General features: G+C 37.5%; 3 protein-coding genes across 4 annotated transcripts; 1 reads left to right on the forward strand and 2 right to left on the reverse strand.

The window, feature by feature from the left end:
• Positions 1–575: 575 nt before the first annotated feature.
• On the forward strand, positions 576–82,153 carry ZMYM2 (zinc finger MYM-type containing 2). 2 transcript variants are annotated; one of them, XM_044249383.1, is made up of 24 exons: positions 576–1,077; positions 1,339–1,432; positions 6,543–6,840; positions 9,050–9,215; positions 9,944–10,156; positions 24,023–24,094; positions 27,942–28,092; positions 28,556–28,671; positions 31,733–31,849; positions 33,995–34,145; positions 36,520–36,692; positions 44,629–44,794; positions 45,347–45,381; positions 52,046–52,175; positions 52,897–53,012; positions 54,007–54,178; positions 55,675–55,800; positions 56,596–56,690; positions 57,945–58,113; positions 58,389–58,540; positions 78,033–78,147; positions 79,042–79,293; positions 79,568–79,688; positions 81,279–82,153. In XM_044249383.1, exons 1-24 carry the CDS (start codon positions 586–588, stop codon positions 81,469–81,471), a joined length of 3,885 nt encoding a protein of 1,294 aa, XP_044105318.1. In that variant the 5' UTR covers positions 576–585; the 3' UTR covers positions 81,472–82,153. The 2 variants fall into 2 exon arrangements, with proteins under 2 accessions (XP_044105318.1, XP_044105317.1); XM_044249382.1 differs by having other exon boundaries at positions 576–1,432.
• A 32,993-nt stretch (positions 82,154–115,146) lies between these two features.
• LOC122906901 (upstream-binding protein 1-like) lies at positions 115,147–118,664 on the reverse strand. The gene has a single exon (XM_044249384.1). The coding sequence runs from the start codon at positions 118,597–118,599 to the stop codon at positions 117,088–117,090; it is 1,512 nt and encodes a 503-aa protein (XP_044105319.1). The 5' UTR covers positions 118,600–118,664; the 3' UTR covers positions 115,147–117,087.
• A 10,082-nt stretch (positions 118,665–128,746) lies between these two features.
• Positions 128,747–130,084, reverse strand: GJA3 (gap junction protein alpha 3). Its single transcript, XM_044250637.1, has one exon. It carries the CDS (start codon positions 130,082–130,084, stop codon positions 128,747–128,749), a length of 1,338 nt encoding a protein of 445 aa, XP_044106572.1.
• Positions 130,085–144,179: the final 14,095 nt, after the last annotated feature.

Consider the following 144,179-nt stretch of genomic DNA (forward strand, 5'->3'; position numbering starts at 1 on the left):
TAAAGCACACAGCATAGTTCCTGACAAATAAAGGTATAAGCTTTCTGGATAGGGTTGAGAAAGATTTTGGATTCTCAGAAGGATTTAATTATATAGTTATAAGGGAGCCAGGGAACATAAGAAAAAGGAGTTAAAAAAAGATGAGGTAGGGGAAATTAGGGATTAGATTGTATCATTTTATTTAATACAGTGGATAAATGGGATAAAAGTTAGAGAAGGGATTTTTATTGTCGGATTTCCTGTTCAAACACATTTCGAAGGATTTATCTGTGTTTTCAGTCTTAAGGTTTATAGCTTAAATAGTGTGGTAGAAAGGAGGTGGTGGAGGTAGAAATATACTGCATATCATTACTGAAAATTGGTTAATTACATTTCTTTTTATATTCAGGAGGTTCATGTGTATAGTATATAAAATGATGAGTGAATGAGATCATAGATTGGATACCAGATTTTTCCTTTATTAGATAAGAATTATTACCATTTAGAATTAAAAAAAAGTACTTTAAAAATTATTTCAGTTAGAAGAGCAAAGGATTATATTGACATTTGTTTTCTTTTTTCCATCTCCTTTTCAGGTTTTTTGGCATGGACACAGGTTCAGTGGGAGGATTAGAATTGACTGATCAGACTCCTGTTTTATTAGGGAGTACGGCCATGGCAACTAGTCTCACCAATGTAGGAAATTCATTTAGTGGCCCACCTAATCCTTTAGTTGCTAGATCTAATAAATTTCAGAACTCGTCAGTGGAAGATGATGATGACGTTGTTTTTATTGAACCTGTACAACCTCCCCCACCTTCTGCACCAGTGGTAACTGATCAAAGAACCGTAACATTTTCATCATCAAAAAATGAAGAACTACAAGGAAATGATTCCAAAATTCTTCCTTCCTCAAAAGAGTTGGCTTCTCAGAAGGGCAGTGTAAGTGAGACAATTGTCATTGATGATGAAGAGGACATGGAAACAAATCAAGGGCAAGAAAAAAATTCCTCTAATTTTATTGAACGGAGACCTCCTGAGACTAAAAACAGAACCAATGATGTGGATTTCTCCACTTCCAGTTTTTCAAGAAGTAAGGTAAATGCAGGAATGGGTAATAGTGGTATCACCACAGAACCAGACTCTGAAATTCAGATTGCTAATGTTACAACCTTAGAAACAGGTGTAAGCTCTGTGAATGATGGCCAATTAGAAAATACTGACGGGCGAGATATGAACTTAATGATTACACATGTAACATCACTGCAGAATACCAACTTGGGAGATGTCTCTAACGGACTGCAGTCAAGTAATTTTGGTGTTAATATACAAACATACACCCCATCTTTAACTTCACAGACCAAGACTGGAGTAGGACCTTTTAATCCTGGTAGAATGAATGTGGCAGGAGACGTATTTCAGAATGGAGAATCTGCAACTCATCATAATCCTGGTAAGCATTAAGTGATCTACCCTGTGTAAAATTGCCCGATTCTCTTTTCATGGTAGTAATTGGTACTACCTTGGTTAGTTTATTCATGTAAGAGAAGTTAATTCCATTGACTTTTAGCAGTTGGAAATTTTTAGCTAATTAGGAGATGTAAAGCCATGTATTTCTTTGCAGATCATTAGAAAATTCATCACAGAAATCTAGGTTTAGGGGATTGGAATGAATACTCGTTACATTCACTACCACTGAAGTCTAACAGTTTGGCAACTTACAATTTTTTTAGTATTTTCTAGTGATGTATAAATCTTGAAAAGAGATAAGCAGCACACTTAAGGAACAATATAGTATTGTATCATAGGCGCATTTATTTATTTATTTATTTATTTTTAAAAGATTTTATTTATTTGTCAGAGAGAGAGAGGGAGAGAGAGTGAGCACAGGCAGACAGAATGGCAGGCAGAGGCAGAGGGAGAGAGAGAAGGAGGCTCCCCGCCGAGCAAGGAGCCCGATGTGGGACTCGACCCCGGGATGCTGGGATCATGACCTGAGCCGAAGGCAGCTGCTTAACCAACTGAGCCACCCAGGCGTCCCTCATAGGTGCATTTAGATTTGTTTTTACTTTTAAAGTAATTTTGATCACTTAGCTAATTTTACTTTTTTCTTAGCATTTTATTACTTTTTTAATATTTGAAGGTTGGTAAATTTCTTGACTGTTTGTATAATTTTTCTTCAGGTAGCTTTGCTCTGTGAAAACGTTAAAAAGAAGTTATAAGAACTCTGGGTTTTGATGACTTTTATGTCCCTTTCTCTTTCACTTTTGCCCCCAAACTTTTGTATGTCAGTCTCTCTTATATATCCTTCATTGTTTCTCTCTCCCTTTCTCATCATTTTAGGCCCATTAGCAATCTTACCGACCTAGAAATTGTGGAGAATAATAAGGAATGATTTTTCGCAATCATTACACTACACTTAGGTAGTGTAGGATGGTATAAAATGCTAGTAATTTTTCCTTTTTTCTTGTTATATTTTTGTTTATGAGAGTAATGTTTAACATAGAAGAATTTTTGGAAAATCCGTAATTAAAAAATGAAGGAAAAAATCCCCGGTATTATTACTATTATTATTTTAAAAGATTTTATTTATTTTATTTGACAGATAGAGATCACAAATAGGCAGAGAGGCAGGCAGAGAGAGAGAGAGAGAGAGGAGGAAGCAGGCTCCCTGCCAAGCAGAGAGCCTGATTCAGGGCTCGATCCCAGGACCCTGGGGTCACGACCTGAGCTGAAGGCAGAGGCTTTAACCCACTGAGCCACCCAGGTGCCCCCTACCCCCCACCCCTGTAGTATTATTAACTGAAGATTACCACTGTCCGTGCTTTGAGTGGTTATCTTTCAGGCTTTTTCCATTTATTTTAACTTTGTTGAAATGCGACTGTGAATAATACTGCTTCCTGTTTGTTTCCCACTTTACATTGTATTTTCTCATACTATTAACATTTATACACAAAAGTTTTAAGGGCTGCACAGTAGATATGGATATACCATTCTGTATTTGGTATTTATACTGTTTCCCATATTTTGATATTTTGCTATTAGAGGTTTATGTTGAATATCTTTGTTTAAACTTCTCATTTCTTTAGAGAATATTCCTAGAAGTGAAATAACTAGGCAAAAGGATATCACTGCCCCTATCCTTCCAGAGATTTTTGGTAGAAGAAAAAAATCTGTTTGGTTTATAGTGATTTTGAAAGAAATAGGTTTGTTATTATTTGATTTGGAAAATTTCTCCTACCTTCCAAGACCCTTTCCCTCTATGTGTAAATATATATTCGTAGGTAGATCTGGGTTGGGGGAGGATATATGTGTGAGTTTCTATGAGCATTTTATTTTATTTTATTTTATTTTTTTTTTTTTAAAGATTTTATTTAGTTATTTGAGAGAGAGAGACAGTGAGAGAGAGCATGAGAGGGGAGAAGGTCAGAGAGCGAAGCAGACTCCCCATGGAGCTGGGAGCCTGATGTGGGACTCGATCCCGGGACTCCAGGATCACGCCCTGAGCCGAAGGCAGTCGTCCAACCAACTGCGCCACCCAGGCGTCCCTTCTATGAGCATTTTAAAGTTGTAGAAATAATACTGTCTTACTGCCTTCTGGAAAAGTCTTACCAGTTTATACCATCAGCTGTATATAATTACTTTCTTTCATTGTAACCTTCTGGCTCTCATAAAAGTTTGAGAAATGATAATGCTCAAATCAATTTCAAAATAGCCATTTTGTCTTTATTGTAATTATAAATATATTAAAAACATTAGAGTATACATAGGAAAATAATTAATCTCGCCATTGAAATAGTATGTTTAATTCTAACCTGAGATCATAGTTTAGGTATAGTTTTGTAAACTCTTTCCTCCTACCATTCCTTTAAATACCTAACAGATCTTGAACTTTTGTTCGTATCAAGTCTATATATTTGCTTTTATTCTCTATTTAGCTGAGTTCCAGCTTTTACTATGTAAATAATTCTTAAGAATATTCTTATGCATGTATTTTAGGATGTTATTTCTTTAGGAATATTGCTGAGTCAAGGGGGCATATTGTAACAGTGTATTCCTGGGGGATTGCCTGGCTGGCTCAGATGGTAGAGCACGTGACTTTTTTTTTTTAAGATTTTATTTATTTGAGAGAGAGACAGTGAGAGAGAGCATGAGTGGCGAGAAGGTCAGAGGGAGAAGCAGACTCCCTATGGAGCTGGGAGCCTGATGCGGGACTCGATTCCGGGACGCTGGGACCGTGACCTGAGCCGAAGGCAGTTGCTTAACCAACTGAGCCACTCAGGCACCCGAGCATGTGACTCTTGATCTTGGTGTTGTGGGTTTGAGCCCCTGTTGCGTGTAGAGATTATTTTAAAAATATTTAAAAATAAAAAAAAGCATTGTGTTCCTGTTGACTGAAACTCCTACAAGGACTGTATATTACTTATCAGAAAAACTAAACAAATATACCTTTTGCTCCTCTGTTTTATGAATTAGCTTTTGTTTTTATGTGCTGCTTTTATTTGTAATAGGGAGTTATAAAATCTTGGCTATTTATACTGGCTCTAAGACTGATTGTGACTTGGGCAAATTAAACTGTTACCCCTGATGTCCTTTGTATAAAATAGAGGGTTTAGACAAAACTTGTCTTCCTAAAAGTATTTTGATGTTGGAGGATGTGAAAATTTGAAAGTAGGAGAAATATAAGAGCTGAAAAATAGATTAAGGGAAAAATCTTGCTATTTTTTCTAAATCAAGTTAATAGATGTCCTTAAGTTTAAATAGTTTCTTTAAGTATGTATTCAAATGATAAACCTACAAAATAAGAAATTCTAAGGAACCAGTAATTGTGTTGCAAGAAGCTATTTCCTCTGGCATATATGTTCAAATATAATTTTCGATTGGAGGCACTTCATAAGGTGGAATTTTTAGTTAGTGACTGCAGTTGACTGCAGGGATAAGGGGTGCTAACACCCCATCCCTTACCATACACTTGAAAATTAATGTATAACTTTTGACTCCCCCCAAATTTAACTACTAGTAGCCTACTGTTGACTGGAAGTTTTAATGATAAATAGTCAGCACATACTTTGTACGGTATGTATTATATACTGTATTCTTACCGTAAACTAAGGTAGAGTAAAGAATGTTATTAAGAAAATCCTAAGGAAAGGAAAATAACTATCATAAAAAATCTGTATATAAGTGGATTCATACAGTTCAAACCCATGTTGTTCAAGGGCCAACTGTATTTTCTTCGTATTCTTTAATATTTTTACCTGTTGATTATAACTGGTCCATTACCTTCATAATAGCAGGATAACAGGATAGCAGGATCCTAGAATGCACTCAGTTTACTCTTTGTATAAAATACAGTTTTTGTGGTGAGGGATATTGTGGAGTAAGGTAAAATTTGAGTAGCAGTGTTACGTAGCCCCTTGGCTACTCAGCCCCTAGGTTGTTGGATTGGGTTGGAACCAGGAAATCACCCTCCTTAAGGTTTTGATAGTAGAGAAGTTTTCCTGAGCTCCAGATATATTTGTACTTCCTGTGGAAGGAAAAAAATTTTTTTTAATAGAAGGGCAGCTTTTTATGTATGGAAGTTCAAAATTTAGAAGAGCCTAGAAAGGAAAAAAAATTACTAGAGACAATCAGAATGGTGGTCTATAAAGTTTCAGAAGGGAAAATGGTTATGGTATTGTCAGTGTAGTGAGGTTTGTGGAGTAGAAACTAGTATAGTAAGGTGGGTACTTCCTGTTAAGCACTAGGGAAGCTTTCTGTAAAGAGAGAAAAGATAAATCACTCTGCAATCCAGATTATTGTTACACATTTTTAATTCTGTGTGATGCTGAAACTGTTTGAAGGGAGAGAGTAATAGGATGTTGGTCAGTATAAGTTGGCTTGTCATTTCTGTGTCACACTCTAATTTCTTTGAGATTATGTGGTCTAGAGTCCATGGAACTAAATATAAAAAGAGCTGTTTTTAAGAACATGTGTTAAGGGGTGTCTGGGTGGCTCAGGTGGTTAAGTGTCCAACTCTTGATCTCTGGGGTTTGATCTTGATTGTGGGTTCAAATACCATGTTGGACTCCACCCTCAGTGGAGCTTTATGAGATAAGCTTTATCAGACCTGTACTAAATTTGTCAAAGGTTCTGATTGGTCAAGATTTTGTTATATTTTTATGTTGATGTATGTATTCCTTACTTAAAGGGATATTCTGTAAATTAAATCTTCCTGTCTAATAAATAATGGCTAATATTTTTTAGTGCTTCCTCTATGCTAGTCACTGTGGTTTATTGCATGTATTATCATTTAATGTTACCATTCATATGAGGTTGGTACAGTTTCCAGTTTAGAGAAGAGTTAGGCACAGAGTTTAAGTAACTTTCCAGTCTAATCGGTGGAGTCTAAATGTCAACCAGGCATTCTTACTCCAGAACTTTGGTTTTTACATCTCTGCTATACTGCTGCCTTATCTAAACTTGTAGAAGATGGGCTGTTAAAATTGTTTATGTAATAGCATTGTCAGTGTGTATAAATATCTGTTTCATTACTTAAATTCCTTGTACATTTTGTTTTTAAGATTCCTGGATTTCTCAGTCAGCTTCATTTCCTCGTAATCAGAAACAACCAGGGGTGGATTCTTTATCACCAGTGGCCTCACTTCCTAAACAAATTTTCCAGCCTTCTGCACAACAACAACAACAACAACAACCCACTAAACCAGTTAAAGTCACTTGTGCAAACTGCAAAAAACCTTTACAGAAGGGACAGACAGCTTATCAACGAAAAGGATCAGCTCACCTCTTTTGTTCTACCACCTGCCTTTCTTCCTTCTCTCACAAGCCGGCTCCAAAGAAACTTTGTGTTATGTGTAAAAAGTAAGGTTTACCTTTCTTTTTTCTTTTCTTTTTTAATTGAGGTACAGTTGACACCTGGTATTACATTAGTTTCAGGTATACAGCGTTGTGATTTGACAAGTCTGTAGGTTATGCTTTGCTCATCACAAACGTAGGTAAGGTTTACCTTCAACATAATTCCATATGATTGAATATTGGTGGTATATAATTTTAGGGAAATTTTAAGAGTCTTAGACTTGATCTTAGCCAAAAGACTGAGAAGTGATTATAAGAGTCTTAGAAGTGAACTATGGTGTTTGAAATATTAGTAAGCTAGTTGTTTGAATGTTAAAGCCAAAATGAAATGTGTGATGCCTTTGAAGATTTTTATTTATTTATTTGTCAGAGAGAGAGAGAGAGAGAGAAAGCGTTCAAGTAGGGGGAGTGGCAGGTAGAGGGAGAAGCAGGCTCCTGTCAAGCAAGGAGCCCAGTGCGGGACTTGATCCCAGGACCCTGGGAACATGACCCCAGTCAAAGGCAGCTGCCCAACTAACTGAGCCACCCAGGCATCCCTGTGTGATGGCTTTGGAGGATTCTCTACCACCTGGTGGTTTATGATTAAAAGACTCCTATTTGGGTAGGCTTTGGGGTCGGTTTGTTTGTTTATTTATTTATAAAAGATTTACGGATTTATTGAGAGTGAGCGAGCGCATCCCAAGCAGAGAATCCCCAAGCAGATTCCACGCTGAGCATGGAGCCAGACTTGGGACTTGATCCCTTAGACCTCGGACCTAGGCAAAATCAAGAGTCGGAGGCCGAGCCAGCTAAGCTACCCAGGGTGCCCCTGGGATTGATTTAAGTACTAGGCCTTTGTAATTTTGTCTGTAATCTCCATTGTACTCCTTGAACTTGTCAGAAGACTATGTATTTATTTGCATTACTTAGAATTTAATTCTGTATAAAAATAGGTCAAATTTTGTACTGTCTTCGTATTTTTTAAGATTATTTTAAATTGGCAAGTCTTTGGATTTTATGTTTTTATGCTTGTTTTGAACATTAAATCATTAGAATAATCATTAAGATTCAAGTACCAGTTTTTTGATAGCTTTGAAGAGAGACACTTTTTTCTTCCAATTTTAAGGTCTGGGTTCAACTAGTTAGAAATAAGTGGAATATTGGGGTACCTGGTGGCTTGGTTGGTTAAGTGTCCAACTCTTGATCTCAGGGCTTTGAGTTTAAGTTCTGTGTTGGACTCCATGCTGAGTCTACTTAAAAAAAGGGGAGGGATATGGTATATTACGTATGTGGTCAAACCAGGTAATGGTTTTTTTTCTGTATCATCTCTTGGTGAAGCCCACGTTTGTGAGGATATTTTTAGATCTTAGAACTTTGAAAAAGGCTTAATGTTCTGTACAAGCTTAATATTGGAACAGTTATCTAGTTTTTAGACTGCTTTATATGAGTGGGAGTCTTTTACATACTGTAATATAGGACCTTGAAATTCAGAATTTTATTAAAGGAGAGCTTAATAGGTGTTTTTTTTTTTTTTTTTTTTTTTTTTTGAGAGAGAGCAAGCAGGAGAGACAGCAAGCAGAGGGGAGGGAGAGGGAGAAGCAGGCTCCCTGCTTAAGCAGGGAGCCGGATGTGGGGCTCAATCCCAGGACCCTGGGATCATGACCTCAGGCAAAGGCAGACGCTTAATTGACTGAACCACTCAGGTGCCCCATTTTCTACCATTTCTAATTGCATTTGGAGAGCTGTAGAGAATGTATAGAATGGTAAGTGGGGTTATTTGGGGTTATGGGTATGGAGGTGTACTTAAGTTCAATTATCCTCTGTAAAATATATGTCATATTTCTGTGACCTAGATCTTTCAAGCTTTCTACTTACCTGTAGGAAAGAATTGACTAGGTATTATAAATTTATACCTCAGATTAGGCCTGGACATTAAATTCCATGTAAATAACAATTTTTTAAAAAAAGTGTTTCCAGTATCTGAAAGCCTTGTTAAGGAGTTTGAAGATTAATTGAGTACTGGCAAAGATTTAATAGTATAAAATGCTTTAGCTTCTTTTGTGTTCATATTTTATTTCCAAGAGGTTTTAAATAGTAAAAGTGATTTAATGGACCTAAAAATGGTGTTTGATTCCCAGGGTTCAGTTTATGGAAATTAGAAATGTTAGTTACAACTCTTATATTTGATTTCTTTTAAAATGGAATTTTACTTTAAGTTGTTCTGTTTATTTTTCAGAGATATAACTACAATGAAAGGAACCATTGTTGCTCAAGTGGATTCTAGTGAATCCTTCCAGGAATTCTGTAGTACATCTTGTTTGTCTCTCTATGAGGACAAACAAAATCCTACTAAAGGAGCTCTAAATAAATCAAGATGTACAATTTGTGGTAAACTAACAGAGGTTTGTATTTTTGTGCCTTTTCTCTTTAATTCTAACGGGAATATTCTTTATTTAATAGTTAAGATAAACTGTTCCATCTGTGTATATTTCCTTAAAACCGTGGATACGTAAAATTTACCTTATAAATATCCCATTATGTAATCCTGTTCTCCCATGGGGAGAATGATTTAGGAAATATTAAAATATAAAATTAATTGACTCTTTTCTTGAGGTTTGGAACATGTAGAGACAAAACAATAGTGTTTAAACATATAGGCTGACTACCAAAGAATGACAACAAACTAGAATGCTTAAGAAGGAGAGCAAATGGAGGGAATATTTTTTGATAACTTAACATTATTAAATGGTATTAAAGTTTTTGAATTTGAAGAAAAAGAAACCTGTTTGCTATATATACCTCATTTGAATTATGTACTTAATTTTAGTTCCTTTTGGATTTGTCTAAAGATTTCCAATCTGATTTAGAATTTTATACTAACACTATCCAAACTGTGTTGTTAACTGTCATTTTTAGGTATTTCTAGAGAAGTTTGTAGTGATGTTAGTAGTGGTTCCCCCTCTGCCATACATGTATTTCTTATGTGTATAAGAATAGGTCAAAGAAAAATGAAAGATATTTTTATTTTCTCTTTACCTTCCACAGAAAAATCATTGAAGCTTTTTTTCTTTTGGAGCACCTTGTTATTTAGTTACTTGTGATACTCATTTGTTTGTTTGCTTATTTTTAGATTCGCCATGAAGTTAGCTTTAAAAATATGACTCATAAGCTGTGCAGTGACCACTGCTTTAATAGATACAGAATGGCCAATGGTTTAATAATGAATTGCTGTGAACAGTGTGGAGAGTACCTGCCCAGCAAAGGTGCTGGAAATAATGTCCTGGTGATTGATGGTCAGCAGAAAAGATTTTGCTGTCAAAGTTGTGTCAGTGAATACAAACAGGTAATTCATGATCCAATCAGAGTTGGCCATTCTCTTGAATATGTTTTAAATTGTAATAGTTTTCCTTTAGCAGCATTTATTAAGTAGGTTTATCCTGGAATCTCATTTAATTCCATTATTGTCTTCATCTCTTGGAGATAACCTATCCCAAATGAATACTGATACATGTAAATTATTGGGCATTGTGTGATTTTACATGTAATGGTAAATGCAGAATGATTGCTCTTTTGAAATACTTGTTTATGGGTAGAAGAGAAGGGTTGCAAATAGTGATTTTTTCAAAGCTTAGCAATGATTGTCTTATATTTCAGTGTTAAGGTCTTTTTTTTTTTTAATTAAAAGATTTTATTTATTTATTTGACAGGCAGAAATCACAAGTAGACAGAGAGGCAGGCAGAGAGAGAGGGGAAGCAGGCTCCCTGCCAAGCAGAGAGCCTGATGTGGGGCTCCATCTCAGCAGCCTGGGATCATGACCCGAGCCGAAGGCAGAGGTTTTAACCCACTGAGCCACCCAGGAGCCCCTGTTAAGGTCTTTTGATTTAGTTTGTTTTTGAATATATACATATGGTTCAAAAATAAAATGTACATAAAAAAAATATATTCAGAGAAGACCAGCTCCTGTTTCTATCTTTTCCTTTTGGTTCCTGTTCATCTTTTATAGGTATTAGCTTTTCAGTTCTTAATATTTTATATATTCTGTTCTTTTTGAAAAATTAAGATAATATGTAATTCATTCCTAGTTTCTATTTTTTCTGTAGAAAAGAGCATACTGTATGTGCTATCTTCTGTATTTCACTTCATAGTATACCTTGGAAATTGTTGTATATCAATGACAGATGAACTTTTCTTTTTTTTAATGGCTGCTCACGTTAAATTTTCAGGAAATTTGTGAGCTGGTTATTAAAAACACTATTAAAATTAATTATATTAATAATTAATATATAATTATATTAATAATAAACATAATTTATATTAGTCTGCTAGGGCTAACAAAATACCAGACTAGAGGGCTCAAACAACAAATTTATTTTCTTACAGTCCTGGGGCTACAAGTCTAAGATCAAGGTGCCTTTCGTGGTTGGTTTCTGGTGAGGGGTCCTCTTTGGAGCCTTGCAGATAGCCGCCTCCTTGAGGTATCCTCATCTGGTCTTTCCTCTTTGCAAAAGGGTGGTGGGCGGAAGGAGAGGAGAGGAGAGGACATCTCAGGTATCTCTTCCTCTTACAAGGGAGGACCTTAGTCTTGTCTGCTATGGACCACACTGTTAGTACTCATTTAAACTTAACTGTCACCTTATAGGCCCAATTCCAAATACAGTCTCATTAGGAGTAGGGCTTCAGTGTATGAATTTTGGGGGGCGGGGACATAATTCAGACTGTACCAATATTGAAAATAAAATAAATACTCAAAATCTATTACTTCCTAATTACTGTATCTTAATATCTGTATTCTTAAGATTACTTGTTTCTTCTGTGTTTATATAATGGAAATATTACACATAATTATGTGCTTTTGTGCATCTCTTCCCAGTTTGCTGTTTAGTTTCACTTTATAGCCTGAAACTAGCCACATTGGTAGTATTTTCACGGCCAGTGAAATTGCAAAATGTGCAAATTGTGATGTCTCCCTTAATCTCTGAAGAGCTAGTGGTTAATCATATCCCGGACAGCACTGGTGTATATGATAGTTTGTTTGATCACTTTGCTATTGGATGGTATTGGGGTTATTTCCAGGTTTTTTGCTATTATAAGTCATATATGATGAATAACTTGGTATATACTTTATTCTGTGGAGGTATGGCATCAGGGTAGATTCCTAGAAACTGAATTGCTTGTCTAAGGAATCCATATGTTAGTTTGTTAGATGTTGTTAAATTTCCGTCTGTTACAGTTGTACCAGTTTGCATTTCTCAGTAATATATGTGGAAGTGCCAGTGTTTCCCCGTTGCCTCTCCAGCTGAGAATATCAGCATATCATTCTGATTGGTAAAAATGATATGTTAATATTGTTGTAATTTGTATTCCTTTTATTAGGAGTGATGATGAGCAGTTTTTTCATTTCAGAACTAATTGTCTCCTTTTTTGTGACTGTTTACCCATTTTACCCATTTTTTGTTTGGGTTTTGATCTTCTTAGCTTTTCCAATTAAATTGAACATTTATTTTGGGGTACCCGGGCCTCTGACTGTTGATCTCAGCTCAGGTATTGATCTCCTGGTTGTGAGTTCAGGCCCCTTATTGGGCTCAATACTGGGTGTGGAGCCCACTTTAAAAATAAATAGAACATTCATTTTAATAAGCAAAATGCATTTGTAATTTGTTTACAAACAGTTACTTAACTTCTGTCATGTTGCAAGTACGGTCTTAGTTTCTGGAAATAGTGCTTGTGGGAAGTAAAGTAGACCAAGTTCCAGCTTTTGTAGGATTTGTATTGGTGTGGCATACTTCAAATTCTTTAGTGTTAGGAAAGCTGTGGAGATGGGAAGGACCAGACTAATAATAATTTTCAAGACCTCATTATAGTGTTTGATGTTTGATGATTATGTTGCATTTATTATCTTCTGATATGTAGAAGGTTTGGTTGAGAGTGCTGGCTTTAAGTTGGTGTGGGTTAAAATCCTGGACCCACCAATCACCCATCTGTGTCATAAGCAAAATATTTAACTTTTGTGTCTTGCCTCATTTCACCATGTGTAAAGTTGTAGAATAGCAATCACTGTAAGGTGTATTAAAAATGAAGTCTGAGCCATTCTTCTTCATTCTTAAGATCCTACTTAAAGAAACTGAACATTACCAGTTCTCCATCTGCCCCTTTTTTTTTTTTTTTTAAAGATTTTATTTATTTATTTGACAGAGAGAAATCACAAGTAGATGGAGAGGCAGGCAGAGAGAGAGAGGGAAGCAGGCTCCCTGCTGAGCAGAGAGCCCGATGCGGGACTTGATCCCAGGAACCTGAGATCACGACCTGAGCCGAAGGCAGCGGCTTAACCCACTGAGCCACCCAGGCGCCCCTCCATCTGCCCCTTTTTGTTCTCTGCCAATTACTATCCCCTTCTACCTCCTAAAAAATACACACTGTCTTTGACTTCAAACATGGTTTGACTTTTTATAAAGTTATGTAAGTGGCATTAATATGTGATGATACTCTGCCATGTTATGTGTGAGTTGGATTGGATGTGATTGGATGTTTATTTTTTTGTCCTGTAAAATTTTAAATTTTATTGTCAAATTTAACAGTTTTTCTTTTATTGCTTCTGGATTTTGTTTTATATACTTCTCCTCACTCCCAGACTATAAAGGAATGCTTTTCATATTTTCCTTCTGTTTGCAAGGCTTCATTTTAATCTTTAAATCTTGAATGCATTTAAAGGAATTCTGATCTTTTGTTGAATTATGGGTCAAATATTATCTGCGTCCAAATGACTGTCCTTGAGAATCAGCATCTAAGTGATGTCAAAATGTCCTATCATAGAACAAGGGATTTCATTCTATTTGTTGTATCAGGGTAAATTCGTAAATATTTTGGGACATCTTCGGTGGCTCAGTTGGTTAAGCGTTTGCCTCGTAGGGCTCCCTGCTCAGTGGTGCTTGTGTGAGCTCTCTCTATCTCACAAATAAATAAATAAAATATTTTAAAAAAAGGAAAAAATAAATTCATAAATATTTTACCTTCTTGTTGCTTTTTGATTTTAAAGATTTTGTTTATTTGAGAGAGATTGATTGAGAGCTTAGAGATTTGGGCAAAAGCAGGAGGAATAGCAGATGTGGAGGGAGAATCCCTAGCAAATTCCACACTGAGTGATGACCCTGACCCTGGGCTCTATCTCACAACCCTGAGATTCATGACCTGAGTAGGACTTAACTGACTGAGCCACCCAGGTGCCCCTGATGCTATTTTAAATGAGGTTTTCTTTTCCATTATTTTATATATGTGTATACATATATGTATGCACATATATTTTTAATTTATTTTAAATGCCTGCTATCTAACTAAATCATCATTATTGGTTAATTTTCTTGGATTTTTAACTAAACCATCATACCATCTGCAAATAGAAAGTTTAGATCTTTCTTTACATTTCTCATTCCCATTATTATTTTGTCTTGCCTGATGGTATTTCCTAATAACTCCAGTATAGTTTTGAATAGTGAAAGTAGTAAACGTCTGTTTTTCCAGTGGGAATTTCTTTGGTGTTTCCTTATTAAATAAGATGCTGACTTTAGGGTTGAGATAAATAAGTTTTACCATATTAAAGAAGCACCCATTGAATTTTGTTTTCCAAGGTATATTATCAAAAATTAATGTTGAGTTTTGAAGATCTTCAGTGTTTGGAGGTGATTGTATCTTTTTTCTCTCCTTTTAATTTTAATACATGAATTATTTTAATGAGTTATTTTACAACCCATCTAACCATTCTTGCATTACTAGATTAAACCATACTAGGTCATCATATTTCAAATGTTTAGTTGTCATTGTTTATATTTAGCACTTTCCCATTGGTATTCATAAGTGACATTGGTCGTTAATTTCCCTTTTTGAGTGCTCTTTTTAATATACCAGTGTTTTATTTGCTTTAAAAAATGCTTAAGAGCAAAATTCTTATCTTTTCATGCTTAAAGCAATAAAAATGAAAATAAATTAATTAAATATTTAACTCAAAAAGTTGTAAAAAGAAACTGTGAGAAGAAAAGAAATAAAAATAAAAGTAGGAGTTAGTAAGTTAAGAAATCAAAACAGTACCAAAATAACCCAGAATGTTGTCTTTATGATAAGTAAGTTCTGTGAAAAACTAGACCAACTGATCATTAATCAGGGAAAGGTGTAAAAACAGTGGAAATGGAAGGAAATTATTTAAAAGGGACTACTTTGTATAGAACCTTATATAAAAATGTTGAAAATGTAGATTGAGTAATTTTCCATGAAAATATAATTTTTGTGTATATGAAAATAGAATTTACCGGACCCTCTCGGTGCCTCAGTGGGTTAAAGCCTCTGCCTTTGGCTCAGGTTATGATCCCAGGGTCCTGGGATCGAACCCCGCATCAGGCTCTCTACTCAGCGGGGAGCCTGCTTGCTCCTCTCTCTCTCTCTCTGCCTACTTGTGATCTCTGTCCAAAAAAAAAAGAAAAAAAAAAAAAGTATAATTTACCTAAATTGACTCCAGAGCAGATAAAATAAGGCTGAGAAATTTCCATGGAATAGAGATCGTTATCAGTGAACTACCCCACAAAAAGAAACAGACTCCAATGTTTCTTTTTCTTTTTCTTCTTCTTCTTCTTTTTTTTTTTTTTTAAAGATTTTATTTATTAGAGAAAGCACTAGCAGAGAGGGAGAAGTGAGGGAGGGAGAAGCAGACTTCCTGCTGAGCAGGGAGCTTGACCTTTGAGCTAGATCTTAAGACCCTGGGATCTTGACCTGAGGTGAAGGCTGGCTCTTAACTGACTGAACCACCCAGGACTACCTGCTCGTTTCATAGGGAAATTCCATCAGATTTAAAAAGGTAATCTCAAAGCTATTTTAAACCATTCCAGAGCATAAAATGGGAAGAAAATATAACTCATAGTTTTAAAAAACAAATTGTGATAAATATGTATAAAACAAAATTTCCAATTGTTTTGAAATATTTTTAAGTATACAGTTGAGTGTCCTATGAAATACATTCATAACATGCAGTCATCGTCTCTATTTTTAGAACTTTTTAATGACTGAAATAAACTGACAAGCCAGGAACTCCTCATTTTCTCTTACCTCCGTGGTGCCTGGTAATTTCTAATCTACTTTGTGTCTTTATGAATTTGCCTGTTCTAGATATTTCATATACTTGAAGTCATACTTTATCCTTTTGTGTCTGGTTTATTTCACTTAGGATAATGTTTTCAGTTTCATCCATGTTGTAGCATTATTTTTTACTTCTGAATAATATTCATATATAGATCACATTTTGTTTATCCATTCGTTACAGGGTGTTTTGGTTGTTTCTAGCCTTTTGGCTAGTGTGAATCATGCTGCAATGAGCATTGGCATACAAGTATCAGTTTGAGTAGTGGTTTATCGTTCTTCTGGGTATATACCTAAGGTCGATTTGGTTGGTCATAGGCTAGTTTAGCTTTCTTAGGAAATGTAAAACTGTTTTTCTGAAATAACTGTATTGATAATTTTACATGAGGTTTCCATTTTCTGTACCTCTTCCTAGCACTTAATTACTTTTTGCTTTTTAACATTTTTTAAATTTTATTTTAATCGTCTGAGTAGATGTGAGGTGGTATTTATGGTTTTGATTTGCATTTCTCTGATTACTAATGATGTATTTTTTGTGCTTATGGGTGATTTGTATATCTTCTCTGGAGAAGTATTAATTCTTTGCCCATTTTAAATTGCATTGTTTTTCAGTTGTAGGGTTTTTTTTTTTTTTTTTAAAGATTTTATTTATTTATTTGAAGTAGAGTGAGCAAAAGAAAGAGCGTGAGCTGGTGGGGGGCAGAGGGAGGGGGAAAAACAGGTTCCCCATTGAGCAGGGAATCCAGTAGGCTCCATCCCAGGACCTGAGCTGAAGGCAGATGCTGAGCTACCCAGGTGCCCTTAGGAGTTTTTTTTTTAAATCTGAATATTAACCTCTTCTTTCTTTCCTTTTTTTTTTTTTTTAAAGATTTATTTATTCATTTGAGAGAGAGTGAGAGAGTGTGAGAGTAAGAGAGCGCTGGAGCATGGGTGGGGCAGAGAGGCAGGGGGAGAGGGAGTCCCAAGCAGACGACACTGAATGCAGAGCTTGAAGCCCCTTGTGGGGCTCAGTTTCAGGACCTGGAGATCACCACCTGAGCAAAAACCAAGAGTTGGCTGGCTGCTTCCCCTACTGCGCCACCTAGATGCCCCTAATCCCTTATTTGATTTATGGTTGCAGATAATGTTTCCCATTTATTGGTTGCTTTTTTATTTTCTTGATAATGTCATTTGATGTACAAAAATTTTAATGTTAAAGTCCTGTTAACCTTTATTTCTTTGTTGATTATGTCTTTGGTGCCATATCTAAGAATTTGTTGCCCAATCAAGGGTTAAGATGACTTATTCCTGTCAGCTTTATGGTTTTAAATGTCACATTTAGGTCTTTGGTCCATTTTTATTATTTATTTATTTATTTATTTATTAAGGTTTTATTTATTTGTCAGAGAGAGAGAGAACACAAGCAGGCAGAGCAGCAGGCAGAGGCAGAGAGAGAAGCAGGCTCCCCACTGAGCAAGGAGCCCGATGCAGGACTTGATCCCAGGACCCTGGGATCATGACCTGAACTGAAGGCAGCGGCTTAACCAACTGAGCCACCCAGGCGTCCCTCTTTGGTCCATTTTGAGTTAAATTTTTGTTTATGATGTGAGATAGACAGGCAGCTTAATTCTTTTGTATATGGAAATCGAGTTGTCCCAGCATCATCTGTTGAAGAGAGTGTTGTTCCCATGGAATGAACTTGTCATAATTGTAAAATATTATTTGGCCATAGGTGGTTAGGTTTATTTCTGGACTCATTTTATATTCCATTGGTCTGCTTGTCTGTTCTAGTGCAGGTGCCACATTGTTATGTAACTGTGTCTTTGTAGTAAGTTTTGAAATTAGTTCTTTGTTCTTGAACTTTGAACTTTGTTCTTTGAACTTTGTTTTTCTTTAAAGATTGGGTATTCTAGACCCATTCCAATTTTATGTGAATTTGAGGATCAGCTTTTCCGATTCTCTAGTAAAGATGATTAGAATTTGGACGGTGATTGCACTGATTCTCTAGATTGTTTTAGGTAGTATTGACTTTTCAACAATGTTAAATCTTCCTGTTTGTGAATATGGGATTGTCATCCCTCATTTAGACCTTTCATAACTTCTCTCAGCAGTTTGTACTTTGCAGCGTACAAGTCTTCACCTCCTTCAGTATATTTGTAAGTATTTTATTCTTTTGAATGCTATTGTTAATAGAATTGCTTTATGAATTTCCTTTTCAGAGTATACATTGCTAGTATTTAGAAACACAACTGATAGTTAAGTGTTGATCTTGTACCTGGAACTTTGTTGAATTTATTAGCTCTAGTAGCTTTATTGTGGCTCTCTTGGAATTTTCTCCACATAGAGTCATGTCATCTGCAAATAGCAGTAGTTTTCACTCTTCCTTACCAATTTGGATGCCTTTTATTTCTTTTTCCTCACTGTTCTGGCTAGAATTTTCACCATTTTGTAGACTATAAGAAGTGGTGAAATTGCACAGCCATGTTTTGTTTCTGATCTTACAAAGGAAAAACTTTGTGTCTTTGTTGAGTCTGAAGTTAGCTATGGGTTGTTCATATATGGCATTTATTATGTTGAGGTAGTTTTAGTCTTAGTTTGTTGAGTCCAAATATGTGTTGGATTTTGTCAAACTTTACCATTTGAGATTATGATGTGGTTTTTACCAACATTGTATTTGTGTGTTTTATTATATTCATTACCTTCTATTGAACTACTCTTGTTTGTGGGATATAATACTTTCAGTATGCTACTGAATATGGTTAACATTTAACATTCTAAATTTTGTAACTAATTTGAGGTGTTAACTTAATTGGCATTTAAGAACTCTGCACCTGTATAGCTCTGCCATTATTAATGTTGTAATAAGTTACATCTTAGATACTATTTGCATAATAACAGATTTATAGTTATGTTTTATGTATTTGGACTTACAAACCAAAAATATAGCAGCATTGCTTTTTTATATTTGCTCATGTAGTTACTTATAAGATCCTTATTTCTTCATTCTGCTGGAGTTACTTTCTAGTTTCCTTTTCATACTGGCATACATCTTTGACTCTCTTTAGTATTTCTTGTAGAGTAGATCTGGTGGTAACAAATTCTTTCAGTTATTTATTTGGGTATATCTTTATTTTTTCATGTTTGGATAATAGCTTTGCCAGATGTAGTATTTTTTTGAAATTTTTTTTCTTTCAACATTTAATATATGTCATCTTACTGCCTTTTGGTTTCCACGTTCTCTGATGAGAAAATGGTGGAAAATCTTACTGAGGATTCTTTGTACTTGATGAATAGCTTGTCTGTAGCTACTCAAGAATATCTGTGTCTTTCAGCAGTTTGATTATAATGTGTCCTCTTGTGTGTCTTTTGAGTTTAATCTTACTTACAAGTTGTTGTGCTTTTCAGCTTTCTAGATTTGTTTCCTATCATCAAATTTACGAAGCTTTCCGTCATTCTTTCTTTTCTTTTTTAAAGACTTTATTTATTTATTTGAAAGAAAAAAAGAGCCAGAGAGAGAGAGCAGGATCAGGGGGAGAAACAGAGGGAGAGGGAGCAGCAGATTTCCTGTTGAGCAAGGAACCCTGTGCTGGAATCCATCCCAGGACCCTGGGGTCATGACCTGAGCTGAAGGCAGACACTCAACCGACTGAGGCACCCAGGTGCCCTTAAGCCATTATTTCTTGAAATAATCATTCTTTTTTCTCTATTCTTCTGGGCCTCTCAAAATGCAACTGTTGGTCCACTTGATCTGTCCTAATAGGTTCCTTAGGCTTTGTTCACTTTACTTGGGTTTTTTTTTTTTTTTTTTTTAGTTTTCTTCCCCTTTCTGCTCTTCAAAGTGTGGTTTCAGTTTGGGCCTTGTTACTGCTGTTGAAAATCCTGACTGTATCAGTTCTCATCTTGAATAGGTAGGTGACAGGGTACCTTGTTATTTCCTGATAGGGTTGAAGTTCAGGCTCCCTATTTGGCCTTTTCATCATCCTAGTTGGGTTGCTGCAGCAGGGCACGTCACTGCAGCCAGACCAAAGTAGAGTTGAGGCTCTCCTCTCTCTTGTCCTTTTCTTGTGTGGGTGGAGTTATTGCCACATTATTCCTGTGGTGTTTGGATCCAGTAGAGGGGCTGTTGACTAAAAGTTTTCTGTCTTTATGTGCCAGTTGTATTTCTCCTATAGCTGTGTCATTTTCTGTTGTGTTGGCTTAAAGGTTTTTTTCTTTGTCTTTATTTTTATTCAAATTTTAATTTTATTTAAAATTTTCAGGAATTCGACTGTGATAATGTGATTCTTTCAGTTTATCCTCTCTGGGGTTTGCTCAGCTTCTTTTATCTTCTGCCTAATTTGCAATGTTTCCTCTCCCTTCAGGACTACAGTAACTTTTATTCTTTGTTGAAAGAGGCCAGATAGGGAGCCTGAACTTCTGTACATTTTTTACAGTCCTACAGATCCCTGAGGCTCTGTTTTTTATTTTTCTCATCCAAGTCTGTTTTCTTTCAGTTCAGTTTGGATTATTTCTCTCTTTCCCTTCGAGGATTCTTTCCTCTGTCTTCAGTGATTCTTTCCTCTGTCTTACCATTCTGCTATTGGTTGGGGTTTTCTCTTGTTGTTTGCTAATAATTTTTTTAGAATGGTATTTTGTTGTTTTTTGGGTTTTTGTTTTGTTTTGTTTTTAGTTTCAGAGGTAAAGTGTAGTGATTCATCAGTTACATATAACACCCAGTACTCATTACGTCAAGTGCCCTTCTTTTTTTTTAAAGATTTTATTTATTTATTTGACAGACAGAGATCACAAGTAGGCGGGGAGGCACGCAGAGAGAGAGAGAGAAAGAGAGAGAGAGAGAGAGAGAGGAAGCAGGTTCCCCACCAAGCAGAGAGACCTGAGCTGAAGGCAGAGGCTTGAACCCACTGAGCCACCCAGGTGCCCCACGTCAAGTGCCCTTCTTAAGGCCTGTTACCCAGTTACTCCATCCCCCACCCACCGTCCCTCCAGCAACCGTCAGTTTGTTTCCTAAAGAGTTACAATGGTTTTAATGTTACAGAAAAATTAAGCAGATAGCATAGAGTTCTCTTTGATGGTCTTTTATTGATAACTTAAATCGTTAAGATAATATTTGTTGCCGTTAATGAACTGGCATTAATGTATTTGTTATTATGTGAAGTCATTACTTTATTCAGATTTCCTTAACTTCTATACAATATACACTTTCTGATCTGGATTCAATCTAGTATACCACATTATATACAGTAATCATGTTACCTTAGGCTAGTCTTGGTTATGACATTTTCTCAGACTTTTTATTGTTTTCGATGACCTTGATAGGTTTTAGGATTTAGGTATATTGTAAGATGCCCCTCTATTGGAATTTGTTTGAAGTTTTCTCATCATTAGACAGATTGGGGCTATAGGTTTTTAGGAGGAATGTTGCAGAGGTGTTTACTTTTTACACTGCCATTTTCATCACATCACAAGAGTATATCTATCAACATGATTTAAAATGACTGTTGAAGTTGATGTTGTACCTTGCATTTGTCAAGGTTCTCCACCCCATTTCCATGTTGTACTCTTTCTTCCTTCCTTTCTTTCTTTTTCTTTTTCTTTTGTTTTGTTTTGTTTTCTTTTTTGGAGAGTGAGAGTGTGTGTGCCCAGTAGGGGAGAGGAGCAAAGTGTGAGGTGGAGAGAGAATCTCAAGCAGGCTCCATGCCCTGTGCCAAGCCTGAGGCGGTGGCCTGAGGTCAGGACCAAAGCTGAGAAATCAAGAGTCCATCCTTAACAGACGGAGTCACCCAGGCTTTCCCCTTGTATTCTTGAGAATGAAGTCACTATCTCCTTTAGGGTGGAGTATATAAGCTAATTGGAATTTTTCTGCGTAAGAGATTTATCTCTTCTCCTTCTTTTATTCATTTATTTAGTCACTTACTAATACTAGTAGGGACTCGTGGATATTTTATAATTTGGGGCTATAATAAAATACAGTTTTATTTTCTTGGTCAAAATTTTCTAGCTTTGGCCATTGGGAGCTCCTGTGTTCTTTTGACCTATCTCATCCATTGATTTTTAAAATTTCTGTTAGTCTGCTTCTCTCTCTCTCTGCCTGCCTCTCCATCTACTTGTGATATCTCTCTGTCAAATTAAAAAAAAAAAAAAAACAACAAAAATAAAATTTCTGTTAGTGGGTTTTTTTAGTCCTTGAATTTCCATTCGGTTCATCTTTATAGTATGCTGTTTTTTTAAATATGAATTTGTATTTTTTCATTGTTAAGTATGTTTTTATTCTTTGTTGAGACATTTTTATCATGGCTGCTTTAAAAATCTGTCATAACTCTAATATCTCTGTTCTTTCATTGTTAGTATCTACTGATTGTTTTTTCCATTTATTTATTTTATTATTATTATTATTTTTTAGGATTTTATTTATTTATTTGAGAGAGAGCAATAGAAGGGTGAAGGGCAGAGGGAGAAACAGACTCCTCAATGAGCAGGAAGCCTGATATGGGACTTGATCCCGGGGCTCCAGGATCATGACCTGAGCTGAAGGCAGATGCTTAACCAACTGAGCAACCTCGTCACCCATCTTTTTCCATTTAAATTGTGGTTTTTCTGTTTTTGTTTTTGTTTTTGTTTTTTTTTTTTAAGATTTTATTTATTTGTCAGAGAGAGTGAGAGGACAGGCAGACAGAGTGGCAGGCAGAGGCAGAGGAAGAAGCAAGGAGCCTGATGTGGGACTCAATCCCAGGACGTTGGGATCATGACCTGAGCGTAAGGCAGCCGTTCAAACAACTGAGCCACCCAGGCGTCCCGGTTTTTGATATTTTTGATAGATTATGATTTTTTTTTTTAATCAGAGCCTGGAAATTTTGGGTATTATGTTATTATATTCTGGATCTTATTTAAACCTTCTGCTTTAGCTGGCTTTATTTGACACTGCTGTGGTAGGGGTAGGAAGGCCTAACCTCAGTACTGACAAGTGTAGGTTGAGATCCTGGCTGTCCATTTGGTCTCTCTTGACATCCATTGAAGTGGGAGGAGCTCTGTGTTACTGCTGGGTGAGGATAGGAATTCTGGATCCCCTCTGGGCTTTGGCTTATCCACCATACCTGGGAGGAGTAGGATTACCTCTTTACTGCTCCCCACATAGCCTCCACTGACACCAAATGATTCCATTCTAGTGGATTTAGAAAATATTCTTCGTACTATCGTTAAATAGAATAAAAATTATTTTAAAAAAGTATTTTTCTGTAAAATGTTTTCATGTTTAATTCATATATTACATGCTTATAATTTACAAGTAAATAAGTGGAAATGCATGCATACATTGTTACTTGACAAGGGGACACAATCAGACATGTTTAGAGACCACTACACAAGATGCTATATTGAATGTCTTTTCCTATAGTCTGGGGGACGTAAAACTCTATGGTGATCTTTTCTTAAGCCCTCCCCTCCCTTTTTGACATTTGTCTCTAACATTTAACTTGGCTGCCATTGTTTATATCCCTTTTGCTGAATTAGTTTCTGGAATATACTGATTCACGTAACTAATAATCTAGGTCCTGGCAGTGGAGACTGTATAATACTTAACATTTCTCTTTCAGTGTTTCATTTTCCATTTTGACTTTAATGGAAAGCAGGAAGCTTTCTGCAAGGAGTGAAGATGTAAATTCGAATGTGCTGTAAACTGTCATGAGTTCTAAAAAGAGTTTCCAAAGCAACCCATTTGCCAGTAATGAAAACTAATTGCATGATCTTCAAATCACTTAATTTAGAATGTTTTGAGGTATCCTTGGCTGTAATGAGATCTTAGAATACATTGTCATCTATGAAATAATGTTTTTTTGGCTAGGTTTACTTATAGGCAAGTCAAGTAAGTTGAAGGGTCTATTTATAATTTGTTACCTGTTGTTATTATTTTATTATTAAATGCTTTTTTTTCCCCTATAGGATAATTGCAATAATAATGGCACTGGGGATAGGACAGATAGGCATTTTTTAAAAGTTGGAATGAGTTTGTAAGATACAGACAATTAAGAACCAACTTCTACAGATTGTCTGTTTACCTTTCAATTAAGAAGCCTTTAAAAATTTTTTTTCTGAAGTCTTTTAAAATATTTTTTTTAGGTAGGTAGCCATCCAAGCTTCCTGAAGGAGGTTCGAGACCACATGCAGGACTCTTTCTTAATGCAGCCCGAGGTAAGGAGGACTATGGTGGAGGTGAAGCCCTTAACAGTCTCATGTACTGCTACTGTAATATGTACCTGAAAAATTGTGTGCATTTTGAAGTAAATTAAAATTTATGAACTTAAAATATATCAGATGATTGTTTTCTTATAGGCAAAATTTATTTCACTAAATTTTACATCTATTGTGATATGTTCATTTGCTTTTAGGTATTTTTATTAGCAGTTATTTTCAAATAAAAAATTTATTCACAGTACCTTGTGTACAATAGGCATTTACCTAGGCTATAAAAGGCCCTCTTTTGTGCCTACCTGAAAGATACCAAAACCCTTTACTTTGTAAAAGTTTCCAAATTCATATTCCTTAATCCAGATGAATACTACATAAAAATGTGACTAATAAATGTATACAATTAATAATTATAACTGTAGTACAGGAATTAATATTGACATACTACTGCTATATGATTAATCTGTATGCCTTATTCACATTTTAAAACATTAATGTCCCTTGTGGCAAATGAAAAAAAAAATTACTCCTTGTTTAGGATCCAGTCCTGGATTATAGGCCATTATTTCTTTAAAAATGTTTGTCTCCCCGTCCCCTTCTTCTGAGACCCCAATTCCAGATATATTAGATTTCCTGCTTTTGTCCCATGGTCCCTGTGACTCGATTGGTTTTATTTTGTGTGTGTGTGTTTTAATTTTGTTCATTTTGGAGAGTGCTGTTGTATCTTTAATTTTACTAATCTTCTCTCATACACTGTTAGTCCCATATGGTATATTTTATGTCTCAGATCTTGTATTTCCCATCTCTAGAAGTTCTTTCTGGGTCTTTTTTATATCTTCTATTACTTGCCTCATTATGTTCATGTTTTCCTCAACTGCTTTCATGAATACATCAGCATATTTATCATAGCTCTTTTAACATTTTTGCCTACTCTTTTCTTAGCTGTCATTTCTAGATTTTGCTTCCACAGCTTGACTTTTTAAAATTTCTATATAATGAGTTATATTATGTTTTGTGGAATGTTTAAAAGCCATTGTTTTTATCTTTTGCATAGTTTTCTGATTTTTAAAAGTGGGAGGTTAGATCTAATCTCTGTACTCCACCATGGTTGAGGTTGGAAGTCCTGTCTGCTTTAATCTGAAATAGTTCCTAGTCTTTGTCTTTAATAACTTTAACATTTTTGAATACTACAGGACATTTAGTAGAGTGCCCCTTAATTTCAAGTACATCAAGCTTTTATCTCTTGAGTACCTTCCCATGTGCTTCACTCATTTGGTCAAAATGTAGTAAAAGAGAGGTATTACACACAGTGTAAAAGAATAAATTAGGGGGAAGTTTTCTTTAAAAATCACGTGATGATTATTTTTGATATTCATATGTAATTGGGTAAAATTTATATATAAGGTACCATTTTTCAATGAATAGGCTGAAAATGAGCCAATTTGCCATAAATTCCCCATTATATTTACCTTTACCTCACCAATATCTTAACTTCAATTAGTTATACCTTATTCTTTTTCACTGAATTTGTAAGTGGATTTATTTTCTCCCATGTTTGCATGGAGAATATAATAATTGTGAATTTGTTACAATTTCATTTTTTTAAAACTCTGTATTTATAGGATGAATGAAATTTAAATATTTTGATTGTTTACACATGTAACAGAAAACATGGCATGAACAGATAATTCTTTTTTTTGTTTTTTACTAATGTTCTTTCATTAAATGGGTCCTTTTGTTTTTGAAGAAGTGGTGGCTGTGAAAGTGGCTGTGTTAAAATATTTTCAATATTAATGATTCTATCTTTCTGATAGTACTTTCTCATTCTCTTCAGATAAAAGTATTTGTCAGTGTGGACCAGTTGCTTAGCTCCTTGTTTACTTGACCCAATTCAACTGGTCTACTTTTTATTGGTACGTCTTAAAACTTACTAATTACTTAACCATTCTGCCAATAAAATTATTGTCAACTTGAAGGATGTTTCTAATAAGTTAAAAAAAAAAAACCTAATCCAGGATTAGGTTAGATGGTTGGACTTCATTTATATTGATAAGAGAATTCTTGATGGGTGCTGCTACATGCAGGTCTTGCACAAACATCTACAGAGAGTTGATTGCTTTTTTCTCTTTGTGATGATCTAATGGCAAGTGTCCTGATATTTTTAGTATTTCTAATTTGTACTGTGGTGCCAGATTTTAAAAATTCTTTTTTCTTTTATTGTTATATTGCTGTGTTTTTTTTGGACTCTTTTCCCATTATAAAAGGTTGAATTATTGTAAGCGGAAAAACAGCATTCTCTCCTCTACTGTCTTTGTAACACTGGGAAAGTTATAATTCGATTTCATAGGTTTGCAGTTACTCTTTTCTGTTCCTTGTTACCATTTTTTGATTGTTGATCAGTATTTCTTTCTGCAGTCTATGAGAGATTGAAGAATGGGTTGATTTCCACTTTGAAAAGTAAAATTTAGGACTTCGTGATGTGGTATTTAAGTAAATGAGGAATAGGCAGATTTCTTGTTTTTTAATGGTATCATAAAAAATACTTTTTTATGGTACCAGTTACGTTTTTTAGTTACTCCTCTGTTTGTTGTAGGCTGAGAAAGTTTGTTTTTTTTTTTTTTTCTTCTTTTTTTTTGGTGTTGATGGTAGTTATTTGGTTTTGGTTATTTTACCTTTAATTTATTACCTTTATTTTCTAAAATCCTGTGGCGCTCATGAAATTTGTCCATGCAGTTTACCCATTTTATTTTTGGCCTGATTATCATCTTCCCTGACATTTATTAGTCCTCCATCCATGGAACATTTTGAGGCGTTTTAATATCATACTGTACTAGATGCTGTTGGGTATGACGATGAATAAAGTAACCTCAACATCATGTGGAAAGATGGACACAGTTTTGCAATATGACATTTGATATTTGATTTAGTAGCTTTTGAGAATTGTACAACCACTCTAGAAGAGAGATCAAATACAAGTTGCACTTTCTAAAGACTTGGTTTCCTTTTTGTTTGATTTCTAATTGTGACTATCATGTTTTTAATACAAATACACCAGTTCATCTGCTGTATTTGTCTTTTTATAAGACTGTATATTTCAGCAATATTGCTTTTGTCCAGTAATTTCGAAGTGTACCTCCTTTGATCTTATTATTATATATTTTACCTTGATTCTTTGAATTACGTATTGGCAAGTATTTACTCTTGCCAGAGTATTGACTATTCTTATCTGTTGACTAGTGATTAGCTTTAGTTACTAACCCAAAATCCTTTTAAGTGACTTTTTTTAGTTTAAAAAAACTTACAAGTGGTGTATTATTGTGGTTGAATGAGATTGTAAATGTACTATACAGAGGTGGTTAATTAGTTTTAAGAGAAGTTCTAAAAGTTGAGACAACAGCACAGCTCAATGGAAAAAATATTTAATACCAATTTTTTCCTCTGAAGGACTGTAGTCATTTGATTATTAAGTAAGGCTTATACTTGTAGGTCCATTTAATTTCTTCTGTCAGATGACAAAGAAGTGTGTCATGATGAACAGAAAACATGTGCCTTTGTTTTTCAGTTTATACTTTACCTATAGGTGGGGGATTCTCTTAAACTGATTAATAGAGGAAAACCCCTATTTTTTTGAAGGAATCTTAGCTGAGATCATTACATTTGTTTGAACCTGATTTAGCTGTATTGTAGTTAACAGTTTGCATCCAAATGAAGATTTCTGACCCACTAAACCTGAATAGAGATTAACAGAATTGTTTTGCAGAGAGAAAAGGTGTACTGAAAATGAAAAATATAATTTTTTTCTAATTATATTATAGTTTTCGTAATTATCTTTTTATGTTTCAAATTTTAGAAATATGGAAAACTGACCACTTGTACTGGTTGCCGAACACAGTGCAGGTTTTTTGATATGACTCAGTGTATAGGTCCTAATGGATATATGGAGCCATATTGTTCAACTGCTTGCATGAACAGTCACAAGACAAAATATGCAAAATCACAAAGTAAGTTTCAGGTATTTGGAAAGTTAAAAAAACCTTCATAACATGACTAATTTCTTAATTACTCTTTCCCCTTAACTTTGTTTTTATACTTGTTTTTAACTACGTAAACAATTTTATCACATTAAACTTTCTTACTGCAGACTTCTTTTTGTAGTTTTGACCATTCCATATTTCTTTGATTTTCTTCAAGTTATTGGTGAAGTTCTGTCCTTGTCTCCATTGTTAGCTAATGTTTTCCGTCCCAAGATCTAAAATTGAGATTGTTTCATGTATCCATGTTTGTTTTAGAGACATGATGTCAGACTCTTCATAATACTTTTTAAGAGGCAAATAATCTTGGAAATTAATAAAAGAATAGTTTATAGAAGCTTCTGTTAAAAATTATTCTCAGGTCAATTAAAATTTTGTTCTAGACTTTTAATCACTTTATAAAGAAATCAGATATGTACCTTTCCTCTCCTAGGTTTGGGAATTATTTGCCATTTTTGTAAGCGAAACTCTTTACCTCAGTATCAAGCCACAATGCCTGATGGGAAACTGTATAACTTCTGCAATTCCAGTTGTGTGGCTAAATTTCAGGTTTGTTATTTATTTTGGATAACTTTCACTCCCAATAAAAAACACATAGAAAATAAACAGTGTAATATGCTTTATCTCTTTTATGAGACTGACGCACTACCTACTGCGCTAACAAATGTGCTAACTTGTATGTAGTTTCTTGAAGGTCAAATTGAAGGGTAGAGATTATAGAGTCATTGTAGTAGACATAGCTGCAGCAGTTTACCACTTAGCATGGATAATCTAATTGGCTTTTTAATTGTTATTTATGTTAGAAACTTGAAGGAAAATAAATTTTAGTATAATTAAGCTCAGTGCCTGATGTGTTCTTAGTTGATGGTTTCAATAATGTGACTTTTTAAGGGGAATTCTGTTTTATGATAAATAGTTGGAGGACATGGGTTTATTTAGCCTGGAAGTGATGAGCATAAATGTTTTCTTCATATATTAGAAATATACCATGTAAAATGGGGATGGGACTTGTTATAGTGGACCCTAATTTAATAGAAGATCAGTTTAGGCAGACATTTTTCATTTTTGTAAATGTAAAGAACTTTCTGAGATAGTTCTTCAAAGTTGGATTTAATGGGAAGTGTTCAAATGTAAACTCACTGTCTACTTGTAAGGAGTAGTTGAAAAGGGAATTGGTAGTATTAGTTAAGTAGTACAAGTGGGTAGGTTTACCTTGCTGTAGGTGATATATATTTTGAGGTACTCTGTTTCAACCAGTACAAAAAGTGATGCTTCATGATAATCTTCCAGCAGTTCTACAGTGCTGCAGACACTGTGTTGTGTTACTTAAATTGAAAATGCATTTAAGTATATTAGAGTAGTTACAACCTTTATTAGCATTTAAATTGAGGTGGTTTTTAATTCAGCCGGGTGAATGTTGTTTTTATTAATAAGTTAAATTCTTGACTGAGTTTAGGTAATAAGCCATTTTCAAGACTAAACTTTTATTTTGGAAGTTGGGATCATGGCCCTTGAATACATCCTTAGAGTGGCAAATACTTCTGACTTCTTGGCTTTTCTTAAACCAGAAGTTAAGGAGTAAAAATTAATTAGATGAGAGAACAACAGTGTCTGTGGCATGCTGCTTCTCAGATTTCAACTTTATTTTTGATTTTGGTAAACTGAAATGTTAATAGAAAACATTTAACTACTTTTTAAAATTTGACTGAAACGTGTATTGCCCATGATTTGAAGAGACAATTTGTATATGTACATTGTATATTTTAAAGAAATACTTAATATACACTCTTATTTCTGGGGAATGTATCCAGGTAAGTGTTGACAGCCTTATCACTGTAACTCTGCGTAAAAATGATACAAAGAATAGAGAAGCAGCATTTTCCCCCCTTCTCTTTATCTTAAAATGCACCATAGATTTTGAACTTTATGTTTTCATTAGATGATGTTCCCATTTCAAAATAAGGTAATAGGATAGTATTCAATGGACTTAAACTGTTTTATTATTTTAAACATCAAGGGCACAGTTGCTGGTTTTTTCTTTTTTAAAAAGATTTTACTTATTTATTTGACAGACAGAGATCACAGGTAGGCCGAGAGGCAGGCAGGGAGAGAGGGGGAAGCAGGCTCCCTGCTGAGCAGAGAACCCGATGCAGGGCTTGATCCCAGGACCTTGAGACCATGACCTGAGCCACCCAGGTGCCCCACAGTTGCTGGTTTTTATCTAAAAAATTTATTCACCTAATAGTTATTATCTTAAATCTGCATATTTTCTTTAACAAATTTTAATTGTGTTATGTGATATATGCAGAAATTTTAAAAAATGCTAAGTTTTTTTTTTTGTATAAAGAATTTTTTCCAGTCTTCATTGCCACCCTGAAAAAATTTTTAACTTTCATACATTCAGAAAATTTTATGTAATGTTTAATATATACTACTCACCACTCAGGTTAGAAATTAGAACAAAACGTTTATTTATTTATTTTTTTAAAAAAATTTATTTATTTATTTTTTAAAAGGATTGTTTATTTTATTTTATTTTATTTTTAAGATTTTATTTATTTATTTGACAGAGAGAAATCACAAGTAGACGGAGAGGCAGGCAGAGAGAGAGAGAGGGAAGCAGGCTCCCTGCTGAGCAGAGACCCCCCCCCCCGACACGGGACTCGATCCCAGGACCCTGAGATCGTGACCTGAGCCGAAGGCAGCGGCTTAACCCACTGAGCCACCCAGGCGCCCAGAACAAAACGTTTTTTTAAAAAATAGATTTATTTTAGAGAGAGAGATAGCACGCCAGGCAGGGGGCCTAGGAGTGCATGGAAGTGTGTGCATATGTGTGGTGAGGGGTGGGCAACGGCAGAGGGATAGGGAAAGAGAGACTCTCAAGCTGACTTTCTGCTGCGCCAGAGTGCTGTGGGAGGCTCAATCCCGCAACTCTTGAGATCATGGCCTGAGGAGAACCCAAGAGTTGGGTACTCAACTGACTGAGCCACCCAGGTGCTCTTAGAACAAAATTTTTAAGTCCATATATGCTTATATCTTTTCCTATTCTGTAAATTGTTTTAACTTTTTAAAATGTAATAAAACTAAGATTATTGGTATCCATTCCAGTTTGTAAATTTTTTTTCTGCTAACTTTATAAAATAAATTACCAGTTTTAAAAAGTATAGGCTGTTTTCACTGATGGACTTGGAATTAAAATGATAGCAATATTGCACAAGGGACAAGTTACTATTTAAAATAGCTATTGGAGAGAACTAGGAGCCAGGTTTTTAAAAAATATTTAGATACTAGCCCGGTAATCTTAACTATTATTTGCTTAAGTTTTTTTAAAGATTAAAAAAACATATTTGAGCTGTATGATTTTTTTTTCCTTTTTCATGTTTTTTAAAAGTAAGTAGTAGTAATCCTGAATAAAAAAATGAATTTTAATTTTGTAAAACTTAGTGTACTAGTAATTTTTAAAGACAAAATTCAGAAATACAACTTTATGTGTTAAGGAAATATTTAAGCAAGAAACATACTATTTTCCAAACCTAATATTTAACAGTAGTTACAAATAAAAATTCTAAAATCTTTAATCAGACTCTGTATGTTTTCTTCTTTGTTTTAGGCTCTAAGTATGCAGTCGTCTTCAAATGGTCAGTTTGTAGCTCCAAGTGATATACAGTTGAAATGCAACTATTGCAAAAATTCCTTTTGTTCAAAGCCAGAAATCCTGGAATGGGAGGCAAGTCCTGTTTTGTTACGTATGTTATCTTGCTTAAATGAGAGTCTAGTAAAATAATAATGGTGTTTCCATTTGAAGACATATTTCTTAGTGGATAAGGATTAGTTCTTCAGATTTTGTGATGATTAAATTATTTACTTTTGTGGAAAGAGCATCAACAAAGGATCTGTTTATTGAAGTCATATTCTCTTTACATTTTATTTGTAATCGTGTATAGGATGTTACTTTGTCTAGCTACATACTTGGAGCTTCTGTTTGTACTGTGTTTTTCCATTTTACCCCCATCCTTATAAATATCTGAACTATAATATTTTGTGTTGTCTGCTACCTGTACAAATTAGAATTTTTTTTTAGTTATTTACAGTGTTATCATTTAACATTTTATAATTTTAAGAATTCTAATATAAATTTATTTTATTTTCCCTTTCTCATCACTCTTACCTTCATCAGTTTATTAACTTACTTTGCCACATATTTTTGTCATCAGCAACACCTGATCATTATTTTTTGTTTAAATAAGGGAGCAGTGATGGATGAATGCATGGACGGATGGATGGATGGACAGACAGGTGGACCTGCTGAACATTGCTTTCTTGATTAGTATTCATCTTTGGCCATTCTTTCTTTTCACCTTTTTTGAGGGTGTGGAATATCTAATAAAATGGTTTTACAAGATGTAGTACTAACAGTAGATGGCTCTTGAACTAAAACTTGGTAGTGGCTATTGGTAAGTCACTCAGTAGCTGAGTCCTATAAGAAAGGTGATAACCAGAACCTGACTAATGATTTCTCAATACTTTGGAAATTTGCAATTTCATTATTTTAATACTTTGATGCCTAGAAAATTTAGTTTGCTATTTTGTTTGGTGCTTTCTCAAGAGTATTTAAACCAGTTATTCTTGGAGACCTGTTGGCACCAAGTGATGATTTTTAGTGACTAACTCCCTCCTTAAATCATAGCAGGAAAAATGTTGAAGGCCTAGTAAGAATAAAGAAATGATAGAGAATGAGGAAAGAAATCCATAACCAAGTATAGAAAATAAAGTTACATAGGGAATAAAGATCCTGCCTAGATTAAATTTTTGTAATACTAGATAAAATTGAGTTCTTAACATTTCTACCCTCTCCACGTTAGTGCTACCTGTCTTTTGTAGTCTTGGTGTTGCTTTTATTTACATGGAGGTTAAGTGTTGGAAGGAGTTAAGAAACACTGTCTATCAAACTAAATGAGAGTAGAGCGTTTCACTTAGGCGATTGAGAATTCTGGGGCCTCTTTTTCTCATTTCATGGTTAGTAGTTGTGTTTTCTTTGCTGCTCTTTTTCCTCTTGTAAGTTATATATCCAAGATGGGGCAATTTTCCGTTGATTGCCTTATTATTTGGGTTGCTTCCTAGATTCTTTCACCTTCCTTGTGTTGGTCTTCAGCTGTCTTTGCCACATGTTGGATAGATGGATTATACCCAGTCTGTGTCCTCTGCAGTAACAGAGGGGAAAAGGTGCTCTCCTGGGAATTACAGCTGTTTATGTTTGGCTGGTTTCTGAAAAGTAGCTCTGTCTATTGTAGGTTTGGGGCCAGGAGAAATGACTGAATAATCCTAACCTGGCTCCTTTCAAGGGAACCAACTCAGTCTAAAGTTTAGCAGCACACTTTATGATGGTCCCACATTGAATACTTTATCCATAAGAAGCCTGTTACTATTAGCGGCTTTAGGAATGTGATTGAGTCTCCTTGACTATACTCAACAAAGAATATTTCTTTTTGAGTGAAACTGATGTTAATGTCATATTTCTCATCTTTTTGTAGTTTACCCATGTTGTATCTTCCACTGTTTTTTTCCTATGTTTCCAGTTCCCTTAGCAACACCAGAGAGCCATCTTCTTGTTCTAGTGATACTTTTACAATTTCACTGAGTAATTTTGGGGTAGTTAATGGTATTGAATTTTGTGGAGTTTTTTCTAAATATAGCAGTGAATTAGTTAAATTAGCTGTTTATGGCCTATAGAAAATGTATCCCCAAGGACTATCAGTCACATTAACTAGGTAAATGATTTAACTTTGTTTCTGTAAAAGTGGCTTGTTTATTTCTTAAATTTGTTCTTGAGGTGGTTGTCATATACTTACCAAGGTTCCCATTGTGCATTTAGAACAAAGTGCATCAGTTCTGCAGCAAAACTTGTTCAGATGACTATAAGAAGTTGCATTGCATAGTTACATATTGCGAATACTGTCAAGAGGAGAAGACTCTTCATGAAACAGTAAATTTCTCTGGCGTTAAGAGACCTTTCTGTAGTGAAGGCAAGTGTATATACAGTGTTGTTCATAATTATTATTAATATTTAATGTTAATTTTTTGCCAAAATATTTTCAAAATACATAACTACATATGTCCAGAGTAGCTGTACAATTTTAGTGTAGCCAAACAAAAAAAAAATTGAATTTGATTTTTTTCCTGACTTGTTTTGTTATTTTAATTTGTAAATCTCTGGGCCTCAAGGTGTTTTATCTCTGAAAATTTAATAATCTTTTTTCCCATTAAAAAGAATGTTTGAAAATAAAAGTATTATAATATGTCATTTCTAAACATAGAGATTGTTATCTAAAATTTGATTTTCCAAGTGAATTAGAATTATTTTCCACTGGGTTCATTTCCTTACCCAGCCCTGTGCCTAGCCTACAAAGGTTTTCAGTATACCAGAAAGAAAATCGTAAGTGTGGCATTACTACAATGGGAAAATAGTTTTAGATTTTTAATTTGGGGCCAGGCAAACACTGGCTCTTGTTATTGTATATTCAAGAATTCTTTACATCTTTTCATCTACACTTTTGCTGCTCTGGTACTAGGCAGCTGATTATAGAAATGAACACCTGTTCTTATTCTAATTCTCCAGAGATAGGTACCAGGATTTTAACTATGGGTTTGGGGCTCTTGTTGTGATTACTTTTCCCCAACTGTCACACTCTTTGTCTAAGCTGACTTTAAGTTTCTATTTCTTTGGCCCCAGGCACTGAACTCTCCCAGCTTTTCTATCCTGCTATCCTCATCTGTTGTTTTCCTCTTAGTCGTCCTCCCCCACCACCCACCCACTCCCCATTCACTTTTTATATGGATTTCTGCTGCTGGTTAGGGGCAAGAAAAAGGTTGAAAAATCCTAAATGCCGGCAATATTGAATGACCAAAAACTCAAGATTATCAGTCCATTCAGTTAATGCCTTTGTCTAATACATTATACATTTCACATATAAGGTTATGTATATGAGAGGGTACTGCTTATAAAACAAGGCATTCCTGTTTTTGTAGGTTTAATTGAATACATTTTACCTGATGCGAAAGATAACCATGTTTCCTGTTAAGGTCATAGCTGTGATGAAAAGTGACATAGTGTTTCATTGAAAAGATTGATTCTCAGTTAATTTAACTCCACACCTGAATTTTTATGCAGTGAGAATCTTTGTGATTCATAAGACTGAAAATATTGGTATTGATGGCTGACATAACTATCCATGATCTTGTGCCATTTAGATTATATGGATTTTACTAAAATGAATAGACAAGTAGCAGCAAATAAAGAATTGACATATAAGAATATAATTTTCAGTTGGAAGGAGTTACATCTTGAGGCAGTAAAAGCTTAAAAAGGATGTATGTCTTTTTCCTGTTCAGTAATATATTTCGTGTTTTCTCTAACTATTCCTGGTTCTCTCCTGGAACTTGGCAGAAATAATAAAACATGTAATATACCTAGTACTACTATCAAAATCTAATTAGAAAGAAAAAGCTTTAATAAAGATAAAAGGTAAAATATGAAGAAGGTTTTTAAATGTATTTCATGATAACAGAAAAGAAGTCAGAGGACAGTACTTAAATAATTGCCAAAAAAGTGATAGAAAACAGTTACAATTTGAGTTCACAGATAGGAAAGGTTATTTAAAACTAGGTTCAGTAGGGTTTGCAGAGGAGGTATAATTTGAACTTATTAATGAGTGGGTAGGATTGTAGTAGATACGAGTGCAAGGTCATTCTTATGTGGCACAGCATGAGTAAAAAGTATGGGAGCTTATATAATTCATAGAGATAGTGTAGAGATTAAGGTTGATATGTAAAAACACTTAATGCATTCATTATAGTAGATAAAATAAATATTTTATTAAAAGAATAACAAAAGCATTTTCTCTGAGCACGTCAATAAACCCAATAAACAAGTTTTACTTCCCTGAAGGTCCATGTATGACAGAGAAAGATAAGGCTAGAAAATTTGGTTAAAATGCCTACTTATTTGAGAACATCTTTAAGTTTTACTTAGTGCTTCTCAACAGTCTACAGTTTCATTTCTCTAATCTTTATTTGTGGTGTGTTTACTGTGTGATACTTTGGCAAGATTATATTTAAATAGAGCAAACAAGAGTTATGAGATGTTACTAGATTTGAAAGTCTTAGTACATTATTTGAACACACATGAGATCTAATAAAATATTCCATGTTGTGTTCCAGTATTTACAGGTTTCCGATTATAGTAGATTTCAGTTCTGATCAGGAAAAGAGAACTTTATATGTGAACTTAGAGACACTTCATAAAGCTAATGATTAATTTGACTTCTATAAGCTGTTTCTCACTTCAAAGATAGTTTTTGATATTTTTTTGTTTTAATATTAAAACCTTGTATTTTTCAGGCTGCAAACTATTGTATAAACAGGATTTTGCACGACGTTTAGGATTGAGATGTGTTACTTGCAACTATTGCTCTCAACTCTGTAAGAAGGGAGCAACTAAAGAACTTGATGGTGTTGTGAGAGATTTCTGTAGTGAAGACTGCTGTAAGAAATTTCAGGATTGGTATTACAAGGCGAGTAACTAAAATTTTTTATTATAGCAATTGCTTTATCCAGTCTTTAATAAAATATTATAGTTACTATCATTATAAATACGGTAACTTATTTAGTTTTAAAATGTACATACATTAAGCCCTGTCCAGATTATAGAATTTATTAAAATTTTTGTCATTTCAGAAGTTTTTCTGTACAACTTGAAGTAGTATTTTTACTTGTTTTATAACTTAGCTGTTACCCAAAACTGGATATATCTTTATTTTCAGCAATATAGTTTAACAAGATGGATTATTTTTTAAAATTTATGTATTTATTTCACCAAATAGAAATAGGCCACTTTATCAGTGTTGAACATTAGCAGGTAATTGTTTTAGACACTCGGGTTGTGTTTTAAAAGACTGTGTTCTTTTTTATCTTTATAATTATGGATCTTTGGAGAGTTTCAAATTGAAAAGACTTTATGGATAGAGACCAAAAATATTTAATTTGAAAATAAATAAAGTGTGTGTGTTTATGTTTCTTATTACAATCTACTTTTAGAAAAGATAAATCGCTGTTTTGTCCATTGCATTGTTTTTTTTAAAGGATAAGAAAAATTAGTGTTAATTTGGGCTTTGTTTGGTCAGATATTACCCAAGAAAAAGTTATTAGTTCATATGCCCATAACATGGAAAACCATTTTAATGTTAAAACTTCATTATGCTTGTACTTCTAAAGCATGTGAAGACGACATCATCCTAACTTTAAAACTGAAATATTGCTAAAATGAAACAAAAGGGTAAAATGGTTGAAATACGTAGACTATTATTTAGTTCACTTAATGAAAGTGATTAGTGTTAATATTATTTAGGAGAATTATGAGAATTCTTGGTGTAGTTCTTGAATGTCTACAGCTCCACATTTCAAGTAGCATTTTTTAAATTACAAGGAAGATGCTTTCCATCTTTAAGGAGGTTTTAGAGGCTAAGAGTTTTGGTGCAGTTCTAAATTACTTCATTATTTTACTGTTGATTCTGACTAATTTGTCTTTACCATTAGGGGCGCCTGGGTGGCTCATTTGGTTAAGCATCCAGCTCTTTATTTCAGCTCAGGTGAGGATCTCAGTGTCCAGAGGCTCCAAACTCAGCACTGGAGTCAGCTTGAGATTCTTTCTGTCATCTCCTTCTGCCCCTCCCCTGCTCAAGTTCTCTGTCTCTAAAATTAAAAAGTTAAAAAAAAAAAACTTAAAATTGAGGTTCAAATTTTAGAAACACACAGGACAAACATACTAACACCCTCTAAATGCATTTGTTTTAGTCTAATCAACCTTTTGTTCTCTTGAAGACAGTGACAATTTCGGGAAATCCTTCAAAATGTATTTGGCTTTAAAAGCTCAGTTTTGTTTAACACATACACTCTCCCCTGTTGGGGAAGTTTTATTTTTGAACATTTGTTTTGGATTCAGAACAGTAAAGGTATTTAGTGGCTACATTATAAAAGATGGGAAAATTCCCATTTTATTCTTACTATCGGTTGCCCTTTTGATAATTTATTTTATAGTTTGAGAGACAAAAATTGTTAACCATATGATAAGTATGACTTTCCTGTCATTTTGTTGTACAGAGTTATGCCTCATTATGTAATTGTGAATCCAAACCTTTAATATTTTAAAAACCTTTTTGGACGGTTTTGTTTTTTTCCACAGAACATTGAATGTACTTCTCTTTCTTTGAATGAATTCTTCTTGGTTTTTTTTGTTTGTTTGTTTGTTTGTTTGTTTTTTTGTTTTCTTTTATATTACTTAAAATAGAGAGGTCTTTTGGGTTTTTTGTTTGTTTGTTCTTTTTTGGGGAAGCATAGAAGTGTTCTTTGGCAAAAGACCACATTATTCTAGATGTTGCCATTTTGTTCATTTTGCTATTTTTGTAAAGGATACTGGTGTCTATTGTTTTTATTTATGCAGTTGTTCAGTGATGAAATTTTGATGAGGCAGTGCATTTCCGAAATGTATACCAGCATGTTACTTAAATAACCAGTTGTAATTATGTGTTGGTTTAAAGTCAATGTTTTGTACAGTAAGCACATTTTTATTATTATTCCTTATTTTAAACCCAACAGATGTTTGTATAATTCGCACAATAGCATTATTACATACTATACTAACCTGAGGAGTAAAAGTAAGAGCCTTTTTATCATAATGGTAGGAACTTATAAAGCAAGTAATGATGATTTTTCTATGAGCCATAGGAATACCACCATGGGGATGAAGAGTTGACCCTCCTTATTCATCATGGGCTTCTCTGTGGTGGCAACCAATATGATTTATAATCAAGGAATAACTTTGTTCTGTGTGCTTTCTACTTGAGTCAAATTGTATATTCTTTTCTTTCTTTCTTCCTTTCTTTTTTTTTTTTTTTTTTTTTTAAGATTTTATTTATTTGACGTAGAGAGATCCACAAGTAGGCAGAGCAGCAGATGGTGGTTGGGGGTGGGGGTGGAGGAGAAGGCTCCCTGCTGAGCAGAGAGTCTCATGCAGGGCTCCATCCCAGGACTCTGAGATCGTGACCTGAGCAGAAGGCAGAGGCTTACCACTGAGCCACTCAGGCGCCCCAGATTGTATATTCTTATGCCTCTCATCAGTCTCTTCTCTTTACTGCTACCATCCTGTCATCATCTTGAAAATGTAGTAACTTGTGTCCCAAACCAAATTACAAATTTTTTTTTTTTACCTTTCCTCTTGTACTTTTTTTAAATTTAGAAACTCAGAAGTTGTAGATTTCGGTTCATTATAAATGTGACCTTTAGCAGTCAGTCCAGCTTTTATTAGAAAAATAATCTTCTTAGATTTGCATTTTAATAATTAGGTTTTTGACTCATTTTAATTTTCGTGAGGGGTTAATTTTAACCCACTGAGCCACCCAGGCGCCCCCGTGAGGGATTAATTTTAGTAAGGGTGTAAAGCCTTTGTCTAAATTCTTTTTCTTTTCTTTCTCTCTCTCCCTCTTTTTTTTGTATGTGGATGTCCATTTGTCCCAGCACCATTTATTGAAAAGTCTGTCTTTGTCTTGTGTTGCTTCTGCTCCTTTGTCAGAGATGTGTAGGTCTCTTTCTGAGCTTTCTATTCTGTTCACTGAAATGTTTGCCAGCACAACGTCTTTTTTATTTTTTTTTTTTTAAGATTTATTTGTTTATTTACTTTTATGAGAGAGAGTGCGCGGGTGGGCGGGCAGGCGGGGCAGGCGATTGAATGCCCATGCAAACCAGGGGAGTGGCAGGCAGAGGGAGAAGCAGGCTACCCGCTGAGCAATCACTCCTGGAATGCTGGGATCATGATCTGAGCGAAGGCAGTCGCTTAACAGTCTGAACCACCCAGGCGTCCCAGAAAAATAATTTTTTTTAAAACAGTGCCTCATCAGGGAAACTTGAAAAACAATAGGTAGCCAGTTGTTAATTTCACCATTAGTCATGAGCTTTTGCTTCCTAACCAGAGGAGCACATACATTGTTTTTTTCTACACTTTGTGCCTCAATTTCAGAGACTAACTGTAGTATAAATAACTTTACACTTTTATTTATTTAAATTAAATTTAAATATTTGTAATTGTACTTCAACATTTTTAGCTTTTATCTCTTTTACTTGACAAGATGTTTTGAATGATCTCTGTTTTTTGGTTTGTATAATGGTTTGTGTTTGGATTTAAATAGAGGTTTATTAAATACTGTCTCTTCTAAATTGGAATACAAAATCTGTTGAAATAAATGCAACCAGAAAATGTTGAGAATAAAGTTAATGTTTTTTTTCTTCTCCCAAATTGTTCTTCAGAAAGAAGTAGATTTTACTATTCCTCAAAATAAATGTTTCCAGGCATAATGTGATACCATGTGGGAGGATAGTTCTTTTGATCTCTGTAAGTTTGAAAATTTAGGAGGAAAAGGGGTTAGTATTATAATGGAATAATAGCTAGGCATTTGATAATGTGAAGTTAATTCAAAAGACCTGTTTCTCCAGAATACTTCATAGTACTAATAATCTTTTCTTGAATGTTATTACTTCAAATTATAGTTTTTTTTGTTTTTAAAGATTTTATTTATTTATTTGTCAGAGAGAGTGAGCACAGGCTGACAGAGTGGCAGGCAGAGTCTGAGGGAAAAGCAGACTCCCTGCTGAGCAAGGAGCCCAATGTGACTCGAACCCAGGATGCTGGGATCATGACCTGAGCCGAAGGCAGCCGTTTAACCAATTGAGCCACCCAGACATCCCAAATTACAGTTTTTTAACATGGGTTTTGATTTGCTCTACAAACCAGTAGTGAATGGCAGGCAGCATTCTTTAATGTAAATGCCCTATAATAGTATGAAAGTATGATTTGTGGGGCTTAATCAAATTAATACTTAAGTTTTAGTAAATATTAGTCATTAAAGGATAGCTGAATAAAAATACTGGGTTTTTAAGTTTTCTCATTTTTTTGTGAAAAAATTGCTAGAAATAGTGATTTTAAAAAATTCTTTGTTTCTGAAATAATTTTAGAAAGGGAATGTCTAATATTCTTGCTTTAAATGTGCTTTTTGGGTAACTGAAGAATTCCTGTCAGTTGAATGCTTTGCCTAATCTTTTCAGTGCATTTTTCTTAAGTGAATAACTATACTTAGATAGTAGGAAGTTATAAATAATTAATTTTTAAATGACTGTAAAATCCTGTTTTATTCATATTCATGGATTCCCCTCCTCACAATTAGGTCTGATTGGTGAAATGGGAGACAAGTAGATGGGCAGGTTAAAGGATATAATATATTTATCAACCAAAAGTGGGAATTTGAAACTGCCAAATAATAAGGAACTACATCACTATAGGCTGAATGACCTATTATAAATTATTGAAGGAGAGATTTCCTATATTAGCTGAGATGCTGCATTAAGATTTTTGAATTAAGAATTTAGTACCTGCATATTATTTAGGGTTTTTGAACTGGTGACTGCTATCTACTCCACCCCACCCCTCCAATAACAGACGGTCCCTGGTTTTTCATAGTGATAAGAAGACCACTAAGTAGGTGATGAAGTGTGTGGTAGCTTTTAAACCAGCAACTTCAGGCATATATCAGTTTTTTTTTTTTTTTTTAAGAAGATTTATTTAGGAGAGTGAGCAAGAGAGTGTGTATTTTCTACTTGGGGTGGTTGGGGTGGTTGGGGTGGGGAGGTAGGAGCAGAGAGGGAGAGAATCTCCAGGAGGCTCTGCCCCAACCAGAGTCCATCTGGGGACTCTGACGCGTGAGATCACCTGAGCCCGAATGCTCATTTGACGGAGCCACCCAGGCACCCTGTGCTTTGGTTGTTATGCTGTAGAAATGTTAAGCTTTTCTAAGAGTTCTCTCCTGTGGTTGGGTGGAAGTGATTTTGGTAAGGAATCATGGTCGTTTTTAATGATGTTTTCCAATTAGCCATTGTATTTTAAGCTCAATTCCAAACACTTTACCCAGAATTTGCATGAGTTGCTATAAAAGAAAAAACCAAATGGGAAAGAGGTTCACAACGTCTAAAACGTTGATTATGGCATTGAACTTGGAGTTAGTATTGAGTACTGTTACAACCTTCCATTTGAAAAAAATATATACATATTTTATTTCCATTTGCTGATTGGTTATTACTTTTGCTCCTTGGGTACAGAGAAATCCTGTATATTTGTTTTGAACCTTCTGTAAGAAAACTTCAAATATTGTTACTACAAAATCCAAATGTCTATAATTATAAAATAATGAAGTGATTTCATTGTTCAGATTCTTTGAGTAGAATGTACTTGGCTTTATGTCTTTAGCCTTCTAAATTACTGTGTAAATGGAAGTATTTTAAGAATTAGAATAGTATATGTAGTGATTTGAATACATTTTATACAAATTGATTTTGGTTTTAGATGTTACATTGAGAACCTTCTTGCAGCATTTTACTTCTACTGGGATTTTTATTCTCTAGTTATTTATATTAACTCATTTGGCTTTCCTTTGTCTTTATAACTTGATAAACTAAATAAAGCCCAGTTTTTTATTTGGATTGTCTCCTTGGAATCCTGTCTCTGCATTTTCAATGTTTGACCTTAGACAAGTCACTTTGTTTCCAGTATTATGGTAGGATTACAGAGAGTAGATATAACATGCTGGGCTTTTATTTTTCAGGTTCTCAATGAATGAGAGGTAACTGGGCTACAACTTCACTTTTACTACATTCTTGCACTGTTTAGACTCAATAATTAGAATGTTAAGCTTCTGATTTCTTCCTTTGTGCTTTGTCTTTGAGTATAGAGTATAAAAAGGGAACCAAACATTGAAACTTTGAATACCTGAAGGTTATTTTAAAGAACACTTTTTGGGTGGTGACCAGAACCTTTTTCATTTTTGAGTAAAATATGACCTAGTTGATAATAAGTGCTAATGTTACTGAAGTTACCACATAATATTACCAGCAGTAGAAAATTTGAGCTCACAGTTTTTGGACAAGAGATGTGATATTGGCATCACTTAATAGTCATAATCTATATTGCAAATCTTCATTCATTTAACATTTATTCAGCAGGAGAAATACCTGACCTGGAGAAAAAAAAGAGCCTGTGTTCTAACCTTGGGGTATGTTTGTTATATAAGACCTGTTTATCAACACAATCATTTGTTAATATTCCTGACTAGGGATTTTGACATAATATTTATTCGTAGAACTCCTATTGAGAAATAAAGTGAGAGAATTCAAAACCCACAGTATAGAACTTTAGATTATTTAGGTAATGAGGAAAGGCTACATGATTATTATGAATTCAATATGTATTGCTTTATCAAAACTTCTAAGTTGTTAAATGAAAGAGTAATTTAAAAAATACAGTAACTTATTTCTTCTCTAACTGGATCAAACACTTAATTATGAAAAGAACTGTATTTGGAATTAATCATTAATATGATTTGGTCCACACATTGATCAAATTGTTAAGAAATAGTGAAAATGGGTAAAATCGAGGGGACATGGGTTCACTAAAAAATGAAAATCTGTCCCTGCATTATTATGAATTCACCATCATAAAGTTTACTGTTTTACGTATGAATTTTACATGTTGGGGCTGCTGGTTGACTTAAAATACAACTTTTTTAATTAATGAAAGACTTGAGTATTTTAAAACATGAACATTAAGTTCTTGTTAATAGTTAAATCTACATATTTAATAAAGCTCTTTAAATTTATTAAACTGTTGAAAATACTTCAGCTTCCATGATTTTCTCGTAAGAGCTTGCTTCAGAAATTTTCTGGTCTTACACAACTACTTCTTTTTTTTTTTCTTTTAAGATTTTATTTATTTATTTGACAGAGATCACAAGTAGGCAGAGAGGCAGGGAGAGAGAGAGAGCAGGGCCGGGGCGGGGGTGAGGCGCTGGGGGAAGCAGACTCCCTGCCGAGCAGAGAGCCCGATGTGGTGCTCGGTCCCAGGGCCCTGGGATCTTGACCTGAGCCGAAGGCAGAGGCTTAACCCACTGAGCCACCCATGCGCCCCTGGTCTTATACAACTTCTTTAAATTGATTTATCTTTAGCTATCAGTGGAACACAGGAAATCTGTTTATTAATTAGAGATTTTCAGTGTAATCTGATTGTAAGAAACTTCTACCAGTATATCAGGGTTCTCAAAATTATTTAAAAATATTAAATTGTATTGTACCAGTTTGGTCTACCAGTGTTCACTTTTTTTGGTTATCCCATCTTTGTAATGCTGGTCTTTAACTGCTGGTAAGTATAGAAAGGGATTTTGACAATTACTAAATTGCTGCATTTTTTTTTTTTTACTTTTATTGTGGATTTTTACTTTATGATTTTATTATTTTTGTCAGAAACTTTTATCACGTTTGGCACAATCACTGATAAACTTTAAGAAATCTTTTAAGGTACATGTTTGACTTTTAAATTTTCTAATTTGAAATGTCTGATGACTTCCTTTTTTTATTAAGGCTGCAAGGTGTGACTGTTGTAAATCTCAAGGAACACTTAAAGAGAGAGTGCAGTGGCGTGGAGAAATGAAACATTTCTGTGATCAACACTGCTTACTCCGTTTCTATTGTCAGCAAAATGAGCCCAACATGACAACTCAGAAAGGACCTGAAAACTTGCATTATGGTATGTAATAATTTAGGTAATAACTTGAAAAACCTGTATAGTAGTGTTTAGTTTCTTAGTTCTGAATTTTATTCATGATAGTGAATAGTTGATTTTGGATATAGTTTAAAGGCAACTTCCATAGTTTGGGTGGAAGTGCCCCAAATATGATGTTTCTGTAGATGGATTGTTTTTTATTCTCTTTTAAAAATTTAGTGCTTGTTGAAAAAAAGGGCAATTTTAATTGAAGAGCATTTTAGGAAATGGTATGTGCTGGGAGTAGTTGGGAGTAACAGTGAAAACCTTTTAGGGGTTGTGACTTAATTAAGAGTTAAGCATAAGAACATAGTATTGACCCCCAAACAATGAGTATTTTCTGAGGACAAAATGGGAAAAGAGTTCCACTTAGCTTTGTATTTTAGCTCTCAAATTTGATAATCTTTACTTAAAAGAGCTTACAATGTTTTCTTCATTAACTGTTTTAAAAAATCAGTACTATTTAATGAGAAATACAGATTTAGAACATTCTGAAGAAAGTGATACTTGTCTTATTTTAAATTTGTTTGTTTTTAGATCAGGGTTGTCAGACGTCCCGAACCAAAATGACAGTAAGTATTGCTTAAGTAAAGTGTTAGCTTGATTTTTGTAATGTGGGTATAAATTAACCATCCAGTTTGAATCATAATAAAAGATTTTTACTTTCCTCCATTGGGACAGTTGAAGTATTTAGGTGAATTATCTAGTATTAAAACAGATACTTTGATATATGCTAAGGAATATAAAGGTGAATAGGAGATAGACATATTTTATTTGAATTGAAGTTCCTATCACCTTATTTTTTTTTTTTTTAAGATTTTTTTATTCATTTGAGAGAGAGATTGAGCATGAGCATGAGTCAGTGGGTGGGGGAGGAGTAGCGATACAAGCCACATGGGGCTCATTGTATCTGTTCCTGGTGACTGTGAAAAAGCTTCAGAACAGTTGAGTAGAAGGTTGGCAGATAGACACTGATGAAAAGTAGAAGGAATGTGCTAACGGCATGCATAACTATTCAGTAGGGCCAAACTTGAGCACCTTTGGTGGAATCATGGAAAATGAGGTAAAAGGATAGGCTGGGCCAGATTATTAATGGCTTTGAGTTTATGTTTCTCAAATAGGTATCTGAAGGTCTGTTGGGGGCCAGGATTTATAAGTTTTTAAATATGAGTAATAATTCTATAACGTGTCCTGTGGGTTTTTTTCTTTAGTCTCTGGTGTAATACATCACATTCCGCTTTCATGTTAGCATTTGAAGAATTTTTATAGGTTGAAAGTGTCCCTTTATCTGTAATGAATAAAGAGAAGCAGCAACGAATGTTTTGGTACATTTTGAGGCACAGTGAGCCTGTCCTCTTGAAGGTCAAGTAACAATAATCAATAGTGTTGGAATACTGGTATTTCTGGCATCCTTACCAAGGGAAGCTTTATAGGAGTCATTTCTTGGCATTATATTAAGTCTTTGAACTAGTTTTTATCCTGGTAAGAAAGAATAAATCAGTGGTTCTTAGGTCTGGCTACACATTTGAATCACCTGGGGAGTTTTCAGAAATTCCAATGCCTAGGCTCCAACTCAGAAATTCTGTGTTTTTGGAAAGTTCTTCAGATGATTTTAATACGTAACCACAATTTAGAATCATTGACATAGATGAACAATTGGTGATCTACATTATTCTGTTCAGTTTTTACTTTTGATGTTAATAGTTAAGAATCCTAGGTAAATAAGAGTGCATTCTCCTTTGCTTTCTCCCCCTATATGTCATACCCCCCTTATACCCCCCTTATGGAAATGTATTTAAAATCGGATAATTCAGAAATACTTGAAAGTATTCAGCTGAATTCATCTCATTTTAATACCAGACACTTATCTGTGACTGAAGAATATAAAGATGGTCACTCCATATTTTGTTAACTTTGTGTAGCTGTAAGGCAACTTACAACCTTGTTTGAAATATGTAAGCTTTTGACCAAGGCTTTAAGGCCTACATTCTGTCAGTATAATATCAAATCTTTTTTCCTCACATAGCACCTTGGAACCACATTGTATGACTAGGGGAGGGGTAAGTCAGTGTGCCACTGCATTTATTGCCTTTTGTCTTTTAAAAGCCCTCTCCCATCTTTTCCTTGTAAGCTTTTGAAATTTTTTAATTCCCAGCCTATAAACTTCAAAGGGTGAAAGCTTAGCTATATAATTTTGGACAAGTCCCTTTACACAAGTTCTTTGTGTGAATATGTTTTTTTTTTTTTTTTTAAAGATTTTATTTATTTATTTGACAGACAGAGATCACAAGTAGGCAGAGAGGCAGGCAGAGAGAGAAGAGGAAGCAGGCTCCCTGCTGAGCAGAGAGCCCGATGTGGGGCTCAATCCCAGGACGCTGGGATCATGACCCGAGCCGAAGGCAGAGGCTTTAACCCACTGAGCCACCAGGTGCCCCTGAATATGTTGTTTTTAAAATGGGATGAAGATAGTGCCTGTTTCAGTGTTATCACATAGTAAGTATTAAATGCGTAGGAACTGCTATGTTCCAGACCTCATAAAGGCAGTATGTATAGTAGTTTAGAATATAGGCCTTGGTGTTAGGTGAATTTACTTGAATCCTGACCTTAGAACTTTTAGCTTTATCATCTTTCCCGGGTTGTGTAACTACTTCTTCTTCTTTTTTTTTTTTTTAAACATTTTATTTATTTGAGAGAGAGCATGAGAGGGGAGAGGTCGGAGGGAGAAGCAGACTCCCCGAGGAGCTGGGATCCCCAAGCGGGACTCCATCCCAGGACTCTGGGATCATGACCTGAGCCGAAGGCAGTTGCCTAACCAACTGAGCCACCCAGGCGCCCCTGGGTTGTATAACTTCTGAGCCTTAGTTTTCTCATCTGTAAAGTAGCAGTGATTTAAAGGCTTACCCTTACCTCTTGCAGTGTTAGGAGAATTAAATAACTCATTTCATGAGTTATGTAAATTTGGTGCTTCATGTAATGTCTTAGTCCATTTGAGCTGCTATAGCAATACCATAGTTGAGGTGGCTTACAAACAAATTATTTCTCACAGTTCTGAGGCTAGGAAGTCTAAAATCAAGTTGCAAGCAGGTAACAGTGTCTGGTGAGGGCCTGCTTCCAGGTTTATAAATAGTCATCTTTTCACTGTCTTCACATGGTGGAAAGGGGTGAGCATCTCTAAGATTTCTTTTTTGAGGGCATTAATCCCATTTATGAGGCCTCTGCTCTTATGATATAGTCTCCATGTATTGGCCACACCTTCAGATACCATCACATTGAGTATTAGATTTCAACATGAATTTTGAGGGGTACACATTGTAGCACATAGTCTCTGGCTTGAAGCAAGTACTGAACAGATGGTAGCTTTTGTCATTATAATTTTATTTTGGGCCCTCCTTCAGTATTCTTTATAAATAGAAGGAGATCTTGCTTGTTGACAAGCAAAAAAGTAAAAAGTATTATCAAGTGTATGTCTTTACCAGGTGGCGTAGTTTAATTGACATGATGTAATGTTTCTAAATGACAGGAGGTAAAACATCAAGTAATCTACGATATATATGATTTTAGACCCCTTGTTCATATGTGGGGATTCTAGGGTATTTTCCATCTTGGACCAAGCTTACCTAGTCTTAGTATATAGTAGATACTCAATACCGATTTGTTAAATTATTCTTCCCATTTTACAGGTGAGGAAATTGAGACAGAAGTGACTGAGTCACTTGCCCAATGTTACACACAGTTTTAGGACTAAGTTCTCTAGCTCCTTGTTCATAGCTCTTTTACTTAGCTGATTAATAATGTAGTTTGAAATCCTGATGAATCTAGAATAGTACGGCCCCTTTGCCATATACATTATACAAATAATATACAAATGAGCTATCTACCTGAAACAGTCTTAAAATATTTGTATCTTTCCACACTTTAAATATGCACAGGTAAATTTATTAAACAGTAAGTGCCTTAAGTACAGTTGGTCATCATTCATATTTGCAAATTTTTACCTATTCTCTAAAATTGTAATCCCTAAATCAATACCCATGGCACTTTCAAAGAAATTTGCAGACATGTACAGGGTGGTGAAAAACCTGAGTCTCCTGAGGCATAGCGCATCTTGTTGAGGTGGAACAAGGCAAGGCTTTCCCTTTTTGTCTCACCTCATCCTATAAGCAGGTGTCCTTTTCGTAGTCAATTAATACCACCTTTTGCATATATATATATATATTTTGGGTGATTTTGCTTTATAAAAATCCACTGTTAATGCATAGTATTAAAAAGCCCTATCTGATGTTCCTAAACACAGGAAGGCTGCTCTGTGTCTTATGGAGGAAATAATGCCTATTAGGTAAGCTTCATTCAGTTGGCAGTGAGTTTAATGTTTGTGAATCAACAATATGGTACACTTAAAAAAGGAATAAGAAATTAACCAGTCTGCAGATGAGGCAACTCCTGAGTACTGAAGTAAATTCTGTAGTACATGGTGAAGCTATGGAAAAGAAGGAAGAGTGATTATATTTATGGATTCATGGACTTAAGACTAAAAAGAAAAAAAAAGCGAAACGCCTCTTTATGAAGTTTTCATCTTATATACAACGTGTATCAGGAAAATGTTAAACTTTTCTTGCCTTCTGCTGGCTAGCTCACACATTTCAAGCAAAACGGTATGAAAAATATTAAACTTGGATAAGAGGTGGGTTCTGCTTATCAGGACCAGGATGCTTTGGAAGAATACCAGCTAAGTGTTAACACAGGTAAAAAAGATACACAGTCAAGAAGGTTTTCAGTGCTGATGGGACTGGCTTGCTTTCACAAGATCAGTGGCAAATGAATGTGTAGAATACAAGTGGTCTCCAAAGCCCCTGACTTTAAATCATTTAGAAACCATGCAACCTTGCTATTGTGTGCCAGTGCCAAGGATAACTTCTATGGACCCTGCCTGGGCATAGAGCCCCAAATCCATGAAAACTCCAGGAAAAAAACTGAAGTGTATGCTAGTCTACTGGAGGTGGAACAAAAAAGCATGAATGGTATCTAAAATATTCTGTGATTGGTTCTCCAATTGCTTTATCCTAGAAGTTGAACATTGTCTCCACCATGAAAACCTTGCATTTGAAGTTTTTATTACTGGGTAATTTCCATTGCCTTGAATAACTCAAAAATGCCTGTCTCAGTGTAGTTCTCTTTATGCCCCCAAAAACTCTCTCTCTCATCCAACCCCTCAATCAGGGCATAATTAAAGCTTTTAAGACCTACTTCACGAGAAAGAGTTTGAGGCTCTCAGCATCAACAACAACAAAAACCCCACCCTGATAGATTATTGGAAGTTAGTCATCATCTGTAACATTATTTAGGACAGCATCAAGCAGGCTTCCCTGAGTAAATTGTTGGGAAAATGTTTGACCAGTCTGTATGAAAAAGTTCAAAGTTTTTTGAAGGTGTCACAGAAAATTAAAAAAAAAAAAAAAAAGTATAAAAAACGTGATGTATATTACACCAAGTAAGTGAAGAAGGCTTTGGGACTGTGTAGGAAGATGTGGAGGAAGTTTGGTAGAGAAGGCAGTAGAGCCCATCGATTTGGCTAGACGGCCAAAGAAGGTATCAGATTCAGTGATGAAAGTCAGTCCAAGACTCCTCTAACAATGGCCAAAATAATTGGAATACTGGAATGGAATATTCCAATATTCAAAATATTGAAATGGAATTCTGCCTTGGGAAGAATTGTCAGTGGCATGGAAGGATATGACCCTATGCTTGAACAAAGCATCCAATTTGAGTACTACTGTGGTTACCTCTTTTATAAAGACGCTTAAAACATTAGAGGTGAAAAACCAAGCAGACAAGGCTGACTTATTTTTTTGAAGCCAGTTTGGGAGGCAAAAGCACTGACATATTCAACAAATCATAAAAGCCAAACTCTTGAGGTAGAAACTGCCAGATGTCACCGTGTCTCCCTCTTCTTCTCTTACTAAGTCACTGACTTCTTCCTATTCTGCAGAATAACTGCCATCAACCTTTCCCTTGGTTTTTATGGGCACGCCAAAGGTTGAGAGGTTTAACCACACAGTGCACTGCCCCATTGTACATCCTGCATGTCCACTAAGAGTAAGATGTTAATATTTTATAAAATGTACAATGTTTACTCTGTTTTGTCCCCAGAACTTTATTTACATTAGTGTACAATATACAGTATGTGTTAACAGGACTGAGTATTTGTACCATACAGTGTGTGTGTACTGTATCTGTATACATCTGAGTGAAAGAGTTAATAATCTAGTACACTGTGGTACACAAAAATGCTGTAATCCTGTGTTACAACCACTGAGCATAATTATTTGTGACAAATATATATGAAATCAAGTGTTGCAACAGAAATACTGTTATATATTGATCTGTTGATGAAAGTGTTGTGACCCAAGGCTTGTAGGAACCTAACCTTTTATTTCCTTTGGGAGTAATGGTTCTGTATTCACTGAAGTGTTCATGGTGACTGTCTGGACATTAAGTACCCCAAATATTCTATATTCTGTACCTTTTTTCCAGTATCAATAGGTGGTGGTACAGAGAAACCCCTATGTTTAGTCCCTTATAGATAGATCTTTAGCTTATTTTAGATTGATTGTGTGTTGCCCTGGAGATGGGGGGGTGGTCGGAGGGGTGGTCGGTGTTCTCAACTGCAAATAATGCTGCAGTGTATGTGGTGAAAACATCTTAGAGACTATGATCTAGGACAGGTTTCTGAAATTGCAGTTGCTGGGATATAAAAAATAGTTTGAAGTTTGATAGTCTTTATGGTAATTCTTTTTATCTTTTTTTTTTTTTAATCTTTTAAAATTTAGTAACATATGTAAGGTGTTTATCCAATAGAGGGAACTGGTGTGTTGGCCATAACTAAGAACTTTGTCTTTCTTAAATAAATTTAAAGAACCTAATTATTTTCAAAAAATAGGCTAATATTGTATTTTTTACCTAAAAGTGAAAATTGTCTTATTTTAAAAAAAATATCTACTGAAGGTCACACAGTTCTATAAAATGAATGATTTCTCCTGCTTTGTCAGTAGTAATCGGACAGATTCACTTTGATCCTTTCAGGTTAAGACTATAGTAAACATAATGATAATAACAATTTGTTTATAGTCTTAAACTTTTGTGTGTTCGCTCCACATGACCAGATAGATATTCATTAACACCTGGAAGTAATAAAAATTAGAGGCAAAAATAAAATGTTTCTTTTTGTTTCCTCTGTAGGGTTCAGCACCACCCCCCTCTCCAACACCTAACAAAGAAATGAAGAACAAAGCCGTTCTTTGCAAACCTTTAACAATGACAAAAGCTACTTACTGTAAACCTCATATGCAGACCAAATCTTGTCAGACAGGTAATTTTAGGAAAAAAATAAGTTATATGCTTCCCTATACTTATACCTCTCTTATTGAAAACGCATGCTTTTCTCAAATAATTGGCTACGGAATGTATCTGTTTAGTCACTTTGTCATTTTCTGTTGATTTTGCTTATCTAAGTTTAGATATTAGCTTGAGAGTACAGCATATTATTTAATATAATTAATGAAAATCAATCTCTGTTAAAGGCTCAGAGTATATATTATGTCATAAATGAGAAATCACTTTATCCAAAATTTCCTTGGGGCTGAGATTCCCTAAAGTTACAGTAATCTCTGAAAAATCGTCTCTGTAAATGTGACCTGTTGTGTTAACAATTCTGTTTCCTTGTCAGAATGAGGTAGTAACATTCAATTATATGTTTTTATGAGATTTAAATGTATTCTAACTGTTTGATTGGATAAATCTTTTTATAGGGAATATGAGTGGAAAATGATAGGCTGTCTGGATCTGCATAATGTTTCTAAGGGACATTTTCTTTGTATTAAGAAAAAGGCCTAAATTCTGTTTTTCTCTCTTCATTTAAACAGTTAACTGTATTTAGTTTTGTTTTTACCTTACCTGATTTTGTGAAAACCAGAAATTTCTCTTAAAAAGGAAACGAGGCACTTAAATTCTTTTGTTACCAAATTGTTTGAACATTGAGTAATTGTGTGGGTTACTTAACATTGCTCCGTAAACACATTTTGTATTTTCAGATGATAATTGGAAGACGGAATATGTTCCAGTGCCTATCCCTGTGCCTGTGTATATCCCAGTACCTATGCACATGTACAGTCAGAATATTCCTGTTCCTACTACAGTTCCTGTTCCTGTAAGTCGGATTTTAACTTTATTTATTTATTTATTTATTTCCCATTTTAGAGTTTATCAGGCAGTAGGTGGGAGAAGAATGTTGTAATTCCTACCTTAGTGAAGTAGTAGAACAGGGTTTGAGTCTTTGCCTTCACCAGTTAACTTAGGGTTTGGTTGAATCTGTCAATGTTTAGTGTATGTTCATCTTTAAAGGTGAAGTTCGGCAAATGTCTGTGTCTGCTTTATGCATATATATAATGTTTTATATTTGAGTTCACTTTAGAGAAAAATATTGGTGAAGTTGTAAGGTTTAAAACTAAAACATGGAATAGAATTTCATATGAATTATTACATTATTTTGTCCTAAATCACTTTCAGTAAAGACACTGTGCCAGGGCTTGACTATCATAGTTCCCTGGGGGACAGAGGTATCTCAAAAATTATTTTTCTTTAATTTTTATTTCAAAAAGTAGTTGCTTATTTTCTGGACTTTCTTTGTTACAGTTGACAACTTAGTTTTGGTATGTGTTTTTTCCAAAGCTTTTATCCATTGTGTTATTATAAAGAAGATCATGTGTCAGAATAATTTTTAATCTGGCAAATTACATATATACATACATACATACATTTATTTATTTTTTTATTTATTTAGTTAGTTATGGGAGAGAGCGCAAGGAAGAGCAGGAGGGAAGGGGAGAAAGGCAGAAGGAGAGGGAGAAGAAGGCTCCTTGCTGAGCAGAGAGCCCGATATGGGGCTGGATTCCAGGACCCTGGGACCATGGCCTGAGCCGAGGCAGATGTTTAACCAACTGAGCCACCCAGGCAGTACCCTCTCTCCTGCCCCCACCTTTTTAAGATTTTATTTTTGAGAGGTCTCCACACCCAACATGATGCTCTAACTTAAAATTCAAAGATCAAGAGTCCCACACTCCACTGACTGTACCAGCCAGACACCCCTGGAAAATTATTTTCTAATGCTGAGTAAACCTAACAGTAAATACTTTGGTTAATAGGTGCCAGTTCCTGTTTTTCTGCCTGCCTCATTGGGTAGCAGTGAGAAGATCCCTGCAGTGGCTGAGGAGCTAAAAAGCAAAGTTTCTTCTGCTCCTCTTGACACAGAGTTGCTTACAATGACAGATATGATGACTGAAGATGAGGGGAAAACAGAAGCTGCCAACATCAACAGTGAGTTGCAGTATATTTCTCTCTGTCATTAAGTGTATCATTGGTTTTCAGTAAGTGTTACAATTATTATAGTATGTTGCCAGGACACATCATTATGTTTCAACTTGATATGGGAGTTGTTGTTAGGGGGGCAAGCATTGCAACAAAAATGTGTTTTTGTATTCAGAGATCAGTACTCTCTCTAGCCACATGCTCTTTTAATGCCATGCTCAGTTTTAAGCAGGAATTTGTATGATTTGTATGTTTCCGATTTTAATTGCGACAGGATTTGACTTAAAAGATCAACTCAGTGATTCCTGTTTTAATGTACTAGCTCAGACACAAAAATAACTTATTATCGTTAATAATGATCCGAACTCTTATTTTGTAATGGTTAGTCCCAGTTTTGTTTTGTTGGTTATACTTAATAATTTGCATTATCTACTGGGATTTATCCTATCTTCTGTTGAGGCATGTTTGCCAAATGGCATAGCGTAGGTAAGTTGAAGATGATTCTCTTAAGAGTATTTATTCCTACCCTCACTCCTCTGGTCACACGTAGGGTCCTTTTTCAACCATGAGCTGCCTAGTTCCCATTACCCTAGAGGATAACAGAGACATAACAAATTTTATGTATTTCATAATGTGACAGTGTTTGTGGAGGCCTTTGTTACAAATTAATGTAGTGGGTTGCAACCAGTGGTTTTATTTGTTGTTTAATGAAGTGAAATGGGAAATGTTAGTGTGAATCTCATCAAAAGGATACTGTTTTGTGAAACTTTTGCTTCCCGTATCTGTGTCTGTTTGTCTTTCTGTAGCCTATCACCATCTTGAAATGGATAAAATGCGTATCTTACTGTGTATTACCATATAAAAATGTTTGAAAACAACTGATCAAAACATTAGAAAGCAGTTGTAATTGAATGATACAGAAAACCTAGGTCACAATTCAAAGAGTATTGAAAATCCACCCTCATTAGTTTATTTTTGACAAGAGATTGCTTTTAGAAATACTCTGCCTTCCAGAGTTGGTTTACTATCAAAGCATGCCTATTAACTTTTTTTAAATTTTTTTTTTTTAAAGATTTTATTTATTTATTTGACAGAGAGAGATCACAGTAGACAGAGAGGCAGGCAGAGAGAGAGGAAGGGAAGCAGGCCCCCCGCTGAGCAGAGAGCCCGATGTGGGACTCGATCCCAGGACCCTGAGATCATGACCCAAGCCGAAGGCAGCGGCTCAACCCACTGAGCCATCCAGGCGCCCCATGCCTATTAGCTTTTGAAAAAGGAGAGTCAGAACCCTAAGGGATTAAGTTTCTTTGTCTTCATGATTATTTAACAATTATAAAATTTACAAGTGTTTACATTTCAAGATGGCTATATACCTTTTCTTTTTGTGACATATTAATATATTCTTGTTTTATGTTTACATAAATGACTTCCTTTGCCAGATTAAATATAGGTACTGTTAAGATTCTTCTATTTTGATTTCTAATGATACTGTGAATTGATTACAGGTGTAATTATTGAAACAGACATAATTGGTTCTGATCTCTTGAAGAACTCTGACCCAGAGACACAGTCTAATATGCCTGATGTACCATATGAACCAGATTTGGATATCGAAATAGATTTCCCCAGAGGTACTCAAAATGCTATTTTATTCTTTAAGTGTGAACTACAGTTATGGAATTTAGTTATGATTATTAATCCTTTAATGTTCATGTTCTTGCCTTTACTGCTTATATTTATCTTTTTTTTTTTTTAACTCAAAACTCAACAGTTAATTTCTGAAATAAGGCATGGGATTGAATTGAAGTGACTTAAAGAGACTTTCTTAGAGCCTAAAAAGATACTTTCTCAAAGAAATTCATTATAGAAAACTTTGTAGATAGAGAAAGGGATAAAGAAGTGGTTGTTTCTTTGTTAAAAAATTAAATAAAATGCTGATAGTATTTTTCATAAGACTTTTTAAAAAATTAAGTTCAGCTTCAAAGGAAAAAATTATTTGCAGGTCTTTTGTTACAAAAGAAACGTTCTAGTTTTCATTATTTTCTTAATATATTGATGGCTAATAAGCACACCCAGTAGAACGTAAAGCATTTTATTTTGAGAAAAGATTTGATATGTTGAAACAGATTTGTACGGAGACCATTTAGATCTTAAAATTGAATTTCAGGTTGCAATAGTTTTTCTGATTTTATTCATTTCCATGAAAATTTCGTGTTATTCATTATACGTATATTTTCTTTAAGGGTCTAAATAGGGTTTATCAGAACTCATAGACCTTTTCTTTTCACCCTCCCTGCAGCATAGGTTATCGCCATATGTAGGTACTTGTTTATATTCTGTGATTAGTTCTTTGTTGGCTGTGTTTATGTATTGTAAACCTGTGCTGTTATATTTGTAAATAAAAATTCTTCTCATTTGATTGCCAGCTGCTGAAGAGCTTGATATGGAAAATGAATTTTTATTACCGCCTGTTTTTGGAGAAGAATATGAGGAACAGCCTAGACCTCGATCTAAAAAAAAGGTATGAATTAATAGTATTTTTGCATTAACTACTGTCTCTGTAGTGTTAGCTCTTTTTTCTTAAATTTTTTAAAGATTTTATTTATTTTTTTGACAGAGAGAGAGAGATCACAAGTAGGCAGAGAGGGGGAAGCAGGCTCCCTCCTGAACAGAGAGCCCGATGCGGGACTTAATCCCCCAGACCCTGGGATCATGACCTGAGCTGAAGGCAGAGGCTTTAACCCACTGAGCCACCCAGGCGCCCCATGTAGTGTTAGCTCTTTAGGGATGGAGCAAGGATATATAGTGATCCACAGTTGTGCCTGAGTCTATGGAAAGACTTTTTCACCCTAGATTTTTAGGCTTTAAGAGTTAGTCTTTATTAGTTCATTTCTAAGTAATAAGTCTCAGATTTACTTGTAACTTTATAGAAGACTGAATGTTTTTGCCATTTAATTTTCCTTTATAATTTTATCCTGACAAAGGTTGACATTGTTGCTGAGAAAGTAAACTCAATTCTTGACAAGAAGTAAGGCTATTTTCTAGTGATCTGTTTTTTTCTGCTATTATTTGCAACCTAAAGCAGGATCAAAAGAAAAAGTATGACTTTCACAAATTTTTCCACAAAGAAAGAAAAAACTGAAAAAGGAGTATTTGCAGTAGGATGAAGTTGGTTTCTTGTTTGACGCCATACAAAAAATTAACTCAAAATGGGTAATAGACCTAAATGTAAGAACTAAAATTACGAAACTCTTAAAACATACGCCCAAATCATTTTACCTTGGGTTAGGCATAGTTCTTTGATATGACACCAAAAGTACAAGAAGTAGCAGGAAAAAATAGGTGAATTAGGTGTACTACATCAAAATTTAAAACTTTTATGCAATAAATAATGCCATCATGACAGCATAAGGAGCTTGAGTGGTCATTCTCCATTATTGGAATTACTGGAAAGTTCAATTTCTCCTTACATTAATATTTAGAATCCTTTTCAGATTATTTACTAATTGTGTCTTAGATTTAATTATTTCCTTATCAGTGACTCTCACAGCAGAAGTTAAAATGGTTTAGTTATACAAGATGGTTTATGTAGACATATGGCATTCCTGGAGGTATAGTTCAAGTAACTATTCTCAGATTCTGGAATACCAATCAGTTCTAAGCATATAAATATATTTCTCTTGATTTGCATTTGTTGAGAGATGGCCTACATAAAGTCATGAAATAATAACAGGTTTTTTTACAAAAAGATTTTACAGTGGTGTTTTACTAATAGGGAGCCAAAAGAAAAGCTGTATCAGGATACCAGTCTCATGATGATAGTTCTGACAATTCAGAATGCACCTTCCCTTTCAAATATACATATGGTGTAAATGCATGGAAACACTGGGTCAAAACTAGGCAACTTGATGAAGATCTTCTGGTATTAGATGAGCTAAAATCTCGTAAGTGTTCTGATTTTGTTTCTTCTACATTGTATTTCAATTCAAGATTTTTGTTATAACTACCTTTACTTTAAAAAAAATGAATGTAGCTTACAATATATTAAGTACATTTAAGTAGCTTTTATTTTACTTTAAAGTATTTATATAGTATATAGTTCTTATATAGTAAAAATTCTTATATTCTTATATAGTTCTTATATAGTATAAATTAATTTCAGAAAGTTTCTTAATCTTAAGAGTAAATAATAATTACTAATTTTTTCCTCTCTTTTTAGCTAAATCAGTAAAGTTAAAAGAGGATTTGCTCTCTCACACCACAGCTGAGCTTAACTATGGGTTAGCCCATTTTGTCAATGAGATCCGACGGCCAAATGGAGAGAGTTACGCACCTGACAGCATCTATTATCTTTGCCTTGGAATACAGGAGGTGTGTAATTTGATGGCTACGTTTGACTATAATTGGTTGTTGTAGTAGTTTTGGAAAAGAAAAATGTTAATGTTTCAAGAATATTAAGGGCAGCTTTATGGAACATAATGATATCTTGACTTGCTAAGGCATGAAAGAATTTACTGTATTTGCAAATACTAGCGTATTATAAAGGATTTTCTTAGCTACTTTGTATATAGGTCTTTCTGTTATAATGATGTATGTTTCTAAAAATCCTCAAGTTCTCCAAAACTATTGTACCATAACCAAAAAGAATTTATATGAGAAATGGAGTTATGGTCAGATGACTTGAAACTCCTACATCTTTTGTAATGGATCTAATGAAGCTGTATATTTGTTACCATATATAGTAATTAGGAGGGCTTCATTTTCTTTTTAAAATTGCAGATAAATGAATTAACATCTTGGGGCATGACCACATATATATATATAGATCCATGCTGATATATGTGTAAACAGAAAACTGGGTTCCTTTGCAAATGGGTTCCTGTTTGAATTTCATACTTCTTACGTTCTTAAATTGTTGAATAGGGTATTTACTCATTCTTCTAAATCATCTTATAAAAGGAGATCATTCTTTTTTGGGTTTTTAGATAAATGTAAACCATATGTCTGTGAATCATGAGTGAGCCTGTTTTCCATAATAAACATAAAGATCAACTTGTAATTCTGAACAAATTGTTTGGGTTTGAGTCCAGGATCTTGCTTGACATCCTGTGTATTTTTTGCTGTGGTAGATGATAGAAGATAGAGGGGTTTTTTTGGTGTGGTGGCCTTTTTTTTTTTTTTTTTTCCTTTTATTGTAGAGTTTTGTTTATAGGCCCAGAATTTAATGATGTACTGCTAACAGTTGGTAGAAAATGAAATAGATTACTCAGAAAATTAGAATTGTCTTAATTGTATTTTACTTACGTTTTCTTTAGGATAGAAATTTGCTCAAGATTATATAAGTGGTAATGGGGAAATAACACACGGCTATAAATTACTATCTGTTCAAAGGCCATCACATATTTTACAGTAAATATATAGTAGATTTTACTTTTTTTATTCTTTGTAGATTTACATGTACTTTGAGCCTCATGTTTATATGGTGATAATAGGTCTACCATTCCAAATCCCCAAACTCCTGAAAACTAAAGATTTTACCCTTTAGCTTTTCACATAAACTAATTTGACAGTAAAACATAACTTGAAGAGTTGTGAAGTTACTACTTTTTATTACACTTTGTTTGATTATCCATAGAATATTAATGGTCTAATTCACTAAAGGATTGCTAATGTTTCTAAACAAATACAGTGTACTTCCTTAGAATACTCTAGGGTTATAATGTAAGCATATACATGCCCTGTATTTCCTCTGTAAAATTCAAAAAATTAAGAATTCTAAAACATTAGGACTCCATGGTTCTAACTCAGCGTTTGTAGACCTATATGTTTCCCCCTTTTTTAAACCTCATAGTAAAAAAGAAGAAAAATAGCAGGTGCTAGGTGTAGGTGAAAACATCTCAGTAAGAATCAGAATAAGTTATTTATTACATATAAATCCTCTTCAGAGAAATAGGATCTGGATCTTACTCTTAGTGTCTTGTACCATGCAGTCCATATGGTAGGCACTCATTGACCTGTATAATTGTCAATGATTAGTACACAGTAGACCTATCTATCTAGTTTTCCATTGCTTTTTACTGTGTGTACTTATTTAAGATGGTGGAACAACCTTCTTTTAAAATAAATGTTTATATCATCATCTTAGAAATATTCTGTTGTTGTGATCAATCATTTATAAAAATGTTGATGAGCACACTAGGGTTCTGCCAGATTAATTCAACAGGAAGGAAAGAGGTTGAGTTCTAGGCTCTCATTAGTGTTTTTTTTTTTCTTAAAACTTTAAAAATACATATTAGTTCACATATAATGTATTATTAGGTTCAGGGAGAGAATTTAGTGATTCATTAGTTGTATATAACATCCACTGCTCATTACATCAAAAAAGACAATCTCCTCCTTAATGCCCATCACCCAATTACCCCATAACCCTATGTACCTCCCCTCCAGCAACTCTCAGTTTGTTGCCTATATTTGAGTCCCTTATGGTTTTCTTCACTCTGTTTTGATCTTATTTTATTTTTCCTTCCCATCCTCTGTGTTCATCTGTTTTGTTTCTTAAATTCCACATATGAGTGAAATCATAACAGTATTTGTCTTTCTCTGACTTATTTCACTTAGCGTAATATACTCTAGGTCCAACCACATTGTTGCGAATGGCAAGATTTCATTCTTTTTTTTTTTTTTTTTTTTTAAGATTTTATTTATTTATTTGATGGACCCAGATCACAAGTGGGCAGAGAGGCAGGGAGAGGGAGAAGAAGCAGGCTCCCCGCCGAGCAGGGAGAGCCTGATGCAGGGCTTGATCCCAGGACCCTGGGATCATGACCTGAGCCAAAAGCAGAGGCTTCAACCCACTGAACCACCCAGGTGCCCCTCATTCTTTTTGATGACTGAGTAATATTCCATTCTCTCTCTCTCTCTCTCTCTCTCTCTCTGTGTGTGTGTGTGTGTGTGTGTGTGTGTGTTTACACCACATCTTCTTTATCCATATTTTGACTATTGTAGATAGTCCTGCTATATGTAATTGGAGTGCATGTGCCCCTTCAAATCACTATTTTTATATCCTTTGGAAAAATACCTAGTAGTGCAATTGCTAGGTTTTAGGGTAGTTCTATTTTTAACTTTTTGAGGATCCTCCATTACTGTTTTCCAGAGTGTCTGCACCAGTTTGCTTTCCCAGACTAAGAGGGTTCCCCTTTCTTCACATCCTTGTCAACGTATGTTGTTTTCTGAGTTGTTCATTTTAGCCATTCTGACAGGTGTGTGGTGGTACCTCATTGTGGTTTTGATTTATGTTTCCCTGATGATGAACGATGTGAATTTTTTCGTGTATCTGTCACCCATTTGTATGTCTTTTTTGGAGAAAAGTCTTTCTTGGCTGGATTAATTGTTCTTTGGTTGTTGAGTTTGACAACTTCTTTATAGATTTTGGATAATACCCTTAATCTGATACGTCATTTGCAAATGCCTACTCCCATTCTGTGGGTTCCCTTTTAGTTTTGTTGATTTTTTTTCTTTTTCTGTGCAGAACGTTTTATCTTGATGAAGTCCCAGTAGTTCATTTTTGCTTTTGTTTCCCTTGCCTCTGAGATACGTGTCTAGTAAGAAGTTCCTACAGCTGATGTCAGAGACATTGCTGCCATGCTGCCTTCTAGGATTTTGTTGGATTCCTGTATCACACTTAGCTTTATTCATCCATTTTGAATTTATTTTTTGTGTGGTGTAAGAAAGTTGTCCAGTTCCCTTCTTCTGCTTGTGGGTGTCCAGTTTTCCCAATACCATTTGTTGAAGAGATTGTCTTTTACAGTTGAGGGTATGTTTCTATTTTGTTCCACTGATCTGTAAGTCAATTTTTGTGCCAGTCTCATACTGTCTTGATGACAGCCTTATTTATTTATTTATTTATTTATTTTTAAAAAGATTTTATTAATTTATTTGACAGACAGAGATCACAAGTAGCTAGAGAGGCAGGCAGAGAGAGAGGAGGAAGCAGGCTTTCTGCGGAGCAGACAGCCCGATGTGGGGCTCAATCCCAGGACACTGGGATCATGACCTGAGCCAAAGGCAGAGGCTTTAACCCACTGAGCCACCCAGGCGCCCCGACAGCTTTATTTTTTTTAAGATTTTATTTATTTGAGAGAGCGAGTGAGCATGACCAGTGGGGAGGGGCAGAGGGAGAAGCAGAATTCCCGCTGAGCAGAGAGCCCAATGCAGAACTTGATCCCAGGACCCTGGGATCATGACCTGAGCTGATGGCAGACACTTAACCAACTGAGTCACCCAGGCTCCCCTGATTACAGCTTTAATGTACAGCTTGAAATCTAGTTGTGATGCTTTTGGTTTTCTTTTTCAAACATTACTTCAGCTATTTGGGGTCTTTTCTGGCTCCATAAGTTTTAGAATTGTTTGTTCCAGCTCTGAGAAAAATTCTGATTTTTGATAGGGATTGTATGAATGTGTGGATTGCTTTGGGTAGTATAGACATTTTAATAATACTTGTTTTTCTGATCCATAAGCATGGAATGTTTTTCCATCTTTTGGTGTCCTCAATTTCTTTCATAAGCGTTCTACAGTTTTCAGGGTATAGACATTTTACCTGTTTGGTTAGGCTTATTCCTAGGTATTTTATGTTTTTTTTGGTGCACTTGTAATGGGGATCAATTCCTTGATTTCTCTTTTTGCTGCTTCATTATTGGTGTAAAGAAATCCTACAGATTTCTGTGCATTGATTTTATATCTTGCCACTTTTCTGAATTCCTATATCAATTCTAGCAATTTTTTGGGTGGAGTCTTTCAGGTTTTCTGCAGAGTATCATGTTGTATGTGAGAACTGAACGTTTGAGTTCTTCCTTGCTGATTAGGTTGCATTTTATTTCTTTTTCTTGTGTGATTGCTGAGGCTAGAACTTCCAGTATTTTGTTGAACAACAGTACTGATAGTGGACACCCCTGCCATGTTCCTGACCTTAGGGGAAAATCTCTCAGTTTTTTTCCCATTGAAAATTTTTCATAGATGGCTTTTGTGATATTGAGGTATGTACCCTCTATCCCTACACTGTGAAGAGTTTTGATCAAGGGTGCTATACTTTGTCAAATGCTTTTTCTGCATCTGTTCAGAGTATCATATGATTCTTGTCCTTTTCTTTGATTAATGTAGTATATGACATTGATTTATTTGTGGATATTGAACCAACCTTGTAGCTCATGAATAAATCCCACTTGGTCATAGTGAATAATCCTTTTAATGTACTGTTGGATCCTATTAGCTAGTATTTTGGTGAGTATTTTTGCATCCATGTTTATCAGGGATATTGGTCTATAATTCTCCTTTTTGGTGGGGTCTTTGTTTTGGGGATCAAGGCAATGCTAGCCTCATAAAAGAGTTTGGAAGTTTTCCTTCCCTTTCTATTTTTTGGAATAGTTTCAGGAGAATAGGTATTAATTCTTCTTTAAATGATAGAATTCCCCTGGGAAGCCATCTAGCCCTGTGATGGCTAGTATCCAGAATCTATAAAGAACTTCCTTGTTGCGTGGGAGATTTTTTGATTACTGATTCTAATTCTTTGCTGGTTGTGGTTCTGTTCTGATTTTCTGTATCTTCCTTTTTCAGTTTTGGTAGTTTATATGTTTTATCCATTTCTTTCAGATTACCTAATTTGTTGGTATGTAATTGCTCATAATATTCCCTTACATATATTTTGTTTGTATTTCTATGGTGTTGGTTGTGAGCTTTTCTCTTTCATTTATGATTTTATTCATTTGGATCCTTTCTTTTCTTTTTGGTAAGTCTGGCAAAGGATTTATCAGTTTTGTTAATTCTTTCAAAGGACAAGTTCTAGTTTCATTCATCAGTTTTTTGTTTTTTTTTTAAAGATTTTATTTATTTGACAGAGATCACAAGTAGGCAGAGGCAGGCAGAGAGAGAGAGATAGACAGAGGGAGGGAGGCAGGCTCCCTGCGGAGCAGAGAGCCCAACGTGGGGCTTGATCCCAAGACCCTGGGATCATGACCCGAGCCGAAGGCAGAGGCTTTAACCCACTGAGCCACCCTGGCGCCCCAATCGTTCATCTGTTCTACTGTTCTTTTGATTACTCTTTCATTTATTTCTGCTCTGATCTCTGTTATTTCCCTTCTGCTGGATTTAGGTTTTATTTGCTGTTCTTTTTCTTGCTCCTTTAGGTATAAGGTTAGGAGGTTGTATATTTGAGACTTTTCTTGCTCCTTGAGAAAGGCCTATATTGCTATATCCTTCCCTCTTAGGACCACCTTTGCTGCATCCCAAAGGTTTTGGACTGTGGTGTTTTCAGTTTCATTTGCTTCCATTTTTTTTTAATTGTTCTTTAATTTCTTGGTGTACCTATTCATTCTTTAATAGGAAGTTCTTTAATTTCCATGTATTTGTGCTCTTTACAAATATTTTCTTGTAATTAACTTCAAGTTTCATAGCATTGTGGTCTGAAAGTATGCATGATGTGATCTCTGTCTTTTTGTACTTGTTGAGACCTGATATGTGACACCCAGTATGTGATCTCTTCTAGAGAATCTGTTACATGTGCACTCAAGAAGAATGTGTATTCTCCTTCTCTAGGATGAAATGTTATGAATATATCTGTAAAGTCCATCTGGTCCATTTAGTCATTTAAAGCCCTTTTTTCCCATTGGTCTGCTTAGGTTATCTGTCCATTGCTGTGAGTAGTGGGGTGTTAAAGTCTCCTACTGTTACTATATTAGTATCGTTGAGTTCTTTATTATTCATTTTTTTAAATAATTTTTTAAAGATTTTATTTATTTAACAGAGAGATCACAAGTAGGCAAGAGGCAGAGAGAGAACGGGGGAAGCAGGCTCCCTGCTGAGCAGAGAGCCTGATGCGGGGCTCGATCCCGGTACCCTGAGACCATGACCTGAGCTGAAGGTGGAGGTTTAACCCACTGAGCCACCCAGGCACCCTGTTATTAATTGTTTCATATATTCAGCTGCTCCCAAGTTGGGGGCATACATATTTGAAGTTGTTAGATCTTCTTGTTGAATGAACCCCTTTATTATGCTATAGTGTCTTTTTTCATCTCTTATGGTTTAAAATCTAGTTTGTCTGATAAATAGGGATATAGGAATGGCTACTCCAGCTTTTTTTTTTTTTTTTTAAGATTTTATTTATTTATTTATTTGACAGACAGAGATCATAAGTAGGCGGAGAGACAGACAGAGAGAGGGAAGCAGGCTCCCTGCCGAGCAAAGAGCCTGATATGGGGCTTGATCCCAGAACTCTGGGATCATGACCTGAGCCACCCAGATGACCCATCCAGCTTTTTTTTTTTTTTTTTTTTTTTTAATGTCCATTAACATGATAAATGGTTCTCTAGCCCCTCACTTTCAGTCTGGAGCTGTCTTTTGGTCTAAAATGACTGACTCTTTTATAATGCTTACGAGAGATGGGTCTTGTTTTTTAATCTGTTCTGATGTCCTATGTCTTTTTATTGGAGCATTTATTTCATTTGCATTCAGAGTAATTATCAAAAGATATGCATGTAGTGCCATTGTATTACATGTAAAGTCCTTGTTCCTTTAGAAGGAATTAACTCTGTTCCTTTCTAGTCTTTGTTACTTTTGGTCTCTCTTTCCCACTCAAAAGGTCCCCTTTAATATTTCTTGCATAGCTGGTTTAGTGGCCACAAACTCCTTTAGTTTTGTTTCCCACTCAAAAGGTCCCCTTTAATATTTCTTGCATAGCTGGTTTAGTGGCCACAAACTCCTTTAGTTTTTGTTTGTCTTGGAAACTCTTTCTCTCTCCTCCTATTTTGAATGTCAGCCTTGCTAGATAAAGTATTCTTGGCTGCATGTTTTCCCCATTTAACAGGTTGACTATGTCTTGCCACTGCTTTCTGGCATGCTAGGTCTCTGTTGACAGGCATGCTTTAGCCTTATGTGTCTACCTTTATAGGTTAAGGATCTTTTTTTCCCTAGCTGCTTTTAGACTTCTATCTTTATCTTTATATTTTGCAAGTTTCACAGTGATATGTCGTGATGTTGATTTTGTTTTTGTTGATTTTGAGGGAAATCTGCTGTGCCTCTTGGACTTGAATGCCTGTTTCCATACCCAGATTGGGGAAGTTCTCAGGTATAATTTGTTCAAATAAACCTTCTACCTCCTTTCCTTGCTTTTCTCTGGGAGTTATGATTTTGCTTATTGGAGTCCCCAGGTCTACCTTCATGATCTAATAGTTTTCTTTCCCTCTATTTTTTCAGGTTCATTGTTTTCCATAATTTTATCTTCTGTATCACCTCTTCTGACCTATACTCTTCTCTGCTCCTTCAGTTCCTCATTGTGATTATTTCTAGTCTATTTGTGTCTTAGTTAAAGCATGCATGCATACACACACACATTTATTTGTTTGTTTGTTTAGGTCTGACTAGTTTTTAGGTCCTTTATCTCTGGAGCGATGGTTTCTCTGGTGTCTTCTATGCTTTTCTCAAGTCCAGCTAGTAGTCTTATGACTGTAGATCTAAATTCTTGTTTAGATACCTTGCTTGTATCTGTTTTGAGGTCCCTGGCTGTGACATCTTCATGATCTTTCTTTTGTGAAGAATTGCTTCATCTTATTTTGGCTAAGTTTCTATCTTTTGTGTGTTACGAAAGCTCGTTATATCTCTCTCCTGCACCTGAGAGTAATGCTGTATTAAAAAAAAAAAGAGGTAATACACTGTCCAGGGCCTGATACTTTAGGAAGTGTTTCTGGTGTATGGTGTTTGCACTTTGCTGTTGGATTTTGGCTACTCTTTTGCACTGGTCAGTCCTCTGCAGAGTTTCTCCTTTCTTGCAGTAGGGAGTATTTGGACCTTTATCTAGGTGTGCTTTGATTTCTTTGTTGAAAAAAGCATGGAGGGGTGCCTGGGTGGCTCAGTGTTGGTTAAGCCGCTGCCTTCTGCTCAGGTCATGATCTCAGGGTCCTGGGATCGAGCTCAGCGGGGAGCCTGCTTCCTCCCTTCTCTCTGCCTGCCTCTCTGCCTGCTTGTGATCTCTGTGTCAAATTAGTGAATAAAATCTTTAAAAAAAAAAAAAAAGCATGGAAAAAAGGAAAGAAAGAGAAAGGAAAATAACAGAAAAGCCTGCTTCACAAAAAAGAGAAAAAGAAAAGGAATGAAAAAACCCAAATAATCAAAAAAATTACTATAAGCCTGATTTCAAAGAAAAAGAACAGGGGGAAAAAAAAAAAAAGAATAAGAAAGGAAAAAAAGATGCCTGATCCAAAGAGAGAGAGAGAGAAGGGAATGAAAAAACAGAGTAATAAGCAAAAATCTATAAGCCTGATTCTGGTGGCAGAAAAAATACAGCCTGGTCCTATTTCCACCACAGATGAAGGGAATGCTTTGAAGCACTAGACTTGGTGCATGTTATATGCTGCCTGTGTTGCTCTTTTGGGGGAGATCCCCCTGTGCTGGTTTGGAGTCAGTCTTGCTCCATTAATAAAAATGTGTGCCAGGCACATGGGGGCAGGATTGGATGTCATTGGCTCCGACTTCCACTGGGGGCCACTTTGTTGCTCTCTCAGTCTGAACATGTTGGTAGGAAGGCTAAAATGCCACCCCACTCTCTTGTCCCCAGACAAAGAATCTCATACCCCCTGCTGTTCTGAAAACTCTCAGAGAAAAGTGAGGACCCTCAGTGAATTTGGCGCCCAGCTCTCCTGCTTTTTATCTTTGGTGCAGCTGGGATTCAAAACTCCAAATCTCCTGCATTTTATTTTATTTATTTTTTTTTTTAAAAGATTTTATTTATTTATTTGACAGAGAGAGATCACAAGTAGGTAGAGAGGCAGGCAGAGAGAGAGTGGGAAGCAGGCTCCTTGCTGAGCAGAGAGCCTGATGTGGGACTCGATCCCAGGACCCTGAGATCATGACCTCAGCTGAAGACAGCGGCTTAACCCACTGAGCCACCCAGGCTCCCCTCTCCTGCATTTTATATATGGCATGTGGCTGGGGTTTAAAACTCCAAATATATATTTTTTTTAATTAAGATTTTTTATTTATTTGTCAGAGAGAGAGAGAGAGAGAGAGAGAGGGACAGAAACACACAGGGGGAGCAGCAGGCAGAGGGAGAAGCAGGCTTACTGCTGAGCAAGCCCATGTAGTCAGTACTCAATCCCGGGACCCTGGGATCATGAGCTGAAGGCAGATGCTTAACTCCACATCTTAAAGGAGCTGATACCACTCAGATCTGCTCCCTCCTCCTGATTAAAGCCTCGCTGTGCTCTGACTAATGCCCTTTGTCTCAGAAAAACAGTCCCCGGACCTGCACAGTGTCCGGAATCTGTGGTATGTCACTGTGAAAAGCAGCAACTAGGTTACCCATCCTTTGTGCCCACCCTTGTTCCCTGCCAGTGGAAAGCCGTTTGCTGGTGCCTATGGGGTCTTTTGTCCTTGGAGAGGCAGTAATTCCTCTTCCAGATACACTTCATGAAGGGGAATGATCTCTCCTAATGCAGCAGGAGATCCCTACACAACTTTTGTGCTCTCCCAGGCCAGAACCTTCCTTTTCTCCAGGAGTGGAGAAACCTCAGAGCTTGAGGTCCTTTCACTATTTGCAAAAAACCTGCTTCACTCAGTTTCCCTGGTTCCCCAGTCTGTGGTCTGAAAGGTTTTCTTGTGTGAACCTGTGTCACACTCTCTCAACCACTCTATTCCTCTCTCCCTTTTCTATCCCTGAGGAAAGTGTTACCTTCCCTCCGGGATGTGGCAACTTCTCTCTCCCCAGTTTACTTCCACGTACCTTGCACTTGTTATGCTATCTCACTCCAACCATGGAGGTCCTTCTTCCAATCTTCTGATTGATTTCCTGGATGTTCCAGTGATCTGACCTCAATATAGCTATGTTCGAGGGACAAGGAAAGCCTAGGGCCCCCCTGTTTCTCTGCCATCTGAACTCCTTTTTATTTGTGTTTTAATTCAGCTGTACTTTTTGGTGTGTTTTAGGGTTCTCTTTACAGTTTCATTTAAAAATGGCTTCGGCTAGAAATTCAGCTTAAAAACCAGTATCAGATAATATAACTTTAAATTTTAGTGTAATAAAAGATAACAAAATGGGGGGGTCGTCTGTCCTACCTTTCTCTGTTCCACCCTAGTTCACCTCCCTAAAGTCAGATAGTCTTTCCTCTCTTAGTTGTTTCCTCTGACATAACTTGCATGTAGAAATACGATTGATTTTTATATGTTCATCTAATATTCTTTATATACCAATTCACTATTAGTTCTAGTACATGCTTTTTTTTTCTTAGAAATTTCTACATATATAATCATGTTGTCTGTGAATAGAGACAGTTTTACCTCTTTCTTTCTTATCTGCATGTTTTCTTTTTCTTGTCTTATTACATCGATGAGGGATCTCAGGCCTCCTCCCAACACTTAAATGCTAGTGGTGAGAGTAGAAACCTTTACCTTGTTTCTAATTCTTGGGTGAAGTTCCTCCACTATTAAGTATGATGTTTTCTGTCAAGGAAGTTCTCTACTGTTCCTAGCTGGCTGAAAATTCTTCTTAGGTTTTTATTTTGTTGCTTAGGTTTTTTTTTTTTTTTTCTGAATTTTTATTTAAGTTCTAGTTAGTTGATCTTGCTGAGAGTTTTTATCATAAATCGCTGTTGAATTTTGTCAAGCTGCTTTTTCTGCATCTGCTGAAACAATAATATGGTTTTTCTCCCTTATTCTATTAAAGATGGCGTATCAATTAGTTTTCAGATATTAAATCAACCTTGAATTTCTGAGAGAGCTTTCATTTGATAATGATATATCATCCTTTTTATATTGGCTGATTAGACTTGCTTTTTATTGTTTAATGACATTGCAGAAGTTCATGAGGGTACTAGTCCATGTTTTCCCTGGCTTTGGTATTGGGATAATACCAGTGGCCTCATTAAATGAATGGGGAAGTGTTCCTTCCTCCTATTTTCTGAAAGAATTTGTGGTAATTGGTATTATTCCTTCCTTAAAGTAAAGAGAATTGGCTGGCTTCCTAATAACCCTGTCAGGAAGTTGAATCTCTAGATTGCTTCTTATTGACTGAATTATGTAAATATTAGAACTCCAATTACTATTAGAGGTTTTGGAGCTAAATGGATTGTTAATGAATGATTATAAATTAGTTGTTTTTTTTTCCAAAATTTTTTTATTGTGGTAAAAAAATGTAGCATAAAACTTAACTGTCTTGTTTCTAAGTGTACGGGTCAGTGGTATTGAGTGCATTTGTAATTCTGTGTGAACATTACCACCATTCATCCTGATAACTCTTCATCTTGCAAAACTGAAACTTTTTACCCATTAGACAATAACTCCTCATTTCTCCCCTCTCTCAGCCCCTGGCTACCACCATTCCTTTTTCTGTCTCTGTAACATTGAGTACTCTAGGTATCTCATATAAGTGACACCATACAGTATTACTCTTTTTGTGACTGGTTTATTGCACATAGCATAATACCCTCAAAGTTTATCCATTTTGTAGCATATTTCAGAATTAAAACAGGTTCTGTGTATGAACTAAAAATGTTAACTCAAAAAATGTTTTTTAACTGGTGAACTCTTCACTTTAAAAATGGTTAATGATATATTTTTGTGTGTGTGTGTTTTTTTAGTATAATTGAAAAAAATTTTTTTAATATTCTCATCATTAGACATATTTTCACAGATGTGATTTAATTTTATGAAAAACTACATGGTATTTATAAGCAGCTTTAAAAATAATCCTAAAACTCAGTGTAAAGGTAAAATATACTTTCTGGAAATCATTGCTGTTTAATGTTACTTCAAGGATGTGTACAGAAATAGAAGCTATTTTTGGAAGGGTTTTCATATTTAACTGTTGCATTTATTAATTTTGTTCACATCTGACAAAAAATAATGTTGAAGATGTATGATTTTTTGTTTTTTTAGATTATGTTTATAGAAGGAATAGCATCTTTATTTGTGAGGATTAAGGCTTATGAATATACATTGGTAAATGTGTAGCCACTTCTGCATTGTATACTGAGGAGTTAAATGTAATTACAGGTGTTTAACTGGGTACTGTATAAAAGGGGACCATAGCATTTTTTTTCCCCTCCCTCACAAAATAGCCGATTTTCCCATAGACTGTCTAAGAAATAATGATTATTTTTAAAAACAAAAAGTGTATGAAATCCCACAGTCATGATTATTCTTTTATCTACTACCTTACACAAGTAAACTCATGCCCCTCACTCCAAATGTATTGTCAGTGGAATTGTTGAATAACCTTTTCCTGAATCCTCCTCACCTCATCACAGTTAGCTAGATGTGTATGCTGCTTTGTGTGTGTTTTTTTAAATGAAGATGGCAAAAGATATACTAGTTTGGCAACTAAGAACATGGAACCATATTAATCACTTTGTACTGTAGTTTCCTAGTACATTGTAGCAGTCCCTCTAAAACAGCTGAACAGGCTTAACTATATTATATTTCATGCCTCATTTAATTTAAACATTTCAGCAATGACGCGTATTCCCTTTGTTTCCTAAAATTTTGCTATTATAAACAATGTATATCTTTCTTCCCCAAAACATAATTATCTTAAAGAACCGGTGCTTGTATTTCTATGAGATAAGATTTCTGAAAGGGTATTATTATTGGATCATAAAAGTGTATTTTTATTTTTAAAAGCTATAACTAGATTGCTTTCTAAAAGGATGAGGATCTTTTCTTATTTTGGCCATTTAAATTTGCTTTTATGTGAATCTCCCCTTCATTGTTTGGTTGTTTAACTCCATTTGTGAGAATTCCTTGTTGATTCTAGATATTCTCATTTTCTAAAAATTTTTCCAAGATTTCTTATTTGGAGGGATTATCATTTTTTTCTTTTTTAAGTAACACTGACACAAATATTCTTGAAAAGATTTACTTTGATTGATGCAGTAATACTTTTCCAAAATTCATATTTGTTTGCTTTTGGTATTTGATGTTCATTTTTTTTAAAGATTTTATTTATTTATTTGACAGACAGAGATCACAAGTAGGCAGAGAGGCAGGCAGAGAGAAAGGGGAAGCAAGTTTCCTGTTGAGCAGAGAGCCTGTGGGGCTCGATCCGAGGACCCTGGGATCATGACCTGAGCCGAAGGCCAAGGCTTTAACCCACTAAGCCACCCAGTTGCCCCTATTTTTTTTTCTTTTCTTTTCTTTTTTTTTTTTTTTAAGATTTTATTTGTTTATTTGACAGACAGATCACAGGTAGACAGAGAGGCAGGCAGAGAGAGAGAGAGAGGGAAGCAGGCTCCCCGCTCAGCAGAGAGCCCGATGTGGGACTCAATCCCAGGACCCTAGGATCATGACCTGAGCCAAAGGCAGCAGCTTAACCCACTGAGCCACCCAGGCGCCTTTCTTTCTTTCTTTTTTTTTTTTTTTTATTAAAGATTTTTATATATTTATTTGACAGACAGAGATCACAAGTAGTCAGAGAGGCAGGCAGAAAGAAAGGGGGAGGCAAGCTTCCTGTTGAGCAGAGAGCCTGTGGGGCTCCATCCGAGGACCCTGGGATCGTGACCTGAGCCGAGGCAAGGGCTTAACCCACTGAGCCACCCAGTTGCCCCTATTTTTTTCTTTTTAAAAGAAGTGTTAGAACTCTATTTACTCAATTAAAAAACAGTGAACTCACTTAGGTCTTGTTAATTTGAGTTCAATATAAATGCTTTTATTGATAGTTAAATTGTATTAAAATACGTACAACATTTTAAAACATATTTAATCTTTCTTTGATTCAGAAGGGCCTTAAGAATTTGCCTTATATTTCATTGCAGTGGTGTAATACATTCAGAGTTTTGGTAATCCTTATTTCATTGGTTTCTTCCAGGAACTATTAAGTGCTTATTTTATGCTGACTTCTGAACATTGGAGTAGATATTGGAGATGACTTCTTTTGCCTATTGACTGCTTTCTATGCATAGTGCTCACAGCTTAACATGTCATTTAATCCTCTGAACAACCTTACTATTATTCTTACCAGTTTTTGGTGAATGTAGGGAAGTTAAGTAGCTTACCCAAGGTTATATAGCTTACATGTTTTGAATTTGATAAGCAGTTTGACTCGAAAGCCATAATCTGCTCGGCTCAAGGATTTGAAATACATAAACAATGGTCTTTAAACAGCGTCCTCATGGTATGGTATGTTGGTGGCACAGAAGTGGGACTAATTTATTCTAAGGATGTAATCTGAGAAAATAGAGCAGTGTTGATGACGTTTAAACTGAGCTTTGAAATAGATTTAGAAATTCTAGGCAGGAAGGATGAAGGAAGAACAATGGCATTCCAAGAAGACAGAAAAATATATACCAGGGTACAGTTTTCCAGAACTACTTGGCATGCCTAGAATGTAGAATGTGACGTGTAAAGAGGTTTGGGGCTGGGGTGGAGTATGAAGTAGGTAAGAGTCATATAGCAAAGGGCCCATATTCATTGATAAAATGTTTAGTCTTTGTATTTTATCCAGGGTGTGAAACATGAAATGATTTTAAGCATTTTTAAAGATTGTACTCAATATTTTTTTCTTGGAAGTATTTTTTCTTGCAGCTGAGGGTTGGAATAATATTGAAACACTAGGGCTGCTGATTTATAGCTAAATTAATTATGGGTCATATTTACATTTCTTTTTTTGTTTGTTTTTCAAGATTTATTTTGGAGTGCGCACGTGTGTGAGTGTAGGGGGAGGGGCAGAGGAGAGGTAGAGAGAATCTCAAGCAGACTTGACACTGAGGGCAGGTCCCAGGGTAGCATTCTGTCTCAGGACCCTGAGATCATGACCTGAACCAAAACCAAGAGTCAGACACTTAATTGACAGCCACCTAGGTGCACTCCCTGTGAGGATAATTTTTGATTAAGATTGCTACTCTTCAGACAGCCCTGGCCCATCAGGACATTTTCTTCAGGGTTACTTTTTAGAAGATGCTGCTGTCTTTGATGGCTTCTCCTTCGTTTCTGAAAAGCAGAAGTTACTGGCCTTTGGTGTTGGGGTAGATTAGGTGTTCATAAATTGCATGCAGTTAGGTATTTGTAAATTGGGACTGCCTTTAAAGGAAAAAACAACCATAATGTAGTTAGTATCCCTTCCCATACTACAGCAGTGACTCATAAAGATTATTGTCATTCCTTCTGTACCAGTAAGAGGACCAAATCTTTTTAATTCATCAGGGATTGACAGAGAAGCCTCTTGAGAAGGACTGAGTGTTGGCACATCATTTAGGAGCTACTTGTAGTAGAGCTGAGCTGAGAGCCTAATTTTTGGCTTGTTATTTTTAAGGTTCTGAATGTACATAGAAAGTGCTTTCCCCTTGTTGCTTGACTTATAGCTGAAAATTATTTCAGGATCACTTCCCTCTTTTTTTTTTTTTATTATGTATGCTGCTTTATGTTAAGAACAAAATATACAAATTGCTGTTTCAAACATGGGGATTTCATTTTTGTGATTGTTTTATATAATGTGTACTAAGTTTACATTTTAAAAATGTCTGGGAACCACACTTAAAAAAAACTATTTGTAGGTGTGCCTGAGTGGCTCAGTTGGTGAGTAAGTGTACAGAGTTTACAGTAAGTGTAAAACTCCTGATCTCAGCTCAGGTCTCGATCTCAGGCTGGTGAATTCAAGCCACAAATTGAGCTCCCGGCTAGGTTTGGAGTCTACTTAAAAAACAACAGTAAAATTTAAAAAAAAAACAACAAAAAAACAACACCCAACAACTATTTATAATCCCATTAAATAGGTTTAATTGTGATATTATATTTGAAATTAATGCTACAATCATAACATTGAGAATTTCCAGATTAGGAAATGATAGAAATCCTGTTCTCTGACTAACCCAAAAGCAGGGGAGGGAATCTGACATTGTTACTTCATCGCTTGCCAGGTGTTTGGTTTGCGTCCTAACTGAAAGGCATTAGTTAGGAATTTTTGCATCCTATAATTGAAAGGCATTAGTTAGGAATTTTTGTTCTGCCATTTTGAAATTATGCTGGTTAATCTTCCTTCTGATTAGGAGGAGTAATGTTAGATCAGTTCAGATGAATGATATGCTAGTCTGATTTTTGATTAGTACATGGTATGTGTATGTGTGTATGTGTATATATATATATTTATGTATACATATGTGTGTGTGTATATATATTTTAAGAGACTTCAAAAAAATTTTATTTTTTTAAATAAATTCTTTTATTTTTTAATAAATATATAATGTATTTTTAGCCCCAGGGGTACAGGTCTGTGAATCGCCGGTTTACACACTTCACAGCACTCATCATAACACATACCCTCCCCAGTGTCCATCCACCATCCTCTTCCGATCTCCCTCCCCCCAACAACCCTCAGTTTGTTTTGTGAGGTTAAGAATTTCTCACAGTTTGTCTCCCGATCCCATCTCTTTCAGTTATTCTTTTCCTAGCCCCCCAAACTCCACACGTTGCATCTCCACTTCCTCATATCAGGGAGATCATATGATAGTTGTCTTTCTCCAATTGACTTATTTCGCTAAGCATAATACCCTTTAGTTCCATCCACATCATCGCAAATGGCAAGATTTGATTTCTTTTGATGGCTGCATAGTATTCCATTTTATATATACACCACATCTTCTTTATCTATTCATCTGTTGATGGACATCTAGGTTCTTTCCATAGTTCGGCTATTGTGGACATTGTTGCTATAAACATTCGGGGGCACGTGCCCCTTTGGATCACTACGTTTGTATCTTTAGGGTAAATACTCAGTAGTGCAGTTGCTGGGTCATAGGGTAGCTCTATTGTCATATTTTTGAGGAACCTCCATGCTGTTTTACAGAATGGTGGTACCAGCTTGCATTCCCACCAACAGTGTAGGAGGGTTCACCTTTCTCTGCATCCTCGCCAGCATCTGTCATTTCCTGACTTGTTAATTTTAGTCATTTTGACTGGTGTGAGGTGGTATCTCATTGTGGTTTTGATTTGTATTTCCCTGATGCCGGGTGATGTGGAGCATTTTTTCATGTGTCTGTTGGCCTATTTAAAGATTTTATTTATTGGAAAGAGAAAGCGTAAGAGGGGGCAGGGACCAAGGGAGAGGGAGAAGCAGACTCCCCACTGAGCAGGGAGTCCCTACATGGGCCCTGATCTCAGGACCCTGAGATCTTGACCCTAGTTGAAGGCAGATGCTTAACTGACTGAGCCACCCAAGCCCCTAAGTACATTGTATATATTTTTTCATCCTTTTACTTTTCATTTACCTGTGTTTACATATTTAAAGTTGGTGTCTTGGGGCTCCTTACTGGCTTAGTTGGAAGAGTACGCAGCTCTTCATCTTGGGCTTGTGAGTTCAAGTCCCATGTTGGGTGTAGCGATTACTTTAAAAAAAAAAATTAAGTAGGTGACTTGAAGGCAGCGTATTATTGGGCCTGGCTCCCCCCCCCTTTAAATTTTATTTCAATTGACCAATCTTGTCTTGGTTTGTTTAGACCAACAAACTTTTTTTTCCTTTTTTTAAAGATTTTATTTATTTATTTGAAAGAGCTCAGGAGTAGGCAGAGAGGCAGGCAGAGAGAGAGAGGAGGAAGCAGGCTCCCTGCTGAGCAGAGAGCCGGATGCTGGACTCAATCCCAGGACCCTGAGATCATGACCTGAGCCAAAGGCAGAGGCCCAACCCACTGAGCCTCCCAGGCGCCCTTTTTTTCCTTTTAATAAAAGACAGTAAATGTTTTATTTGGTCGGTCTTTGTGGGCCACACTGGTCTGTGTCATATACCCTTTCAACTCTGCCACTGTAGTATGAAAATAGACTGGGGCAGTATGCAAACATCAGTTGTGTCCATGTTTCAAGGAAACTTTATTGACAAAAATAGGCAGATGACCAATTTGGCTCAAAGACTCTAGTTTGCCACATGGTTTAGACCTTTTATACTCACTGTAGTCACAGCTAACATTGGATGCAAATCCGTCCTCCCGGTTGTTTTATATTTGTTATATCTGTTCTTTGTGGGGTTTTTGTTTTGTTTCTTTTTTCTTTCTCTGCTTTTTTTTTTTGAATTAGTTATTTTTATGATTCTGTTTTATTTCCACTATTGGTTTATTTATGCCTTTTAAGTTTTTTGTAGTGGTTGCCTTAGGATTTATAATAGGCATTTCAGTTCATTATATACCTCAAAAATGACTGCACCTCTTTATGTATAATGTATGAGCCTTACAATAGTGTAAGTTTCCCAACTCCTGCCTCCCATTCTTTGTGCTAGTATTGTCATACATTTTACTTTTGCCTTATTTTTAGATTACATTGTAGATGGACTTTGCAAACTTTAGTGTTTAATAACCCTCACTGGTAAGATTTATCATAGTAACTTACCAGTCATAAATTTGTATGGCTCACAGGAGTTAAAGAGAGGCAATAAGTAAACAAGTATTCACTTACCAAAGAGTGCTAGAAGAGATCCTCAGGCAGCTACAGAATATTTCATCCCATCTGTACCATTCAGAATTTTTCTTTAATCAATAATTTAATTACTCTTACTGGAAAGTCTAATTTTGTTTTCTCCATGTGCTGTATAATAAAAATTGGAGCCAGATACTCTGTTTTTATCTGACATACTGAAGATTTCTCCCAGTTCTTATGTTCTGGATTCTTGGGTGTGTATTTCGGCTTTGGGTTTTTTAGGCAACAGAGTAATTGGTAATTTTGATTGCTTATGATTTCTAGATATATAGATAAAGCCAGTAATCACCCTTGTTGTGTTAGTGTGCCTGTTTTATTTATCCTAAACATAAGATTTCTTTCTTTCTTAAGACATACAAAATATAAGTAATATGTTCACTATTTATAATTAGCTGGTTTTCCTTCAAGAAACTTTTTTTTTTTTTTTTTGTAGTACTTGTGCGGTAGTAATCGAAAAGACAACATATTTATTGATCCAGGATACCAAACATTTGAGCAAGAATTGAATAAAATACTCCGAAGTTGGCAACCCAGCATACTTCCAGATGGTAATGCTCTTTTATTTTTTATGTTTTTAGAAGATTTATCATATTTTAGAGAGAGTGCATGTGCATGCGTGCACGTGAGCAGGGGCTGGGCCGGGGGGAGAAGGGTAGAGAGAGAGGGAAAGAGAATCTGAAGCAGGCTATCCACTAAGTGTGGAGCCTGATGCAGGACTCCATCTCATGAACCCTTATGCGATCATGACCTAAGCTGAAATCAAGAGTTGGATGCTTAACTAACTGAGCCACTCAGGTACCCGGGTAATGCCTTGTAAATAAAAGTGTTGCTTTGCTACTGGTATTTTTATTTTTACAGATAGTATATTAAAAATAATTAAGAAATAATTTAAATTAGATAGCATATTTTTCATTGTAGTTATTCATGAACTCATCTGTTCATCTTTTGTTGAATTAGAAATGAAGTAGTTGATATCTACTGTTTATGAAGAAATTTGTAATGAATATGACCCAACTTTCTCTGGAGTAAGACACTGGATGTTTACTTCTTAAGCCCTCCAGGGGATATTGTGATACAAATTTCTCTAAGAAATCTGTTTTAGATGTGTGGAGAAAATGTGTTTGTGAATAGAAATCACCTATTTTTTTCAGGAATTCTGCAGATTTAAATTCCTTTCTGACCATTGTGTGCTTGTCCTACAGAAGAACAGAAGCAATCATCTAGTCCCCTTACTCCAGAGATGCTAGTTCCATAGTCTGGTTTGCTCCCTAGCCTCTTTTGTTAAAGTGCTGCATAGGTAATTCTGAAATTCATTCCAGTTTTAACCTGGTATGAATGGAGGATTGAAATAGGTTTGTTCTTGAATTAACTTCATTTTTGCTAGATGGTTAAATGAAAATTGTTTTATTTATTGTAATTCTTTAAAAATACTTCTATTTAAGGGTCAATATTTTCTCGAGTTGAAGAAGATTATCTCTGGAGGATAAAACAACTAGGATCACACTCTCCAGTAGCTCTTCTGAATACCCTGTTCTACTTTAATACTAAGTATTTTGGCCTGAAAACAGTGGAACAACACTTAAGACTTTCCTTTGGCACTGTATTTAGGCACTGGAAAAAAAATCCTCTAACAATGGAAAACAAAGCATGTCTTCGATACCAAGTGTCTTCCTTATGTGGAACAGATAATGAAGGTAGTGTGACATTTTTGTTTTTGGATTGTCTGTGGGAGGGATAGCCAAACTTTGCCTTAATAAAGACTGTATTGGGTCACTTGTTAAGAATCTAAGGACTGCCATTTTCATAAAGTAAGACAACTTATATATTCTTAAAATGTCTTAGTTCATTTTGTTTGAAAAATTGTGAACTACTGGAAGCCACGTTTGGTACAATAGATACTAGGAATGAATAGTACTATCTTTCTTCAAGATTGGTCTTAAGAATTTTATATAACTTTTATTTTTTTAGATAAAATTACTACTGGAAAAAGAAAACATGAAGATGATGAGCCAGTATTTGAACAAATTGAAAATACAGCCAATCCTTCTAGATGTCCTGTGAAAATGTTTGAATGCTATTTGTCTAAAAGGTAAGTGTTAATGATATTTAATTTTTTAAATGGTAGTATAGGTTAGTTGCCTTGAGTTTAACTTACCAAGAGGTTACTATTTTTCACTGATCTTTTTTAGATTTTTCTCTCTCTTCTCACAGCTAATTTTTGTAGTCTTATTATTATAAAATACCCAGCTTATACTTCATACTTTAGGATTCAAGCATATGTTAAGAAATTGTTGTCTACCAAAATTCTAATAGACAAAAAAAAAAAAAAAAAAAAAAGAAATTGTTGTCTACCAATGAGATTACTACTATTATTGTCATCTTTAAATCAGCAATCCCAGTGATTATATAAAGCATACATAGAGCACAAACTTTTTTTGTGAAGGATCAGATGGTAAATATTTTAGGCTTTTTTGGGCTATAGAGCGTCTTCTGCAGCTATTCCATTCTGCCGTTATAGCCAGAAAGCAGCCATATACTATATATAAATAAATGGTTACATAGTATTTATTTATTTATATATAGTTTAGTGGTATAGAACTTGACACAAACAAGTGACAAGCTATAACTTGACCACACCCCTGGTGAAAAGGTATATTGAAAGGTAGAATGGATAGGTGGAGATGAAAATGGAATACTTAACATTTAAGCAAAAATGTTCCTTTAAGAAGGTCTAAAAGATACAGTGTTCTAAAAGTACATTACTTTTCAGCAGTACTACTGCTTTTTCCTGTCAGCCTAAAATCAAAGACATTTTAGAAAATTTTAAACCAGTGAAATGTTTAGAGATCATAAATTTTAAGCTGTCTGTTGCTTTATATATGAACCCTTTAATTTTCAGAGGGTTAGTATGAACCAAGTATATTGTCTTAGGTAAAGTTTTATAAATTATAAGTAGGCCCCCCGGTTAGTTCTTAAGAACTCACAAAAGCAGTGGTGTTATTTATAGAAAATACTAATATTTCTGACAGTGGTTTGGGGTGGCCCTGTTTGGCAGCAACAGTGTCCTGTCTTCCAGTGGTAGTTGGAAATCCCTATCTTAAAATTAGTTATAAGTTATTAATATTATTTGGAAATTAGTTGGAATCCCTATCTTACATTAGTTCTTTTATTAGTTGGAGATTATTTATTATTATTAGTTGGAAACCCTATCTTATAATTATCTTGTTGATATTTTAAAAATTAAAATTCCTGTTGTATAGTGCTATTAGGTAATTTTATAAGCTACCATATTTCATTGATTTTTAAGACATTTTTCAGATTTTACTATCTCTGAAGCTGGGATGCATGTTAATGATTAATTATCTTAGAATTATAACTGCAGTGCAGCCTTTTACTTGTTTAATGGCAGTATTGAAATAATGATTTAAAATACTGTTTCTGTTAATGGTGTTTTGAATTCAGTGAAATACAGACTTTAAATTATGGTGGGAAGATAATCTTTCATCACAGAAATTAACTTTCAGAATATCTTAACGATAGAATATTTAATGTAAGTAATGAGCTGTGGTTGGACCACATAATATTGTTAGTAGTCATGGAGTTATTCTTGGAAGAAGAAAAGAAAGTTGTGGGGAATTTTGTATATACTGTGAAATTGACTTTCTCCTTTCTCCCAAAGTCCACAGAATCTTAATCAGAGAATGGATGTTTTTTATTTGCAACCAGAATGCTCTAGTTCAACAGATAGTCCTGTCTGGTATACATCTACTTCACTGGACCGAAACACCTTGGAAAATATGCTTGTACGGGTTCTTTTAGTAAAAGATATTTATGATAAAGACAATTATGAACTGGATGAAGACACAGACTAAAAAGGAACATTTCAGAAGCAATCGGGATAAAACAGCATTAGATAGTCATGCTGCTAGATCTTTATTATGGAAACATTTCAAGTTTACTCCTTCTGTTTTGAGTTTTGTAGCAGTGTACCCACACTGGGTATTACCATGTATATAATCTGTGAGTGAAAGTTGCCATTATTCTATGTAGTGGTTTTAGGATACTTAACAAATACATTCAAATTCTTTTTTTATTATTATTTATTTGATTAGGTATGTTTGTAACTTTTTACATTACAAAATACGAATGAGAATGTGCCATGTATAATTTTTTTCTTGTAGTAAGAAACATCCATATTGCACAACTCTACTGTTGAAAGGCTTCCTTGAAAGGAGGCTCTTTTACTGGGTTCTTGACCAGATGGTTGTGTATGGGTAGCACTACTAAAAGTTTAGAACTTGCAGTGTCTTTCAGAATTTTTAAAATAAACTGTAAACTAATAGGCTGGGTTTTTTGTTTTGTTTTGGGGGGTTTTGTTTGTTTTGTTTTCTTTATATTTCAGTTACTGAAGCCTTACAAGGTTATGTAGACAGATGCCATCTTCTGTACCAAAAATAGACAAGAGAATGCTGTCAATATTGGTGTACTGTAATGTGAATCTATACTGGTGAAAACAACTTTTTGTTCCCCTTATTAAAACCTTAGTGTCCTTTTCTCATTTGTGGCTTTCTGCATCACCCCAGTCAATAATTAAAAAAAAAAAATATATATATATATATATATATGTATGTATATATGTGTATGTGTGTATATATATATATATATATGAAGAATGATGTTGAAAAACATGATCATTGAGACATTTTCTTTGTAAAAATGTCCAATGAAAGTACAGAATTCTGTTTTCTATGCCAACCATAAGTATTTAAAATCCCATTCATTTATAGAACTTTGATTTATTTTCTCTCTCCACCCCCTAAAGATAGAGATCATATTGCAGTATCTGAATAGTGCTCTAAAACTTAACCAGTTTTATTAGGATTTTTGTATTGCCTTCAAATATGACCGATGCATATGTTGGATAAAATTATTTTTAGAAATGCCACTCCCAAAATAGTTGTTATAGAAAGTCAAGCTAGTTTAAATAAGATAGTATCACATTTTACTATGAAGATTACCAGTGTAGTAATTCTGATATTTCAGATGATTAAAGAACAGAGAAACTGATGGATAAGATAAAGTATATCTTGAGGGAAATCACATTCGATGTTAGATTGTTTGGCTTTTAAAATTTAATTACTTCTTATAGAAGATTGCATTAAAAAACTTTGTGCTTCTGCATAGCAGTTTATCCGTTCAGACCTTTTCTTTTAGAACAAGGAAGTTTACTGAAAATCCTACTTTATAAAGACTGAGCAAAATGCTAGCTGCAAATTATTGTAAAGAAATCATTTGGCTGACTTCATAGAGCATGTGTGTTAATCATATTGTCTTGTTTCTGATTCCTGACTCACCACGGTGACATTAGTTTTTTAAAATTATTGTGGGGAATTTGGGCTATTTTCCACAGTGGTTAGGCAATGTCTACATGTCCCTTAGATATTTCTCTCTTGCTTAGGATAAATGTTAGCATTCAGAAAGTTTTGCAATCATGATATGGAAAATTTCACACTTGTAATCACTGTATATTTAAGCAATAAGTAGCAGAAATGTTTTTGGCATAAAATCACTTTATAATGTTCTAACTTGTTTTATAAGTTTGAATAACATTTCTGTCCCTTAATTTTATATTTGTTGATTTGATAATGAGACTGACAGTAGCAAATCTGATACTACTTTACTAAAAAGATTGCTCATTGTCTGTTTAATGAAGAAAAGTGGGTAACATGTTTAAAATATATACTACAAAAATTTCCCCCTTTTCCGGAAGTACTTCAAGCACTTTTCCTATAAATGCGTATTGTTGATGAAAAGGTGGTTAATCCTAACCATCTTTTATTCTTCAAAGTGGTGCTATATTCCATCAAGCAATAATGTTTGCCCCAAATGTCATTTAACATTAATTCTACCAAATACCATACATTTCTGCCGTGGTACTACTATTAAGCACCTTGTCTTGCTATTTACATTTCCTTTATTGTATATTTTAGCTTTCCTAAACAGAATGTCTACATAATTTTGATCGTAACATGATTGAGGATTTAGAGCTCTTGTTTTTGTCTTGAATGCAATCTAAGGATTAATTAACTTGACTCTCAGGGGGAAAAGGAAAAAAAAAAAACTTTATAAGAATTGTCTGTTCTGTGAAACTTATTTGACCTAGAATACATTTCATCGGTTCCTGGATGTCCTTAGTTTGTGTGGTTCTAGCTGACTGCTGAGAAAAAAGACAGTGAAATGGTAGTAGTTTCTTTTTGCTTTTAAGTGATTTCGGATTATAGCATCCTGTAAATATAACTTATTGTCTTTAGATATCTATTGGAGATGCTATATTTTTTTGTTCGGAAGATTTTGCCATTTTAAGTTTTTATTCATACTGATAAGGTTGACTTTCCCGTGCAAATTGAATCTTCATTAGCACAATTTTTAGGTTTTAAACTGTATTAGGTAATCTAAGACATTAAAGGATTTTCTAGGCAAGAAGCTCAACTTTTTTTTTTCTTTTTTGGCCATAAAGATACTTTTATTACACAGAGCTGTTACCAGTGTGTTAAGCATAATTGAGATAGGAAGAAGATGCATATTGTACTGTGCATTCAGACTTTTGTCACTGTTTTTCTAATGGAATTTCCCTATGTCCTGGCCAATTTGGAATGGGGTACATCATTTATGGAGTAATTTGGGCGTGGGTAACTTGCTATGCATAATATTATGGATTACAGTAATGACAAAGTCATAAAATTGCAAATTTTTGGTTTGTACTACTCTACTGTGGGTTCCTTTAATCTGAGATCTTAAACATCTTGCAGTCTTAAATCACTATAAAAATTTACACTTTTATTTTACCAGTTACATCCAAAATGTATTATGTCACTTATGTTCTAACACTGACTGTAGGGTACTGTCTTTGTTCCCCTCAAACAAAATAGTCATGAAAGTGTACATGAAAATATTTTTAAAGAATAAATTTCTTTAACTAAATTATAATACTTTTGGATTTCCCCCCTTAATAAGCCCCTTATTCATTTTTAGAGAAGTTCTTTGAATTTGTTAGTCCATTTTACTTTGTTTTTAGGAGTAGAATATTTCTAATGCTGTTTTCCCATATTAAGTACTTGTTTTTAGGTTTGTCATACTTGAAAATGATATTAACAAAATCTTACACATTTAGAAGTTGATACCCAGAACAGGTTAACTGTATCAGTCTGAGTCTGAGAGTAGAGAAATCTAAGTGGTGTCTCAATTTGTACTTTTTTTTTTTTTTTCCTTAGAAGCTAGATGATTAGAGGGACTCCTAAAATAAGGTACTGTGATCCCTTGCCTTATAATGAACTGGACAAAAGAAAGTTGTTCCTTAAAATCTGGGCAGATAGTGTCCTAATTAATTATTGAGTTAAATAAGTTCATGAATTTAGGCCTTTTGAGAAAAAAAGAACCAAAGAGAAACTGAGATTTAATCTGTAAATAGGAATTAAGAATAGAACCAAAGAGAGGGTCACAGACCATTTGGGTCTACCGTTGGAGGTCTTTGTATCTTTGAAGGAAAGCAGGTGTAAATGCTAACTGACCGCATTTTATTTTCTGTTGTAGTGCATTGGAAAGAGCAGTTACAGCTCCTTCTGGGACTTTCAACTACATACATTATTTGGGCCTCAGTTTCTTTATCTGTAAATGAAGGTAGTGCCTAGATTCCTGATTCTCAAATTAAACACAGTTGATTTTAGGCTTGAGTAGTAAATCTTTCAGATTTTTGTGTGAAGACTTACGATTATTTAGACACACATTTTCTTGGAGAAGGGAAAGATCTTTCCTAAAATAGCCTTAACAGAGGGAGTGTTAGTCCTGATTTTTCAAAGCCCTATTCAAATAACTCCTCAGAAGTAAATTCAGCACGTGAAAACTTATTATTATAAAAGTTAAATAGCAGATCTTTCTTACATATTTCCTCTGTGCCAAAGAACTATTGCTAGCCATGGTAGTTAAGGAGGAAGAGAAAAGATTAAGAAGGCATTAATGTTGTAGTTGTGGGTTATAAAAGAGATACACTGTACAGGTGCATTTAACTCGTAGGGAACAGAATATATTCATAATAGTTTACAGCAGAGATAATGGTGTATACTCAGAAATAACCCTAAAAGGCTTTTGTGGTCTAGAGTAGGTTTCATAGAATTGTCACCACCATGTTTTATGTAATCAAACATGAGATTCCTGTAACCTGCTGAAGAGTGCTTTTAGCTCTGTTAAAAAATAGTGAGTGGCTCAATTTGACTATTTTGATGGCTCTGTTTTGATGGCATCAGTCTTCATCTCTGGCTTTCAGACCAACTTATTACAAGAGTAGTTAAAAAGAGCACACAAAGAGGGGCGCCTGAGTGGCTCAGTTGGTCAAGTGTGACCTTCAGCTCAGGTCATGATTCAGGGGACCTGGGATTGAGCCCTGCGTCCAACAGGGAACTTGCTTCTCCTCCCTGTTCATGCTTGCTTGCTCTTCCTCTGTCTCTATCTCTCAAATAAATAAAATCTTAAAAAAAAAAAAAATGCACCCAAAGAGGTAGCTTAGAGTACCCTCCTCATGCATCAGAGGATTCTAAAAGGCATGAATCAAGGTGAGTAATTCAACTAGGTTATGTAGTACAGATGGAACATACAAGATACAATATACTAAGGAAACTTTTTTAACTTAATACACTACGGATTTTTTTCATAGTAAACGCTTTTGAAGATAGAACCTCTGAAATACTTTTAAGTCATGGGTATACTATTCTTAACATCTTATTTAAAGATAAAACCTTTCCATTTTGATTACATATTTGTAGTTCTAAATTGATGTCAGCAGATGGCGATAGTATACAGCACAGGGTTTTGATTGTCTTTTTTCTTTGTTAATGCCACTTTAGTAAATGATGATCTTTGATCAGAAACTCATGGGAGATTTGGAATTCAGAATTTTCAAAAATAATAGATGCTTATAGACTACATAACACCCTCACAAATGGGGCTTGGGGCAGTGCTCCATAATCAGTGTTTATGCAGCAGTAGATCAGATACAGTAACTTGAATAAACTGTACAGCTGTAGAAAGCTTTACGTAGTTCAGGTCAGTTTTTGTCACAACAGGAAAAACTAGATTTTCAGACTTTAGGATCTCAGAATTGGTAACAGGGAACTGCAGACCTATAGTATAAGTGATGTCCTATCTAGTGTTTTCCTTCTAATAAAATACCTAGTATTTTTTCTCTTCTTGCTTAGTTGTGATAGAGGTAATTGAAGGCTCTTTACAAATTTGCATATTAGATTTAAAGAAAAACCGCAAGGAATGCTTAGGCATAAATAAAGCAGTTCTAGAACCATTATTGAATTCTGAAACTTAAAAATTTACTTTTGCTTTCCATTTTGCATCCATATTTGTAGCATAATTATTCTGTATAGATATGATATGCCTTTTATGAATAGCTACAGTCATATCATGGAGCCAGTCATTTATTCATTCAACAAATACTTAAATGATTTTTTTTTTCAGGCGCATTAAGCCGGTGCTGAGAACACAATACAGCATAGCACCCAGCCCCTCCTCTCAAAGACTTGGTCTAGCTGGGGAGAAATGAAACAGCAAGATAGGGTCTCAGGCCTTACTGAGAACAATCACTTGTATTAGAAAGCAAACTCCTATTCAGTCAAGTTATTTATCAATATCATACTCTTAGCTCATCTCTTAAATTCCTGACTACATTTCCAGATTTCTGTATTAGACCAATCTATTTCCATTCTGGAAAGGGAGAGGTGCCAGCTGCTTTTAGGGTGCAGAGATAGATGCACATTGGAAAACAGCAGTGAATATCTTACCATACTGAAGGTTCTTCAAGGTTATTAGTGTTTTCAGTTCAGTTTTTAATCACCATACAACAACAGCAGAATATATTTCATTAGAATGTAAGCTCATGAAGGTAGGTTTTTTATTCCCTGCTGTATCCCAAGTGCTTAGCAAAGTTAGTGGCATATGCTGGTTAATAAATGTTGAATGAATTAGTCACTATAAATACTTTGAAATTTAATAACTTTTGAAATAGAGGAACTAAATAGGACCTATGATCCATGGAGTCACACCTAATTTTTGGTATGCCTTTGATCACGTCGTCGTGTTTCTGTAGGTGTGTCTTCAGTTTACTCTGTATACAGTGAGTTTCTATAAACTTCCATTTATGAGGGCAAAGGGGAATGGGATATATGTATTGATTTATAGTAGTGTTCAAAATATAGACACTTAAAAATGACTTGTGAAGTTTGTTAAAATGCTGTTTCTGACCGATCCCCTGGAGATAGATTTAGTAAGATTTACAGTGGGTCACAGAGCTGCATTTTTAATGCCTGGGTTAAAAACCAAAAGACCCAACAGTCAAAAAATTGGCCCCCACACATTTAAAAAAAACAATTTAGTGGAATAGAACACAATAAAGGTGTTTTCCTCATGAGACTTGTTTTATATTTGGGTATTGGATGACATACATTTTTCTTATGCTTTCTAGTCAGAACTTTGAAAGCCCTTCTCTAGGACACTCAGTAAGGGAAACTCCCCATCTGTGGAAGATTTATTGATAATTTGAGCTTCCCATTTTGTGTTCAAATACCACTTCATTTTATCCACATTGAGCTCCAGAGAGTTGTGAGCTATGGAGACTCATGCTTTTCGTTTTGCCATAAGTAAGTGGCTAGTTGAAACTAATGTGGATTATCTGAGACAAACCTATTTCTCTGCCTATTTTCTATAAATTTGAGGTATGCAATTTTAATAAGAGAGGGAGTAAGATCAATAGTTACTGGAGTGTTTTTTTGTGTGATAACCCATGAGATTTGTTGGATTTCTCTCCAGTTATAAGATCAGTAAGGCCTAGAGCCACACAAACAGTGCTGGAGCACCTTTATATGGGAAAGTTCATGTGCCCCCCCCCCAACTTTTTGCTGTCCATTTACTCTTAGCAGACATGAAAGTAGGTAATACTTTAAATCAATCCCAGTCATCCACGAACAGCTCTTCAATGATAACAACAGATTTTAGTAAGCATATGCCAAGACAAAAGTTAATAAATAGGTGAGCATACAGCAAAATTTTGGAAGATAGCAGATGGAGATGGAGATGGACTTAGCAGAGCCATTAATAGCCATACCTAGAACACTTAACTCTGCCTGCCCTCAACTGCACATCTGCAGCAGGGTATGCCTGAGAGAGACACAGATAACCATGACCCATGCTGCTATAGTCCATTCATTGTCTCACTCTCCTAGATTATTATTTCATCCTTGTCCTCTCTTTTCACATCTCTAACACTTACCCATCCTTAAGCTTAGGAGTCAGCAAACTTTCTGTAAAGTACCAGAGAGTCCGTATTTTGGGCAACATGGTGGTTATGTAGATATTTAAATTTCTACAAATTCATTTTATCGATAAAACTCAATAATTGAGTACAACTTTTAATACAGATCTATTGAGAAGGATGGAATGCTCTTTGGGAAAGAACTATTTTAATTGGGAGTCAAAGTTAAATTTGCTATCATCAAAATCAATTGCAAATGTTCATCTGTTAGATTCTGTGCATTTCATCTTTAAATGTGTCTTTTCAAGCATAAATATTGCCAAATACTGATATCAACCCATGACCGTATGATTTTGATCAAGCATATTCATTTATGCAGTTAGATTCTTTTAACATATTATTGTATTGAAGATTAATTAGTAATAACTGAAAATTGGATGGTATCTCAATTGTGCAGTAAATGAGTTTTGAAATATGGAGATTGCCATTCAGTTGCATTGATCTTTGTAACATACTGGTGGAACTATAGTTTGAGTTTGGGAGCTCTGCTGTAAATACATATGGGAATGGAGAAGCTTTCAGCTTCTGGAAGCATGAGAAGTGTAAGCAGCTTGATGTTACTTGTGATTCAAGAAACATTAGTTATTGGAAGTTACTGCAATATGTTCTTTACATAAGCACTGTTTTGCCTTGTAATTTTAGGTTGAATTTATTAAGAACCCGTTATCAAGCTTACAACAGAAGCCAATTTCCAAAGTTACTCAGTGTTCAGTAATGTGGTTGAGTATGGTTATTATTCAGTGTCAGTGGCCCTGAATTCAAACCTTACTTTGCTACCTTAGTACTGCTATTGTGTTAGGACAAGTCAGGATATTCAGCTTCTTACCTGACTTATTCATAGAACTGATGATGGTTAAGTCCACAAGAATGAAGTTTGATATTGTGGGTTCATAAACACATGACAGATTCAGCTAAAGTACCTGCGGAAGAACAATGCCATGAACAGCTATCGGCTTTAAACAGTCACATTTCAACCAAGACTTTTTATACTCCATACATATTTTTGCCACCATTTGTTGCACACATCCTAGCAGATTACTTTTTCATGTTTTACTGAATTAGTCTATTCTCACCTTCATTGAAAATATTCTTGCCTGTAATTACCTACAGACTCTAGAGGCTAATTCTTCAGTCACTTCAAAGTTGGTATTGACTCCTTGAAGACAGCAATACTGGTTAAAAAAAAAACTAAGAAAAACCACTTAAAATCATTTAACTTGTTTTTAAGTTTTTAAATGACTTAAAGGCTAAGCTTATCCACATACATTTCTTTGTTTATTGCAATCAGATGTGATTTAATTTACCATTGGTAAATGGCTTGCTTGGTTAACAATTGAGCCATTTGGAAACTTGGTTGCAGCCTTATGTGAATATTTTCATTTTTGTGAGGAAATTTGGCTGGACTAAGCTATTCCATTTTAATTTTTCTTATTTTTCTGGCCATTGTTTTCCTCTGAGTTAGAAATATTGTGATGAATGCTCAATCTGGTAATGTCTATGGCTATTGCATTCTTTTAGCACAGCTATATTGTCATTGCATAAAAAGGCAGTGCCATCTAATTTCATAATAATGCATGCTCCACTGTGCTTTGGGAGTGTGACATTCAAAAAACATTTTGTTTTGACATGGGCTTGCACTGGTTAAAAAAAAAAAATGTTGATGTATGGCAATACACATGGCACGTGAGACACTGTCATGTTATAACCAAGTCTCTGAAGAGCACCCTGAACCTAGGAAAACACCACATACTACTCTGTTGAAACTAAACTGTGCCCTGGTGGTGCAGAAGCAGCCATAACAATATGTAGATGAAAAAGCATGACTGTATTGCAATAAAACTTCATTTGTGGACACTTAAATTTTAATTTCATGTAGTTTTCATGTGTCACAAAATACTTTAAAATTAATTTCCCAGCCATTTAAAAATATAAAACCCATTCTTAATGTGCCAGGCAAAAACAGGCTGTGGGTAAGATTTGGCCTGCAAGTCTGCATAGGAAGAAAAGTCTGCAAATTTGCCAACCCCTGCTTAAGTTTCTTCCCTTGATTCCTAGTTCAATGAAAATAATTAATGCAGTGTTAAAGCAGTCAAGAGACTTCTACCCATCCCACCATCACATTTACCCAGCTAAGGTATATGGATTGTTTCTATTAGTATACAATCTCTTGTTGAGCCCATCTTAAAAAAAAAGAAGAAAGAAAAAAAAAGGAAAAAACCTCTTAACTCTACTTCCCTCCACCTCATTTCTGTGCTTCCCTTTGTAGCAGAATTCCTCAAAATCATTTTCGATTCTCATGGTCTTCAATTTCTCTTGGTTCCCCCCGCATCATCCCATTAATTGTGCTTGCTACTATCACCCACGACCTTTCTGTTGTTAAATCCAATGGCCAATTCTTAGTCATATTACTTAGCCTGTGACAAGCATTTCAAACTGCAGATCACTTCCTCCTTTTTGAAACATGTTTAAAACTTAGTTTCCAGTATTCTACATTCTCCTGATTTTTCTGATTTAATACAGTTCCTCTTCCTTGGTGTTTCTTGCTACTACCCTCCTTATTCTCTGATCTCTTAAAGTTGGGGTACCCAGAGGTCAGTTCTTGGGCTTCTTTTATCTAACTTAATTCTTTGGGGTGCTTATGTGGTCTCAATGACTTTAAGTGCCACTGATACACTGAAAACTCCATTACATGTATGAAATACATATCTTCAACCTGGGGAATAAATGAGTGACTTCATTTTGTTCTAATACTTCAAATGCACTAATTCAGTTTGTACAACTATTCTATAAACCAGGGGACAAAACTTTTTCTGTAAAAGAACAAAGTAACTATTTTAGGCTTTGTGTTCCTTTTAAGGTTTGTTGCATGTTCTGTGAGTCGCTTTTGTTTTTGTTTTTTCTTTTTTGCAACCCTTTAAAAATATAAAACCATTCTTAGTTCACAAACACAGACTGGGCCAGATTTGGCTTGTGGATTGTAGCTTGTTATCTTTGCTCTAAGCTATTACAGTGTAGTTGTTCATCCCCATTTTACAGATGGAGAAACTGAGGTACAAAGGCTAAATAACTTGTCCAAGCTCACCATTTGGTAAGTGATGAAACCGGGGTTCCAATAAGCAATCATGGCTCTGGGCACCGTGTGCTTATTCACTGTAGAGTCTAGAAGGTGAATGTGTGTCTTCAAAAAGATAAGCTAACAAAAAGCTAGTGATTTATGTCCAGAACGTCCAAAGGTCTCAAGAATTGAAGGCGCCAGCTACTCTGAAGATAAGATACAGATTATTTAAAAGACTACAAAAGAGGGGCTCCTGGCTAGGTCAGTCAGAGGAGCATGTAACTCTTGGTCTTGGGGTCGTGATTTCGAGCTCCTTAGGTGTAGAAATTACTAAAAATATAATAAATAAAAGTCTAAAAAGAAGCTGTTTCACCCTCTCCTCAATCTATGCAGCCTTTTCCCTCCTTGTACTATAGAAGTCTAGAGCTTTAAGGGAGGGTCAGACAGAAAGGGCTGGGACTCAGAAACCAGGCATAAAACTGAGGCAGGAGTGAAAGGCTTTTCTGGAAGCAGGAAGATTGAAAGTGAGAGTCCTGCCCCGTGGTGCCCAGGATGCTTGAGGCCAGGCTTCTAGTCCATCTGGCAGAAGATTTGAGGATTCCTCTTAGGAAACAACCGCCCAAGACAAAAGATACCTACAGCTACAATCTTCACAGTGAACTTGGGCAGAACTCCGTCAGCTAGGAAACCTACCCACACCCAGAGCTCCCTTTTGGGTGTTTCACACTTTTAAGAAGGATGGACTAAACATTTGAGGAAATCTTCAATGAAAGACAGAGATCAAAATAAAAAAGGAGGTGGAAGGAAAGCCACAGTATAGGAAGAAAAAACAAAAAATTTAAAAATAGTGCATAAGGAAAGATAAACACAAGAAGCAATTGAGCTATGAAAAAGGAGTATTAAGACTGAAAAATTAAAAATACAGTAGAAGAAACAAAATATACCAGAAAAACTGGATAACAAGGTTGGGAAAAACTGCATAAAACAAAGAGAAAAGATGAAAGGGGGCAAAATATGAGGAAAACATTGCCTCTCAGATCTGCATCTACCCCTCTCCTTGCTTTGTAATATTGGAGCTGGACTCCCATCACCACTTCTTTTGCTTATGTCACAATGTCAAGCCTTATCAGTAGAGGGCGCTGGAGAACATTGCAAGAGGAAGGGGCTTCCTCTTGGATTTCAGGCTTTGGTTTTCTTGTTTGCAGTGAAAGACGGTCAGCAGATCCTTAGTGGGCATCTTCTCAAAGATTCAGTCCAGGAGATCTAACATCAAACAACTGTAAGTTCCAGAAAGAGAATGGAGAAAGTCGCAAGGGTAGAAAATGGCAGAGATGTAACATGGGGAAAGAACTAGAGAACAGGATTGTCCAGATTGAAAGGGCACAGAGTGCCCAGAGTACTTAAAAACTTCAAAAACTCAGAACAAGACTCACCATTGTGAAATTTCAAAAATCTGGGTAGGAAGAAAAGATCGTAAACGCTTCCACAGAGGAAGAAAAAAAAATCTAGAAAACATCACATACAAAAGATCAGAATCAAAATGTTACCAGAATTTTTAATAGTGCTTGACATTAGAAAATAATGGTGCAATGCCTTTAAAATTCTGAGGGAAAATGAATTTAGAATTCTATAGCTAGCCAAACTATCAGGTAGAGTAAGGACATTTTCAGAATGCATATTCTCAGAAAGTTTACCTCTTAGGTAGCTCTGTCCAGAAGTGACACTTGCACCAAAATGAGATTATAAATGAAGAAAGAGGAGGATATGGATCCAGGAAATAGGAGATCCAACCCAGACCTAAGACAATGAAGGGTGGTGAAGGGAGTTTCAGGATAACTTTCATAAACATGGTGTGCGGTTTGTCATTGTATTGTCTCTCAGCTGTATTTTTACCCCTCTTTGCCCTGCTTTGTGATACTGGAGCTGAACTCTATATAAACATTTCCTTTGCTGATGTCACAATGTTAAGCCTTGTCAGTAAAGGGCACTGGTGGACACTGTAAGAGAAGGGGCTACTTTTGGTTTTCAGAATTTGGTTTTCTTATTTTCACCATAAGGCTGCCAATAGATTCTCAGTGGGCAGCTTCCCAGTGAGATTCACTGGCACCTCAGCAGTGGGTAGCTGGGTATTAGCCCAGCCTCTGCACCTCTTCCTGCTTCTCTGCCACAGCTATACCCTCTCCACCTTGGGGAGAGGGCTCTTCCGAACTGGCCCTTCCCTAGGCATTCTCATCCATCCTGGAAATACTAATTTCTCTGTACACCTGGTATCTCTACTTTTCTTTCAGTAATTTTCCTAATTGCTAATAATTCTTCCTGTTAAATGTTCTCTCATCATATTACCGATTGACACACATAATGCAATAAACACTGAAATGTATTTTATCGAAATGGGGGTGCAGTTGTATTGCAACAGTAGTAGAGGGGAGGGGCGTCTGGGTGGCTCAGGTCATGATCCCAGCGTCCTGGGATCGAGCCCCGCATTGCAAGGAGCCTGCTTCCCTTCCTCTCTCTCTGCCAGCCTCTCTGCCTACTTATGATCTCTGTCTGTCAAATATATAAAATCTTAAGAAAATAATAGAGGGGAGATATCTCTGTGGATACTGAAGGGTGTGTGTAGTAGGAGAGCTAGCTCTTCTATGGTGGGGAATCAGCAAATTACATTTAAAAGTTAAAAACTCAAGAAAAAAAAACTCAAGAAAATATACTACATTTAAAAATATGGCTGACGGGACGCTCAGTTGGTTAAGCAGCTGCCTTCGGCTCAGGTCATGATCCCAGCCAGCATCCTGGGATGGAGTCCCACATCGGGCTCCTTGCTCAGCGGGGAGCCTGCTTCTCCCTCTGCCTCTGCCTGCCCCTCTGTCTGCCTGTGCTCACTCTCTCTGGCAAGTAAATAAATAAAATATTTTTAAAAATTAAAAAAAAAATGGCTGAGCGGTGCCTGGGTGTTGCAGTGGGTTAAAGCCTCTGCCTTCAGCCCAGGTCATGATCCCAGGGTCCTGAGATTGAGCCCCACGTCAGGCTCTCTGCTCATCAGGGAGCCTGCTACCCTTCCTCTCTCCCTCTGCCTGCCTCTCTGCCTGCTTGTGATCTCTGTCTGTCAAATAAATAAATAAAATCTTTTAAAAAATATATGGCTGAAATGACCAAAAGAAAAGAGTTAAATAATATGAAAGTTATAGCCTTTGGGGATCAATAGGACAGCAAACAGGAGACTGCTAGTTTTCATTATATGTCTCTTAGTACTGCTTTATTTTTAAATTATTTAAATGTATTAAACATCTTAAATTTATTCACAATAGTCAAAAGGTGGAAACTCCCCAAATGTCTATCAGATGAATAGATAAACAAAATGTGGAACCTGAAAAGAAAAACTGACATATGCTATAACATGGATGAAACTTGAGAACATTTTAGTGAAATAAGCCAGACACAGAAGGATGAGAATTATATGATTCCACTTACATGAAGTCCCTAGAATAGGCAAATTCATAGATACAGTAGAATGGTGGTTGCCAGGGGCTTGGGGGAGAGGGAAATAGGGCATTATTGTTTAAGGGGTACAGAAATTCAGTTTGGAAAGATAAAGTTCTGGAGATGGATGGAGGTGATGGTTGCATATCTATGTGAATGTATTTAATGCCACTGAACTGTACATTTAAAAAATGGTTAAAGCAGTAAACTTTGTCATGTCTATTTTATCACATTAAGAAAATTTAAACTTAATAAAATTGGTGCATTCAATATATGAGTCTCTGATAGAAAGAACATTAATTCACACCTGATGACTTGAAATATTAACATCTCTGAGTGAATAATTATGCATTAGCTTGAGAATGATATTTTGGGAATTTCATCATTTACTGTGCTAAAGTTACCTATCTTGTCTTTGTCTTCTGGATTAAGTGGCCATTGTCTTGCTTCTTTTATCTCTGTCATCATTTCACTCCAGAGAAAAACATGCATTTATATCAAAGAGCAGTTTTCAACATGGCATTCCATGACTTGCTGAAAGGACATTTCTACCTCATTCGAAGAGTATTTACAGACCTACTATGGTATCAGGTCTGCTAGGCATTGGGTAAACAAAGATGAATAGTATTTCCTCAAAATACTCCTCCCAATCTAACAGAACAAAGAGAAAAAAAGAGCCTGTGACATAATGTGAGAGGAGGCCAAGGAAAGCATCCCAGAGAGCTGGAAATGGTCTTCTAAGGTGAATGAGGGTTTGTCCTGTGATCATGGCAACAAGGGTGAAGTGGCCTAATGGGCATGTCATGTCTAGGACTGCCCAGCATCTTCCAAGCTCCGTTCCTTTACCCTTGCTTCCATATCTGTCATGATCATAGATTAGCTGATCTCTAAATTGTGTTTCTAATCTACACTGTTTAACTTAAGGAATGTGTGAATTTTTTACTCCGAGGCTCATTACCATGCTGGAGGCTGTTGGAAGCACCCAACAAATATGTCTCAGCAAGTTTTCAAAAACAGTCACAATGTCATCAGGGAGATTAAACCCATTAGTGGAGACTTAGCCAAGAGGGGCAAAATGTCATGGCCATGGGTAGATTTAGGTTCATGTTCCCCTTGATGGTGGCAATTGTAGCTGAGAAGGAGATGATGGAGCAGGTGCTGGCTCTCACACCTGCCAGCTGGGCCTGTGGCTGCCCCCATTAGAGACTAGCATGGTGGGCTGTTGTGCTGGAGGGTTGTCGTGCTCACCTGGCCCTGAGAAATGGGAAATAGAACCCTTGCAGAAATAGAGTGAGCAAGGCTGGCTCCAGCCACACTGGTTGCTGGTTGGCTTCATTATTTGGCACCACTTTAAAACAACATTCTTTAAACATTTGCCTAATTTTTATTAAATAGAGACACTGACCTGGGAGTGGTGGTGGGTAAAAAGGAGGCCAGGAGGAAGGACTAACCCTCTCCCCAAAGACTGGCCAGAAGTCTGCTCTGGCCTCTAATTTGCACACTCCACTCTGTAGACATGTGGTCAACTAGATGCACCCTTCAGAGGAGGCATTTTGGTGGTGGTGGGGGCAACCTGTTCTGGTTGGGTATGCCCTCAGGGAATCTCCTCTTCTCCCTAGATGGCTGACCAAAGCACATCTTCCCAAAACGTATGCTGCTCTTGCTGAGAGGGGTTCTGCAAATTCCAGTTTTCTCTGTGTGGTATGTAAGCAGAGAGAGTTAGGGGGCCCCCCAAAAAAAGACAAAGCTTTTCTTTCTTTCTTTCTTCTTCTTCTTCTTTTTTTTTTATATATATATAAGAAAAGTCATTTTAGGCACCTCCCAGCGCCTTGTGAAAGAATCTAAGAACAAAATAGCTACTGTCAGGCCGAGAGATAACCTAATCATATCAGGGACAATAAAGCAGTGGTAAAACTCCTAGTGCTGATCCAAAAGTGAAGACTGACCTGACACACATTCTTGAGTTATCTTTGCAGGATCTAAACCCCTTTGAACACTCAGATACTGGACCAACTGGAGCCAGAGACTTGTTGATGTTGACCCTTGTTGGCTCTCCTGACTTTGACCTGAACTCTCTCACCTTAAGATGACTTTAGCCCCATTTCCTTGCTGTGTGCCTTGCTGCACAACATCCTTCATGAATATATATGCACCCTTAGCTTAAAGCTTCCCTAGTTTTATTGTTTGAGGAGACGCTGCTTTGGGAAAATCCCTGGTGTTCTCCTTATGGCAAGTATAATCCTTTGTTTTCCTATTCTTTGGCTTGGTTGTGTCTTTTGGCCTAACATCCACCAAGAAGCAAACACAGTTTCAGGTAACAGTTACATTTCTGGTCATGTTTTAGTGCCCCTTTTTGGACTGGCATCCTGACAACTGGCTGCCTGGCCTACCCCTCGTCTCCAGTTCTAGTGGTGATCACTGGCTGTACAGCAGGCTACAATGTCTGGCACATGGTAAGTACTTAGTAGGAGCAATTACTATTATTATTAATTGTTATTATTGGAAGTTGACTAAGCTTACAAAATTCTTGAGAATTTTGAAAAGCAAAAGTAAAATTATGTCCTGTTTTTTTTGGAACCTAAAGGAAGAGGTTCTGTATTTAAGTATTATCTGTGTCACTTAAGCCCCACTGGATATACTTGAATTTGTTCCTTTGAGTAAGAAAATAGTATGTGTTGACTTAAGTTAGTGGGTAATTCAAGCAGCTTCATATTCTTACATTTTTAATGACTTGTATGTATTGACAACTTTTTTTTTTAAAGATTTTATTTGTTTATTTGAAAGACTGAGACCACAAGTAGACAGAGAGGCAGGCAGAGAGAGAGAGAGGGAAGCAGGCTCCCCGCTGAGCAGAGAGCCCGATGCAGGACTCGATCCCAGGACCCCGGGATCATGACCCGAGCCGAAGGCAGCGGCTTAACCCACTGAGCCACCCAGGCAACTTTTTTTTTCTTCAGTGTGTACATGAAGGAGAGTTTTTCTCTTTGGCAGTGTGTGTTGGATTGCTTTGTTTGAGGGACATTCCAGCTAGTGATGTGTAGGAGCATCACCAAAGAAATAAATGGGTTTATTTTATAACCGAAATAGCTTTGGAGAAACCCTCAAGACATAGATGAGTTTAACTCAAAGACTTTTCTATGAGAAAACAAGCCTTCTGAAATAAGAGGTAATTGTTTAAATTCTCATTCTTCTTCTCTCTCCCTAGTCTGATAATGTTGACCAGAAGCTTCTCCCATTGAATTAAATGTCTGAGACAGTCATGTGGGCAAGCTCTCAGTTAATACACAACAAAGAACTGTAGCCACATATTGACACTGTGTAATGAAAGGCTGATGGAAACACATTCTAGTGAGTGGCAGGAAATCGAGAACATGAAGCAAAAAAGATATTAAAGAGTTTTTGTATCAGAGATAGTAGAAAATGACGAATTACTTTTTGGAGTTAGGATTTTCAAATAACAGCTTTCTGGACAATTCTCATTCTTCTTGGTGAAATATTCTGCTTTACACTTTTTAAATTTTGGAGGTCAGACTATTTTTTAAGAGCAACAAAGAATATTAAATTGTAAGCATAAGGGGAAGACATTTTTAACATAACAAATAGATCTGAAATTTCACTTTCTTAGCATATTAATATTCCCCCATCTTGTCCTTGTCCATATGTTCATATTACTTGTATATAAATATAATTATGTTTATATTGTACTTTTTTTTTAAAGATTTTATTTATTTTTTTGACAGACAGAGATCACAAGTAGGCAGAGACGCAGGCAGAGAGAGAGAGGGGGAAGCAAGCTCCCTGCTTAGCAGAGAGCCCGATGCGGGGCTCGATCCCAGGACCCTGAGATCATGACCTGAGCCGAAGGCAGAGGCTGTAACCCACTGAGCCACCCAGGCGCCCCTATATTCCACCTTTTCATTAAAATATCGTGTGCATTTATATAGTTCTTTTAAGGATTTTTGATTATATAAAATATATCTGTAGTTTACTATGTCACCCTTAGAAATGTTTTTATGCATAAGGTCATTGGGAAGAGACAGCCATTCTGTTTTACTCATTGCTGTTAAGATTAATTTTATATTTATTGAGACCCCCCCAATGAAATTCATGTCTGTGCTAGTCTTTGAAATGGGTTAAAAGACACAAAACCACAATCCCCAAATGGCTTTTGTGGATCTTAACTCCAGGAATGGTAAAAAACAATATCCTTCTTTCATTTATGCTTATTTATTTGATCAATAGTAATTGGATACAGACAATGGGCAAGGCATTGTGTGAGAAACACAATTATAGGACAGCCAATTTCTGCCCTCAGCAAGCTCATCATCTACAGTAGAGGTACCCCACTGTCCTATAATGATGTTTCTCAAATACCATGGTTTCACTCATATGTGGAATTTAAGAAACAAAACAAATGAGCAAAGGAAAGAGAGAGAGAGAAGGAGATAAACCAAGAAACACACTCTTAACTATTGAGAACAAACTGATAGTTACCAGAGGGGAGGTGGGCAAAAGATGGCTGAAATAGGGGATGGGATTAAAGAGTACACTTGTCATGATGAAAAAAATAATGATCATAAAATAAAATTATTAAAAATTATAAAATTAATATGTGCTCATCAAATATTACTTGTTTAAAGTATTAAAAAAAGACTTTTTGATTCATATTGTCAAACTGCTCTCAAAAGAGCACTGTACTGAGTTATTGCCTTATCTGTAGCCCAGGAGCACACATGTCTCACCACATGGGAGGACTTCTCCCCTAACTTTACTCAAGTAAATTCAGAATGGTTTGGCGAACCTACTCCCCAAATGTCAACTGCTTTTATTTATGCATCCATCCCCAAACAGAAGACATTGGTGCTATGAATTAGTGAAAGAGTATCATTTCTCATGTCACTTAAGATACATGGGATGAGTGGCACCTGGGTGGCACAGTTGGTTAAGTGTCCAACTCTTGATTTTGGCTCAGGTCATGATCTCAGGGTTGTGAGATAGAGCCCTGTGTGGCCATAGAGCCTGCTTGGGATTCTCTCTCTCCCTCTTCCTCTAACTCCTCCTCCACCCATTGCCGCTGCCCACTCTCTCTTTCACTCAAAAAAAAAAAAAAAAGATACATGGGATGAGAGGGGTACAAATTAAGTGTCACGGTGTATAGAAGATAATGGAACTGTTTGGGGTTACAGCGAAAGACAGAAGACACTTTATTATCAGAGATAAATAAAAGCAGTCACTAAAGACAGGACCCACCAGGCAATAATGAGCGGTCCACCTTCATTCAAGTGCAAAGTTCATGTGGGAAAATGGTGCTGGAAAAGCCAACAACAGGGTGGAGTTGGATGATGAAGGATCTCAAAGCTTTATTTAAATGGGAGGCCACAAATTGGCTTTAAATAGGTGAAAGACTTCAAAATGGAGCTTTAAAATGTGAATCTCAATTGTTTTGCTCAAGATGGGCTGAACAGGGACCAGTCTGCAGGTGGAGAAGACAATTAAATGGCCAGGATGTGGGTGGCAGAAATAGAAAGTAAGGGTTGCCAGGCAGAGGAGTTGGGACAGAAGAATCAATGCAATTTTGACTGAAGAAAAGGGAGAAGTGAATGATTATTCTGAGGTATTGAGTTTGGGAGGGTGAGAGATGCCACAAACTGAAAGAGGACCCATAGGAGGAGTACTCAATTTGAGGTAGTTCCTAAATGCAGCTTTGGATGTGTTGAGTTTGGGATCCAGCTGAATACTAAAGCTCAAGGGAAAGGTGGGAAGAGACTGGGTTTGATCACAAAGAAATACAGAACTAGAAATGAATGAGTCTCAAAAGGGAAACTTTACAAGGAAAAGAAGAAAGGACAGAAATTTGGGGAATGACTACATTAAAGGGGAATAGAAAGAAGAGACTATAGGGCACAACCAGCAGCTTGACAGCCAATGAATACATTGCTGTGGGGGTAGGGGTGAGGGTTAGAAAAGATGGGGATGTCTAGGATGTCAGAAGCACCAGGGCAAACGCAGATGTTGAGTTAAAAACACAGACTAGGAGCTTGAGAAAGTAAACTTGCCGTCTTCTGAGAATCTTGTTGGTGAAAAGGAGGAGAAATAGGAGGTCAATTTCCCTTTTGAGGCTGTCCTGGAAGTAGGCACTTCAGTTGTTAGAGGGTGATTCATCCTAACTCATATTCCCTATAAAAGAATCCAGGAGGTGGGGCTGGACTTCAGTCTACCATTTCTCCCCTATTGGTGCAGTTTTGTCTTGTGCCTGCCCTCTGGAGAGTTGAAGGTTCCATTGGCTTCCTCTCATCACAACACAGTCTAGGAACAGATTCAGTACATCTGAAGAACTGGAAGATTCACCAGATTGAAGAAATGGAATAGGAATTGAGTTTTTAAAAAAATTCAATGTTAACATCTGAGCCAAAAGAGAAAGGGAGAGAACCCTGTGTTTAACCTCCTTCAACTGGTGGTTTTTATTGGCTAATATCCTGAATCTATTTGTGTCTGGAGATTAGCAGAACTTCCTTTCTCTCCACCCTCATCCTAAACACCAGTCAATATTGGACATCCTAACTCCAAAATACCACATGTCCCAGAAGTCCAAGCCTGGTGATAGATTCAAAGAATTTCAGAGTTGGAAGGGAACTTATAACCATGAGGTTGTAAACTACTGCCTGGAGGCCAAATCCTGGCATGGCCCTTTTGGGTAAATTTGTGTTGGTACACAGCCACACCCAGTGAGCCACATAACATCTATAGATGCTTTCTCGCAACAGTGGCAGAATTGAGTTAGTTGCATCAGTGACAGTCTGGCTCACAAAATCTAAAATATTTACTGTTTAGCTCTTTACAGAAAGTTTGATGAAACCTGGATTGTATGACTGGCTACCTAGGTAGCTGTGCTTTTTTTGTGAAGAGACAAACCTTTCTTTTTCAACCTGGGCAAATTGTGATGCTTTTAAAAACATCAGGAATACTTTTTGGAAGTCAGAGTTTTCCATCAAGTAGCTTTGGCTGCATTCCAGATAGTTTCTATTCATTTAGCAATAGAGCTGGACTGGGCACATGGCATAAAAACAATTCTCAGACCTCACTTTTGTTTCTGCTCAATCCCTTGTCTTTTTAACCAGCACAATAAAAGTGCTTCAATAAGCAGGGTCAAGTAGGATATACCAGAGAGAAATGTGAAAACGAGATTATAGGCTGTGATTAGAGGCTCCAACGTGTGCTGAATGGCCTTCAATCACATGGTACAAACTAAGGCCACCATTTATTATAAAACAAACTGCCCAGCTCTTGGAGGCATAGAATAGATGACAACTGCATTTTAAAATGTTTTGTTCAAGTAAATGAATAGTCATTTTGGAAAACATGGAAGCAAAGTTTTAAAATAGCTGAAAATGTTTTCAAATGTTCATATTTTTGTGTTCTTGGGGACTTTGGTTTTTTTAGTTCTTAAGAGGCATGGGGTAATGATACTCTTCACTAGTTCATAAGCATCAAGGTCTTCTGTTTTGGGATGGATGCATAAATGAAAGCAGTTGATATTTGGGGAGTAGGTTCGCCAAACCATTCTGAATTTACTTGAGTAAAGTTAGGGGAGAAGTCCTCCCATGTGGTGAGACATGTGTGCTCCTGGGCTACAGATAAGGCAATAACTCAGTACAGTGCTCTTTTGAGAGCAGTTTGACAATATGAATCAAAAAGTCTTTTTTTTAATACTTTAAACAAGTAATATTTGATGAGCACATATTAATTTTATAATTTTTAATAATTTTATTTTATGATCATTATTTTTTTCATCATGACAAGTGTACTCTTTAATCCCATCCCCTATTTCAGCCATCTTTTGCCCACCTCCCCTCTGGTAACCATCAGTTTGTTCTCAATAGTTAAGAGTCTGTCTGTTTCTTGGTTTATCTCCCTCTCTCTCTCTCCTTCCTTTACTCATTTGTTTTGTTTCTTAAATTCCACATATGAATGAAAGCATGGTATTTGTCTTTTTCTGACTGACTTCTCATAGCATTATACTCTCTAGATCGATTCATGTTGTTGCAAATGGCAATATTTTATTCTTTTTGGTGGGGGTACCTGGGTGACTCAATTGGTTAAGCATGTGCCTTTGGCTCAGGTCATGATCTCAGGGTCCTGGGATGGAGCTGCCCATAAGGCTCCCAGCTCAGCGGGGAGTCTGCTTCTTGCTCTTCCTCTCTCCCTCTGTTGCATGTGTGTACTCTCTCTCACTCTCTCAGATAAATTAAAAAAAAATCTTAAAAAAAAAGATTTCATTCTTTTTTATGGCTGAATAACATTCCATTATATACATACGTCACCTCTTCTTTATCCATACATCTATTGATGGATAGTTAGCTGCTCCCATAATTTGGCTCTTATAGATAATACTGCAACAAACAGTGGGGTGCACATATCCCTTTGAATTAGTTTTTTGTATTTTTTTACGTAAATACACGGTAGTGTGATTACTGGATCATCGGGTAGTTCTATTTTTAATTTTTTGAGGAGGCTCCATACTGTTTTTCAGAGTGACTGCCCAGTTTGCATTCCCACCAACAGTGCGGGAGGGTTCCTTTTTCTCCACATTGTTGCCAACACCTGTTGTTTTTTGTGTTTTTGATTTTACCATTCTGACAGGTATGATGTGGTATCTCATTGTAGTTTTGATTTGCATTTCCCTGATGATGAGTGATGTTGACCATTTTTCATGTGTCTGTTGGCCATCTGAGTGTCTTCTTTGAATTAAAAAGTCATACGGAAATTTACATCCATCAACCCAGCAATTCCACTTCTAGGAATTTTTCTTAAAGAAATAGGGATGTAGAAGACATTTACATATACAATGTATTATTTAAAATAATCAGAAATTGGAAAATAAGTATCTAACAGTTGAATTTTGCTTAGACAAATTGCCATGCATTTATATGATAGAATGTCATGGAGCCTTTAAAATTAGGATTTTGAAGAAAAGGTATTAGCATGGAGAAATGTCCATAATATATTAAGAAAAAACTATCAATGAATGTATAGTATGATGCTAATTTTGTACAGGTATACATTTAGAAAATACCATAAAGAAAAAGTGTTAATAAAGTGTATCTCCAGGTAGTGAGATTTTAAATGTCTTTTACATTTTTCTTAATGCTTTGGTGTTTGTACTTTCAGTATAATGTGTAGATTTTTTTCTTTTGGATTTTAGATTTATTGGGATTTTGAATCTATGGATTGGATCTTTCATTAACCCTGGCAAATTCTTAGCTGTAATCTTTTGAAATATTGCCTTTGCTCCTTCTCCATTTCTGTTCCTTCTAGTATATTGGTTAGATATATATGAGACCTTCCCTATTTTTCCTGTCTCTGAACCTTCTTTTCATACTTCCCATTTCTTTGAGTCACCATATAGCATACTGGATAATTTCTTCAGCTATGTAAATATTGTTCAGATTAGCAATTCTTTCTTCAGCTGTGTGTTAAATCTATCTACTGAGTTTTAAATTTCAATTATTATTATTGTATTTTTAATTTCTAGAACTTCTATTTGGTCATTATTTATGATTTCTTATTCTCTGCACATATTTTTATCTTGTCTTTTAGTTCTTTAAAATTGTAAATATAGTTATTTTATATTATGTGTCTGGTAATTATAAAATCTGAAGTCTTTGGAGTTCTATTTCTGCCATCTGTTATGCTTATTTATTGTCACTTACCAAGCCACATTTCTTTGGACATGTAATGAGTTTTATCTGTGGCTGTGTAAGGGTAGATTAAAAAATGAATTCTTTTGCTGGTGAGAGGGAAAGAAATTATTACTTCTCCTTCAGCTATTCACTGGAAAATCACTTGTGGGTTTCTTTGAGATGTAGAATGAAGATAGATTCCTCTAGAAAGTATTTGCAGGTCTTTTTCCCAGTTTGGAGACACCTTAAACCCAATTCTGTATGAAGAGTTTATGTCAAACTGGCAGTGTGAATTCAGGCTACAAATCTGCATGAGAACTAGCTATAGCTACAAGTTATCTGAGGCACCATGCCCCTTATCCACTTAGCACCAGATTAAAGCAGGCAAAGTTTCTTGTGGTCCTTGGAGAGGGAGGGATTTCTAATTCTTTTTTTCCTTCTAATTCTTAAGCTGAATGTGTGGTCTTTTGGGGTGCCAGGTTTTTGGGTACTATTAGATTCCTTGAATGGACTTTAGCCTTAACCCTAGTGCTTCCCACTAGGCCATGGAAACTGAGGCTTAAGTTAATCCTTGACCCCTTTCTTTCTCACCATTTTGCACAGTGAATCTGACAGGATATCATAATGGTTTTAATTTTAATTATAACTAGAATCTTAACCACTTCACAGCACGTCAACTCTTACCTCTAGTCTGAGCCACTGTCCTCTCCAGCCTAGGTTACCCAATCTTCCTGCTTCTGCCCTTGCACTCTATCAGTCTGTTCTCAATACAGCAGCAAGAGTGGCCCTTTTATAGGTCAGATCATTTTACTTCTCTGCTCCAAACCCTGAATTTCTCATTTCACTTAGAGCAAAACAAACTTTTTATAATGCTCTATTAGACATCTTACCTCTCCAACCTCATTAACTACCACTGTCCCCTCACTCATGTTGTTCAAGCCGCATGACCCCTCTGGTATTTCCTTGGCCATGCAAACTCACTCTTGACTCAGATAATCTCAGCTCCTTTAAGGCTTTTCTCAAATGTCACACTTTACAGTGAAGCCTGTTGAATCTGCTAAATACTGTGAAGTTTCCCACCCCACTGGACTTCTAATTCCTTTACTCTGCTGTACTTTTTCTTTTTCTTTGCATGCACACTTATCAGATTCTAAGTATTGTCATTTTCTCATTTTTTGTGTTTATTTTTTATTATTCATCTCACCTTACTAGAACGCAAGCTGCTTCATGAGGGCAAGAATAATTCTTTCCTGAGGAATGCAAACCACAAACTCTCAATCACATGGTGTGTGCTCAAAATTTACACTATTTGTGTGGTTTAAGAAAACCTAAGCCAAAAAATAGAACAAGGTGCTACTGAGTTAGTAATGACCCCAGAACTCAAAACTAGGCCTCAAAGAATTCCAACAGAAAAAGTTCTAAAGAACAAAAGCTCAGAAATACATATCACTAAATGCCCAGAACACAAAGAGTGAAACTCAGCAGAATTAAATTACGGAAGCAGCATGAAAACTGAAGATACTGGAATTACCATATGAAAGCATTAAATGACTATTTAAAGAAATAAAAGATTAATATATGGCAATCAAAAAGGACTTATGAGACTAAAAATGAATAAAAAAGAACTTTTAGGACTGAAAATTACAATGATAGAAGTTAAAACTCAGTGGATGGGTTAAATAGCAGATTAGGCACAACTAAAAATGAACGGGAGGAGACCATGCAGAAAGCCATTGACAGAGACAAAGAGATGAGAATAAGACAAGAAATTAAAAAGAAAATGTCTTGATGTAAATTTATTGGAGTTCCAGAAGTAAGGAGGCAATGTTTGAAGAGATAATGGCTAAGAATTTTCCAAAGTCAACAAGGGACAGCAGTCCACACTCAGGAAGCAGAAATCCTAAAGGGAAATCCATATAAATGCTGAACACCAAAGAAAAGAGAAAAGTCTCTTTTAAAAAAAAAAAATGCAGTGAGAGGTGTTCTTAAAAGCCTCCTTACAGAGAATGACCTTGTGCTTATAATTATAATTCGCTTCAAGTGGCATTCACATCCCACTTAGATACACATAATGGGAAAATTTCCATAACTTCTCTATATAAACACTAAAGAATGGTCTGGTGCTTACCTGCCAAAGTGCACAGTTTCCTCAGAGTGGGTTTCAAGGGGATTCTTGGAGACATGTGGTAAGAAGTTTTCTTAAAAATTTTGTATAGCACAAAAAAAGTGGCTTCTTTTTTTTTTTTTTTTTTAAACTGTCTGAAACTGCACTGGGAAGAGAAATCAGTTCTTAGAAAAAATTTTTTAAAGATTTTATTTATTTATTTGACAGATGGAGATTACAAGTAGGAGAGAGGCAAGCAGAGAGAGGGGGAAGCAGACTCCCTGCTGAGCAGAGAGCCCCTGATGTGGGGCTCGATCCCAGGACCCTGGGATCATGACCTGAGCTGAAGGCAGAGGCTTTAACCCACTGAGCCACCCAAGTTTCTGCCAATGAATGTGTGTTACGTCAGCCGACAGGCAGCAACTGTCAACCTTCTGAGTGGCTCCAACTGTCAACCTTCTGAGTGGCTCCAGCCAACAGCCAGCAACTGTCAACCTTCTGAGTGGATCGAAAAGCTGCCTGGCGGGGTCTTTGCCTAGTTTGGGGATCAGGGTAATGCTGGCTTCATAGAAAGAGTCTGGAAATTTTCCTTCTGCTTCAATTTTTTGAAACAGCTTCAGGAGAATAGGTGTTATTTCTTCTTTGAAAGTTTGATAGAATTCCCCAGGGAATCCATCAGGTCCTGGGCTCTTGTTTTTTGGGAGGTTTTTGATCACTGCTTCAATCTTGTTACTAGATATCGGTCTATTCAGGTTTTCAATTCCTTCCTGGTTCAATTTTGGGAGTTTATAGTTTTCCAGGAATGCATTCATTTCATCTAGGTTGCTAAGCTTATTGGCATATAACTGTTGATAATAACTTCTGATGATTGTTTCTACTTTCTTGGTGTTCGTTGTTATCTCTCCCTTTTCATTCATAATTTTATTAATTTGGGCTTTCTCACTTTTCTTTTGGATTAGTGTGGCCAATGGTTTATCGATCATATTGATTCTTTCAAAAAATCAGCTTCTAGCTTCATTGATACGTTCTACTGTATCTCTGGTTTCTACCTCATTGATCTCAGTTCTTTTTTTAAAATTTTTTTTTTTAAGATTTTATTTTATTTATTTGAGAGAGACAGTGAGAGAGAGAATGAGCGAGGAGAAGGTCAGAGAGCAAAGCAGACTCCCCATGGAGCTGGGAGCCTGATGTGGGACTCGATCCCGGGACTCCAGGATCACGCCCTGAGCCGGAGGCAGTCATTTAACCAACTGCGCCACCCAGGCGTCCCTGATCTCAGTTCTAATCTTGATTATTTCCCTTCTTATGTGTGGAGTTGGTTTGATTTGTTGTTGATCCTCCAGTTCTTTAAGGTGTAGAGACAGCTGGTGTGTTCTGGATTTTTCAGTTTTTTGGGGGGAGGCTTGGATGGCTATGTATTTCCCCCTTAGGACCGCCTTTGCTGTATCCCATAGGTTTTGGACCGAAGTGTCTTCATTCTCATTGGTTTCCATGAATTGTTTCAGTTCTTCTTTGATCTCCTGGTTGATCCAAGCATTCTTAAGCAAGGTGGTCTTTAGCTTCCAGGTGTTTGAGTTCCTTCGGAACTTTTCCTTGTGATTGAGCTCCAGTTTCAAAGCATTGTGATCTGAGAATATGCAGGGAATAATCTCAGTCTTTTGGTATCAAAATGGATAAAAGGACTCAACATGAGACAGGAATCCATCAGAATCCTAGAGGAGAACATAGGCAGTAATCTCTTCGATATTAGCCACAGCAACTTCTTTCAATATATATCTCCAAAGGCAAAGGAAACAAAAGCGAAGATGAACTTTTGGGACTTCATCAAGATCAAAAGCTTCTGCACAGCAAAGGAAACAGTCAACAAAACAAAGAGGCAACCCATGGAATGGGAGAAGATATTTGCAAATGCCAGTAGAGAAAAAAGGTTGATATCCAGGATCTATAAAGAACTACTCAAACTCAACACACACAAAACAGGCAATCATATCAAAGAATGGGCAGAAGATATGAACAGACACTTCTCCAATGAAGACATACAAATGGCTATCAGACACATGAAAAAATGTTCATCATCACTAACCATCAGGGAGATTCAAATTAAAACCACACTGAGATACCACCTTATGCCAGTTAGAATGGCCAAAATTAGCGAGACAGGAAACAACATGTGTTGGAGGGGATGTGGAGAAAGGGGAACCCTCTTACACTGTTGGTGGGAATGCAAGTTGGTGCAGCCACTTTGGAGAACAGTGTGGAGATTTCTCAAGAAATTAAAAATAGAGCTTCCCTATGACCCTGCAATTGCACTACTGGGTATTTACCCCAAAGATACAGATGTAGTGAAAAGAAGGGCCATTTGTACCCCAATGTTTATAGCAGCAATGGCCACGGTCACCAAACTGTGGAAAGAACCAAGATGCCCTTCAACGGATGAATGGATAAGGAGGATGTGGTCCATATACACTATGGAGTATTATGCCTCCATCAGAAAGGTTGAATACTTAACTTTTGTAGCAACATGGATGGGACTGGAAGAGATTATGCTGAATGAAATAAGTTAATCAGAGAGAGTCAATTATCATATGGTTCACTTATTTGTGGAGCATAACAAATAGCATGGAGGACAAGGGGAGTTAGAGAGGAGAAGGGAGTTGGGGGAAATTGGAAGGGGAGGTTAACCATGAGAGCCTATGGACTCTGAAAAACAGTCTGAGGGGTTCGAAGGGGCAGGGGGTGGGAGGTAGGGGGAACCAGGTGGCGGGTATTATAGAGGGCACGGATTGCATGGAGCACTGAGTGTGGTGCAAAAACAATGAATACTGTTACGCTGAAAATAAAAAAATATATATTAAAAAAAAAAAAAGATGCCTGGCTTCCTGGCTAACCGTAGATGATCATAGTCCTGGCTGACAGCAAAAGTCCAGCCCAGAGAGAGTGAACCCTGCAGTCTTATAAACGAAACAGTTGTTTATGGTTGTATGTTGCTGTTAGTTAAGCAGCATTATTGTGGAAATAAATAACTGACACACCCAGGTTCCTAAAAGGTAACTCTGGATTTCCCTTTTCCACTGAAATAACTGCCAAAGATGTATTCCATGGAGTAATGATATTTAAAAAGCATATGAAAAATCTGAGATCTATTTGTATGTATTTCATGATTCCTCTATTTTCAATAAAAATATTTATCTTCCATGTTAATTTGCCAAGAATTAGGCAGCTCTACTTGAAACCCTCCTTCCCTGTGGGTGGAGATATAAAATTGTACAACCACTTTGGCAAACACTTTACAGTTTCTTTAAAGTGTTAAATGTACACTCACCATACAGCCCAGCCATTGCACTTTTAGAACTAAAAACTATGTCTCCACAAACCATAAAAGACTCAATCTCAAAAAACAGACTGAGTGTTGCTGGGGAGGGGCAACGGGAGTGGGTGGTGGGGATATGGACTTTGGGGAGGGTATGTGCTATGATGAGTGCTGTGAAATGTGTAAACCTGGCAATTCACAGACCTGTACCCTGGGGATAAAAATATGTTATATGTTTATTAAAAAAATAAGTTAAAATATAAAAAAATTAAAAAGAAAAAAATATGTCTCCATAAAGACTTGTATACAAAAGTTCATAATAGTCCCAAACTTGGTTCAAACTGGGTTAAAAATTAGCCATTCATGATGGTTAATTTTATATGTCAACTTGACTGGGTCACAGTGTGCCCAGATATCTGGTCAAACATTATTCTGGATGTCTCTATGAGAGTGTTTTTGGATGAGATTAACATTTAAATTGGTAGACTGAGTGAAGCAGATTGCCCTTCCCAATGTGGGTGATCTTTATTCAACCAGTTGAAGCCTTAAATAGAACAAAAAAGCTTACCTCCTGTGAGTAAGATAGAATTCTCCTATCTGATAGCCTTTCACTGCACATTGCCATTTTTTTCTGCCTTTAGACTTGAACCAAAAACATTGGCTCTTCCTGGATCTTGAAGTCTACTGGCCTCGGGACTAGAATTTACACCTTTGGCCCTCTGGGGTCTTCAGCTTACCAACTGCAGATTGGGACTTGTCAGCCTCTATAATCATGTGAGGCAATTCCTTATTTTATAGACATATAAGTATATATATTTGTGTATATATTTATATTTATATTTATATATGTATATTCCCCCTCCCCCCTGGAGAGCCCTAACATACCACCCAAAAGTTCAATAACAGATGAATGAACAAATAATGGAGTTCTCAGGAATAAAAGGAACAAACTATTGAAATCTACAACAACAGAGATGAATCTTGAAAAAATTATGTTGTATAAAAAAGACAGAGACAGGGAGTTCATACTATATAATTCCATTTATGTGAAATTCTAGAAAAGACTATTCTATGATGTCAAAAAGCAGGTCTGTGATTGCCTGAAGTTGGTGGTAAGGAAGAATTGACTAGAAAGAGCACAAGGAGAACCTTTTTGGGTGATGGAAATGTTTTTGAGTATGGTGATACACATTTGGCTTATACATGTGGCAAACACAAATTGCATCTCAATAAAGTTGAATTTCTTTTTTTAAAAGAATTTATTTATTTGAGAGAGAGTGAGAAGAGAGCATGAGAGGGGAGAAGGTCAAAGGGAAAAGCAGACTGACCATGGAGCTGGGAGCCTGACACAGGACTTGATCCCGGAACCCTGGGATCATGATCTGAGCCAAAGGCAGTTGCTTAACCAACTGAGCCACCCAGGTGTCCTAAAGTTGAATTTCTAGAAAGAATTATTCATCCCTGGCAAGAGAATAAGCTTTGCTGATATGATATTCTTTGATGCTCTAGTCTGTCAGATGAAGTTTAGACAGTGAAGCAGAATCCAAGTTTTCATCCTTTTAGTCATTCACTCATTGGGTCACTGTTAAGGGCCTACTATGTGCCAAACCATGGTCCAGGGAGATATGGTCCCAGCCCATCTAAAGCAGAGAGGGACAATGAGGAGCAATCCTTACTGGGTCCTCTATCCGCTTCTAGGCCATAATACCCAAAGTTCCTAACCTCCTAAATGGCTCATTCTAGAGGTGAATAGTAAGTTGGAGGTTGGGCTGGTATTATAACTTGGCATATTGGTGTTCAGTGGGTTACAGCCTCTGCCTTCAGCTCAGGTCATGATCCCAGGGTCCTGGGATTGAGCCCCACATCGGCCTCTCTGCTCAGCGGGGAGCCTGCTTCTCTCTCTCTGCCTGACTCTCTGCCTACTTGTGATCTCTGTCTGTCAAGTAAATAAATAAAAAATCTTAAAAAAAAAAAACAAAAAACCAAACAGAGGCAAATATGAAGAAGTCACCTTTAAGTTACGGACACCCAAAGAGTGTGAGAATGTAAAGAACTAGATTAGGAGATCAGGGCTTCAGACTCTGTAAAGCAGCCCTGCGTTTGGTTTCAAGTGTCAGGAATCCATTTGCAGGGTCTGTGTGAAACGGCTGACTAGACGTGGCTGGAGGCTAAGTCAGGGTCCCACATGCTGAGTGGGGCTATTGCCCTCAGATGTGTCCCTGACCAGGCATTGGCGTCTGCTGACCTGCCACCGGGGCCAATTTGGGGGTTGAGTGGGGTGGCATCAGCGGTGAAGGCACCTGTGTGAGCGGAGCATGCACAGCAGGCCAACAGAGCAGCCCCAGCTGAGCAGGGAACAGACAACTTTCCAACAGGCAAGTTTTCTCTTCGGACAGCTGTCACTGTTACACAGACCGTTCTGACTCCCTGAAGTTTCCCCCATTTGGTGTCAAATAGCTGAGTGTAATCTTACATGCCAGTCCTTCAAATGTGACCGTACATAGGATAGCGATGATTTTTCCTCTTCAGTCAAACAACTCAGCTCCTTCATCAATTTCCTATCTGGTATTCCAGATCTCTCTAGAGTAGTTCTGGCGTTTTCAACACTGGCAAAATGTCGCCCCTCAGCCTCACTGCTATCTAGGGCAGAAGAGAAGTGGGAGGGCCTGCGTTCCTGACTGGGCTGGGGGCTGTTGCCGATCTTCCCATGCATGTCACACTGCTGGCTCACTGGAGTTGGGTCACATGTGCTCCTGCCAGGGGTATCTCTCACTTGTGGAGCTGGATTTTGGACCTAAATACAGGTTCTTACCTTGATCTTTATGTAGATTCACTGAGTTGGATATAGCCCAGCAGTCTGGGATGACAAGATATTGGGGGACTCTGTGTATCCCATTCAGCAAGTTCCTTCTGTCCTATTACCTATGTACCTATCTGTTTAGTGAACACACTTTTTGTATCTTCATCCATTTCATGGTACAAATGTTGAAGAAGGATGGGGCTGGGCATACTACACTTCAGGCAGGGTATGAAAAATGTCTCTCGGGACACCTGGGTGACTCAGTTGGTTGAGCGTCTGCCTTTGGCTCGGGTCATGATCCTGGGGTCCTGGGATCGAGCCCCACATCGGGCTCCCTGCTCTGTGGAGAGCCTGCTTCTCCCTCTCCCTCTGCCTGCTGCTCTGCCTACTTGTGCTCTCTCTCTCTGTCTGTAAAATAAATAGATAAATAAATAAAAGTTTAAACAATAAACAAAAATAAATAAAAATAATAAAATAAAGTTTTTTAAAAAAGTATCTATCTACTCCCAAACACTGACTCCTTTGATGGGCTGACTAATGGTTCCCCAATTCCCAGAATTTGAGAATATTACCTTAAAAGGAAAAAGGGACCTTGCAGAAGTGACTAAATTAAGGGTCTTGAGATAGGGAGATAGTCATGGATTATCAGAGTGTTCCTAAGTGGAATTATCAGTGTCTTTGTAAGAGGGTGGTAATAGAGAGAAATTTGATAGCTGCAGAGGTGCATGAAGGTGGCGTGTTCATGGAAGCAGATATAGGTTGCAGTGAGGCAGCCAGGAGCCAGGGAATGCCACAGCCTTTAGAAGTGGAAGAGACGAGGAGCGCCTGGGTGGCTCAGTCAGTTAAGTGTCTACTTTTGGCTCAGGTCATGGTCCCAGAGTCCTGGGATCAAGCCCTGTGGCGGGCTCCCTGCTCTGTGGGGAGGCTGCTTCTCCATCTCCCTCTGCCTGATACTCCCCTTGCTTGTGCTCTCTCTCTTTCTCTCTCTATGTGAAATGCAATGAAATGAATGAATGAATGAAGTGGAAAAGACAAGTGGTGAATTCTCCGCTGGAGCCACTGGAAGGAACCAGCCTTATCAACAGCTTGACTTCACCTCAATGAAATTGGTCTTAGACCTCTGGCCTCCAGAACAGAGTGAAGAGAAATCTGTGTTGTTTTAAGCCACTAAATTTGTGGTAATATGTCACAGCAGCCCCAGGAGGCGAATATACTCACTTTGGCTACTCAGTGACAGTCCTCCAGGCATGCAGGTGTGTGTGGTCCTGGTCTTTGACTAGTCCACCAGCATGTCTTGCGGCAGCTTGTCCCAAACTGGCTGAAATTCAAGGGCAGTCTTACTTCTTGCTTCTGCCTTTTCACACTTGATGAAGAACCACAGATGGCTGTGGCTGCTTCCATCGCTTGGTATTCCCTTGTCCCTGGTCTCTCAGACCTCATCTTCATGATTAGAAATTATTTAGAATTAAATTTAGAGATGATAAATAAATCAAACTTAAGATTCAGTACTTTGGTGTCAATCTTAGGGTTTGTATTCATTGAGTATATATACATATGTATGAATATATACATACACATATTTTCTCTTAGATCAACCTTGTTGGCATATAAGTAATATACAGTAAAATGAACCTGTTTTAAGGGTGTAGTTTAATGAATTTTGAAAAATGTATTTGTGTAACCACCACCACAGTTAAAATGGAGAACATTTCATTCTGCCAGAAAGTTTCCATACATCTCTTGCAGTCAGGCCTTTCTTTTTTTTTTTTTTTTTTTTTTTTTTTTTGCAAAACAATCGGAAAACATTTATTATACTGAAATGTATACATCCTACTATTAAAAAAACAAAGTAGCAAATCTGCTGGTGCCATAATTTAACCTGCTTCACTGGGACAGACTAATGGTCAATGCTGCTTGGTATAATTTCAAGTTCAATGAGCTTTTAAGTGTAACCCCACTTCTAAAACCTGATGAGAAATTCAAAATAGCACACAGCATTAAATGACATTTATTTCCGTGTATCTTTGAGACTCAAAAAGGAATGCTAAACAGACAAGCAAAAACAAATATGCTCACTTCTTTCAAGTGATTGGTACAGAAAACGTGTTCATATGGAAGCAAAGGGAGATGACAGAAAGGATGGTTCCTCTGCTTTTAGGGTCTATAGGAGTTACAGATATTTTCAAACTGAAGATGAAAATATTTAGAGACTGGGCTTCTCTGTATCCAATAACCCTTTAAGAATTAAACACAAAAGGTCAAAGCTTTTACCCACTGAAGTAGTTTGTCTTCTGGGGGATTTCAAAGCCTAAATTACTCATTCCTATTTCTGCCTGAACAAAGGTTAAGATTCAAATAAACACATTCAGAACCAAAACAGCTGGGTAACTGGTCAGAGCTGCTACAGTTAAAGGGAAACTGAAGTCCGCTACACCACATGTGGGCCTCACATATGCTTGCTGGTGTGCATGGGGAAGGCTTCGGGCAGAGCGAAGCAAGAAAGGAAAATTGCAAAAGCAGTGGACTCCCTTTAAGAAGTGTACTGGCAGACAAGCATTTGGTTTTGTGGAAGAGGCACCCTTTTTATAGAAAAAGAAGTTATTATGTGGTGTATAAGAAAGCCTCTTAAATAATCACCAAAATATTTACCCATGATTGTACTAAAGCTCGTATTTCAGAAGTGTGGGGGTATTTTTATGGTACAATTTAGTGTTTCATTTATGACATCTCATTTGCCACAAATAATTTCAACTTGTTGATAATGAAGACCCCTTAACAGCAAGTCGGAAACGGCCATACATTTCCCCCTACCTAGGTCACCTGTTTCCATTGTCTGGGACAGGGCTTTAAAAACATTCAGGAACAGGGTGGGGTGGGGAGGGGAGGGACAGAGAAAGAGAGGAATACCACACGAGTTTAAAAGTCAAGGGACTTCAAAAATAAAAACCAGAAAAAAAAGCTCTAAAAATGGAAGCAGAAGCAAAAGGTTTTCAATAAATCTGTGACAAAGCAAAAACACAAAAGTCTTTGTACCTATTAGGATTTACACTGATCCTCTCACCAAGGTACTCTTGATAATGCAGTTTGCTCCAAGCCCGCCTTCCTGGCTCGGATCTTTCCCCATCTGGCACGAGCCCGTCACACACACCCTTAGACATGATTTCTTCCGAGAAGGTGCCAAGCCTCTTACCTGACCCCTGATCGCGGTCTCGGCACATCGCATCTGCAGACAGATTCCGTGCTGGCTCCACAACAGCACTGTCCCCCACCCCTGCTCTGGGTCAGCATAAGGTTCAGGCAATAAAAGCCAAACTGGCACAGAAAGGTAAATGCCCACAGTACGTTTTTACATTCATTTCCAAACCGCATACAGTGTAAAAAGACAGCAAAGGCTGCTTCTAGGAACTGTATCTACTGGCCTCTGCCAGAGAAGCAGGCAGCCCCGCTGGCACGTGGCCCCAGAGCCGCACGCGTGCTGTCCCGACGTGCTCCCTCTCACGAGGATGCTTGGCTATGGCAGTGACAGTGAGGAGATTCGCCTCTCATACAGCTCATTAGAAAGGTCATCTTGTGTTTTCAATATGAAACATTTCATACGGTAAAATCCAATCCCAAGACTTCTTGGATTCAGTCTTCACACACTTTTAAGCGTGACTTTATTTGGTACTGAATATAGTTCAGACTAAGTACAACATCACTTCAAAACTATGTGGATACCATCACCATTCTCAGCTTTTACTGTGAAGAATAAAAAACAACTCTCATCTTGAAAGTTCTGAACCATCTGATCGCTAACAAGAATGTGAATACCGGTGGGCCCCTGTCTGTAGACCTGGTTAATCTGGTGGAAAGGAATATTAAACACCAATGCAAGTTTTCGAGCAACTTCTGAAGCAACCATTTCTTCCAAGTAGATTGCATGATAAACGTAGGGCGTCCCACTGCCACTGTCGCCTCCGCCGCCAGCCGGCTGCTGGCCCTGCAGCGGTGAGCTGCTCGGCTGCTCCTGGCAGACATAGATGGTCAGGCGGGGCCTCACCGACCTGGACTTCAGGGAATTATAGAGCCGAATTCCATCGGCTGCACCACAAATTTGTACTAGATCCTCCTTTGTCAGTTTTAATAAGTCGGCACCTGAAAAATTGGAAAACAGTCTTGTGTAGGAAGAGAATCTGTTTTTGAGCAGCCATTGTTGGGTTTCCTGGATCGTGGCTGAAGGCTGAAGTTGTTCACTGGAGGCCTGTGAAACTCCATCTCCCTGATGGTTTGGGGAAGAAGAATTGCTGTCGGGGATGCTGCAAGTGCCCTGCTGTGGGGACGTGAAGGCGGGCGCTGTGGAAGGGCTGCTATTCACGTAGGCTGTGGGGGTATCGGGCCATGGAGAACACTCGGTGAGGATGGTGGTGTCATAGGATGGCTGATATTTTTCCTTCTCGTGAGCTGTTCTCTTCTCCATCTTCTCTCGGTCCGTTTTTTGTTTCCTGTCTGCACCTTTAGGCTTAAACACTTTGATTTGGCAGCTAGCTGAGTGTAGATGATCCGTGTATTCTCCGTTTTCATTTTGCTTAAAGGTGTCGACCTGAATCCTGAAAGGTACTCCCTTCTCACCTCCGTGCTTCCGGGGAGTAAATTCTGTGCTGATGCAGTGTACCTGAATGAAAGCAGAAGTGCGCTTCGCAGGGTCCCACAGAAATTCAACCGCATTTAACTGGCTTGGATTTGTCCTTGTGTCAATTATTCCCACAGACATTGGAATATCTAAATCGAGAAGTCTGTCTCCTGGACGATTCCACTTCCAGCCTTCAAGCTGTTGATGCTCTGTATATTGTAGCCGTCTGTCATGGAATACAACTCTTATGATGCTCTTTACCAATTTTCCAGTGATCTCAGGCATATCTCCCATTTTCCGGTTATCCAGCATCCGAATTTCATAAGACTGACCTTGGTTCAAGTACGTGAGAGTCTCGTCGTGCAGTTTTACTGCAGGCGAGGTGGCAGCGCACATCACATACTGAAAGGGTGGGTGTTTAGTCTCACCGTCCAGTGGAAGGCTGGAATCTTCTTGTTTAAAAATGGGCAACGCCAAGACATCGCTCATGCTGTAGGCGCCGGCGCCCAGCTCCTGCCCGATGCCCGAGAGGCTGGCGTCGAAGTCGTGCACCAGCCCGGACTCGATCACCTCGTCCATCTTGAGCACCCAGGCCATCTTCCGGCCTCGCCGCCACCCGGCGCGGCCTCCGCGAGCAGGCGTTGGGGCCGGCGCTCCGCGGGCGCGCCCTGAGGGAGGGCGCGGGTGAAGCCTCGGGCGGCGCGGCGGATGGTCACCACAGGCGGCCCGGGCGGCGGCCGGGACGAGAGCGTCCGGGGCCCCGCAAGCAGGGCACGGCGAGCCCGGCGAGCAGCTGCAGCGGGAGCGGCCGGGCAGCCGGCAGCGCCTCCCTCCCGCGGGCGCCGGCCCCGCGCCTCATGCCGCCGCCGCCCACCCCCTGCGCCGCTAGCGCTGCAGCCGCCGCCGCCCGCCCCGCCCCGGAGCCCCCGGCCGCATCCTCCCCGGCGCCGCGCGGGGGCAGGAGCTCAGCCCGCCCGTCACCCGATCCCCGGTCTCGACCCCAGCCCTCGGCCCACCCGCCCAGGTACAAGCTCCCCGCCACCCCGGCCAACCCCGCCGCCGCCGCTCCGCCGGCCCGGACGCTGGCTCCTATATCGCAGTCAGGCCTTTCTAAACCCTGATCTTAGACAATTACTGATCTACTTCTGTCAGCACAACATACTGGTATATTGGGTATTTAATATGTTTGTAATCTTTAGGACAAGCTGGCATATTAGGGAATCTGACAAAATTGGCTTGTAATTTCTTTTCTTTCTTTCTTTTTTTTTTTTTTTTTTTTACCACATATTGGTTTTTTAATATCACTACATACAATCTAAAACCAGGTCCAAAGAATTATTCAAATAAACATGACATAGTATGTAAAAGTTAGAAGATCTCACTGTGGTTGCAAATCAAAATAAAACCTTGCTTCTGGAGATAATAACTAAGACTAGAGGTGATCATTAACATTTTTATAATAGTTTCAGCCTGACATGGGGAGAAACAGTAAAAGTAAACACAAATAACGAGTATTAAATTATATTTTTGGAGATTTCTTTTGTCTTGGCTGCCAGGAAGCTTAGAAATAAGTATTAGCACTCATTCTCAGTGAATGTATTTGGCTTGTGATTTCTATGTGAAACACATAATAATTATAGACTCATAATTGTTTTAAGATTTTATTTATTTATCTGAGAGAGGGAGAGTTAGAGAGAGATAACAAGCAGTGGGGGAGAGGCAGAGGGAGGGGAAGAGGCTGACTTCCCTGCTGAGCAGGGAGCCTGATGTGGGGCTCATTCCCAGGACCCTGCGATCATGACCTGAGCCCAAGGTGGAAGCTTAACTGACTGAGCCACCAGGTGCCCCTAGACTCATTTTTAAGTTAAAAAGTTTAAGAGCATTTGACTGTGTGAACGATATTGGAATATACACAAGAATTTTGAAGTTCCTATATTTATTACTTTCATTTATTCAATTTTTGAAGAGTTACTTGAGGTTGTAAAGTTTTGTAAGTTCAAGGTATAGGTTGAGCCATTCAGGCATTTGAAAGAGTTAAGAATGAAACAAGTATATTAAATTTATAAATGCAGTTCAAAATGTTGAGAAGAGTTAAATGATTGTAAGAGTTTAATTGGTTCAACTAATTAATTTGTTCACCTAAGGTGATTATTCTTATTTTATTTAAAGTTTACCAGATTTATACATAGTATAACAAGATTTGTACAATGAACATCAAGGCTAAAGGAAAACAAGGTTTTGAATTTGAACTTTATTTTTTTAACTTGAACTTTAATAATGAAATATCAATTTGGAATTTAAGTAGTTGTAAAGTCCTTTCTGTGCATTAAAGTCTCCCTTGCTCATGACAACACACACAAACAAACCCAAACACACACACACTCAGTCTTCCTCCTTTAGTTTGTACAGTGCTGGACACCCTCACACACTTGATCATGAATCCTTGACTATAGGCCTTCGGGTTTCTTTCACAGAGCAGTACTCCTGCAGACTGCGGAAGTGGGGATGGGGGTTTGGGGGTGAAGGAGCTTGCCTCCTGATGACATCATTAGCGTGATAACAGGTGGGTCTCAAAGTTAAACTTTGAGTGAACATTGGAAGGGAAACCTTCATACTTGTGTTTAGATCTCTGATATTAGTACTGGATTTTTAAAAAATTATTTATTTATTTATTTGAGAGAGAGAAAGAGAGAAGGGGGAGGAGTAGAGGGAGAGGGAGAAGCAGACTCTCTGCTGAGCAGAGGGGCTGAGTGGGACTCGATCCTAGGATCCTGAGGTCATGACCTCAGCCAAAGGCAGCTGCCTAACCGACTGAGCCACCTAGGTGACATGGTGCTGGATTTTCCTTAAGAGAAGAAAAAAAAATTCTTCCTTTCCAGACCCCACTGCTTTCTCTCTGAATGTTCTGTTCCTGGTTCGTGGCAGGAACAGTGTGTCTGATGCAGTCAAACATAAACCTAGACATGTTATGTTTCCCCATGGAACTGCAGGGCGTGTTGTCCATAATGTGGGCATTAATTTCCCTACCAGCTGATGGATGCCCTAGGGGAGGTAAGGGTTTTCAAAGCACCTTTGAGCAAGAGAAACAGAAGTTCAACCTGTTTCCTATGGCCCCATCCTTGCCATAGCTCCCATCTCTGCAAATGGTGTGCAAAGAGATTTGGTATCTATCTGCCTCTCACTCTGTCTGGCTCAGGTCCTAAATATTGTAAGAACAAACGTGAAAGTGCAAGGAGGGAGAACAGAGTCCACGCTTGGTTCAGGCAGAGTCTTGTCTCTGCGGCCTCCGAGTCAAACACTCTCACACACTGAGGCACACATGCGCACACACATTTAGATAAATGCTAAAATGCAGATGGGGGATAATGTGCTCTCTGAATGTCTTTTGAGGATCTTGGAAATACAATTCTTAACTCAGGGATGTTTTTAAGACCATTCTTTTTTCTGTGCAGGGGACCCCACTGCACGTGTTTTGATAATCATTATCCCATTTGTCCCGCCGCAGACACGGTAAGCTAAGGATGATGAGTTGCAAGGTTGGAGCCCTGGGATTCAGGGGGCTGTGCTCTCATTCTGCCCTCTTTGGTGGCATTTGTTTCCTGTCCACCCTTGTCCTGGCTGCCTGCCTCCTCCTGTCCATGTGGGATATGGTAGGGAGGAAGAGTTTCCTAAAGGTTTATTATAAAAATGTATATACTTCTTCTGAGCTCTTTCAAGACAGGACTGCCTTTTGAGGATGATTTTTTCTCATTTGGTTTGTTTTACACTTTCAGGGAAAATCAGAATGAAGGAGAGCTCATATTCTACAAAAAAGTATCTAGTTTCTATATTTGGAAACTTGTGTCCAGTGGAAGCTCTTGGAGGCTATATAACTGGGGAGGGCAACGAGGGCCCCCTTGCCCACATTATGGACAACACGCCCTGCAGTTCCATGGGGAAACATAACATGTCTAGGTTTATGTTTGACTGCATCAGACACACATTAATGCTGCACACAGATAGATGGGTAAGAGTCAACTTTTCCCGGGAAAGTGGTGTCTATAACCTTCACTGAGGGACTGTTTAGACCTATTAGAACCCAAAAGACTGTCTTGCAGAAGTTGCAAGTTTTGATCCAACAGCTTGGATGTGTTTGGCTCCCATGGTGTGCAGCAACGGAGGCATTCTTATTCATCCATTCAGTATTTAGCACATATTTATTGACAACTTAATTAAAACTCTAAGTCATTAAAAAAACTACAAACTCTTTTGTTTTTCTCACTGAAAAGTTAATGAAAACTCATTAAGTGGCTCAAAGATTCCAAATCAGGGACCACAGCAGGGTTCTGGGCAGGTTCAGAGCTTACCCAGCTGACTTCTTTTTACTACCTGCAACTCCACAAGAAGGCTTTGAGCCAAGTGTGACAGGATACGGCCAGCTGCATTAGTCACCTCAGGGACCTGCTTCCTTCTGCGGTTTTCCTTCCTTCTTCCTCCCATGGTCTCCCTCATTTCCATAAGGAATAATTTTAGAGTGAATAATGATGACAGAAAAAGGGTGGACAGAGATGATGTAGAAAAGAAAAAAGAGACTTCTGGAATGAAGAAATGATCTGTTTCCTGCTCTCGGTGTGTTCCCTAAGTGTGTTTAAATGCAGGGGTTGTATTATATACTCGGGTGTTGTATCCTATATGTGTATATCTTAGTTCAATTTAAAACATTTTTTTAGTTTTTGGAAAAAAATATATAAATTCTAATTCTAATTATGGCAAAATACACATAACATAACATTTATCATCTTAACCATTTTTCAGTCAATCCTATTAAATACATTCAAATTGCTGTGTCCTGTAGCTACCATCCATCTCCAGAACTTTGTCACCTTCTCCAACTGGACAACTCCCCCTTTTCCTCCCTAACATGCTGTCTCCATGATGTTATCTATTCTAGGTAGAGGAAAAAAGTGGAATCATCAAGTATGTGTCCTTCTGTGACTGGCATATTCACTTAGCATAACGTCCTCAAGTTTCATCCATGTTGTAGCCTGTGACAGGATTTCCTTTCTTTTTAGGGTTGAATAATATTCCATTGTATGTATAGAACTGCCTTGGTTTAAAATAAATTTTATAAGTACAACTGTGTAGGCCTCAGGAAATTTTGCTGAGGGTTACTTTCATGCATTTTCGCTGAGGCTTTACGGAATGCTACTATAGGTCAGGCACTATGCACAGTATGTTCTATCCATTCCCACTTCTTCCTCGCAAACTTATTTTCATTTTTCAGATGCGAAAACTCATCCACAAAGTCAGAGGTTAAATAACTTCCCTGAGATCCCATGGCTGCAAAGGAGCAGTGCAGAGTTCTGACCCTTGTCTGTGACCTTGGAGGCGGCTGGGCCTGGAGTATGGGACAGTGTACCCTACAGTGTACCCTACAGGACCATAAACAGGAAGTTTATGTGTCCCCAGTGAGAGGACGCTTGCTAAGGGTCATGTCCCTTATAAAGCATCACGGAAGTCCAAACGTTCCAAGAGCACTGACGGATGATCTGCCAGCCTGGCTTCCATAGTGGGGAATGAAGCCCTCGGGTGTGTGCTCCGGTGCTGGCCGCGCTGGGCCCGCAGAGTCGTGTTCCTGTCTCCGTGGCCTCCCGCAGCGGGGCGCGGGACTGGCTGTGCAGCGGCTGCCTCTACGCGCTGCGCGACTGCAGAAGCCCGCCCGACAATGGCCTGGGGACAGCGACCGCCCCAACCCCACTCTGCTCGCCCCGCCCCGTCGTCGCCCTCCCGGGGGTCCCCGGGGTACCGTCGCTGCCTCCCCTCCCTTCTCCTCGAGGGCGCTGCCGTCTGGTCGGGGGCTGTGGGTTCAGGCCACCATCCCGGGTGGCCCTGCACCCGAGGGCGCGCGGTGGCCCTGCACCCGCAGCCTCTTGCCAAAACCTCCGTCAGAATAGGCTTTGGCCCTTATGGTCGGAAATGGGAGGAATTTTCACCATTTCGTGTTTGGTGGGGTTGATTTTTGCATGCTGCGTTCGTTACTTTAGAGCCTTCGAAACAGCAACAGAAAAAGGGTCTCTTTTTGTTACACCGCGTCCCTGTAAATCATCCGGCAAATTGATGTGCGGATTTGCGAAAGCAGTAACAGCGAAAGTGCGGATTGCGTTTCTATTAAGGAGTCGGATACATTACAGGTATTGCCTGCCAAGTGTCGTAAAAGCAAAGATGACAACTACACAATCATTTGCAATTATATACAGAAAAGTCGTCGCTGAGAACGATAAACTCCAGCCTCCCGAGACAAAGGGATCTCTCAGTTCTTGGAAGCCCGGTACCGCTTAGCAGGATCGTGCACCAAGGAGGAGTTAAGGGGACAAGACAAGGCTAACGTGCACATTATTTCCTCTGGAGAACATACAGCAAGAGGTAGTAGCAATGCTACGAGGAACCCTTAGAAGAGGCTACTTGAAGATTCTAAGTATCTGTGAAAAGACAGAATAGCCGCTGCAGAAATTTCTCAAACTTCTTTTGTAGGAAAGTTAAAAAAAAATATATTTATTTATTTGACAGAGAGCACAAGTAGGCAGAGAGGCAGGCAGAGAGAGAGAAGGAAGCAGGTTCCCTGCCAAGCAGAGAGCCTCATGAGGGGCTCGATCCCAGGACCCTGGGACCAGGACCTGAGCTGAAGGCAAAGGCTTAACCCACTGAGCCACCCAGGCGCCCCTGTAGGAAAGTTTTTGCTCCTTATTCTATCTAGATGAAAATTTTTACTTTGAAAACCTGCTCAAGGATTCTATCGATAAAAACAACCAACTGCAGAGCTGGTGATTTACATTTAAGGCCACTTTTTATTACTTAGCTTATAAAATGCTTATTTTCAGTTACAATTTAGTTGAGGAAAGATTCTATTATAACACAAAAAATAAAGTTTTAGTAAGAGTCTTGTAAATATTATGATCTAAGTTACACTTACATACCAAACGTCTTCAAATATAATACTAGAAACAGTTCACTGCTCTTATTGTTATTTGAATTTCTAGCTGACCATAAAAAGTCTTGTTAGGACCTTCTATAAGGCAAAGAGGAAAAAAATATTTTGGGCAATAAGAAAACTTAGAATGCATAAACTTCAGCTCTGCAGTGTAATGATATAAAATTACAATGAGAAATACATTTTCAGACTTTAATGTACAATGCCTTCCTGTTAGAGGGTATTTAAAAGTTAATTAGAGAATATTCTGAACTCCATGGAGGTGGGGGTGGAGCAGTGGCAGGAATCTACTGATCTTTACAAAAACATTTATCTTTTTAAATCATGCAATACTTTGTAAAAGAATTTATTTGGTGGAGAGCCACAAATCAATGTTACAAATACCAAAAAGAAAGGTTCAAAAGAAAAATATTCAGCAAACGGACTTTTTTTAAGACTTTTTTTTTTAAAGATTTTATTTATTTATTTGACAGAAAGAGATCACAAGTAGACAGAGAGGCAGGCAGAGAGAGAGAGGGAAGCAAGCTCCCCGCTGAGCAGAGAGCCCAATGCGGGACTCCATCTCAGGACCCCAAGATCACAACGGGAGCCGAAGGCAGCAGCTCAACCCACTGAGCCACCCAGGCGCCCGCAAACATACTTTTTTTCAAAAATCCTAAAGAAAGTGTTAGTAGGGAAAAAACAAAAAACCTATATTGAAAAGAGACTTAAATCTCATGAATTTAATCTTTTTAAAGAATGTTTGAATTCTATTTATAGTTCTAATTCCAGGTGTTCTTGTATAAGAAAACTATGATCTAGCCATTTAACAAAAATGGAAAGTCAGGATGGGTCAGAAATATTCTGGCTGGATCTTTTCCCCTTTCTATTTTCTTTTGAAACTTAAGGTATTTTTTCTGTTAATTTCATGGGAAAAATAATTCTTTAAAATAAAGTTTATAAAGGAGAACGTGAATGATTAAGAAATGTTTTGGAATTTTAATAAATGAATTTGAAGATGGATTAGTAATGCTTGACATTTTATCATTATCATGGATTATGTAGTACCAACAGGGTAATTGAGCTTCTGCAAATACAGATGCAAGAGAGTAGTTGTCTTGCATGCTGCAGATTAAAACATAATATGAATAAATATATTAGAGCATTTGAGTTTTAAAAGAAACTTATGGAATTAAAATTTTTTCCATTAGATCAAGATAACAATAATTTCAGTGAGATTTTCAAATAATTAACAGGCTAAAGAAAAAACATATCTAGAATCCTGACCATAGGGAGAGATGATGTCTACTTTTGTTGCACATCCTAATGCTTTCAGTGACTGGCTAAATAGAGAGCATCCTTTCACACTCCCACATCCCCGTGAGGGAGAGGGACCCTAGACTTCAGAGTCTCAAATAGCAATACAGTGGAACACCTGCTTTCATTTTTTACATGAATTGAAATCAGAACACTGCTCTGAAAAAATACTACAGGCACTGTTTTATCACAGAATTTTACTTCTTTATAAATGAGTGGTTTTCAAGGAGGTGAATCAGATTTCACACTCCTACCCATGTACGACACGGGCCAGTTAGACTATGGTCAATTCACAATATTGGCGTCTTCATCAACATGTGGTGGATAAAATCCAATTTTAAAATGTAAAAACTAAATACAGTTATAGCTCTCACACTCATCTCCAACCCCAGTCAAAATCAAATTGTGGGTAAATCAGAAGCTTACTATTAACATTTATCATGGGAGAACCTAAAGGACCAGTGTTCACATCCATTTTGGCTGTCTGTTAACTGAATTGTGACCAAAGCTATTTTTTTTTTTAAATCAGAATACTTTTCAAGCATAAGATTTGTTGGCGGCCCTTCTCACCCCAGAGAACTAGGTCCTACTGCATGAAGCCTAAGGCATCCACTGTAGGTGATGATCAATCTTCTCTCCTCTGCAATCTACAGTGGCATGAGTTGTGTCCTAGCCTGGGGAGAATTGAGAAAATAGCCACTCAATTTTCTGTAATTCTCAAATCTGTTTGAGAAAAGCCTAAAGGATATTTATGGGAAGCTGGCATCTTTCAAGCTGAGGAGATTATTTAAGTTCATTCTGCAGCAAGCATAAGGCTCTAATGAACTAGTTGCACACATTTATCTGAGAATGGGAATTGCAGTCTTCTCATCAGGTTGCTAGTGGGTCACTCTTTACCATATAAAACACAAATTACGTTTTGGAGTGTAACCCCAGATAAGTCATCTGGAAATTGGTGTTGATTTACAGAAAGAAATGAATCAAATTGGCAAGTGTTTGGTGTTTTGCTGAATAAGGGCTGAACAGCACTCAGTGGAAGTTGGAGTGTGAGGAGGACCGGGCTCAGCATTCCCACTGTTCATTGGTTTTCAAACAAACAGCGACTCAGACACAACAGCAGGGTGTGCAGTACAGAAAATTCTGCCACGTTCCAGCCACACCCATGTAGAGAAAGAGCCTTCGCTGTCAGTGCAGCAATCCGCGTGGGTGACAAATGGGGCACACGTCCGAAATCAGCACATGCACTTACACAGGAAGTAAAACCCAGATACTTTTATTTACACTTTAGAAAGCAAACAGGCTGCCCACAAAGAATGGTTAGAAAACTCAAAGAGTTTTATTTTGTACTGTTAAAATAATGTAGGTCATTGATTCATCTGTATAAATAATTTTTCTGGCAAGAGTAGTTAACTTTTAACCTTCCATTCAAAAACTTCACAACTTGAAGTACTTGAAATGCACTTAAATTTACCCTGCCTTTATTTTTTTTTAAATGGTACATTCACATAGCAATTAGCTGACTCATAAGGTCAAAATTTCTTTTTAAAAAAGTTCAAATTTTTACTAGTACGTAATGGGACAAATTAGCAGTCCCTTGGTCAGTATTCATTTTAATAGTACTATTTTTCTTTCATTTCTTCTGAAAGAAGATAGGCATTCCTGTACAATTCAGATCAAAGCACAAAGTATCATTTTAAAAATAAATACCTAAGGCATACATGCCACACTTTCATTTCAATTTCCTCAGCTGTTTAAAAATTATCTCAAGTGTTGCTGCATTTTTCCCTGCTTTCTTACCAGCAACCTCTGTGGCTCTCGCCTGCACTGACTCTGCCTCTGGAGGGTAGCTGCTCATTGTCACTTGTCACGAAGCGTACAGTTTGATATCCTGGGCTTCACAGGCAATTTCAGAAACTCAAATGACACTATATGGACTTGCTCTAAATCTTTTTTTAGTGCAGTTTGGCAAATATCCCAAATGAAGTTCAAGGTATCAAACAGAGATAGTGCTAAGTGTGTCTACGACTTTCTGGGCAGCCCAGAGGCTCTGGAGAGAATAGGAATGGAAAACCTAATTGCCCCGAGCTGAAGTGACTGCAGACACCTGTTGCTTTACCACAGCAGAACAGTTACCCACAGAGACAGCAGGAGCCCAAGGCTGGGCAGCAGCACCTGCAAAGGAGGCCCAGGTTGCTGGACTCTTGGGTTGTTGGGAATATCTTTAAAGGTCAACAGCCCCTGCACCCACTTTGCCCCTACCTCCCCATCTCAGCAAACATGGACGTTCTCCCCACTCTACCTCACAGTGTTAAGAACAGCAAGCATGGACACACAGAAACCTGCTCTCTTCCGGTTGATCTTCCCTTCCTCCACTCCAGTGCTCTCTCACTCCAGGCTTTCTCTACCTGCAGACTGGAACTGCTCTTTTGTTTTTGGTTGCTAGAAAAGAGGTTATTATAAAGCTGTCTGGAGAGACCACCACTAGATGGCCAAGTCATTGGGTCTGGCCCGACCGCCACTGGACTTACTAGCCTTGCTTGATCGGCCGGGGTCTGCTGGGAGCAAGGGAGGCACATGCATCTCCACTGCGGTGGTCACTGGCTGCTCCTCTCCATCATCGGGAGTCACTTCCAATTTGCTCTCTCCCAAGCTGCTGCCGTTCCCATTCTCCAACAGGCCAGGTGCACTGCTTCCCACACCACCCTCCTGAGGGAGCTCCTTGGTGCTGCCTGTAGGGCTCAGGGATGCAGAACCCGAAGCTGGAAGGGAGGCCTTCCTAGCAGAAGTCTGCTGCTCAGCCTCCTGGTTGGCCCAGTTCTGTTCTGTCATTAGCAGGTGGTGGTTGCCGTTGTAGAACTTGGCAGGGTGGTCCTTCCCAGGGGCCTTGGACAGGGCTGCCATGTCAAAGTCTGTTGCTGGTGGAGGGGCCCCGGGGTAGCCCGCCCCTGTGGCCTGTCCCAGAGAAGAGGCAGAGTGAGCATAGTAAGGCGGGAATCCGATGGTAACCGTGGGCGGGGCCGAGTGGGAGGGAAGAAGGAGTGGGCTTACACCCCCAGGTTTTGTGGCCCCCACCCTGGATTCAGGGGTGTCTGAGCGATAGTTGGTCATCCCTTGTTTAAGCTTCTTCCAGCCCAGGTGGTAGATCTCCAGCATGTTGAGTAAGAGGGACACGCAGGCCACTGCCAGCATGAAGATGATGAATATGGTCTTCTCCGTGGGCCTGGAGATGAAGCAGTCCACTGTGTTGGGGCAGGGCCACCGGTCACAGCGGTACAGCGGCTTCAGCTCAAAGCCGTACAGAAAGTACTGCCCAGCGATGAAGCCCACTTCGAACAGTGTCTTAAAGATGATGTTGAAGACGTAGGTCCGGAGCAGGGCCCCGGCGATTCGGATCTTTCCCCGGTCATCCCTCACCGGTGGTTTATCCTTCTGGCTGTGGCCGCCCGACCCACAGCGTGCAGCCGACCCGTCGCTCTTCAGCAGCTCTTCCTCCCGCTCTTTCTTCTTCTCTTCCATGCGCACGATGTGCAGCACATGGCCCAGGTAGATGAGGGTGGGCGTGGACACAAAGATGATCTGCAGCACCCAGAAGCGGATGTGGGAGATGGGGAAGGCTTTGTCGTAGCAGACGTTCTCGCAGCCGGGCTGCTGCGTGTTGCACATGAAGTCCGACTGCTCGTCTCCCCACACCTCCTCGGCTGCGGCGCCCAGTACCAGGATCCTGAAGATGAACAGGACCGTCAGCCAAACCTTGCCAATGACCGTGGAGTGCTCCTGTGCGTTCTCTAATAGTCTCCCCAGAAAGCTCCAGTCGCCCATTGCTTCAGAGTGCTAACCTGCAAGGGGAACATCGCTGGTTAATAGGAAGCCTAAGGTTGGCAAGCTGTAGGGTCCAAACACCCCTAGGGGCAGGCCTCGGCAGATGGCGCGGGAATATCGCTGCTGGGGGAGCTGTAGTCCCACTTCCAAACAAGGGAGGCGCTGCAGAGCTATCTACAGCACGAGTGTGCGTGTGCGTGTGCGTCCGCAATCGCGCGGAGCAGGGTTACAGAAACGCCCTCAGTGTCCGCATAACACGGAACTACTGTTACAGGACACAAGCGGTGACACCAAGGAGATGCCCAAGAGCGACTTAAGCCCTTACTTCAGCGATGAGGAAACTAGAGCTCCAAAGGGAGATGACTTGCCTGAGGAGAAAGTAACTCTCCCTTGGCTTCTAACTCCCCATCCTGCTCTCTTCCAGGGCCCAGTCTCCAAGGCAGCTCTGGTGCTGTGGGGTACACAGCTTAGGTCCTTTACTAACCTCGCCCTTTCTGTTCCTGTGAGATTACAGCAACTCTCCCCCTGATGAATCCATAACTTCTACCACACATTAACCTACTACCTATTATTTCCTTTCTTTTTCACTTTGCAAATGTTCCATACATGGTTAACTCACTGCATGTCCCCAGGCAGGAGCCTGTATCTCCGTCTGTAAGATGGGACGATGGTCATTTTTCGCGTGCGGTGAGCTGCATCCTAGGTGGAGGGAGGGCCCGCAGGCGGAAGGTAGCAAGCAGTGTTCCGCAGACACAGGGGACCAAGATTACAAGGTGTCCTCCCTGTCGCTACTGTTCGAACAGGCCAAATGCTTCCAGCTAAAGCCAAAAGAGCTCTGTTCTCTCATTCTTCGCTAAGGAAAGCGGCCCAAGCTCTAAGTGTATGTACAAGTTCCGGCAGCCTTAAAAACACTCTTCTCTTCTTGAATTTTAAAATGTTTAAAAATATTAACTTTTATGAATTGGTTCAAAGGCAGATAAACAAAACAAAACTTTATTCACCATGATCTAAAGAAAAGACAACTGTTAACCCTCTCCTAGAATAAACTTTCAAGCCTTTGTTTTGGTCATTTGAGGTCTTTAGAAAAATATTACCATTCACATATCCCACCAGCCTCCTTGTCCTATATTGTGACTGGTATCTGTTCTATTTGGCATGTTCTTGGCAGGTAAAATATTTTAATTTAGAAACTTAGTTACTGAACGTGAAACAACGCACTCTTCCATGAAGGAATGTCAGGTGTTACATACTAGGTTACATCCTGCTTCTCCTCAACCCAGCTCCTCCTCAGACAGTCATGGGGTCCCTAACTGGCATCTCTACCCCTAGCCCCGGCCCCTCCCTTCAATCTGCTGGAGATTCTCCTCTGGGGCATAAGACAAAAGGCTTGCATAGTGTGGACCATCCATCAGTCCCTGAACAAACACTGGTGATAGCAAACTTCCTGTGGTCCCTGGGACTCTGCGGTTAGGCCTTTGCACGTGCTAGCTCTTCAACTTGAAACTTGGCCCCAATCCAGGGACTGGCCTATTGACCTGTCACTTACCTCCTCTCTCCCTTCAAGAGTGGCCAACTCAGGCTAACATGGGGGCCCTGTGTTTTCTCTTCTCCATTATCATGGCCCTGGCTTAATGGCTCTTGCTCCCTTTACATTCCAGGAGGTTCTTTCCATCCTCCCACACCTTCTAACATCCTCTCTCCTTGCTGTCCCTAGACAACCACAGCCTTTTGAGTTTCTATAGAGTACCACCTTTAACCACCTTCACTTCTTGTGAACTTTCTCCTTTACTCTAGTTTTGAGCTTGGGGTTTGCATGCGTAACCTTTCCTCCTTGATATCTGCAGTGCATTTCTGGAAATCTCTAAGACCGGCGTGGGGGAAATACTTAATACTTAAATACTTAATACTTCTTCCTGCTACCTTCCCAGCCTTGTTGAGCACAGCACAATGTGCTGAAAAGGAGTCAAAGCAACATGCCTGGTAGGTTCTCCCCATAAGCCTGGTAGCCCATAACACCATGAGGAGGGTTCACTTCTCACAGAGACTGAAAGTGTTGCTGCCATTTCCCTGCAGGGCCAGGGAGGCAAAAAAGGAAATTTTTCACAGTAAAGACCCAGCCCTCCCCAAATGCCCATTCTGCACCTGTTGAGAAACATGGGGCTAGGTAAGTATTTATGCAACTATTAAATCAGACGAGGAGGATAGGGCAGGTGCCTGTGGCATCTTGCTAGCTCAGCCTCTCCAGAGTTCTTTAGGTTCTTTAGGTCTGGGTGCTGCAAAACACTTTCAGATAGATAGCCTTCAATTTCCATCATGACCTCTGATTGTAACCTACAGAAACACGATGTGTCACCATCCACATACTTAGCTGGTACTCTGGTAGTTGCTGAGACTCAGTAAGTCCTAAAGATGGGATGACTAAGAGTGTGTCCGAAATGGGGATGCCCATGGTTCATGCTCTGTGTGGTAGCATGCACTGGAAGACTTTTCTTGGAAAGGAGCTTAGTAATGTGTATGAAGAGATATAAAAGCCATGATACCTCTAACCTGTAGGTCTACTCCTGTAACATCATACCAAGGAAATAATCAGAGATTTTGATGAATGGACAAACATGGATATTTACTAGGAATTACTTATAAGAAGGAATAATTGGAAACAGAAGTATCCACTAAAGGATGACAAGTTAAATACATAATAGTGCCCAAGGCTGACACCAGAATCTGGCTTAACCCAGATCCTACTACTCCCAGTCTTCCTCTCCCTTGCCTGCCTCCAATGTGACTGGGAAGGGAAATGTTTGCTTTCCTACTTCTTTCTGTTATATCCAATGAGGTGTAAGAAGTTGGCTTGGGGAGCTTCTGGGAAAGATTTTGGTTTCCTAATAAAAGGGCAGATGCTACCTTTGCTGTCCCTTCCCCCTTCTTCCCATAGTGAGTACAGATGTGGTGCCTGGAGCTGGGCAGTCCCCTTGCAAGCATGTGTCAATAAGTGTGAGGGAATGGTCAAGACAGTCCAAGGCACCTGTCGTGAAATTATGGACCTGTTGGATCACACCAAACAGCAATCTCCAGGTTTATGTGAAGGAAAAATCTCTATTTGATCAAGTTAGGTTTTCTATGGCCTATAGACAAAAGAATTCCCAACTGATACTCTCCCTTTAATTCTTTATACAATAAAGACAGGCATAAATGAAAAGCTATGGTTCATTCATAACTACCAAAATAACATTCATAACTACTGAAATACAAGGTATTCACTAGATATAATTTTTAAGATTGTTAATGACTTGAAGAGATATTCATGCTGTAATGCTAAATAACAAAAGCCTAATAAAAAACTCTAGTCTGATACCACATATTTTACACATTCATCTATGCAAAAGGAAGAGCAAGAATGATACCGAAATGTTAACCATAGTGTTTCTAGAACTGGTTGATTTTCATTTCTTTTCCTATTCCTTAGCATTTTCATCATTTCATCATGTTTATCATCATAAAGGATTAATGACCATTAATGACTTTCATGTTTCAAAGTTCTAGTTTTTGAAAAAGTCTGATTCCTCTTATTATTCCTTAATTACGGTTTCTACTCCATAGACCTCTTGATAAGCACACAAAAGGCAAATACAGTAACATTATTGGCCCAATGTTAGGTGAGAATGGTCCTGGGATCTCTGAGATGCAACATGAACCCTGACAATGGTTATCACTGATGGCACAGAGCATAAATTGGATTCTCCTGCCATGGCAGTCTGCCAATTTCTCCCAAAGCAAGGACCAAGCTGTTTGTATCCCATCACTGACTGCTGAGTCTTATTACTACTACACTTCACACTTTGGGTTTATTATTTTTTTAAAAAAGATTTTCTTTATTTGATAGAAAGAGAGAGGGAGAGAGAGTACACAAGGAGGGGGAGTAGCAGGCAGAGGCAGAGGGAGAAGCAGGCTCCCCCTGAGCAAGGAGCTGGATACAGCTCCATCCCAGGACCCTGGGATCATGATCCAGCTTAACTGACAGAGCCAGCCAGGCACCCCACAGTTTGGGTTTTGTTTTGGAAATGTATGAATGAATGAAGAAAAAAACTAACCAGAGGACCGAACCATCTATGGGAAGGCTAGCAGTATGGGTCGAGATCAGATCAAAATCAGAGCCTCCAAAGCAGAAGCGACATCCACCTCTCTTCAGAGCCATCCAAGTCTGCTCCAGACACCACGCAGATGTTCTTAAGATGTTTTATCAATCTCACTTTTTAATCATATCCCTAAGACCAATTCCGTGAGAAAATGACAGGGGAGGAGTGAAGCACACCCAGAACAGCAAAGCTCTGCTGGCTAAGTACAAACAACAGACAACAAAGTGATCCACTTTGGGCTGACATCAAGTGAGACAAACACGGTGACTGAATGAAATATCTTTCTGCTTGAAAGAGAAAAATGGGTTTATTCTTATTGTCAATGTACAGGGTCAATTCAGGACAAAACTAGAGCAATTCCTGAAAGCTCACACTGGGAGTGCTTGTGAACTACTTATAGAGCACCACAGCTACAATACTGAGCACTTTTTAGAGAACTGGTCTACCTCAGTGGTAGTGGGATTCTATATTACTTGGATGCGATATGAATCTCCATGATGACATTTAACTGGTTTTTACTTTGATTTCAATGAAAACTTAAATTCCGACATTACTGCAAAACAAGATCTTACATTGTATAGCTTATGTGGCTGCTTCTATGTTCTTCTGAGAGGTATATTTTCCCTCTCAAAGTTATACAGTTTCCCCTTGGCCTTCAGAATATGCTGAGTGTCCCTTCAGATCCATCAATGGCTATTTGTCTAGTTACAATCTTGTGCCCAACTCTGGGCTGCACATTCTGTTGAATAGCGTGGAGGTAAAAACATGGTCTCTATCTTGAAATTTATTTGTGGAGATGGGAAACTTCAGGAAAATGGGGGAGCTATGTGGGTGCAGAGGGATTCTAGAGAAAAGAGATATTAATACCAGAACACATAGCCAGGGAAAGCCAGCCAGGGAAGGGTGATATTTGAGCTGGGTTTGGGAGAGGGGTTTTGGATAGGGGAAGAGGGATGGGAGTGAATTTCAAGGCCAGAATGGCATTCCCATGACAGTGTGATCTGGCATGGCTGAAACAGGGGCCTTGTATTAGAGCAGGGAGTTTAAATGGCTGCATCTGCTCAGAAGAGCGAGACGGGCTGCACTCTGAACATAACAGGCGCTCAATAAACACTGGTGGGACGAATGAAAAGACATCGAGAGCAGAGAGATATGCTGAAAGTGCTGTTCAGAAAAGAAAGCGTCCCTCTAACAGGGACTCAGGAAGAGTGGTAATCTCTGAGTGAGTGCTGAAGGCCCCAGCTAGATTACAGCAGGGGTGAATGGAAAAAGGAAGGACAGAAAGGAGACACAGTCTGCAGACAAAAATAAAGCAGAATGTAGAGTCTGCCTAGTCAGAGACTGAAAGAGAGAGAGGCATGAACTAAAGACAAGCCTCCAATTTCTGAGCCCAAGTGGGAAAACCAGGGGGCCATTTGAAGAGAAAAACATTTGGGAGGCGTGTTAATATGGGATTGGAAGAAAGGATGAATACTCTGGTTTTGTGACTGTATGAATCAAAAGTAGTGTTGGGAGATATGAGTGAAACTGTCCAGGAGGAAGCTGGAGGCATGGAAGTAGAGAAGATTGGGCAGAGGGTCCACAGTGTGCCTCCACCTCTCCTGATTGAAGAAGGCAGAGCAAAGAAAGCACCAAGGACAGAATTCATGGAAAATCCGGTGAAACAGAGGAAGAGCAGTGCGGGAAAGTACTCGCTGCACACAGTGTGTGCAGCCAGTGCTTTGTTGAAGGATGGCAGGACTGACCAAGTGAGTAAGAGCCCAAGACTAAGCAATGACAGACAGCAGCGACCCCCAGATAGTGTGGAGGGAAGGGGCATTCCTCGGGGGAGGGGGGGCAAACAGGTTCATATTGTTTGGGCTGTATTTATTTTGTTATCAAAATAATATCAAATAACATCAAAAGAGAAGACCCTTTCTTCCTTATGGAATTGACTCCAACATTAGCTTTACCTGAGCTACTAAGATTGAATGTTTACATTTTACTTTGTCCAAGAAGCACCAGAATCCCCCTCACCTGCTGGGAATACTGTTCACATCAGAAGGCATATTCTCTGAGAGCGGCCAACAAGACTGGAGAACTAGGGCAACACAGAAGTGAGGAAGCCAAAGGAGGGCTTTGAAGAAGGAGGTGACTAACAGTGTCAACATTCTTTGGCGTGTTCAGATGGATGGACATAAAGAAAAGGCCCTTTGATCTCCCAGGGAAGCCACTGATGGTCTTTCAATGCTCAGTCCAGTGGGAGCTCTGGGGCAGAAACAAAAGTTCAGGCCCGTGGTTAAAGAGGTAGAATGTGGGAGAGAAATGGAGACATGGTATGGAGAGCATTTGTTCAATAAGTCTAGAACTTAAAGGAAGGAGAGATGCAACATGGATAAAAAGTGGGGGAATAAGGCTCAGAGGAGTCATTTCTGAGATAGGGAGGGCTGTGGATGTTTGGCATCAAAGTGGTGGAGTCATGGGTACAGGAGGGTGGAGGGTGAAGGGACAGTCAGCCTGCTCAGCACCAGGAAGGGGCAAAAGGGTGGGAGAGGGATGAATGAATGATGATGTAGGACGAATGCTCTCCAAAGTGATGACAAGACTCTTCTCAGTGAGGTCAAGCCAGAGGTTGTCTTCTCAGGCCAGGGCAGGACTTGAGCTCCTAAGAAGAAAAAAGGTTTGAGAACTAGGGAACAGAGAGGATGAGAAAGGGACTGGGCTCCCCGAATTCCTTGCCCAGCCAGACCTATCAATGTACAAGTTGTGGCCACGCGGTGAGGACTGAGTGAAAGTTACTACGTGGGAGGCATTCAGTGCTGAGCAAAGCAGAGGAGTGCTGTCTGGTCTGGGAAAGACAGTGGACAGAAGAGAAGTAAGAGATGTCAGACACTGCTGTGGGCAGACAGAGTGCTGCGGGGCAGCACAGAGGGAAGTACAGGGGCTGCTGAGGACTGGGGGCCTCCCTGAGAGGGTGACATCTGAGTGAAGAGCTGGGCCTCAGAGAGGAGGGACAAACATTCCAGGCAGAGCAAGGCTTCCAGCCGAGAGCAAACCCGGTGTGCTGCAGAAGGCGAGGACAGTATGGGGGAAGCAAAGCCAACCAGGAGCAGACAGGCAGACAAGCAGGTCAAAGAGGAAGTGGGGAGGTGGACAGACTTTGGCTTATACTCCAAGTGAGATAAGAATGTACTGGAGGGCTGGAACAGAAGAGTGACACAATCTGACTTACATCCTCACAGATTCCCTCTGGTTGTTGTGTTGGGAACAGGCATGGGGTAAAGGGGGCTGTGGGCAAGGGAAAAGCAGAGGGTCTGGTGAGGACACTGTACTATAATCCAGAAAAGTGACAGTGATGACAAATAGTTGAGTCTGCACAGATTCTGAAGGTAGGTCCAGCACGATGTGCTGACAGGTCAAGGGTTGGGGTAGCGCTCGGGAGACGCCAAGGTTTCTGCCCTGAACAGGAAGAAGGGAACTGCCATTTACCAAGACGGGGAAACCAGAGGAGTTATAGGTTTGAGAAAGGCATGGGAATCACAAGTTCTATTCTGAAAATGTTAAGTTTGAGATACCTATTAGACGTGTAACTGTTAAAGCTGGAGATAAACATTTGGGAGTCATCATCAAACCCTGAGACTGGACTGAGATTATCTAAGGGCAGGGGAGAAGGACAAGGAGGCTGAAGACCATGCCCTGGGGCACTCCAGCATCTGCAGGTTGGATACAGAAGGAGAAACTTGCAAAAGATCTGCTTATTAGGAAATGTAACTCTTAGTTTGGAATAACACCCAAAATGTATCATTTGTATTCTGCTTGATTCTCTTTTGTACCAATATTTTGACACTGAAAACATTGTTACTTGGTCAGTAAATTAGAGGTAATACAACATAGAGTATGGCTAGGCAAACTAATTTTTTGCCTGTTTGTGATTGCTTCGAACATTGTGGAGTAGGATTTTGAGTCAGGTATAGGCTCAGCCAGAAAGAGTTCTATGTTCCTTTAGTAACGTCTGCTGGGGTTTGGGATGAGGCAGCATAGCTCAAATGCTAATTTTCTTTTTGCCATTCCTGACTTGGCACAAATATTAAAAGAACATGGTAGGCTGAGCTAGTCACAAATATGATACAATGAAAAAGGGCTTATCTAGTTATCTTCTTCGCAGGTGGAAAGCTGTTTTCCATTAGCTTCTTTTACATCTACCTGCCTCTTTCAAGTGCTCCCATTTAAGACAGTAAGTTCCAGATGCCACGGGACCTAGCCCATGGTACTATGTACTTACCACACTTTTTCCATAATTCTGGTCTGACTCTTTAAAAAGGAATCAGAAATCAGAAAAAAATCACCAAAATAACCAAAGACCCTTTCTTCTTTTACTCTACAACATCAACTCCAATGTTTAGCTTTGTCTGAGCTTCTAAGACTAAAGAACAAGAAGGGAACTAGACTTTTAAAACCTGGCCCAATGTCACTTAACAACACAGAGGCACAGCATTGGAAAAAGATCAACCACACAGACAAGCATGAAAGAGGAAAAAAATTGAACCTCTGAAGTTTCAAATTAAACAACATGCGACATTGTTTTCCATCTCCAGAAGACAACAACTGATCACACCAACCAGCAGGACACCTAATGGCAACAGTTCTAGATATACTTGGTATCTGGTAGGACAAGTCCCCCAACACTGTTCTTTACATTTTCTAGACAATTTCTGGCCTTTCATTTTATCCATATGAAATTTAGGTAGAGCTTGTCAAGTTCCACAAAAATCTGAGACTTGGTTTTAATTGGAATTGCATGATATTTATAGATAAATCAAATTTAGCTCTTTACCATCTAGTTTCCCAACCAATAAACACAACTGATCCACTGATGTTGACCTTCTTCATGCCTTTCAGTAGTGCTTTAGGATAATGTTCCTAAAAGATTTACACATTTTTTGTTAGATAGATTCCTAATTTATACTTGTTCTAGTTTTTTTTTTTTTGTTCCAAATAGTTTTTTCCATTATAACTTTTGATTATTACTGGTACTTAGGAACATTGTTTTAATATATTGATCTTTGTATCCAGCAATCTGTTAGAAAGACTTACTAGTTCAAATAGGAGATTCCTTTGGATTTTCCAAGTAACACATAATCATATCATCTGCTGTTAAGAACAGATTTGTTTCTTCCTCCCCTTGTTCTAATTCCTGTTATTTCTTTTTCTTGTCTTCTTATACTGGCCAGGACTCCTAGCACAATGTAGAGTTGGTGATATCTTCTCTCATTTTTTTCTTTAACATGAATGCTTCTGAAATTTTATCATTAAGCATGATGTTGCAAATTTTATTAGGTCAAGGAAGTTTCCTTCCAATCTTTGTTAATGGTTTGTTTGTTGTTGTTTTCTAAGTCGTGAGTGAGTATTGGATTTAATAAATTACTTTTTTCCTGCTATTGTGATTTTTAGATGGTGAAGTAACCTATTGGTCCTGATTTTATTTTTAATATTCTATCACATTCAATTTGCCACTACTTTATTTTGGAGTGCTTGTTCATACCCAAGATTGGTCTCAATTTTTTGTACTACAATTGCCATTGGATTTTGGTAAGAAAGCTATTTTAGCCTGAAATATTAAAAATTCTCTGAATAAGCTTGTGTAAGATTTTGCTATAAGAGTTTGGGATTAATGTCTTTTTGAGGAAGCCAGCCTAGATTAGAAATTCAATTTCATTAACTGTTATTTGCATAATTTGGGTTGCTATTTAAGTAAATTTTGATAGTTCATGTATTTTATTTTATTTTTTAAAAAGATTTTATTTATTCGTTTGACAGACAGAGATCAGGAGTAGGCAGAGAGGCAGGCAGAGAGAGAGGGAGAAAAGCAGACTCCCTGCTGAGCAGAGAGCCGGATGCGGGGCTCCATCCCAGGACCCTGGGATCATGACCTGAGCTGAAGGCAGAGGCTTAACCCACTGAGCCACCCAGGAGCCCAGTTCATGTATTTTAGAAAATTTTCCATTTCTAAGTTTCAAATTTACTGGCAGAAAATCAATCATGGTATTTTCTTATGATTTTGTATGGTATTTGTACTTAGAATCCTTTATTTGGGGGGCACTGGGTGGCTCAGTGGGTTGGGCCTCTGCCTTCAGCTCATGATCTCAGGGTCCTGGGCCCCTGAGCCTCGCATCAGGCTCTCCGCTGGGTGGGGAGCCTGCTTTTCCCCGCTCTCCGCCTGCCTCTCTGCCTACTTGTGATCTCTCTGTCAAATAAATAAATAAAATCTTAAAAGAAAAAGCAACAACAGATCTTTTGTTTGGTTCCAAATCTTATTTAAGGCTTTTAAAATATTAGTCTTAGTTTTCTTTAGCTAAACAACCAGTTTTGACATGCTTGAAAAAGAATGAAAGTTTATTTTGTTATTTTTTCCAATGTCTTATCACAATGCTATTATTTGTAGTATACAGAATAAATCTACAGAAAGTCCCTACGGATCTTTAATTATTTTAAAAAAATTTTTTGAGGATTTTATTTATTTATTTGAGACAGAGATAGTGAGAGTGGGCATAAGCAAGGGGAAGGGGCAGAAGGAAAGGGAGAAGCAGGCTCCCTACTGAGCTAGGAGCCCAACATGGGGCTTGAATCCAGGACCCTGGGGTCATAACCTAAGCCAAAGGCAGACGCTTAACCAACTGAGCCACCCAGGTTCCCCCTCCATGGGTCTTTTAAGTAGATAATGTGATTTTAGTATTTGCTAGTATTATTCTAAAATATGCATATATAATTTAAGGGTATTCTTTATATTAGTGTAAAATTGTTTATTACTATACAGATTCAAGGGATTCCTTATTTTATTATTATTTTTTATTTTTTAAAAGATTTTATTTACTTATTTGACAGAGAGAGAGATCACGGTAGTCAGAGAGGCAGGCAGAGAGAGAGGGGGAAGCAAGCTCCCCACTAAGCAGACCGCCTGACACGGGGCTAGGTCCCAGGTCCCTGATATCATGACCTGAGCCAAAGGCCGAGGCTTAACCCACTGAACCACCCAGCCATCCTGGATCCCTTATTTTAAATGGAAAAGCACAGGGTTTCTATTACTTAACTTTTCAGTAATCTCATGCTCTGGCAGGAGACATAATTCTCATACAGATGATGTCTCTCAGACAGACGAACTGATTTAATGAAATTACAAAACACTAATTTTCTAACTTTTTTATCAATAATTTTAAAGCACTGTTAGAATCATATATATTTATTGTCAGAGAACAAATCTCCAGAAACATTAAATTGTTTTAAATTATACTTTATCTTTTTAGATTTTATTTTTCAAGTTATCTCTACACCCAACATGGGCCCCAAACTTATAACCCCAAGATCAAGAGTTGCATACTCCACTGACTGAGCCAGCCAGGTGTACCTTAAGTTATACTTTTATTCTACTTATTTTATTTACTAAATAAGAATGGATAGAAATCACTTGCCATCCATGTGTTATTATTATCCCTCTATTTTCTCTTTCATGTGGGAATTTTTTTTTTTTTAGAATTTATTTATTTATTTGACAGATAGAGATCACAAGTAGGCAGAGAGGCAGGCAGAGGGAGAAAGAGAAGCAGGCTTCTTGCTGAGCAGAGAGCCCGATGTGGGGCTCGATCCCAGGACCCTGAGACCATGACCCGAGCCGAAGGCAGAGGATTTAACCCACTGAGCCACCTAGGCGTCCCTCATGTGGGAATTTTTTCTTTGGGGGGGTTGGATTTTAAATTATTTATAAAAAGTCACGTGCTCTTTAAATCTTTACTTGGCTAAAGTAAGTATCGTTAACACTTCTCATCTTTAGTCAAAGTGAAAAACTCAGTTTTTCTTTTGTTTTTGACATTCTGTAACTGAAAAGCTAAGTAAGAGCTAATTTTGAGTTGGAAGCAACTTAAACAACTATATTAGTTTAAACAAATGTCTTCAATTTTTTTTCAATTTTTATATTTAAGAATTACAAAATTAAAAATATCCTTAACTTCTAATCCGCAGTATTTCTTCTTGAAATACTTGAATAAAATAAATAATCCTACCAGAAATTAGTATTAAGTCACCATTTCTACAATTAGAGTTCTAATATTAAGCTAGAAAATTAACAGCTGGTTGAGCTTCACTTCAATTGACAGAAAAATGTAAATAGTCGAGTATAATTAGAAACATGACCGACTTCCAATACTATTCATGCTATACTGGGCTTCCTTTTAAAACCCTCCAAATGTGTTCCCTGTTCTATTACCCTGTGGAGTCCTCCAGTTTCTCCTGCCAATTATTAAATGGCATTAAAAGTTTTAAAAATAACTTCTGTGAAAGACCTAAGAATACCACATGAAGTTTTCACTTATTTAAACATTTTACTTACACATTTTGGTGTAATTTAGCAATGATTTTAATGTGTTTCAACATTAGTCCTCAAAATTTTAGTAACTGAATAATGAAAAAAACCGTCACTACCCTTGAAGTAAAATTCAATTTACCAATACTTCCTGAAAGGTGGCTTGGGGTAAGGGTAAATAACAATGAAGAAAATTATAGGGGTACTTCCACATATTAGTGCTCTGAACAGGATCTCGACTAAAACACAGACCAGGCTGTGGGAATCGTATTACCAAGCGCTAACTTCATATAGACTGGTCAGTTAAAAGGTAATTTCCCCCTATAAATCCAAATTACATCCTTCAAGAATCTTGCTCATCCATGGAAGCATTTTAGAGCTCAAAGAACCTCAGAAGTGGTCTGGTTTATCCTCTTCATTTTACAGATGGGGATATGGGAATATGGAGGCCCCGAGAGGGTAGTGTGATTTGCCGAAGGCTACGAAGCCCACAGTGCTGAAGCCAGCATGAAAACTCCTGACTTTTTACTCTTGGTCCAGTGTACCTTCCCCTTCCGCATGACTTCATGGGATTATGCACCAGGCCGAACATTGAGATGACAACAGCTGACTTTTTAGTTATATTGCTCTACCACACATTAAAATATATGTTTAGAAAAATGGGTTAGAGTCCATTTTAAGCTTTTGCTCTTTTTCTTCCATTCCAAAGTGGCTAAAATTGTTAAATATTATTGACATGCTAAGAACAGGCCTGTTACTCCATCATATAAATTAGCAATATCATTTTAAAGCAAATTCAGCTATTATCTTTACTCTTGTTTTAGTGAACAAAACCTCACAGCCTTATAATTATGATATTTTATTTTTCCATTTGTATTACTGACACAAATTACGTCTGTCAAAATGTTTTCTATTTTTGCAATAATAATTTCTATAGTATAAATATAATTTCACTTTTCTTGTTCAAACCCACTTCTATTAGTATACAACACAGAAATCTCTTCTATGTTCTAGATTAAAAGAGTCATTATAAGGTTAATATGAAATGGAATTTCATGAGTGGAATGAGTGTAAATTCGTGGAGATAATCAGGTGGTGTGAATGAAAAAAATGTGATTTTTATGTTTAGTATCATTAGTTTGTCAACAGGAAATTTAAAGCAAACCACTAATTCTTCAAATTAAAGAAAAGATCAGAGTGCAGAAACTGTTTACATCAACTATCACGAAATCATACTTCTGAAGACCAAAGATTTTAAAAAAGCAGTAGGGTACTAACCTAATTATCATGATGAAGAATTTTCCACCACTGTCAGAATGAAAATTATAATTAAACTTTATCACTATTTTATTCCCTTTATGCATTATATTGAAATGGCAAAAACATACTGTTCTTAGAGACACAGGTATGCTGTTAATGATCACATGTATTAGACGTTTTTACTAAATGTCAACTTAGTAAGCATTTATCAAACACCTATCATGTATGAGGCATGGTGCTACTAATTAAGAGATGGTCCTTACGCTCAGGAGTTTCATTCACAATCTATGGGCGAGACAGACTTGTAACAAAATGTATCAAAATATAGTAAGACAAGCATTATATAGTCTTGGTGATGGCCACAACACAG

Source organism: Neovison vison, chromosome 5 (assembly GCF_020171115.1).
Source record: "Neovison vison isolate M4711 chromosome 5, ASM_NN_V1, whole genome shotgun sequence".
In the NCBI taxonomy this organism is placed as follows: domain Eukaryota; kingdom Metazoa; phylum Chordata; class Mammalia; order Carnivora; family Mustelidae; genus Neogale; species Neogale vison.

Bases quoted from the DNA above. Each gene is read 5' to 3' on its own strand.
- ZMYM2 (XM_044249382.1), top strand. From the start codon at position 586: ATGGACACAGGTTCAGTGGGAGGATTAGAATTGACTGATCAGACTCCT. The intron at 31,850-33,994 runs GCAAGTCCTGTT...TTGTGCATTTAG, and splicing joins CAGAAATCCTGGAATGGGAG to AACAAAGTGCATCAGTTCTG. The intron at 36,693-44,628 runs GCGAGTAACTAA...TTTTTTATTAAG, and splicing joins TTCAGGATTGGTATTACAAG to GCTGCAAGGTGTGACTGTTG.
- GJA3 (XM_044250637.1), bottom strand. From the start codon at position 130,084: ATGGGCGACTGGAGCTTTCTGGGGAGACTATTAGAGAACGCACAGGAG.
- LOC122906901 (XM_044249384.1), bottom strand. From the start codon at position 118,599: ATGGCCTGGGTGCTCAAGATGGACGAGGTGATCGAGTCCGGGCTGGTG.